This window comes from Scyliorhinus canicula, chromosome 25 (assembly GCF_902713615.1).
Source record: "Scyliorhinus canicula chromosome 25, sScyCan1.1, whole genome shotgun sequence".
In the NCBI taxonomy this organism is placed as follows: Eukaryota; Metazoa; Chordata; class Chondrichthyes; order Carcharhiniformes; family Scyliorhinidae; genus Scyliorhinus; species Scyliorhinus canicula.
The window spans coordinates 4208346-4349708 of record NC_052170.1 but is presented as its reverse complement, the minus strand read 5'-3'; the positions used below and the strand labels follow the sequence as shown (position 1 = coordinate 4349708).

Genomic DNA, 141363 nt, shown 5'->3' with positions numbered 1-141363 from the left:
CAAATCATTCACCACCCTGACTTGGAAATATATTCTTCACTGTCACTGGGTCAAAATCCTGGAACTCCCTCCCTAACAGCACGGTGGGTGTACCTGCACCTGATGGCCTGCAGCGATTCAAGAAGACAACTCGCCACCACCTTCTCGAGGGTAATGAGGAATGGGCAACAAATGCTGGGCCTCATCACTTTAATCAAAAACAAAATTGGGGAGGGCATTTGGAACTTGGGGCCCTGGCACCACCAGAAGTGGTATTGTGTGTTACTGACTGCTGCCATCTCTCATCCAGGTGGTGAAGTTACAGAGTATCATAGCAAGTCGGGCAGCTCAGTATCTCCATGAGCTGAAGAGGAAGGAACAGGAACTGAATAAACTGAAGGAGAAGATTCATCACCACCTGACTGACAAAAAGGACAAAAGAATTGGTAACTATTTGACTATTTATTGGGGTTGGGGGGGTGGGGGGTGGGGGGGGGGGGGGGGGGGGGAGAATTCCAATCGAGGGTGCGTGCTCACACAGGCCCTGCTTATCCTGAGCCTGCATGATGTGCATCACATGCCATTGCTGTGAGCATCAATTGAAGGCAAGTCATGGGACACCAACCAACTAATTTTGGATTTGGTTTTGAATTTCTTTTGAGCATGCTGGAAATCGGAAGTAAAATCAGTAAATGCTGGGAACAATCAGCAGGCCAGGAAGAGAGCGAGGGAAGGAATCTGGGTCGATTTCAGTTTTTTGTAGAAGTTTTAGCCCTGTACGTCAGCCATTCTAAAGGGCTTTGTGCCATCACCTCAATATGGAGACGCTGTTTATTATGCATGTTGGATACTGTTTTGATTTTGCCATCCACCAATTATTATGGGGATACCATATTGGGCCAAGAAACCTGCTATAGGCAGTGGAACTGTACTCCTGAGGAGGAACCAAACCTGGACAGCAACACCAGAACAAGGACAGAGTGGGAAGCTTGTCTAAAACCGTGTCTGAGGACTGAGAAGGAGATACATGTGTAACAAATAATCAGGAAAGAGCAACAGGGGATGAAAGAGGCAGGGTTTCTATAGGGCGTCGGTGAGAGACCTGCCAATTGACAACACTTTTATATTAAATAAATAAATAAATGTGATCTATTAAATCTTCCTTACTCCGTTTTTACAGCTTTAGATATCCTGAACCCCATCGGACGATCTGATGGAAAACGCTCCTTCTGGAGAACCAGCAAGTCTGAATTGAGGTAGGATTATCTGACTCGTGCTCTTGTCAAATCGAAAGCACTATTAAATCCTGCATTCTGAACTGCACACCTTGAGTAATTGGCAGTGATTTCCATGCCATGTTGTGAGGCAGTCTCTGCATGAGTAGATTGTTAGCATTTCGGAGTGGAGCCATGGGATAGAAAAGAGAGTTTGAATTGTTAAGGACTCTATTTATTCAGATTCAGGAGACTAAATACTTTATGTTTATGAATTTACAATGGGGATTGGTGGATTTGAAGCTGGGGCAGGTTAATTTCTTGTCATGTTGATGAACGTGTAGAGCGGACTGCTCGGGAGGTAACGTAGGTGGTTCGAGTCATTCTGTTTCTGGGGGAGCCAGATACATCATTTCAAAGCAGCCAGAATATGAGTTACTGGTCACATTTCAACTCTGTCCTGCCACATGTGAAGTGATGATCCTTGTGTGCCAGGAATCTTGACAGCATTTAAATAAAATGGCATACTTTGCATATTCTTTCCTAACATGTTTTGCAATGTTCTAAGAGAGTGGACAGCTGGCCAATATTTCTGCCAATGCCTTCTTCCTTGCTCTGAGGCCTGAGCGTCAGGTTCAGCTTTCAATCTTTCAATTCAGCTTTCAATCCCCCATCTTCGCCCAGAAGGCTTGGCGTTTGGTGTAACTCCCACCTGGACCTGAACTGAACAGTGTTTAAACCATTTTCCTCTTGCTCTAAGCTACACACCCCCTCCAGATACCATACTCCATGAGGGCATTGGTAACCATGGACTTTCATTATATTGGTCCATGATTATGCTTGTCTTCTGCAGTACAGCTGACCAGGAAACTCTCCCACTCTGATCACCTGCCATCAGGCTTGTTGGGAGGATTTACAGGCTGGTAACCCACTTGTCTGAACAAGTTATGAAAACCTTCCGTGGCCATCAAGTCCTGAAGTAATGACTTGAACCTGGAGCCCAGAGTTAGGGAGGCTACCCACAGACCACAAGACCTCCCTGAGCTACAGTACTCCCCTCCTATATAAACTGCATTGTGTGGTAGAGTCATATTGGCTGTTCTTCCTTTGAATCTAGAAGCTGTGTCGAATATGTTGCCTGCTTACACTTGGAGTCATCTTTTGCTTTAATGATTGGTATTTATGTTCTGTGAGAGTTGAATGTATTTCTTGCTGCAGAGTTTCTAACCTGAACTAGAAGGCTAAAACATAAGGGTGTGATTCTAACTTTGACCTGGTTAATGATGGCATGACTGATGACGATGGCAGGATAGGCTAATAAAGTCTCTTCTCTGGATGGCTTGAGGCCCAATGTTTGCTTTTTTTCAATGCACCGTGTCTACTCTGTGCTGCAGGAGGGAAGAGGAAATGTACAAAGTGCTTGTCGTGAAGTATGAGGCTCAAATTCAGGAGCTGGTGTCGGATAATGCGGAGCTGACGAGGGTTTTGAACCAAATGAAGAGTGAGATGAGTGAATTTCTCAGTCCACACCCCAAACTGGGCAGAGCCAAATCTTGTCAGACACTTGCAGTAAGTATGAGCAATTAATCATCATTTGATTATATAGTCTTGTGCTGTTATCCTGAGTCCAAAGTGGGTCTCCAGCATTCTCACACTGCAACCTCCCCCTGCACCATACAGCTGGCCAGATGTTCACTGTCCTAATTGGTTGGATTGTTAATGGTTGGACTGAAAGTAGCCTCTTGTGCTGCTGTGGAAATGGGAATCTCAGATTCACACTTTAATGCAGGACTAAGAGAGTGCTGCACTGTCATAGGAGTTGCCTTCTTGAGATATTCCCGTACCGACCTCCCCAAACAGGCGCCGGAATGTGACGACTAGGGGCTTTCTGTAACTTCATTGAAGCCTACTCGTGATAAGCAATTTTCATTTCATATTAAACGGAGGGCATGGTGGTCAGCTCGGGTGAATGTAGGGAATTGTAGGGCACTATATTTTGAAGAGCTGGTTTTTCCCGGCCAATGTTCTTTAACCAGCAACACCTAAATGTGAATTTACCATTGATCACCTTGTGGGGAAATTGGCGGCTACGTAGCTATAGCGATTCAACCCTCAAATAGTTAATTGTCTGACGTGCATTGGGTGTGCTGCAGGTGGACACTGAATTCAAACAAAATAGTGAAGAGATGCTGAAGAAAAAACAAAATACTGGCACTAAGCAGTCAGGAAGGAAAATGGAGTTAATATCTCAGGTTGTCACCTTTCATCTGAACAGTTCTAATGCAAGATTGATCAGTGTTCATTCTCTTTTTCTCCTCTCTCGAGTACCTCAGTTCTAAAAAGCCTACAAGTATTGGTAGTCTTTGAAACGGATGAAGGTTGTTTGCACCGTTGCTGGGATGTAGATTCTGTTTTGTCTACTCGCAAGAGCTCTACTCACTCAGCGCGTCAACTCCCTTGCACACAGCCCCCGTCAACTCCCTTGCACACAGCCCCCGTTGCGTCAACTCCCTTGCATACAGCCCCCGTTGCGTCAACTCCCTTGCCTACAGCCCCGTGTTCTCACACTAGCAGTCAGTTTTTTTTGTTTGCAATGATTTGCTCCAGTTGGAGGCAGCTGGAGAGAGGCTGAATGAAAGAGACGGGCCTGACCAGGTAGACTAGTGACCTTGCCATACCCCACACAACCACATGGTAAAGAAATTTGTACACCTGGCTTTTGCATCAGGTGGTGAGTGGTTCGAAGTCAATGTCGTTATAACTGGCTTAACAAACATTCTAAAAGTGCTAAAATCCTGTGCTGACATTTTGAAATAGGAGGAAGTAACCATCATCGATGATTCCCTAGATACATCCAGAGGGAATCTGACGGAGTGTGTTGAAAAGCAGTGGAACTCCTTAAAGGATTACATGGCAAAACTAGCAGTTACAGGTGAAGTAAATGACACCTATCTCATTGTGGCAGCTGCACTAGAAACTCTGATGTGCCAATTTGAAAAATAAAGTCCTTTTTAAGAATTAGTATTGTGTAACGGGTGCTAACGGCATTTTAAGCTCATGAACCAAGGTAATCTCAAAACGACTTTCCAAGTGTAGTGTGCGGCTCCATCCTCATTTATAAACCAGTGGACTGTGTTTGTAACTACTTCAGATTGTGCCCACTGGTTGGTGAGCAGTGCTGTCAGTGTCACTCTAACAAGAAGCTATGGGGGAAGGATGATGAATCCATCCTGGCCCACTCGTCCAAGAAAATTCCTATTGCCTCTGAACCATTCCCATATCACAGCAACCACTGGCTCCTTAAATGGTTCCAGGATTCTGCCCGACTACTGTACTCCACTTCAACACCTATCAGCCATTATGGCACAGAAAACCATTCGGCCCATTCTCCCTCTGTAGAGAAATCCATTCCATTCTATTCTCCAGCTCCTGACAGCAGTATTTCGAGTGTCTATCCGATTGGTCTGAGACGAAGCTCTTTGGCATCAGTAAGCTGGATAGCTAAGCTGAACCAGAGCATCCTTTGGCTGCTAAATTGGTGGGGGTGACTGCTTTATTACATCACCCACATCGCCTCAGGCCACAACAACATGGCTGACTCTTCCACTAGAGTGGCCACTTAATCGAATCAAACTTCTGCAGCTAGGCCCACTACCACCTTCTCCAGGGCAGCTTGGGATGGACAGTGAATGTTGGCTACCTGCTCTGCCAATCAGTATGATCATGGCTGATCATATTGTGGCCTCAATCCTGCCTGTCCTCCATCACCCTTAACTCCCTTGTAGATCAAAGATCTATTAACTCCGTCCTGAATATATTCAATGACCCACAGCCTCCGCTGCTCTCTGGGGAAGAGAGTTCCACCGACTAACGACCCTCAAAATTGCTCCTTTATCTCCGCCTTAAACAGGAGATGCTTATTTTCAAACCGTGCCCTCTTTTATGGCCCAATAATGAATAAACACAAATGATCAACGATGGTCTGTCTTTTGTGACCGAGTGTAACACTCAGGCCAAATAAATCCACTGTATTTCCCTCTAGCTATGAGGAAGTCTCCGGTGGTTCAGAAGGATGAGCACGTTGTCAGTATAACTGACCACGATAAGGAAATAGCCAAGTTGAAGCTGGAACTTGAAGAGAGTAAGAAAATTATGAGTGCGCAGCAGGAGCTTCTCGAGGTACGTGCTCCTGGGCAAAGCCATGGTTGACTACTTCAACGGAAACTTCTCCTTTTGTGTTTCTTTGCTTCACATCATGAGTGATTGTGTCACTGTAAACTGGTGGGTGTCTTTCTGTGCCATCCTTCTCCCTCCTTCCCTATTCATTCTCCCTCCTTCCCTATTCATTCTATGTTCTAGCAGGCAGCAATGTGTTTATTGTAAGTCGCCCTCTTCTGCCCCAGTTTTCATCCTCCATTGGCCATGGCTGATTCGAGTCTGAGATCCCGTAGGGCATTTAGCTCCCATGTCTAAAGTTCAAAGGGCAGCATTGGTTGTCATTTAGACTTCTCTAAGTACTGGGTGCAGGGACACTCCTGTTCGCCTCTAGCACTAAGAACAAGATTGGTCTGCAGCCACATTTACCCTGTACAAAATGAAGGGAGACACTGGAGTGAGGGGCAAGAAGTGGCAAGTCTCTTGTGCACTTGCAGGGATTGGGCAAGATCTGATCTTGACCAGAGCATTAAATCCTGCAACATCTATTCTGAGATGAAATACCTCAGCAGAGTGCTTAGGCAGTCCTGATGTTTTGCAGTTTAATAGGTATCTCTAGAAGCCGTGGGTGCATAATGAAATAACGCAGTTTCTATCTTAGCTGCTGCCTTCTGCTTTTTCTATTCCAGGACCAGCTGGCTATTCAGAAAGAAGATCTTGGCTGCGGTTTTGATTTTCTGGAAGAGGGAGAATTGTTTTGTAAAGAGCGGCAACTGTTTGAGGAGCAGAAAAAGAACTTTGAGGCAGAGAGGCAAAATTTCACCGAGGCAGCAATTCGACTGGGTCAGGAGGTGAGTAGGAGGGGAGGGGGGGGGGGGGGGGGGGGGGGGCTGGACATTTAAAGGAACCTCGTGTTAATTAGGATTGTGGAGCCAGGAATCCCCTGAATGCCACCTGCTGCAAATTGCTTCTCTCTTGTCTTGTTGGTTTAGAGAAAATTGTTTGAGGAGGAGCGTGCACTACACCTGAAGGAACAGTTCTTGAACCTGACTCCATTTCGGGATCAGAAGGCAAAACCCAAGTGGAAACCGCGGACACCCTTTGCTCCCAGTAATTTTCTTCTATATTTCGCCGAATTGAGATTGCTGAGAAACCACTGGTTCACTATTATTTGGGAGTTTTTACTGTGTTTTCTAACTACCTTCTTAAAGGGTGATGTCTCTTAAAGGGGCCATTCCTTTCTATTATATCTCTTGTCAGTCTCCAACCCTCAGTGGCCCTGTTGCACCCTTTATATTGGTTCTGGGTTTGATATGACTAGTTGCTGGCCAACCTGTCACAGTTGCTGAGCAGGATTGGGTGTGGTTCCCTCCGAACAGTAACATTGGAGGGAATGCTGTCTCGGGCTGCCACGGTTACACACAGATGAGCACTGCTGCCTCACAGTGCCAGGAACCTGGGTTTGATACCAGCCTTGGGTGACTGTCTGGGTGTGGCGTTTGCTCATTCTCCTCTGTGTGGGTTTCCCACCACAGTCCAAAGATGTGCAGGTTAGGTGGGTTTACAGGGATAGGGTGGGGAGTGGACTCGGTAGAGTGGAGACTTGATGGGCTGAATGGCCTCCTCCTGTAGGGATTCTATGGGATTGGCAATCAACTGGGCCTGCTGCTTTTGCCATCAATTCTTGGCCATTGAACAGTGCACGTTGGAGATAAAGTCTCTTTCACTAATCTAGGACTCTAACGGTTTAGGCACTTCTCCAACATCTCGAAGCATTTAACCCACTTTTATTTGAAGAAAGTTCCATATACGTCAGATGGGAAAGTGAGCAGGCCACTCTGAAACCAAACGTGGGTTAATCATCTCCTCTGGGAGATTTCTTATTTTATTGTTCCCCTGTAAGACTTTACTCTCTCAATTTGCTTTATTTCTCTAGACCAGGAAAACAGATCTCCGCGTCTAACCAATCGAAAGATGGGCGTGTTGTCCATGCATTCTCACTGTGCTCTGATGCACACTCCAAACCCACCGACTAAATGCACCAACCTCCGGAGACACTCTTTGCCTACAACCTGTGAATTGTATGAGGTGTTGGGGATTATTCCAGAACAGAGGTGAATTGCAGTGTTGTAAATTCTCTAACCTTGTCCAGAAGGGTCCTTTTTAAAATTGGACCTTGTGCTGAAGACTTTATCAAGTGCCAGTGGTGTGAGTTGGGAGGGGATGTGGTGGGGCTTGGTATGAAAATGAAGTACATACTCTGGTCTCTCTCAGTTCTGCCCCCCAACAATGAATTTGACATCTTTCATAAAGATGTTTGTTTTCTTTCTCTGCAGAAGTCATTTTTAATGTTTTAAAAATCCTCTCTCCTAAGAGAGTCACATTAATCTCTCCTCGCACCGTTAGATTGGTATGTTTGGGCACAGCTCCATTGTGTTAATCAGTTGGGAAGTGAACTTTGATGACTAATGTAATACTGCTGACTACACACCTGGGTTCTCCAGTACAGCACCTGCATTTATCATTCAAGCCAACCCCAAACTCTTTCTTAGTCTGGCAGGTGGCTGGGATAGGGGAAGAAACTTTTTAATAACTTTCGGTGTATATCTGGAGATGGGGGTGAGTGGGACGGGGGGGGGGGGATGATATGTTAGCAAGGGTGACTGGTACATTGGGTGTTTGCTGGGTCTGTTATAGAATTCTGAGCCTGGTGTTTGTTCCAGCTTCAGGTCTGCCACCACTGTGCGACACAAAAGATGTTGCAGCGTAAGAGAGAGCCCTCCCCACCAGCAAGATTCAGCAACCCAAACCAGGAATGGCCCTAAGTGGATCCGTACACCTCTGTTTGTGAATGACTCCAGTGATTCTTTGTGCTATGGACACTTGTGCACGCCAATCTAATGGCCATGTTACACCCGTTGCACTTTGTGGAATGACCTGGACCTTTTTGATAATGAGTAATTTATTAGTTTATTCTGCACTCGCTCAGGAAATCATGTTTTTACAGCTGTAGATTAAGTAAATTGAAGGGAAAATTTAAACCTGGTTTGTTTCCTGTACACTGCTCTTGCCTCAATACTGAAATTGGGTGAGATTTTTGTTTGCTGTTGAAGCATATCATTTTCTTCAAATGTTATTGCTTTGCCACCCAGTTACATATTGCTGTTATGTTTTATAGAGAAGATACCCAGAGACTTGAATGTTACCTATTTAGGACCCAGAATAGAGCAATTGGAAAGGCTTGTAGCCACTTGTTCCAGCCCATTTGACAAATTGTCCTGTGTAATGGCACAAATGGGCTTTTTAAGTAAATTCCTGGGTGAATAGACATTGTGTAATGTATACTGAAGGAGATTTGCAGATGGTTGTATGTCTCTTGATGCTTGAGATTCCGTAGATGTTGACATGTATGAAATAAATAAACACTTTTCTGGAGTTCACTCTCGGAACTGTCTTTTTATTTGCTTATCTGTCTTTTTATTTGCTTATCAAGTGTGGGCAGAATCGGGGAGGAAATGCCACTCATACTAATGTGAGCAGGTAGTGGGTGATTTTTTTTATTCTTGAAGTTGAAATTTGGGATCATTGCTTTCGTTTAGGGAACTAAATAACCTGGAGTCGACCCAACTGAGTTTGATTGGTAGGGAGGGTTTGATTGGTAGGGAGGGTTTGATTGGTAGGGAGGGTTGAGTTTGCTGAATGGACCTGCTGCCTTTTCAGCACAAACACATATGGACATGTATACAGTTAACAATATAAAGCTTACACCACCAGCAGTTATTTCTTGGTCACCTTCTCTTCAATGTGACACTGGAGTAAAGCTTTAAAACCCTATCTATAATGTAGGGAGTGAATGCTAGGGAAATCTCTCTATTTGGAAATGCTGGGTGTGACTACACCAGATTTTGCCAACAAAATGCACCCCACCAAACTTTTTAAAAATATAAAGTACCCAATTTTTTTTTCAAGTAAGAAGCAATTTAGCATGGTCAATCCACCGACTGTACGCATCTTTTGGGTTGTGGGGGTGAGACCCAAGCAGACACAGAATCTGGGCCCAGGTCGAATCTGGGTCCTCAGTGCTGTGAGGCAGCAGTGCTAACCACTGTGCCACGGTGCTCTCGGTCCAAGGCTAGAATGCGGAACTTGCTGCCTCGGGAAGGAGTTGGAGGCAGATAGCACGGATGCATTGGGAGAGAAGCTGGAGCAAGGAATAGAGGGGCGGATGGAGTGAGACACCAAGTAGGGGGTGGGAGATGGCTGGTGTGAAAGTGAGCCAGATGGGCTGAATGGCCTATTTCTGTGTAACCTGTGGGATGAGCAGGAACATTTTAATGTTGACTTTTTAATGGAACGGCTTTGTGACCTTTTTCGGCTCATTGTGATGTAAGTCGGAGTTGTTTTGAATAAGTTAGCAGTGTTTGGCTTTGAGTTCCTCCTCTTCTGCTTGTGCCAGTCACCTGACCTGCGGTGTAGCAGTCTGGGATCACGTGGCATTTGATCACATGATCGGAGCTGGTGGCTGTGCGGGTCGGGATGTTGTGTGTGCGGCTGCTGCTGCTCCCTCTCTGCCTCCTCTCCACTCTCCCTCCCGGGGTAAATGGGGAGGCAGCTGGGGGCTGCGGGTACCAGGTGAGTTTGGGGACCTGTCTGTGTTAACCGGTAAAACTGGGGGGGGGGGGGGGGGGAAGAGAATGTATCTAAAGAGGAAGGATGAGTCGTTTCTCAGCGAATCTCGCTCAGTGGGTTTTTTGCACACTTAACCGGTTTGGAGTAAAGAGCTTGTGAGTTTGCCCACAGCATTTCAGTCCTTTATTCAGCTCCTCGACTCTGCTCTCCTGTATATCTGTATAAAAACCATTAAAATGCCTCCTAGCATAAGATCCTTCCTCCTCCATTTAAAACCTATGCTGCTTCTCGTTGTCCATAAATACCCGGTGAGAAGCCACGTTAAAGTCCAACATGTTGGTTTCAAACACTAGCTTTCGGAGCACTGCTCCTTCATCAGGTGAAGGAGCTGCGCTCCGAAAGCTAGTGTTTGAAACGAACACGTTGGACTTTAACCTGGTGTTGTAAGACTTCTTACTGTGCTCACCCCAGTCCAACGTCGGCATCTCCACATAATAAACACCCAAACATGGCTTTAATTGCACCCTCAGATCTTCTAAAGAAGTATACATCCCCCCCCTTTACAAGATAAAAGATGATGTGGAGATGCTGGTGTTGGACAGGGGTGGGTGTAGTAAGAAGTCTTACTGGTATTGTAAAACTATCTTTGACCTGGTGTAAGACTTCTTATGAAAGAGTCATGGATTGCGATTTTCTACTTTTGACAGTTCCCAAGTGCCTTTGGGCAAAGATCAAAATGTTGCTGGTGTTTGGAGTGTGATTAACTGCAAATCCTCTTAAAATAAAGCCTCGGAACAACTGGTGCACCAATGTAGATCCTATTACAAACAGAATCATTGAACCACAAGCTCATTATATTTGAATCACTGGCATTGTATCTGAGTGTAAGGACATAACTTAATTTTTTTGGGGAGAGGATTTTAAAAAATGTGTTCAGTTTGGGCATCTGGACGCAACATTCATTCCGATGCTACAAGTGTTGCTTGGCGTATATCGATCTTTTCTCGAATGATAGTGCAATAGGTTTTTACTGGAAAATCCCTTTTTGAGAGGGTGGCCTTCGCTGGGCGATCTGGGACTTTTGCTTCATTTTAAACATGGTGCGGTTCATTTTAAACGGTGATGACCTGGGCTCAGCTAAATGATCTTCCCAATTTCAAACTGGAGCTGCATTGTGAAGCACTGCTTTTTCCCCCCCTTAAAAGCACTTGGGGTGCAGCTCTGCATAACTAATTCACACCTCATCCCCTCCAACAAGCTCCCACTTCTTGCAATGTGATAATGACCAGATGTGTTTTTAGTCAAATTGTCACCTCTAAACTAACTAAGCTTTATTGTCACAAGTGGGTTTACATTAACACTGCAATGAAATTACTGTGAAAGCCCCCACTTCCTATCCCTAATATTATTTCGCCGAGTGATTACCGGGTTATTATTTGCTTGTGCTCACGATGGATAGTTTTATTTTCCTGATATTTCACTTGGGAAGTTTCTAACTAGCCACGGGTGAGTTTGTTCCTGTCTGTCAGTCACATTTGAATCTTGTAGCCTACTCTGACCCCCCCCCCCCCCCCCCCCCCCCCCCCCCCAAGCTCTGGCAGAATGCTTGAAACTGATGAGCACAGCTGAGGTGTAGTTCAGATCAAGTATAAGTAGGAGATGCTTTTTGGCAGAATAATTTAGGATTAACGGGTGTTAGATGCAGTAGGTTAGTAAATAGTCTCTTCTCCTGCAGTATCTGTAAAACCATGGACGGTTAGAACCAGGGCAAAGTGTAGAATCGAATCTGCAAAAGCACCTATTTGGCTCCACAGGAGCTTTCCGGGGGCCCAGTGATCGTGCTCTCTTCTGAGTTAGAAGATTGTAGGTCTAAGCTCTTGGTGCAGTATTGAGGACATTCTGCAATGTTGAATATGCTCCCTTTCAGGTGATGCCTGTAAACAAAAACTCTATCTGCCCCCTCAGTGTTACATGATACGCTAGCTAATATTTATTTCTCAATCCACGTAACAAAAACAGATCACCTGGACATGCTTGTTCTGGGAGCTTGCTGTGCATAAATTGGCTGCCACATTGATGGCACTCGGGGAGGGGGTGGGGGCTGTGCAATTCAACGGCTCTCGCGCTTCGGACTGTTCTGAAGTTGTGAACGACGCTGAAGAAACATAAATCGTTTTCCTGAAGGGAAGCGAGCTTGATTTTTAAAACCAATTGTCTGCTTTCACTGTTAAGTAGATCTTATTTTTCCTCTTCAAATTGTTCCTGTTAGAGACTTGGCAACTCCAGGGTTGCTGATTGGATAGGCCGTCTGCAGTAATAGGAGCCATGCTAGCATGTGGCCTTCGGGGCGTTGCGAGGGATTGGTAACCTTGACACAGAGACATTCTGTTCCAGACATTGCCTCCACATGTCTGATGAGGGTCCTAGTTACAAAGTGTTGCCCTGACGACTAAGGAAGTGGATATTATGACTGGCACTGTACAGAGCAGAGCTCCTGTGTGTTTGCTGAGAGCGGTGCTGGGTCGGGCATTGTTTGGTGTTCGTGGCTAGCTAATGTGTTCATTTACTATCTATTGAACCTAAAGTGCAGATATTGCAAATAACTGACTGGTTCCACAATGCTTGACAAGTGTGGCGATTCTTGTGATGAAATGTTGCTACATTCCTGTATTACAACAGTGACTCTCATTCAGAAACACTTCCATGGGCTGACCTGAAATCTTCCCTTTGTTTCACAAACTTTACACGGGTTTATAAGTTCAGACCGACAAAAGGAAAATTAAATTAAAATAAAACCAAACTGCTGGAAGTGCAGCCGGTAAACACCAGAGACATTAACGTTTGTCTGATCTACAATCAGAAACGGCCCTTCGGCAGGACCACCGATTCTAACCAATCCACTTCCTTTCAGCTGTTGGCCGCTCTTTGCACCTCTTTATTTGTCCTTGTGTGTTCAGCCCAGACTGTTTGGCGCCTGTTTTTCCCCCATTTGTGAGCTCCAGTTTAACATTCGAGGATCTTCAAACTTGCTGCTGACAAAACACAAGATTTTAAATCAATAAATAGAAAATCTTGTTTTCAGTTTGATGTGATGCATTAAAAGATATGACTGGGAAATAAAAATTGGGGGTGGGGGGGGGGAGGGGTTTAGCAATGATGGTTGAAAGGATGTAGTGGGTTTAACAAAATGCACATGTGCATTTTTCAACAGGAGATTGAAAGGTGGGATGATCAGGAACGTGATTGCTGCCTGAATACGATTGTTCCCTCCACTCCCGGTTCCCAGAAAGAACAAGGCTGGCGTTTCTAAAACGCCTTTTGCGAAGTAAACCTCACAGAGAACTTTACAGAGACATGTAACACCGAGCCACATAGTGATATGTTGGGCACGGTGGCGCAGTGGGTTAGCGCTGCTGTCTCACGGCGGCGAGATCCCAGGTTCGATCCCGACCTGGGTCACTGTCCGTGTGGAGTTTACACATTCTCCCCGTGTCTGCGTGGGTTTCACCCCCACAACCCAAACATGTGGCGGTTAGCGGATTGGCCATGCTAAATTGCCCCTTATTTGGAATTTTTTTTTTAATTTAAAAAGAGAGATATTAGAACACTTGAGCAAAGCTTCAAGGAGAGAGAGGGGCGGGGCGGGGGGGGGGGGGGGGGGGGGGTTGGAACCCGGCAGCTGAAGGTGAAGCCAGTAATAGTGGAGCGAAGGGAAAGAGGGTGGGCAAGAGGCCAGGATTGGAGGAACAGCGAGATTGAGGAGGATTCGAGAGGGGGGGGGGAGGCCACGGAGGAAATTAAAGATCAGAATTTTAAAGTTGAGGTGTTGCTGGAGTGTGATCTAGTGTGCACCACCAAGCAAAGGGGTGCATGGGACTTGATGGGAGTTAAGATTCAGTCTTGGATAAACTCAGTGCTTTTCACAGTGAAACCAGACTCGATAAGAGTGGTGAGGTTGTGTGAAAGGTGCCACACAGTTTCACTCATGTCTTCTCATTGAAGCAAGGAGAGATTTCCCAGTGAGCATCCGTGTCCTTGGGATCCAGCACTCCTCAGATGAGTAAACTAAGCCGGGATTCTCGATCAATAACATTTTATTCTGCTGTTAAACATTAACATGACTTTACCTGCTTCCTCAAGGCATGTCCTGCTGTCAAACCCGGGATGCTGAATGTTCATTTGGTGCCGCACACTCACGATGACGTGGGCTGGCTTAAGACAGTGGATCAGTATTATTATGGAGGTGAATATACATCTGTTTTCTGACTAATTGGTAACAGCTATAACTCTGTACGAAGACTCTCAGAGGTAGCACCATAACTCTGTACTAGACCCTCAGGGGTAACGTGTATAACTCTGTACTCAGTCCCTCAGGACAGTACTGAGGGAGTTCTGCATTCTGAGAGGTGGTGACTATCAGATCCGGTATGAAGTTTCATGGTAATATTTGAAGAAAATCAGCGAATCCTCTCCGGCCAACGTCCCCCCCTGTGTGAGACTTAACGTTTGAACGAGGCCCTCATGAGGCGAAATGAGCAAAGGGAAAATCTGGAACTTACCCCCCCCCCACCCTCTAGGATATTGGGACAATGGGGGGGTTTTGAGACGGAGATTATTGTTGAGTGAGGATACGAAGGAATGTGGGTAACTCAGAGTTGAGGTGCAGGTGAGCTAAACTGAATGAGGGGAACAAACTCGAGGGACTGAATGACATAATCTGCCTACGTATGTGTCCCTTTCTTCAGACAGCTGTGATGTTTTCAGAGATGTTTTAAAGCACATAAATTGGTTTTCCCTCTCCCAGGCCATACTGACATCCAGCGTGCCGGGGTACAGTACATCCTAGACTCTGTGATCCCACAACTGCAGGCAGACCCGGCCAAGAGATTTATCTACGTGGAGGTGGCCTTCTTCCACCTCTGGTGGCAGCATCAGAGCGATAGTATGAAAACGCTGGTGAAACAGCTGGTCAGTGAAGGTACGTACAGACTCGCTGAGATCTTCCTAAGCAGTGTGGTTCAGTCTTAAATACCTGCCATCGATTGGATGTTGAAGATTCCCTTTGGCATTCCTTACTAACCTAGAATCCGATCTCGAGTACTCACTGGTTCCCGTGATATGGACAGTACAAAGCTATTTATGTAACTCATGATTTCACTGCAACACCAACAATTATTCTCAAATTGCCAATTTCACAACAGAGGAAAATCCCCGAATAAACTTCCTGTTTTCTGTGACATTAAATGTAGGCAGCGTAAGCACACTCGTCAGTTAGCACAGTACCTCAGGACAGGGGTCAGTTAGCACAGTACCTCAGGACACTGGTCAGTTAGCACAGTACCTCAGGACACTGGTCAGTTAGCACAGTGTCTCAGCACACGGGTCAGTTAGTGCAGTGCCTCAGGACAGGGGTCAGTTAGCACAGTACCTCAGGACACTGGTCAGTTAGCACAGTACCTCAGGACACTGGTCAGTTAGCACAGTACCTCAGGACAGGGGTCAGTTAGTGCAATACCTCAGGACAGGGGTCAGTTAGTGCAGTACCTCAGGACACGGGTCAGTTAGCACAGTACTTCAGGACAGGGGTCAGTTAGCACAGTACCTCAGGACAGGGGTCAGTTAGCACAGTGCCTCAGGACACGGGTCAGTTAGTGCAGTGCCTCAGGACAGGGGTCAGTTAGTGCAATACCTCAGGACAGGGGTCAGTTAGCACAGTACCTCAGGACAGGGGTCAGTTAGCACAGTACCTCAGGACAGGGGTCAGTTAGCACAGTACCTCAGGACACGGGTCAGTTAATGCAATACCTCAGGACACTGGTCAGTTAGCACAGTACCTCAGGACAGGGGTCAGTTAGTGCAGTGCCTCAGGACACGGGTCAGTTAGTGCAATACCTCAGCACACTGGTCAGTTAGCACAGTACCTCAGGACACAGGTCAGTTAGTGCAGTGCCTCAGGACAGGGGTCAGTTAGTGCAGTACCTCAGCACACGGGTCAGTTAGTGCAGTGCCTCAGGACAGGGGTCAGTTAGCACAGTACCTCAGCACACGGGTCAGTTAGTGCAGTGCCTCAGGACAGGGGTCAGTTAGCACAGTACCTCAGGACAGGGGTCAGTTAGTGCAGTACCTCAGCACACGGGTCAGTTAGTGCAATACCTCAGGACAGGGGTCAGTTAGCACAGTACCTCAGGACAGGGGTCAGTTAGTGCAGTACCTCAGCACACGGGTCAGTTAGCACAGTACCTCAGGACAGGGGTCAGTTAGCACAGTACCTCAGGACAGGGGTCAGTTAGCACAGAACCTCAGGACAGGGGTCAGTTAGTTCAGTACCTCAGGACAGGGGTCAGTTAGTGCAGTACCTCAGGACACGGGTCAGTTAGTGCAATGCCTCAGGACACGGGTCAGTTAGCACAGTGCCTCAGGACACGGGTCAGTTAGCACAGTACCTCAGGACACGGGTCAGTTAATGCAGTGCCTCAGGACACGGGTCAGTTAGCAGTGCCTCAGGACACGGGTCAGTTAGTGCAGTGTCTCAGCACACGGGTCAGTTAGCGCAATACCTCAGGACAGGGGTCAGTTAGCACAGTACCTCAGGACACGGGTCAGTTAGCGCAATACCTCAGGACAGGGGTCAGTTAGCACAATACCTCAGGACAGGGATCAGTTAGTGCAGTGCCTCAGGACACGGGTCAGTTAGTGCAGTGCCTCAGGACAGGGGTCAGTTAGTGCAGTGCCTCAGGACAGGGGTCAGTTAGTGAAATACCTCAGGACACAGGTCAGTTAGTGCAATACCTCAGGACACTGGTCAGTTAGTGCAATGCCTCAGGACACGGGTCAGTTAGTGCAGTGCCTCAGGACAGGGGTCAGTTAGTGCAGTGCCTCAGGACAGGGGTCAGTTAGTGCAGTACCTCAGGACACGGGTCAGTTAGTGCAATGCCTCAGGACACGGGTCAGTTAGCACAGTGCCTCAGGACACGGGTCAGTTAGCACAGTGCCTCAGGACACGGGTCAGTTAGCAGTGCCTCAGGACACGGGTCAGTTAGTGCAGTGTCTCAGCACACGGGTCAGTTAGCGCAATACCTCAGGACAGGGGTCAGTTAGCACAGTACCTCAGGACACGGGTCAGTTAGCACAGTACCTCAGGACACGGGTCAGTTAGTGCAATACCTCAGGACAGGGGTCAGTTAGTGCAATACCTCAGGACAGGGGTCAGTTAGCACAGTACCTCAGGACACGGGTCAGTTAGTGCAGTACCTCAGGACAGGGGTCAGTTAGCACAGTACCTCAGGACACGGGTCAGTTAGCACAGTGTCTCAGCACACGGGTCAGTTAGTGAAATACCTCAGGACACAGGTCAGTTAGTGCAATACCTCAGGACACTGGTCAGTTAGTGCAATGCCTCAGGACACGGGTCAGTTAGTGCAGTGCCTCAGGACAGGGGTCAGTTAGTGCAGTGCCTCAGGACAGGGGTCAGTTAGTGAAATACCTCAGGACACAGGTCAGTTAGTGCAATACCTCAGGACACTGGTCAGTTAGTGCAATACCTCAGGACACGGGTCAGTTAGTGCAGTGCCTCAGGACACGGGTCAGTTAGCACAGTGTCTCAGCACACGGGTCAGTTAGTGCAATACCTCAGGACAGGGGTCAGTTAGCACAGTGCCTCAGGACAGGGGTCTGTTAGCACAGTGCCTCAGGACACGGGTCAGTTAGCACAGTGTCTCAGCACACGGGTCAGTTAGTGAAATACCTCAGGACACAGGTCAGTTAGTGCAATACCTCAGGACACTGGTCAGTTAGTGCAATGCCTCAGGACACGGGTCAGTTAGTGCAGTGCCTCAGGACAGGGGTCAGTTAGTGCAGTGCCTCAGGACAGGGGTCAGTTAGTGAAATACCTCAGGACACAGGTCAGTTAGTGCAATACCTCAGGACACTGGTCAGTTAGTGCAATGCCTCAGGACACGGGTCAGTTAGTGCAGTGCCTCAGGACAGGGGTCAGTTAGTGCAGTGCCTCAGGACAGGGGTCAGTTAGTGCAGTACCTCAGGACACGGGTCAGTTAGTGCAATGCCTCAGGACACGGGTCAGTTAGCACAGTGCCTCAGGACACGGGTCAGTTAGCACAGTGCCTCAGGACACGGGTCAGTTAGCAGTGCCTCAGGACACGGGTCAGTTAGTGCAGTGTCTCAGCACACGGGTCAGTTAGCGCAATACCTCAGGACAGGGGTCAGTTAGCACAGTACCTCAGGACACGGGTCAGTTAGCACAGTACCTCAGGACACGGGTCAGTTAGTGCAATACCTCAGGACAGGGGTCAGTTAGTGCAATACCTCAGGACAGGGGTCAGTTAGCACAGTACCTCAGGACACGGGTCAGTTAGTGCAGTACCTCAGGACAGGGGTCAGTTAGCACAGTACCTCAGGACACGGGTCAGTTAGCACAGTGTCTCAGCACACGGGTCAGTTAGTGAAATACCTCAGGACACAGGTCAGTTAGTGCAATACCTCAGGACACTGGTCAGTTAGTGCAATGCCTCAGGACACGGGTCAGTTAGTGCAGTGCCTCAGGACAGGGGTCAGTTAGTGCAGTGCCTCAGGACAGGGGTCAGTTAGTGAAATACCTCAGGACACAGGTCAGTTAGTGCAATACCTCAGGACACTGGTCAGTTAGTGCAATACCTCAGGACACGGGTCAGTTAGTGCAGTGCCTCAGGACACGGGTCAGTTAGCACAGTGTCTCAGCACACGGGTCAGTTAGTGCAATACCTCAGGACAGGGGTCAGTTAGCACAGTGCCTCAGGACAGGGGTCTGTTAGCACAGTGCCTCAGGACACGGGTCAGTTAGCACAGTACCTCAGGACACGGGTCAGTTAGCACAGTACCTCAGGACACGGGTCAGTTAGCACAGTACCTCAGGACACGGGTCAGTTAGCACAGTGCCTCAGGACACGGGTCAGTTAATGCAATACCTCAGGACGGGGTCAGTTCATGTTTGTACAGTTGAACAGTCCGGATTGTCTGGCCACTCATGTGGGGCTTGACCACCTCTGGTGTCGACATGAGCTGCGGCTGTGCTCCGTTGAACCTAAGGACAGGCCCGTCTTTGAACCTGGCAGCCACTGTTTTGAATGATTCCCTCTGTTGGCCCCTCCAGCAGCTGTACCAGAGGAGGGGGGTAAGGGGGAGCTGCTAGACCAGCACTGGATCTCGATGGATGGTTTGCTGAACCCACTGTGTTTTGCTCCTACAGGTAGGCTGGAGTTTGTGAATGGCGGCTGGTGTATGAACGATGAGGCAACGACCCACTACAATTCCATCATTGACCAAATGACCCTGGGCTTCCAATTTCTGAATGACACATTTGGAGAGTGCGGGCGTCCCCGTGTTGCCTGGCACATCGACCCATTTGGACACTCCCGGGAGCAAGCTTCCCTCTTCGCTCAGGTAGTGACTTAATCATCTATATAAGTAAAGACACACTTCTGTGTCCACAAACCTCACTGTCACTGGTTTTAGTTTTGTTTTTTCCCATTTTAAATTGCTATGTCAACATTTCCCACTCACTGTTGTATTTAGCCTGTCACGATGCAGTTGCAGCCCCTGGGAGCTGGGTGGTTTTCCCAAGTGTGCCAGGTGGACATACTGCCCGGCTAGAGGGAGGGAGTGGACTGGCTGCGGATTGTTGCCGGCTCGGGTAGACAGCTCCTAACTGGAACAATGCTGCTGGGATTGGGAAATGACACCACGGGGAACTGAGAAGCAAAAAATGGAGAGCTGGATAATGAGAGCCCCTTGGAGTAACTGCTGGACAATGAGCAACGCTCACAGTTGGTGTACCTGCTAGTGAATGGCTGGTTAATACTAATAATCTTTATTAGTGTCACAAGTAGGCTGACATTAACACCGCAATGAAGTTACTGTGAAAAGCCCCCTAGTTGCCACATTCCGGCGCCTGTTCGGGTACACAGAGGGAGAATTCAGAATGTCCAATTCACCCGACAGCACGTCTTTCGGGACTTCTGGGAGGAAACCGGAGCACCCGGAGGAAACCCACGCAGACACGGGGAGAACGTGAAGGCTCCGCACAGACAGTGACCCAAGCCGGGAATCGGACCCCGGGTCCCCAGTGCTGTGAAGCAACAGTGCTAACCACTGTGCTACCGTTCCGCCCCTCGAGACAACTGTGTTGGCCGGGATCAGTTACTAACCTGTGGTAATCCTACGCAGTGTAAGATGTACTCTCTCTATCGTCCTCTCCACAGATGGGGTTTGATGGCTTTTTCTTTGGCCGACTCGATTATCAGGACAAACAAAACCGAGAAAATCTGAAGGAAATGGAGCAAGTGTGGAGGGCCAGTGCAAATCTGCCCAAACCCAATGGTGACCTGTTCACAGGTTGTTCAGACCATTACGATATATTCTTCGCCACCATTTTGTGCAGATTTCTCAATTGAAAATGTTTTCTTTTGCAGTGATTTCTTTGGTAGTGAGTAAAGTTAGGAAACAATCAATAGCAAGTGCTGTAAATACAGTTTATTTGATTCCTCAATGGGATGTGGGTGTTGTATTTATTACCAACTCTTATTGCTGCTGAGAAACTACGTGAGAGGTCCGAGCAAAAAATTGGCAAGATGGAAGGCTATCTGGAGTGGAGATAAAAGGCTCTAGGTATTGGTGGATTTGGAGTTAGAAAGGATGGGAATGAGATCATTGGATACAGTAGTATAGTGAGCATGTTACTGGGCTAGTATTCCAGAGGCCTCAACTAATGATCCAGGGGCATGAGTTCAAATCCCACGAAGGCAGCGGGAGAATTAAAATTCAGTTGATCAAATAAATCTGGAATGAAAACTTTGATCAGTAACGGCAGCCCCGAAATTATCAAATTACCATAAAATTCCCATCTGGTTCACCCAGAGAAAGGGTGAGTCCTTACCCGATCTAGTCGACACGTAACCCCCAGGCCCACGACAAGCAGCTGCCCTCTGAACTGACCAGACCGTACGGAGGTGTTCGAGCAGAGTGCTGGCCCCCCCGGGGTAATTAGGGATGGTTAATGAATGCTGAGTTTCTTGGCAAGTGGCATCCGTATCCTTGAATTATTTGTTTAATAATAAAAAGACAGTTGGGTTTGAAGAAGGAAGCAGAGTTTAATCAAAGATGACGATGGATGAGGGGAGCAAAGGAATGGTGGGAAATTACTCCATAAAGCCTTTCTATTTTTTTTCTGTTTTTATTAATTTAGAGTACCCAATTCATTTTTTTCCAATTAAGGGGCAATTTAGCATGGCCAATCCACCTAACCTGCACATCTGTGGGTTGTGGGGGTGAGACCCACGCAAACAGGGGGAGAATGTGCAAACTCCACACGGACAGTGACCCAGAGCTGGGATTGAACCTGGGATCTCGGTGCCGTGAGGCAGCAGGGCTAACCCACTGTGCCACCGTGCTGCCCCAAGCCTTTCTATTTAGGGTTATCATAGAACTTACAGTGCAGAAGGAGGCCATTCGGCCTATCGGGTCCGCACCGGCCCTTGGAAAGGTCACCCTACCAAAGCCCACACCTCCATCCTATCCCCGAAACCCAGTCACCCCACCTAACCTTTGGACACCAAGGGGCAATTTAGCACGGCCAATCCACCTAACCTGCACAGCTTTGGACTGTGGGAGGAAACCGGAGCACCCGGAGGAATCCCACGCACACACAGGGAGAACGTGCAGACTCCGCACAGACAGTGACCCAAGCCGGGAATCAAACCTGGGACACTGTTGCTGTGAAGCAACTGTGCAAACCACTGTGCAGCCGTGCCAAATGAACTCCTATTTGGCTGACCTGAAAACTGCTCTTAACATCATCGGGGCCCGACGCCATAGTTACCTTTTAGCTTATTTGGTCAGACGAATCATTCCGTATTTTACGTTAAAGATTCGTGCATCTTTTTCCAGGTGTTCTTCCCAACGGATATAACCCTCCCAGCAAGCTCTGTTGGGATGTGCTTTGCTCCGATGAGCCCATCAAAGATGACAAAGATATGGACGAGTACAATGTGGACGAAATCGTCTCCTATTTTATACAGACGGCACACCAGCAGGTGGGTTCTGGGTCTTTGCACACTGATTCAGGTTGGACGTGAGATTTCCCTGACCGCTCACTGGATGTTTCGAACCACCGACGAATCCGTCCAGACACAAACTGTTGGTCAGTGATGGAGGAGAGAGACGTCAGCCAGAGTTCCTGCTCCCGAGATCACCCTCCCCTGCGGAAAAGTCATACCGAGAGTTTGGGAGAGGGTGACCTCAGACTGGGATGCCCACCAGAGTCTGTGTGTAATGGTGAAAGGAGCTGTGTTGTGTGTAATGGTGAAAGGAGCTGTGTTGTGTGTAATGGTGAAAGGAGCTGTGTGTAATGGTGAAAGGAGCTGTGTTGTGTGTAATGGTGAAAGGAGCTGCATTGTGTGTAATGGTGAAAGGAGCTGTGTGTGTAATGGTGAAAGGAGCTGTGTTGTGTGTAATGGTGAAAGGAGCTGTTGTGTGTAATGGTGAAAGGAGCTGTGTTGTGTGTAATGGTGAAAGGAGCTGCATTGTGTGTAATGGTGAAAGGAGCTGTGTTGTGTGTAATGGTGAAAGGAGCTGTGTTGTGTGTAATGGTGAAAGGACCTGTGTTGTGTGTAATGGTGAAAGGACCTGTGTTGTGTGTAATGGTGAAAGGAGCTGTGTTGTGTAATGGTGAAAGGAGCTGTGTTGTGTGTAATGGTGAAAGGACCTGTGTTGTGTGTTATGGTGAAAGGAGCTGTGTTGTGTGTTATGGTGAAAGGAGCTGCGTTGTGTGTAATGGTGAAAGGAGCTGTGTGTGTAATGGTGAAAGGAGCTGTGTTGTGTGTAATGGTGAAAGGAGCTCTGGTGTGTAATGGTGAAAGGAGCTGTGTTGTGTAATGGTGAAAGGACCTGTGTTGTGTGTAATGGTGAAAGGAGCTGTGTTGTGTGTAATGGTGAACGGAGCTGCGTTGTGTAATGGTGAAAGGACCTGTGTTGTGTGTAATGGTGAACGGAGCTGTGTTGTGTAATGGTTCTGTGTCTTAGCCCCAGCCCCTGTTCCTTCTTCAATGCCCTGCAGATTTCCTCCTTGCAGTGGTTAGCACTGTTGCTTCACAGCACCAGAGTCTCGGGTTTGATTCCCGGCTTGTGTCACTGTCTGTGTGGAGTCTGCACGTTCTCCCCATGTCTGCGTGGGTTTCCTCCGGATGATCCGGTTTCCTCCCACAAGTCCCGAAAGACGTGCTGTTAGTTGAATTGGACAGTCTGAATTCTCCCTCCGTGTACCTGAACAGGCGCCGGAATGTGGCGACTAGGGGATTTTCACAGTAACTTCATTGCAGTGTTAATGTAAACCTACTTGTGACACTAAAGATTCTTATTCTATTGAATTTTTTTCTTCTCCCGCTTTCTGGCAGTGTAATCCAGAGCAAATAGTGTCCTAGTCCTTTCGTCAATCATCTTCAACCAACTGCTCTGCCAGTGGAAACAATTCTCCTCCCTTAGTCTATCCAACAACTCATTGTTGGGAACGATGATTGGATCTCTCATTGACCCTCTCTGCTGTAACGAGAGCATTCCCAGCTTCTCCAGAGTCTCCGTGTAACTGACGTCCCTCATCCTGATTAATCGGGGTTTATGGGGAGAAGGCAGGAGAATGGGGATGAGAAACATATCAGCCATGATCGAATAGTGGAGCAGACTCGATGGGCCGAGTGGTCTAATTCTGCTCCTCTGACTTATGGTCTTATCTCAGTAAATCTCCTCTGTACTTCCCTAAAGCCGTCATATTTATCCTTCGGTTTGGTGCCCAGAATTGGATGGATGACCTCAGCTGAGGCGGAACCAGTGTTTTGTGAAGATTGGGATTTGTGAAGATTGGGATTTGTGAAGATTGGGATTACTGGTTGTTGTTAAAGGCAAATGGAAAATCCTTGTGTGTTTTGGGGTGTTGTAACTTACAAAAACACTATGTAAATATGGAGGAGGTTCAGCCGGTCCGGCAGCATCCCTGGAGAAACGGAGCGAAGCCTCTACTTTGAAACTCTGTCATATCGGACTGGAAGCGTTAACTCAGTGTCTCTCCCCACAGATGCTGCCAGACTCGCTGAGGATGTTCCAGAACTTTCTGCCTGCATTTCAGGCTTCCAGCATCCGCAGTATTTTGCTTTGATCAATATGTCTGTCATTGTTGAGTGTTGAACAGAGTGTGTGTTTCCTACCTTAAGGCGAAGCACTACAGAGCCAATCACATCATCATGACCATGGGATCAGATTTCCATTTTCAAAATGCGGACATGTGGTACACGAATCTGGACAAGCTCATCAAATACGTGAACGCTGCGGTAATGTCTCTACAGAGCTCTATTCTGTTAATCATAATCTTTATTTCAATTATAGCAACTATGTTTACTTCACCTTCTCTCACAGTCTCCCCGGGCCCTACCCCCTCCCCGGTACACAGCCTCCCCGGGCCCTACACACTCCCCTGGTTCACAGTCTCCCCAGGCCCTACCCCCTCCCCAGGCCCTACCCCCTCCCCTGGTTCACAGCCTCTCCGGGCCCTACCCCCTCCCCAGGCCCTACCCCCTCCCCTGGTTCACAGCCTCTCCGGGCCCTACCCCCTCCCCAGGCCCTACCCCCTCCCCTGGTTCACAGCCTCTCCGGGCCCTACCCCCTCCCCTAATTCACAGCCTTCCCCAGGCCCTACACACTCCCCTGGTTCACAGCCTCTCCGGGCCCTACCCCCTCCCCAGGCCCTACACACTCCCCTGGTTCACAGCCTCCCCGGGCCCTACCCCCTCCCCTGGTTCACAGCCTCTCCGGGCCCTACCCCCTCCCCTAATTCACAGCCTTCCCCAGGCCCTACCCCCTCCCCTGGTTCACAGTCTCCCCGGGTCCTACCCCCTCCCCGGTACAGAGTCTCCCCAGGCCCTACACACTCCCCTGGTTCACAGCCTCCCCGGGCCCTACCCCCTCCCCTGGTTCACAGTCTCTCCAGGCCCTACCCCCTCCCCTGGTTCACAGCCTCCCCAGGCCCTACCCCCTCCCCTGGTTCACAGTCTCTCCAGGCCCTACACACTCCCCTGGTTCACAGCCTCCCCAGGCCCTATCCCCTCCCCTGGTTCACAGCCTCCCCGGGCCCTACCCCCTTCCCTGGTTCACAGCCTCCCCAGGCCCTACCCCCTCCCCTGGTTCACAGCCTCCCCAGGCACTACCCGCTCCCCTGGTTCACAGCCTCCCCAGGCACTACCCGCTCCCCTGGTTCACAGCCTCCCCGGGTCCTACCCCCTCCCCAGGCCCTACCCCCTCCCCGGGCCCTACCGCCTTCCCAGGGCCCTACCCGCTCCCCTGGTTCACAGCCTCCCCGGGCCCTACCCGCTCACCTGGTTCACAGCCTCCCCGGGCCCTACCTGCTCCCCTGGTTCACAGCCTCCCCGGGCCCTACCCGCTCCCCTGGTTCACAGCCTCCCCGGGCCCTACCTGCTCCCCTGGTTCACAGCCTCCCCGGGCCCTACCCGCTCCCCTGCTTCACAGCCTCTCCAGGCCCTACCTGCTCCCCTGGTTCACAGTCTCCCCGGGCCCTAACCCCTCCCTGGTACACAGTCTCCCCAGGCCCTACACACTCCCCTGGTTCACAGCCTCCCCGGGCCCTATCCCCTCCCCTGGTTCACAGCCTCCCCGGGCCCTACCCCCTCCCCTGGTTCACAGCCTCCCCGGGCCCTACCCCCTCCCCTGGTTCACAGCCTCCCCAGGCCCTACCCGCTCTCCGTGTGCAGATTCGATGGGCAGAATGGCCTCCCCCCGCACTGTCGGGGTTGTTTTATGGATATGGATCCTCCCTGACATAAATTCCTCAACCAACACCTGGAACCATATCTTCCAATCATGATCACATTACTGGTTCTGGGATCTTGGTGTGCGCAGGTTGGCTGTTGTGTTTCCGATATTACAGTAGTATTTGACTAGCTACAAAAGCACTTTGGGCTATTCAGAGCATTCTAAAGACACTGTACCCACTGGACACCTGTGTCCTGGGCAAGTTTCCAAGTGGGTGTTACCAGACTGAGATTGGGACCCAGCTAATGTCTGTGAACCCTCCTGAAATCACTGAAGCTCCTTTGCAGTTTGTGAACACACTTGTCAGACCCGTCAACACCCACCTAGTCCTCTTCCCCCTCGGCTAGGAAAGCAAGGGCATGTCATGGGGTCAGCGGGTGCAAAGTCTCATCGCATCTGGGCACGCAAAATATTCATTCAAACCTCTCATTTTGTTTCTAATCAGCAAAACAATGGGAGCGACGTCAATGTGCTCTACTCCACCCCATCCTGCTATCTGTACGAGTTGAACAAGGCAAACCTGACATGGTAAGTCTGTTTGGATTTGGATTTGTTTATTGTCACGTGTACCGAGGTGCAGTGAAAAGTATTTTTCTGCGAGCAGCTGAACAGATCATTCAGTACATGAAAAGAAAATACATAATAGGGCAACACATGATACACAATGTAACTATATAACACCGGCATCAGGTGAAGCATACAGGGGTGTAGTGTTAATGAGGTCAGTCCATTAGAGGGTTGTTTAGGAGTCTGGTAACAGCGGGGAAGAAGCTGTTTTTGAATTTGTTTGTGCGTGTTCTCAGACTTTTCTTGGAAGTTGGAAGAGTGAGTAAGCCGGGTGGGAGGGGTCTTTGATTATGCTGCCCGCTTTCCCCAGGCAGCGGGAGATGTAGATGGAGTCAATGGATGGGAGGCAGGTTCGTGTGATGGACTGGGCGGTATTCACGACTCTCTGAAGTTTGTTGCAGTCTCAGGCCGAGCAGTTGCCATACCAGGCTGTGATGCAGCCCGATAGGATGCTTTCTATGGTGCATCTGTAAAAGTTGGTAAGGGTTAATGTGGACATGCCGAATTTCCTTAGTTTCCTGAGGAAGTATAGGCGCTGTTGTGCTTTCTTGGTGGTAGTGAAGACGTGAGTGGACCAGGACAGATTTTTGGTGACGTGCACCCCTGGGAATTTAAGTCTCCAGCTGCATTTCTGCTCACATCCTGGAACTGTTGACTGGGACTGATGCGAGGTTCCCCAGGCAGTAGCAGGCTTGGTCTGGGTTGGGTGGAATACAGGATTAGGGGCAATCTCGTACGCCCTCTACCGTCTCCACCACACATGGTATAATGAAGGAATTATTGTCTAACCACAGTGATCAATCCCAGCAAGGAGTCTGCACCAGACCCACCCCCACGGGTGGAGAACATTGGGAACATCTGGGGTGTTACGGAGAGTGTTTGTCAGCGATGTGAAAAGTGTAGCCATGTAAAATGGCCACCTGCAAAGGACCATGGGAATTGTGGTCAATTTGGGTCACAGACAGATACACAGCCTCTGTGCATTGCGCAAAGAAACCAGACTTGGCTGAAACTTGTGTCCATTAAGAGTCGGTCATCATGACCCATGACCCCAGGGCAATAGAGTTTGAATCAAGGAGTTACAACAGTAGCAGACTAACCGGTGCCACCCCCCCCCCCCCCCCCCCCCCCCCCTCCTTATTTGGAAAGGCCTACGTGCCTGGGAATATGATAGCTAGGACCCGCTCAGCTATCCGCCCCCTAATTGGCTGAGATCGATGACGGTGTTTGAAAACCCAATCGATCCATGGGACCTGGAGTAAGGACTGCCCAAAAGGGACAAAGGATTAAAAAGCCCTGCGCACCAGAGATCTGCCTCTTTTGGGACCGGCCTGTGCGCGACCAACTGCAGCGGAACAACCAAGTTCAAGGACCCGCGACCATTCCTGAAGGACGAGCCCAGCTGAGACGAACCCAACAACTTCCAAACCGACCACGTGGACCTGGATAAAGGCCTTATCTCGCACAGTGCCGGTCACTCCAAGGTATGTAACGGTCATCTTAGTCGTTAGGTGTAGTTTAGTACGGAGCCGTGTGTATTATTGCATAGAGATGCAAGTCTTGTGTTATTAATAAATTGTGTTTTTGATTGGTTGTGTGGTCATTTGGTCGATATAAGAAACAGCTTGTGTGTTCACCCCAAAGTACAGAAGGCAACAAAAGCTAACCGTACAACTGCAGCCTTTAATCCCTCTGCTGTTTAAAAACAAATATTTGTAGGTCCGTGAAGGCGGATGATTTTTTCCCCTACGCGGATGGGGCCCACCAGTTCTGGACCGGTTACTTCACCAGTCGCCCGGCTTTGAAACGATACGAGAGGCTGAGTAACAATTTGCTCCAGGTGAGCAGGGCTGCCATACACAGATTCTAAACATTGTCCCCGGTTTGCAAAACCCTTCATTCTGTTTTACTCACTGCCCAGGTCCGTGGTTTGATTTCGATCTGCAGGCGTTCAGTAAAAGATCACCAAAAAAAAACTTACAGCTGAGGCTGGGGTGTTGGGGATGGGTTGGGTGTGGGGGAGGGGCTGGGGGTGTTGGGGTGGAGGGTGGGTGTGGTGCTGGGGTGAGGGTTAGGGTTGTTATAGCAATGGAACAAGTTAGAGAACATGGACAAAAGTATAGATTGCACTGAGCGCATGTGTGGGAGGTCCTGCGGCACTGATACACATGGGAGAAGGGGGGGGGGGGGGGGGGGGGGGGGGGGGGAGTTCCTGGGCCACATGGGGCAGGGGTCCTATGGGGCACAGTGCAGAGTCACTAACATGTGGCAATTATCCCAGTTTCTGCAATAAATGAGATTGAGGAACGAAATCTTGCTGGAGCATTAGAGGTGAGAGGTTCTTATGTTCGTCACTGAGTTACTGCCTCCAACCTGTGTTTCCTTTCCAGATCTGCAATCAGCTAGAGGTTCTGGCAGCTTCACGTTCTCACAATGGTCCGTACGGCATCGGAGACAGCTCTGTACTGAGTGAGTCTTAGTCCCAGATCTATAAATCCCCAGCTGCTCTCCGGAAAGCCACATTACTGCGGGGACAGCGCTGTACAAGGCTCGAACCATTCTGGTTTGAGACAGTGTGTGTGGAGAGAGAGACAATTCCTGATCTGAGACACTGTGTGTGGAGAGAGAGAGACAGTTCCTGATCTGAGACACTGTGTGTGGAGAGAGAGAGACAGTTCCTGATCTGAGTCACTGTGTGTGGAGAGAGAGACAGTTCCTGATCTGAGACACTGTGTGTGGAGAGAGAGAGACAGTTCCTGGTTTGAGACAGTGTGTGGAGAGAGAGACAGTTCCTGATCTGAGACACTGTGTGTGGAGAGAGAGACAGTTCCTGGTCTGATAAACTCTGAACGTCTATTCCTCTTTCTCTTTGCGACAATAACAAAGATATAATGGTTAGCTTTACTGAGTTACTGACTAGTGTACACCAATGTGACTGGTAAATACTCCGTATGGTTTTCAAAAAATCATTTTCACAGCTGCTGAATTCGACATTGATTATCAATGCCGTTAAAAAGCAGCTTAATTTTAAGAGCCTCCTTGAAGGGGAGTAAAAAGGATTCAATTAGTGGAAACCCGTTATGATGATTCATTCGTGATAGCTTCCATGCCACTGATATTGAATTAGCTCCATAGATCGCAGAACCTCGATGTTTGCACTGGATGTACCTTGCAGTAGAAATTCAATAATGGTTTGTATTTTTTTTAGGTGATTTTGAGAAGTTGCAGTAAAAAGAAAATCAATGTAATCAAGTGAAAACTCCTGATGTTAGTCACTTCCTGGTTTTCTCTTCGGGAAGGAGAGGGAACGGTGCGGAATCTCTGAAAGGGAGGGAATCGATACTGTCCAGTTCCACAGAGCCCAGACCAGATTCCAATCTCTTTGTTCAATGGTTTAATTCAATGGAGTTTAGACGAATGAGAGGCGACCTTATTGAGACATATCAGATTCTCAGGGGGGTTTGACAGGGTCGATGCTGAGAGGTTGTTTCCCCTTGTGGGAGAGTCTGGGACCAGAGGGCAGAATCTCAGGGTCAGGGGGTCGCCCATTTCAGACAGAGATGAGGAGGAATTTCTTCCTTCAGAGGGCAGGGAATCTGTGGAATTCTTTACCGCAGAGAGCTGTAGAGGCCGGGCCGTTAAGTATGTTCAAGGCTGAGATGGATTTTTAATCAGTGAGGGAATCGAGGGTTATGGGGATAAGGCGGGAAAGTGGAGTTGAGGATTATCACATCAGATCAGTCACAATCTCATTGAGTGGCGGAGCAGACTCGATGGGCTGAATGGCCTACTAATGACCTAGGACTTAGGGTCTTCTAATACATCATTCTTACATTGTTATACAGGTAATAGTTCATTTGCATTTATCAATCACAAATTAAAATGATTTGATATTTTTAAACAATTACCCAATCAATGTTCATACACGTATACAATGATTATACCATCATGTTTACACCATAGCTACGACCTGCAACACTGTGTAACTGTGACAGTCACACTACACCGTAACTGTCCAGAGTTACAATGGACAAATCCCACCCTGCTCAGTTCCCACCTGGTCTTGCAGCTGCATCTGGTGCCCCTACGATAACATTTTACTTACGTGTTGTCATTAACCCTTACTTTCCCCTTTCAATCTCCCTGCCAGAACCTTGGGTTGATGATATGATGGGCTGGGAGCTTGACTCGTGTCCAGTTGTTCTGCTATTAGCTGCACTGGCTTCTACTCAAACCAGTGTGACTGTAGACGGTTGAATGAGTTGATCCTGGATTTAACAATGTGTTTTTTTGAATTTAGGGAAGGCGATGGGGGTAGCCCAGCACCACGATGCTGTCTCCGGGACTGAGAAGCAGCACGTTGCAGATGATTACGCCAAGAAGCTGGCCAAAGGCTGGGATCGGTGTGAGGTACAAACATCCGTCTGCCTCTAAACCAGAGGAGCTATTTAAGAATGGAGGAAGCGGGAGAATTACAGACCTGTTAGTTTGACATCAGTAGTAGGGAAAATGTTAGAATCTATTATAAAGGATCTGACTGCTGATTTATTAGATTTTTTGTCACATGTCCGAAGTACAGTAAAAAGTATTTTTCTGTGGCTAAGGCAACGTACAAATAGTAATTGGTTACAGTGGGGTACAAGGGGTCAAACAAAGCAAATACATGAGCAGGAGCAGCATAGGGCGTCGTGAATAGTGTTCTTACAGGGAACAGATCAGTCTGAGGGAGAGTCGTTGAGGAGTCTTGTAGCTGTGGGGAAGAAGCTGTTCCCATGTCTGGATGTGCGAGTCTTCAGACTTCAGACTGGGCAGCACGGTAGCATGGTGGTTAGCATAAATGCTTCACAGCTCCAGGGTCCCAGGTTCGATTCCCGGCTGGGTCACTGTCTGTGCGGAGTCTGCACGTCCTCCCCGTGTGTGCGTGGGTTTCCTCCGGGTGCTCCGGTTTCCTCCCACAGTCCAAAGATGTGCGGGTTAGGTGGATTGGCCATGCTAAATTGCCCGTAGTGTCCTAAAAAAGTAAGATTAAGGGGGGAGGAGGCGGGGGGGGGGGGGGGGGGGGGGGTGTTGGGTTACGGGTATAGGGTGGATACGTGGGTTTGAGTGGGGTGATCATGGCTCGGCACAACATCGAGGGCCGAAGGGCCTGTTCTGTGCTGTACTGTTCTATGTTCTATGTTCTCTATCTTCTGCCTGATGGAAGGGTCTGGAAGAGGGGAAAGCCTGGGTGGGTGGGAGGGGTCTCTGATAATGCTGCCTGCCTTCCTGAGGCAGCGGGAGATGTAGACAGAATCAATGGGAGGGTGGCAAGCTTGTGTGATGTGTTGGTCTCTGTTCACCACACTCTGCAGTTAGCTGGACATTAAGAATAGTAAAATTGGGCAGCGTCAACGTGGATGAAGGGGAAATCACGTGTGACAAACTTGGCGTTTATCTGAGGATATTATTTTTTAAAATAAATTTAGAGTACCCAATTCATTTTTCCAATTGAAGGAGCAATATTAGCGTGGCCAATCCACCTGCCCTGCACTCCTTTTGGGTTGTGGGGGCGAAACCCACGCAAACGTGGGGAGAATGTGCAAACTCCACACAATCAGTGACCCAGAGCATCTGAGGATATAATTGATAAATGAGAAGCAGTGGATGTGATGCACTTGGATTTTCAGAAGGATTCTGATAGGGTCACACTCGGGAGGTTAATAAACAAAATTAGGGCACATAGGATTGGGGAAATAGATTGGTTTGGATTGAGAATTAGTTAACAGACAGAAAATTGAGGCTAGGCATAATCAGGGGTCATTCTCAGGAGGACAGACTGTGACCCATGGAGTATCGCACGGCTCAGTACTGGGGTCAAGGCCGCTCACGATCTATATTGATGATTTGGATGTGGGCAGAAAACATATTTCCAAATTTGCTGATGACACCAAACTGGGTGGAAGGTAAGTGAGAGGGTTTCAAACGGCCTTGTGACAGGCTAAGGCCTTGGCAAGGCTAAGGCCTTGGGCAGGCTAAGGCCTTGGGCAAGGCTAAGGCCTTGGGCAAGGCTAAGGCCTTGGGCAAGGCTAAGGCCTTGGGCAAGGCTAAGGCCTTGGGCAGACTAAGGCCTTGGGCAAGGCTAAGGCCCTGGGCAAGGCTAAGGCCCTGGGCAAGGCTAAGGCCTTGGGCAGGCTAAGGCCTTGGGCAGGCTAAGGCCTTGGGCAAGGCTAAGGCCCTGGACAAGGCTAAGGCCTTGGGCAGGCTAAGGCCTTGGGCAGACTAAGGCCTTGGGCAAGGCTAAGGCCCTGGGCAAGGCTAAGGCCTTGGGCAGGCTAAGGCCTTGGGCAGGCTAAGGCCTTGGGCAAGGCTAAGGCCTTGGGCAGGCTTGTGACAGGCTAAGTGAATGGGCAGGAACATGACCGATGAAATATAACTTGAATAAGTGTGAAGTTATCCTCTTTGGTAGAAAAAAAACAGAAACGGAGGATGTTCCTTAAATGGTGAGGGGTGGGGGAAGTGTTGTCTAAAGGGACCAGGGTGTCCTTGTTCACAAAGGCACTGGAAGCTAGCAATTAGGAAGGCAAATGGTAAGTCAGCCTTCATTGAAAGGGGATTTGAGTTCAGTGGTAAAAGATGTCTTGCTGCAATTGTACAGAGCCTTGGTAAGACCTCCCCTGGAGTATTATGCACTGTTGGGCTCCTTATCTAAGGAAGAATATTCTGGCCACAGAGGGAGTGCAACAAATTCACCAGATTAATCCGTGGGATGGTGGGATTGTCTTCTGGGGAAAGATTGAGGACACTGGACCTCTATTCGAAGAATGAGGGGTGACCTCATTGAAAAAAACTCTGCCGTTCCACCAATGTCCAAGAACGAATAGTGGTTAATTACCAGGGAGTAGGCAGTAGCTCATCGCTCACGGCTCTAGACATCAGTGCAGGAGTTACGTCTTCACCAATGTGCGGAGTTTGCACGTTCTCCCCGTGTCTGCGTGGGTTTCCTCCCAGATGCTCCGGTTTCCTCCCACAGTCCAAAGATGTGCAGGTTAGGTGGGATTGGCCACGTTAAAATGCCCCTTAGTGTCCCAAAGTTGGGTGGGGGTTACAGGGATAGGGTTGAGGATTGGGCCGAGGTAGGGGGCTGCTTCAGAGGGTCGGCGCAGACCTGATGGGCCGAATGGCCTCCTTCTGCACTATAGGGATTCTATTCTATTCTATAAGGTCAGGAGCAGATGATTCTACAATGTTACCTCCCTCTGACAATGAAAGAGCCTATTTCAGGATCTAGTCAATGCCCACCCTGGAGCTGATAGGTAACATTAACATCATCCATATGGCAGGGAATGCTGCCCTCTCAGTACGGACATTCTACACACCAAACGGTGCTGAGATAGTGGGAGCAGCTGTGATGAAGAAGATAAAACTCTCTTGCATTGAAAGTGCTTCCCTTACAGTAGTAAGGAGTTGGGGATTTACTGTTGACGTTTGTGCTGTCTTGTTCGCTTTACGTTGTAGGTACTTGTCAGCAACGCTCTGGCAGGCCTGAGTGGCCTCAAACAGAATTTCATCTTCTGCAACAAACTCAACATCAGTGTTTGTCCTCGCATCGAAGAACTTGGCCAAGTAAGTTTGCAGCAGCCCTCTGGACCCCTCCCTCGCCTTCCGTCTACTCCCTCTTCCCCCCCCCCCCCCCCCCCCCCCCCCCCCCCCCCCCCGCCCACCACAGCGCGTACCATTGGCCCGTGTTTGCTTTCCATCCCCTGGGTGCTGTCGCTACTTTGGCAAGGAGTGAAAGTTTACTGTTAACCCAGTGTCTGTATCTCTAGTTTACAGTTACTCTCTACAATCCCTTGGCCAGAGCAGTGAATGTGTTTGTGAGAATCCCTGTCAATGGCACACGTTACACTCTGACTGATCCCAAAGGCAGCTCAGTACTGAACCAGGTAACGGAAATGTTTAAACTACTGTTTAAGAACTACTTGGATATAACAAGAGTTTTTACTGTAACCTATCAGATCTGCTGTTTTAGTATTATTGTCGTTTACAGTGATTTACTGTGAAGCAAGTGGTTCAGAGTTGCAATATATATATATTGTAGAGTGTAATCTTTTTGTCACCTCTCTCCCAGATCGTTCCTGTGTCAGATTTTACGAAGGCTGTGCGGAAAGACCGTGGCTATGCAGTGAACGAGCTGGTGTTCCAGGCCAGGGTTCCAGCGTTGGGTTTTAGCATTTACAGTGTGTCCAGGAAGTCGGACAGCGCTGTGTTTCGCAGACCGCCGCCCCGGAGGAAGGGAGCCCTTAAGATTGAAAATGAGGTGAGTAGTGGTTTGCAGCCCCTACACAGTGCATCAGGGCTGAGAATCGACAACTGGAATCATAGACCTACCCAGCGCAGGAGAAGGCCTGATTGTGGCTGTACTGTCAGAGCTGTCCAATTCGTATCAAAGTCCTGCTCTTTCGCCTTGTAAGGTGTTATTGGAGATGGAGAAACGGCTTAGCAAGGGCAGTTACAGATGGGCAACAGACGCTAATCTTGCCAGAGTTGCCCACATCCCAGGAAAGAATAAAAGTCAAACAGCCTGGGGTTCTGAACTGCCCAAGAACATGCAAGCAAGTCACTTCCCGATGACTTTTACCTTCTCAGTTCCTCCTGCCAGCTCGGTTGTCTCCTGTTTCAGCGACGCTGCCTTGCCATTTGGGTTTTAGTGCTGCCGAACTGTTCAATCCGTCTCCAGCACTGGAGAGGTTTCCCAGTGTGGCTCATCTGTCAATGTTGCTTTTCTAATTGCCTCTTGTGTTTTGTGTGTAGTATATCCGAGTATTATTTGACACCAACACCGGCCTCATCAGTAAGATTGACAACCTGCACAAGAATCTTTCTCTACCTGTAACTCAGAGCTTCTATTGGTAAGTAACCATCCTGTACAGAGGACTCGTGCTCATTCTCTGTGTGTCCCCTCTGTGTGTCTCCCCTGCATGTCCCCCCTCTCTGTGTGTCCCCCTCTCTATGTGTCCCCCTCTCTGTGTGCCCCCCCTCTCTCTGTGTCTGTCCCCCCCTCTCTGTGTCTGTCCCCCCTCTCTGTGTCTGTCCCCCCTCTCGGTGTCTGTCCCCCCTCTCTGTGTCTGTCCCCCCTCTCTGTGTCTGTCCCCCCTCTCTGTGTCTGTCCCCCCTCTCTGTGTCTGTCCCCCCTCTCTGTGTCTGTCCCCCGTCTCTGTGTCTGTCCCCCCTCTCTGTATCCTTCATTCTATTTCCTGCTCTCTCATGCCCTCTCTCTCACGTGCCCTGACCCGTGCACACGCCTGCCCCATGCGGCGCTCTCTCTCGCTTGTGAGCTATCTCGAACACACTCGCTCTCTCTCTCTCTCTCGCTTGTGAGCTATCTCGAACACACTCGCTCGCGCACTCTCTCTCTCGCTTGTGAGCTATCTCGAACACACTCGCTCGCGCTCTCTCTCGCTTGTGAGCTATCTCGTACACACTCGCTCGCGCTCACTCTCGCTTGTGAGCTATCTCGAACACACTCGCTCGCGCGCTCTCTCTCTCGCTTGTGAGCTATCTCGAACACACTCGCTCGCGCTCTCTCTCTCTCGCTTGTGAGCTATCTCGTACACACTCGCTCGCGCTCTCTCTCTCTCTCTCTTGTGAGCTATCTCGAACACACTCGCTCTCTCTCTCTCTCTCGCTTGTGAGCTATCTCGAACACACTCGCTCTCTCTCTCTCTCGCTTGTGAGCTATCTCGTACACACTCGCTCGCGCTCTCTCTCTCTCTTGTGAGCTATCTCGAACACACTCGCTCTCTCTCTCTCTCTCTCTCTTGTGAGCTATCTCGAACACACTCGCTCTCTCTCCGCTTGTGAGCTATCTCGAACACACTCGCTCTCTCTCTCGCTTGTGAGCTATCTCGAACACACTCGCTCTCTCTCTCTCTCTCTCGCTTGTGAGCTATCTCGTACACACTCGCTCGTGCTCTCTCTCTCTCTGTACCAGTAAACAGGAGCTTGTTTTGCTCCAGAACCCCAACCAGCTTTACAAACAAAGTTGCTCGCGCCATGACACCCAGCTGTTACAAATACTGTTGACTTGTGGCAGACAAAGACCGTTCAGACCATTCAATTCAAGCCCTCCGTTGTGGAGTTTGCATTGTCGAGGTGGACCACTGGCGTTTAATTAAACAGCATTTTATTGGTGCAGTGATTCAGTGCAGTCAGACTGAGCCACTTGGGGCAGCTTCATATTCCTGCCACGGGCCGGTGTGATGGAAAGGCTCCTCGCAGCTTTGTGACCGAGAGTATCATTCATACCGGGTTCCTCGCTCTAATACTCTGCTGAAAGTGCTGGTGTGAGCTGAGGACAGAATCGACCAGACTGTGAGGTGTTCCTCGGTCACTACTCACTGTCTAAACACTGACGGGACCCAGTCAATCGCAGCAAAGGTCATTAGTCGGAAGAGAACCATTCAGTTATTGTTTAAGACGAATTCTGGTTATTTGGCTTTAACTGTTTTTGAATAGGTACAGTGCGAGTACAGGAAACAGCGAGAGTGGCCAACCATCTGGAGCATATATCTTTCGGCCAAAAGGCGAGGCCCCTTTCCCAATGTCCAAAAAGGTGCAGACATATACAGTCCAGGTAAGAAGTGGGAGATAATTCATTTGCTTTTTAAAAATAGTTGAGTCCGGTCCAAAAGACACATCTCTGACAGTGCGGCACTCCCTCAGTACTGACCCTCTGACAGTGCGGCCCTCCCTCAGTACTGACCCTCTGACAGTGCAGCACTCCCTCAGTACTGACCCTCTGACAGTGCAGCACTCCCTCAGTACTGACCCTCTGACAGTGCAGCACTCCCTCAGTACTGACCCTCTGACAGTGCAGCACTCCCTCAGTACTGACCCTCTGACAGTGCAGCACTCCCTCAGTACTGACCCTCTGACAGTGCAGCCCTCCCTCAGTACTGACCCTCTGACAGTGCAGCACTCCCTCAGTACTGACCCTCTGACAGTGCAGCACTCCCTCAGTACTGACCGTCTGACAGTGCAGCACTCCCTCAGTACTGACCCTCTGACAGTGCAGCACTCCCTCAGTACTGACCCTCTGACAGTGCAGCACTCCCTCAGTACTGACCCTCTGACAGTGCGGCACTCCCTCAGTACTGACCCTCTGACAGTGCAGCACTCCCTCAGTACTAACCCTCTGACAGTGCAGCACTCCCTCAGTACTGACCCTCTAACAGTGCGGCACTCCCTCAGTACTGACCCTCTGACAGCGTGGCACTCCCTCAGTACTGACCCTCTGACAGTGCGGCGCTCCCTCAGTACTGACCCTCTGACAGTGCAGCACTCCCTCAGTACTGACCCTCTGACAGTGCGGCACTCCCTCAGTACTGACCCTCTGACAGTGCGGCACTCCCTCAGTACTGACCCTCTGACTGCAGCACTCCCTCAGTACTGACCCTCTGGCAGTGCGGCACTCCCTCAGTACTGACCCTCTCACAGTGCAGCACTCCCTCAGTACTGACCCTCTGACTGCAGCACTCCCTCAGTACTGACCCTCTGGCAGTGCGGCACTCCCTCAGTACTGACCCTCTGACAGTGCAGCACTCCCTCAGTACTGACCCTCTGATAGTGCGGCACTCCCTCAGTACTGACCCTCTGACAGTGCGGCACTCCCTCAGTACTGACCCTCTGACAGTGCGGCACTCCCTCAGTACTGACCCTCTGACAGTGCGGCACTCCCTCAGTACTGACCCTCTGACAGTGCAGCACTCCCTCAGTACTGACCCTTTGACAGTGCAGCACTCCCTCAGTACTGACCCTCTCACAGTGCGGTGCTCCCTCAGTACTGACCCTCTGGCAGTGCGGCGCTCCCTCAGTACTGACCCTCTGACAGTGCAGCACTCCCTCAGTACTGACCCTCTGGCAGTGCGGCACTCCCTCAGTACTGACCCTCCGACAGTGCGGCACTCCCTCAGTACTGACCCTCTGACAGTGCGGCACTCCCTCAGTACTGACCCTCTGACAGTGCAGCACTCCCTCAGTACTGACCCTCCCACAGTGCGGCACTCCCTCAGTACTGACCCTGTGACAGTGTGGCACTCCCTCAGTACTGACCCTCTGACAGTGCGGCGCTCCCTCAGTACTGACCCTCTGACAGTGCGGCACTCCCTCAGTACTGACCCTCTGACAGTGCGGCACTCCCTCAGTACTGACCCCCTGACAGTGCAGCACTCCCTCAGTACTGACACTCTGACAGTGCGGCACTCCCTCAGTACTGACCCTCTGACAGTGCGGCACTCCCTCAGTACTGACCCTCTGACTGCAGCACTCCCTCAGTACTGACCCTCTGACAGTGCAGTGCTCCCTCAGTACTGACCCTCTGACAGTGCAGCACTCCCTCAGTACTGACCCTCTGACAGTGCGGCACTCCCTCAGTACTGACCCTCTGGCAGTGCGGCACTCCCTCAGTACTGACCCTCTGACAGTGCAGCACTCCCTCAGTACTGACCCTCCGATTGCACCTTCTGAAGGTTGGACTAATTTCCACTCTCCACATTCGCCTTCTTAACTAATTTCTGGTGACAAACTGTGGTTTGTGCAGCCAGTGACACGATGACGTTGTGTTAAAGTCTTCCCTGCCTGTCTGATATGGGAAATTCGGAGATCAATCTGAGGGGAAAATACCTGACAGACGATAACGTGTTCCTTTCTTTCCATTCTGCAGACTGATTTATTTCAGGAAGTTTATCAAAACTTTTCATCGTGGTGCTCACAGACCGTCCGACTCTACAAAAACCAAAAGTTTGTTGAACTAGAGTGGACTGTCGGGCCAATTCCAGTCGGGTAAGGATCCAGGATTTGGAATGGAGGGATGCGGATGCCAGTGAGAGGGAGTAACCTGGGAGTACAGGTTCTTCTCATAGTCCACAAAAGATCAGCCATGATCTCATTGAATGGCGGAGCAGGCTCGAGGGGCCAGAAGGCCGACTCTTGCTCCTAGTTCTTATGTACAGGGTCAGGGAGTTGCACTAAGAGCATTCCCGCCTGCGTCCAAATCCGGGTTTAGAACACCTGGGCAGCAGGGTGGCACAGTGGTTAGCACTGCTGTCTCACTGCGCCAGGGACCCGGGTTTGATTCCGGCGTGGGCTGACTGTGGAGTCTGTACGTGTGTGCGTGGGTTTCCTCCGGGTGCTCCGGTTTCCTCTCACAGTCCAAAGATGTGCAGGTTAGGTGGATTGGCCGCCCTAAATTGCCCCTTAGTGTCCAAAAGGTTAGGTGGTGTTACTGGGTTAGGGGGATAGGGTGGAGGTGTGGGCCTAAGTAAGGTGTTCTTTCCAAGGGCTGGCGCAGATTTAAGGGGCCGAATAGCCTCCTTCTGCACTGTGAATTCTATGAACCATGAAACACAAGAGGCCGGGTGTAAAGTTCAGCAGGGTTACATCAGACAGTTGTCGTTCCCCTTTCCCCGGTGGTCTCCAGGCGGATTCAATGCCGGTTTAACTCCATCTTTCTCACCAACTTCAGTGACAACATTGGCAAGGAGGTTATCAGCCGCTTTGACACGCCATTAAAAACAGATGGAATTTTCTACACTGATTCCAATGGGAGAGAGATCCTTGCACGGAGGTAAGAACAGACTGGAAATCCTGGATGTAAACATTCGCCTGTAACGCTGTCATCCCAAACTGTGTCCACCAGATGACGCTGTGTACGAAACCATTTACCCTCCGGCATTATCGTGTTCTATCGACAATCAGCAGCTTCCGGGCAAAACCATTACCCATTCACTAAAAAAAGGTCACATTTATATCACGTGATTCGTAACCTCAGGATGTCCCAAAGCGCTTTACAGCAAATCAAGTACTTTTTATGAAGTTTTGCGGTATCTAATTGTAGGTTCTCTTTGGGGAAGTTTATTTTCTAATCGTCATGCACTGTACTGCATTCCATTCAAGGAGGGATTATCGACCGACGTGGAACCTCAGTCAAACGGAGCCGGTGGCTGGGAACTACTACCCTGTCAACAGCCGTATTTATATGAAGGTAAAACCTTGTTTTATTTCGACGTTAAATCTGTATCCTCCCACAGGATAGGCTGCTGCCATATCTCCCTCCACCTCAGTCACATGGCGTTGGCCAACAGTACGTCGTGTGTGAGGTTATTCATGAAGGCCCCACCTTCTCAATCTGAGATGTGGTGACCCTCCGGTAAAACCCACCACCAGTTAGCTCCCCCCCCCCCCACCCCCCCACCCACCCACCCACCCACCCTCAATGGGGAAAGCAGCCGATGGTCAGCTGGGACAATGGCGACTTTACCTTACCCGAACTCGAGATGTCACCATCGATTGACTGTTCCACCACTGGATGCATCATATCCAATTCTAATTCTGCCGTCATTCAGACCGCACACACAACTGCAGCTGCAAGATTCACCGGACAAGTGACCAAAAGGGGAGGCATTGCAAAGGGGCCAGCACTCTGTCCAGCTAGCTCAGCGGCTGGCCTGTGCTGGATTTGGGAGCTAAAACGTGGCTGGTGTGGATGGCAGAGTGTAACTCTGCATCGGGGGCCTGGTTTGCCAGCAAAGCTGCTTGGACGCCTGGATTAATGGTACCGTTCTCTATTTCAGGACGGCAAGATTCAGCTGACTGTACTGACCGACCGTTCACAGGGCGGAAGCAGTATCAAGGATGGTTCACTCGAGCTCATGGTAAATCTCTTCTCTGTTTGGGGAAATGGAGGGGGGGGGGGGAGATTGGCAATAATAAAAAAAACCTGACAGTTAAAGGTGGAATTGAGAGCAATGGTGCTGGTTATAAATGCCTCAATCCCTGCGAAATTGGGTGACATTATTGATCTGTAGGCAGGGTGTGGTGACGCAGTGGGCAATGTCCCTCTCTCTGAGAATGAAACTCTGCGTTCGAGACCTTCTCCAGGAGTCGATGGCCAAGGGAGTGAGTGTTCAAACCTGAAAAATCCTTCCAACACCAACAGCAGGCGCTAAGAGCGGGAGAGATTCCTGCTCCGCCATGTGCTGGGAAAGAAAGTTAGAGCCTCCATTATCCATAGCTTCCAGGTTACAAAATGCACGGAAACGTGTCTGTGGAAACTCCCACTCCTGGGGATGCGGGGAGAAGTGTTGGTTGGTTGGCTCAGTCGGTTGGGCAGCCAGCGTGCATCAGATTGGTGCGAGCAACACAGGGATCCATCCCTGTTCCAGCAGGGGTGGATTCGGGTCCTGGCTCCCTGCTCCACCCCGTGGTGGAGATTTCAGACCCGCCTTCAGGCAGAGAACCGGGGCAGATTGACCCCCCTGTTAGTCTGTCCCCATGAAAGACGAGTAGGGTTCGAGTGAGCAGCCTCTGATTGACCGGCACTGTCACGTTTACTGAAGTCCTGCATTAATCACAACAGGTTCACCGAAGACTTCTGTACGATGACAACAGAGGTGTCGGGGAGCCCTTGTCGGAGCCCGGTTACGATGGCAACGGGTTGATCGTGCGAGGGAAGCACTTCATCTTCCTTGAAACAGTCGATGACTCTGCTGAGCTCCACAGACTGCAGGCACAAGCAGAGTACATGGCTCCCTGGACCATTATGGCTGAGGGCGCAGGAACACCCTACAGTTCACATGTGAACCACGTTTCGGAGGTAATTCAGTTGGAGGGCAATGTCCTTCCCACACCGCACATTGACAACACCATGGGAGAGATACTGATCCATCACTAGTTTCTCAGCCACACATATTTTGATTAATCCTCTGGCGTGTCACATTTATCGTTCTACATTTGGTATTAATATCGATCGGGAAAAGCCAGGAATCTCTTAAAAAGAGAACGCTGAAGGGCTGAACTGATGGAGAGGATTTAAGGTTATTGAACGGACTTTGGCGGGTTAATGGTGAGATGTTTCCACTCACGAGGAGCCAGAAATATAAGGTAGTTACTGATAAATCCAACAAGGAATTCCGGGGAAACCTCTTCGCCCAGAGAGTGTTGGAGAAAATGTGGAATTCGGTGTCACAAATTGTTTAAAAAATATTTAAGGGGGAGCGAGGTAATTGCGAAGGAGGAAGGGATATGGGGCGTGGATCGGGGGGAGATGAAATCGTGTGGGTTGGGCTTGTGTGTTATACATTTCTACATGATCCAGTTGAATTATTTTCTCCATTATTCACTTGGCCTTTGCTTGTTTCCCGAATGTTTCCAGTTCTCGGCCTTGAAGAAGGAGCTACCTCACAACCTCCACCTCCTAACACTGGCTCAGTGGGATCCCAATTCCTTCCTGATACGGCTGGAACACCAGTTTGAATTGGGGGAGAGCAGCGTCTACTCGAAGCCCGTCACCGTGGATCTGACTGTAGGTTCATTTCTCTGGTTTTAGTGGCGGCTTCGAGGCAAAATGGAGGACGGAGAGCCATTTCTATGACCAAGAGCCTGGGGGCTCTTATTCCACTGAAACCAGGCAGGCCCTAAGCTTCTGTTGGCTGGGAATGAAAATGAGAGCCTATCGGGGTAATACAGCGAGCTTTCCACTACACCTGTCCTGTACCTGACCTCAATCTGGCTCTGTGGGCGAGGAGGGGCGTGAGGACATGAGTCACGTGTGTATTGGGGGAAACTGGACAGCAAGCTGTGTTGGGGACGGAAGGGAGGGTACGCACTGTGTGCGCCATCTATGTGGAGTGTGGGCTATTTCTGACAGGCCTGATCTTTAATGTAACCTCCACCCAGTATGATACTGTGCCCGCCACACAGCTGCAAGGGCTCAGATTTGATCCCTACTCTGGAGTTGACTCTCAGCTAACTAGTGTAATGGGCAGTTAGCAGCAAGGGTCCCTGTAGCAACAGACAACAAGTTTGGGCAAAGGCCCAGATACCAGATGAGGGTAGTGAGGTTGATGTAGTCTACATGGACTTCAGTAAGGCTCTTGACAAGATTCGACACGGGAGACTGATAAAGAAGGATCCTAAAAAGAAAAGGCTGGAAAATCTTAGCAGCATCTGTAGGGAGAGAAAAGAGCAAATGTTTCGAGACCGATGACCCTTTGTTAAAGCTAAAGACAGAGAAAGATGGAAATATTTATACTGTGGAGTGAGAATGAAAGATGAGTCAGAGCCACAGAAACCCAGGGAAACGGGGAGCTGATGGCCACAGATACCAAGGGGAAAGAGTGCTAATGGCAGTCCCCAGAGAGAAGGAAAGGTTTGAAAGGCCAAACTGCAGAGAAACTAACATCAGAGGGTAAACTGTGACAGATATAGAAGTGGGGGGTGGGGAAGGGGGAAGCAAAGGGGAGAAAGGGTAAGGAAAGGTGGAGATGGGGGGGGGGGGGGGGGGGGGAGAACGAATATAGATAAAGACAAGAGAGAAAGAAATGGTAAAAAACAGTTAAAATGAAATGAAAACAAATAGGTCGAGGTGGGGTAGAGCTGATCATCTGACGTTGTTGAGACCGGAAGGCTGTTGCGTCCAGATAAAGAAGGATTATGGGATCCAGGACAATTTGGTAAATTGCCTTAGTGGCAGGAACCCAAGGGTGATGGTTGAAGGTTGGTTTAGCGACTGGAAGCTTGTGTCCTGTGGTGTTCCGCAGGGATACATTAATGATCTAGATGAGAATGTGGGGGGGGGGGGGGTCAGTAAATTGGTGGTATGGTAGATAGCGAGGAGGATAACCTTAGATTCCAGGACGCTGAAGAGGGTGACCAGGGCCTACAGGGAAAGACAAAGGCCTTATTCTGTGCAAGAATAGCTTTTCACATGGATAGGATGGGTATAGATGGATACGGCACAAAGAAGTGCCGAGGGCTTTGCCCAAGAGCGGCATCATGACCAGTACAGGCTTGGAGGGCCGAAGGGCCTGTGTTGTCTTGTTCTTTTACCTCTGATTTATCCATTTCTCCCTCCCAGAATCTATTTTCTGCCTTTGAGATCACGGCTGTCGAGGAAATGTCTCTGGGTTTCAACCAGCGGAAGGAAGATGTGTCTAGGCTGACCTGGAAAACCGTGCAAGGTTGGTCCTGCAGCCTCTCCTTAAATCCTGCCCCTCCCGCTGCTTCACCCAGCCCAGAGGCAATGGCAGCTTCACTGTTAGGTGCTGCCCTGAAAACAGTCCCTGCTACACATGCAGAACACGTCACAGTGCTGGGGTACCAGTCCCTTTCCTCCCCACCCACCCCAAGCTGTGCCCTTTCATTCCACTGCCAGTGACACGAAGCAAACCTCCCTCACCTGGTCCGAGGTATCAGCGGGGAATCAGCACAAGCCCTCTCCCCATTGGTGCCCTTCAACCTATTTAAACCCAGACAAATGAATGATCAACGATAGGAGTCCGAAAGGAAACCCGCTCTTTTTGGAGTCACAGACCCTCCAATAATTGTCCTGGAATTAAAGATGAATTTCCTGGGCATTGCTGCAAGGAATGCCCAGGACATAAATCATACAGGAATGTTTAAGAAAGTGTTTATAACTAAAACAAACGATTTTGCCGGTTGAATGGTGCGAGAGGTTATTTGACCGTGTGGAGGAAGTGTGGCCAACGTGGAGCTAGTTAGTTAGCCTTTGCTGACGGAGCATGCCCCTTGTGTTTGGTCAGGATGGATGCCATGGGGAAACGTCACCGTGGTGTTTGGAGTGTTTGTGAAGTTGGGCTGAGGAGAGGGAGCTTTATTCACACACGAGCTACTCCTGTGTCTGGCTGTGGACGACAGGTTTTCAGCCTGAGCATCCCCAAGTCACTGGACGCAAGACCTGGACACTGCATGTGACATTTTTCTTTACTTAAAAAGGTGCCAGATTATGAAGGGGTTGGATTTTGGGGATACATCTTACCAGGGATCATAGTTACTAATAAATCTTTTTTTTTTTTTAAATTTAGATTACCCAATTATTTTTTCTAATTAAGGGGCAATTTAGCGTGGCCAATCCACCTACTCTGCACATTTTTGGGTTGTGGGGGTGAAACCCACGCAGACACGGGGAGAATGTGCAAACTCCACACGGACAGTGACCCAGAGCCGGGATCGAACCTGGGACCTCAGCGCCGTGAGGCGGTTGTGCTAACCACTAGGCCACCGTGCTGCCCAGTTACTAATAAATCTAATAGCAAAAGGAGGTGGTTCAGGGAAATAGCGTAGATACTTTCAAAAGGAAACTAGACGTATGCATGAGAGGAAAGTGGATAGAAAGGTTTCCTGAAAGGGGAAGATGAGACAGATGGAATGCAAGGAGATATTTCCTGTAAAACCTGATGGAAATTAGGTAGGAACATTGCAGATATCACTCCAATATAGAAACATAATAATCTTTAATGTCACAAGTAGACTTACATTAACACTGCAATGAAGTTACTGTGAAAAGCCCCTAGTCGCCACATTCCGCCACCTGTTCGGGTACGCAGAGGGAGAATTCAGAATGTCCAATTCACCTAACAGCACGTCTTTCGGGACTTGTGGGAGGAAACCGGAGCACCCGGAGGAAACCCGCACAGACAGTATCCCAAGCCGGGAATCAAACCCGGGTCCCCGGCAATGTGAAGCAACTGTGCTATCCACTGTGCTACCGTGCTGCACGAAACATATAGAAAATAGAAGCAGGAGGAGGCCATACAGCCCCTCCAGCCTGCTCCGCCATTCATTATGATCATGGCTGATCATAGAGTTCAATACCCTGTCGTCCCCCCCCCCCCCCCCCCCATAACCCTCGATCAATTTAGCCCCAAGAGCTATAGCTAATTCTTTCTCGAAATCGCACAATATGTATGAAAAGCAGGTACAGCAACCAGTGAATTATAGCCCAGTTTTCCAAACATCCGCCACCTGGAAATTAGGATCCATAATTGAGGATAAGGTGGCTGAACAGCGTGAAATGCTCAGCTGATGTCAAAAACCAGCAGGAATTTGCTCACGTCTGATGAACCTGAATCCAGTTTTTTGAAGAGGCGGCTAAAGTAGCGGTTTGAGGAATGTCTATGAAAAGTTACTTTCACCCATTTCCAATAAAGTTGATGCTATCTACTACCCTTTCAGAACTTCACAGTGTTAAGACAGCCTCCAGGCGTAACGATACCTCCAAGCACATGGTGGTCCTCAATCCAATGGAGATCCGCACGTTCCGTGTTCACATTCGGCACCAGTAACCATCCACGCTGGGAATAACCAGGAACACGGGAATGAGCCAGACAATTAACACAAGGACTTTCCACAACAGCCCAATCTGTTGTTAGACGGGGATGGTGTCATTGACAGGTTTGATTCAGCCGACATTTACCAGATGTTGCCTTTTAATGTGACAATTCCCGCTCTTCATTCCGTCTTCACAAGTGCCTGGCCCTTTTGGGGGTTCCTTTGCCATTGAATCTTCATCTGTGGATTAGGCTGCTATCGGCAGCAGATCTGCAATCAGTCAGTCACTATTCCAGTAACAAAACGGGTAAGGCAATTGCCTGGATTTCAGAATAGAATAGAGTTCTCTCCCCACCCCCCCATCCTCAATCGCCCAGTTGATCATCTTTTGATTGCAATGGCCAAATAAAGGGCAGGGCCAATCAGATGAAGTATTGGTTCTGTTCTAAGCCAATCACACCACACTAAGCTGGGAGGTTAAACCTCTGGAAGGATATTAGTTTTGTATTAGGGGCAGGTCAACAGATTGAATATTTCTCTACCCCAGCCATAGTGTGGCCAGGAAACAATGCTGTAACTGGGAAAATGTCCACTTAAAGAGAAACAACTGTCCTCAGGTACACAGACATCCTGCTCTCCGGGATGAACCCTTGCTAAAAACACCCCATCTAGCTGAGCAAGGTCCAGCGGCTGAACTGCCCATCAGATTCTGAGCCAAAGATTCAGATACGTAACGAGGAACTGGGACAGATGTGCAATGAGTTTCCATGATAATGTGACTACTTTATTAATATTCATGTATTAATGTCAAAGATTGTGAAAAATGAATGACCAATGCAATCAGTATTTGTGAAACTTTGCAGGCTGTCTACACTTGTGTGTGATGTAAAACTCCTCAATCTCTGCTACTTTTGATAAGAAAGTGAGTCAAAATGTAATTGGAGCAAAATAAAACTCATCTACTTTAATGCAACATCATCGGTGCCTGAATGAGACAAACACAGGGGGATTGCATCCACTGAGAGTTAGTAACGGGAGTATGAATTTATTTTGTTTTCTCTTCTTTAAAAAAAAATTAAAAAATTTAGAGAACCCAATTCACTTTTTCCAATTAAGGGGCAATTTAGCATGGCCAATCCACCTCCCCTGCACAGTTGTGGGAGGTGAGACCCACGCAGACACGGGGAGAATGTGCAAACTCCACACAGACAGTTACCCAGAGCCGGGATCGAACCTGGGACCTCGATGCCGTGAGGCAGCAGTGCTAACCACTGCATCATCGTGCCGCCCAGTAACGGAGTGCAAACTGGTTCAATCCAAAAGGAGATCTCGGCCTGAAGAAAGGGGGGAGAAAAATTTAACCAACAGCCTCCTTGCATGTGAGACAGTACCTAGTCTTCATTTTCCAACTGCACAGAATTGTAAGAGAGGGGAAATAGAGGCAATCAGGAACTGCTTTCTTTTTTTTCTTTTTTAATAAATTTAGAGTACCCAATTTCTTTACCAATTAAAGGGACAATTTAGTGTGTCCAATCCACCAACCCAGCCCATCTTTGGGTTGTGGTGGTGAGACCCACGCAGACACGGGGAGAATGTGCAAACTCCACATGGACAGTGATCCGGGGTTGGGATCGAACCTGGGACCTCGGCGCTGTGGGGCAGAGGAACTGCTCTTTTAACATGTGTTAGGATGATTTTTATACAGTTCAACCAGAGCCCAATCTCTATTTCAAATGTTTTTATTGAAGTTTTTCCATTCATTAAATCCATTAAACATATAATTCAATTATACACACAGCTGTCAATCATAGCGCAAGTCATCAATAAATTATACCATTTCTCTGTACATACCCAAAATATGATTAAAATTTATATTGTGTTAGAACATAGCAAAGAACAGAAAGAAGAATGGTCTGTACACCATTGTAACCAGTGTGGTAAAGAGCTGGCCCGTTATAACCTGCGGCGATGGATATCGACCGAGTACCACACCCCAGGAGATGAGAGCTGGCACAGCGGTCACACCTTCTGTATAACGGTATTGCTGTGTTGCCCTTTGAGGGCACCGGTGCATTATGAAGACTTCACCTCGTTTCTGTGATGTGGGTGTTCACCCCCATCCCCTCCCCTCCTTAGTTGCTGGGCACAAACAGGTCTCCGGTGGCTGGTGAATTGTTTCTATCTGTGGTGGAACCCTTCCTCTGCCCCCCCGGGCCCCCCGATGGCGAATTTTGTTTTTCCTAGTTTTAGGAACTCCACTAGGTTGGACAGCCAGTTTGAGGCCCCGGGTGGCGCTGCCAACCTCCATCCCAGCAGGAGTCTCGGCCAGGCAATCAGGGAGGCAAAGGCCAGGACGTCAGCCCCTGTCCCCATACAGAACTCTGGATACTCCGGTATCCCGGAGATTGCCACTAAAGGGCACGACTCCATTTTCACCCTCACCACTTTGGACATGGCCTCAAAAAAGGTGGTCCAGAACCCGATAAGCTTGGGTCAGGAGCAGAACATGTGGGAGTGGTTGGAGGCGGGATCTCATAGAAAGCCTGCCAAGGCTTTCATTTATCCTCCACCTCTGGGAAGGACCCGCTCGGGCTTATCCTGGTCAGGACGGCCCTGTGCACCACCTTTAGCTGTGTTAGGCTCAGGCCTGCGAACGAGGAGATGGTGGCTTTCACCATCTCCATCACCATTTTGATCAAAAGTCCTCCTCCTATCTCCATGCCCAGATCTTCCCTCCCATTTTTCTCCTGTTTCGTCCAGTGGGACCCTTACCTCTTTGAACAGTCATCCATATATGTCGGCACATTTACCGTCCCCTCGTTCACCCTTTGCTAATAGTCTGTCCAGTAGGATGTATCCGGGTATGTGGGGGAACGCTTTGGTCTCCTTGGGTAGGAAGTCCCGTAGCTGCAGGTATCAGACCTTGTTCCCTTTTGGGAGTTGAAGCTTTTGTGCTCGTTCCCCCAGGGTTGCCTCATTGTCAGCACCCCCCCCCCCCCCCCCCCCCCCCCCCCCACTTTGCCATTTCTCCACGCTCGAAGTTGCGTCCATTTCCGCCAGGACAAATCTATGGTTTCTGCAGATGGGGGCGGCAACAGAGTTGGAATTGGTGTCTGAGCTGGTTCCAGGTCCTTAATGTGGCTACTATCACCTGGCTAGAGTACTTGGCTGGAGGGAATGGGAGTGGGGGCGGTGGCTAGTACCTGAAGGGACGTCCCAATACGGAAGGCCTCTCCCCCCCCCCCCCCCCACCACCTGCGCTCTTCCCGCCAGGGAGAGTGGGAGCGATTCCCATCTCCGTAGGTCTTTCTTCACATCCTCCATCAGGCTGGGCAAGTTCCACTGACGGAGCTGTGCCCAATCCTGGGCTTTCTGGATCCCCCAGGTACCTGAGATTAAACGGCAGCATCCCCAGCTCTCCCCCCCCCCCCCCCCCCCCCAAGGGAATATGTATTTGTATCGCAAGACGACCCCGAACTCCCCGAGGTGTTCTCTTGCCTATGCTCTCTAGGGGGTTTGAGATGTAGAGGAGATTATTCGGATTGAGACTCCGTGCTCCCTGTCTCCTCTCGGACTGCCTCTCCACCCCTTCGCTGATCTAAGAGCGATGGCCAGTCGTTCAATTGCCAGGGCGAACAGTAACGGGGACAGCAGGCATCCCTGCCTCGTGCCTCTGTGCAGCTGGCAATATTCAGAGCTGGTGGTGTTTGTCCGTAAGCTCGCCAGGGAAGCACTGTGCAGTGGTTTCACCCAGGTGAACCCTGGCTCAAACCTAAACCGTTCCAGTACCTCCGTGAGATACCTCCATTCGACTCTGCCGAAGGCCTTCTCAGCGTCCAGGGAGACGATCACTTCTGATGTCTCCTCCCCGGGTGGGGTCATAATCACGTTCAGCAGGCGTCTGATGTTCGCTGTTAGCTGTCTGCCCTTGACAAACCCGTTCTGATTTTCCGCGGTCACTTCTGACAAGTGGCTCTCCAGTCGCTTCGCCAGAGCTTTCGCCAGGACTTTGGCGTCAGTGTTCAGGAGCGAGATAGGCCTGTCTGACCCACACTGTCGGGTCTTTGTCTTATTTGGGGATCAGTGAGATCGAGGCCTGTGCCAGCAGGACCCGCCCCCTGCTCAACAACGAGTCATCGAACACCTCCCGCAGGTGTGGGGCCAGTGCTGACGCAAACCTCTTGTAGAAGTCCAGCAGGAACCCACCCAGTCCTGGTGTCTTCCCTGACTGTGTGGAATTAATGCATTCCCTGATCTCTCCCAGTCCTAGCGGTGCTTCCAGTCCCTGTCTCTTCTCCTTCCCCACACCAGGTATGCCCAGCGCATCGAGGAACTGTTTCACCTTCAGAGTTTCCCTTTCGGGAAGAATGCCCTACACCCACCCCACCCCCACCCTGTCCTTTCTTCATGCACTAACCTGCTCGCTAGTTTGGAAAAACGTTTCTTTTTGCTTTCCACCCGGTGTATACTTAACCCCTTCCCCTCTTGGTTCACGCGAGTCCACGTTCTCCTTGGTCCCCCTCACTGCTTCTTCCCGAGGCTGTTCTTCTGAATTAAGTAAATTTGCTGTCTGCAGCCTGTTGAGATAATATTCTTTGTCCTTGAATGTGACCCATAGCCTTGCTGGGTACAACATGCCGAATCGCACTTTACTCTGAAACACTGCGGTTCTGGCCCCATTAAACTCTGCCTGGCGCTTGGCCTGGACGACCCCAATGTCCTGGTTTATGCGGATTGTGTGTCCTTCCCACTTGCACGACTGCGTGCTCCTCGCCAAGTCCAGAACCCCTTCCTGGTCTTGAAACTTGTGAAGTTGACTTGGGTTTCCGCCGGAGCGACCTGTGGGTCTGGTCCACCTCCTGGGGCTTGGTGAAGCCCTGCTCTCTGACTAGTTTCCCGAGCATTCGAGTCCAATTCCGTCGGGTTCTTACCCCCTGCGCCCTCCGGTAGCCCAACCATCCGCAGGCCTTTACCAGCAGGGCCCCGTTTCCCTGATTGTCCACCTTTCCCTTTACCGCCTTCTGGGTCATCCTCAACTCCAGCACCTCAGCTTCAATCCGTTTGTGCTGCTCGGTGGCTGCGTTCCCCAGGTCCCGCACCATCGCCTCTGGGCCTCCAGTGTCCACTCCGTCCACTGCTCCCTTTACAGGGGGCCAGCGCGGTCTCTATTGCCGACATGAGGTCCTCTTTCGTCGCTTATCTGTGCTTTAGTGGCTTAGCGGAGATGAACTCTGTCAGCTTCTGTCGACGATCGGGCCGGAGTTGGCGATCCTGTTGGGTCTGGCATGCTCCGTCCTGGGTCACCATGCGGGTCCCTCTGCTCTGGATTGGGGGGGGGGCGGGGGATTCCATTCTCTGCTTCCGCGCTGGCCTTGCTGCTTGGCTGCTGACTCGCCGGAATCTCAGTCGGTTGAGCGGAGGTTGAATTGGGGGAGGGGGGGGGGGGGGGGGGGGGACATTTTGGTGCCCGTTCAATGGGTTAGTACGGTCTAATTGAATGTTTCTGGGAGAGATCCACCTTTCGCGCGACCGGTCAGCTCACGGCCCCCATCGCAAGACCCCAATCTCCATTTCTCCTCGGGGCTGCAAAGTTTGGAAATGTTACCTTAGTGCACCCAAATAAGGGAGGTGAAATATGCAAAGTGTTTGTATCCCAATCATTGTTCAGCGACCTCAAAGTGGACTTCAGTTGAATCAGGACAGTGTGTATCAATGGTAGCTTCCACTGTCAGTAATTGCTGCTCGAAGCAAACTGCCTGGGCCACGAGACAGAGAGCTCAGGGATGGCAAAATAGTGTCACTTTAAAACTAGAACTTCTTCAAAATTGCAGTTTAATTATAAATAAAACACTGCATGTTGGATCTTACACTTTACATTTCATATTGGAATTCTGCAGCTACTCACACAGCAAGGAGTTTCCCCCCCCCCAAGAGTTCGGCATTTGCATTGTGTCTGGCGATACAACCTTTAGCACGGGCTTTAGCGAGATGCAGATACGGTTTTCTATTGGTCAGTGCCCTTGCTGGTCTCGTTGGCTTTGTGATGAGAGTACCGACACTCCTCTCCGTGTGCACAGTTTCCCTGCGATGGGGGAAAAACACGTCAGCCAGGAGTAAACAAGTCGAAAGTAATCTACGTGCAGTGTTGAAAACCTTTCTCACCCTTTAACTGAGCGCTTGAACAAAAAGACGAATTACGCTTGAATCGGCAGTGATGGTTAAAATAATTTACCACGCCCACTGTCTGCAGGATAGTTCAGTAAGAAGTCTGACAACACCAGGTTAAAGTCCAACACGTTTGTTTCAAACACTAGCTTTCGGAGCACCGCTCCTTCCTCGGGTGAATGAAGAGGTATGTTCCAGAAACATATATCTATATATCTATATATATATATATATATATATAGACATACATATTCTCCACATGCAGGATAGTTAACAGTATGGGACAGCGATACCAGAGATACCAAAACCATCGTGTCCTGTGGGTGCCCACACGCTGCCTCCAATACCATCATGGAGCAGCAGGATTTCAGTGGATGGCACGGAATGCCCATTTAAGCAGCACGCTGATCCTGGTGTGTCCTTGACAGAACACCGACAAATCAAACATGCAGCATTTACAAGGTTAGTAATACAAATGCTGCGGGGTGAGCCACGGCTACACTCCATAAACTCCACAAGGGAAAAGGCCCGTGTCCAACTTCCCCTAGCAGGACTACATGCCTCCCGTCAGACATCCCGCTCTCTGTGCATTAGCGCCAATCACCGAGACACGAACACAGTTCAATCAAATTTCATACCCAAACAAGTCCAACTTGGCTAAAGCCTTCACTCACCTCTCTGAACTTTTTACAGGGGATAGTTTTCCCATAATCCGGACCGTTGAGTTTCTGTTTCCGTTTATTCTGCAGCCGTTTGCTTTTATCTTCCAACGGTTGGTGAATTCTTCCACTGGGAGATACAAAGCAGAAACGTTCTAACCCATTCGGTTAACTCCTTCAATCGAGAACCGCGGGCTACACCCACACACCTGGAATCCCAATCCCACGGATTGTAAGAGCCCGGAGAGTCCTTCCTGTCTATTTCCTTTATTCCCATTTATTTTATTTTATTATTTTTGATCCGTGGGCCCATAATCGGGATGTGCCTTTAAGCAGAAGGTTCAAAGTCGAAGCAGCCTGCTTGCCAGGACACTGTGTTCCCAGGTTTTGTATTTGGGAGAGGAGAAACCAGACGTCTCGGCACCGAGCGGACCTTCGGAGGGAAGGAGCTTTGGAGGGACTCGGTTAGATTGGTTAACTGGCAATTGGCCAGTGACAATGTTCTGACTGACAACAGTTACTGATTGGTTCCTGCATGATCGATCCTTTCGGAGATAACTTAGCAGAAGTGTTCGGAGCTTGGAAGTGAAAGGAACTCTCTCTCTCTCCCGCTTGCTGTAATGATAGAACTGCTCTGAAAGCAGCGAGTGCCTGGCATATCCTTTGCTGTAAAATGATGCCGAGTCTGCAGAGAAGGTAGACAACCTTGCCAGAGAAAACCATCTCAAGCTTAGAAGGAAGAAGTACCAAAACGGAAACCTGAACGTCAGAAAGATATTGACTGGACGTCATCCCAGCGTATCAGAGATCCTTTTACTTATATTTTCTTTTTCTTTCCACCACCCTTTCCTGTGTGTGTGTTAGACGCGGGGGATTGGAAAAGGGTAATAGATAAGTTGAACTATAATACTGTACATAACAAAAGTTTATTTGTGTTAAGTTACAAACCTGGTGACTGTAGTTTATTTGGGCTCAACCAAGAACCTCGTGTATTTTAAATAAAATCTAATTTCACCCGTGTTGCGACTCTGGATCATGTGGTGCTGGAATCACTGCACCCCAGCCCGGGGGGGTGGGGGACGACCTGGGCTGGATTCTCCGCCCCGTCTCATTTCTGCCCCGACCCGCCGGTGGGATTCTCCGTTACGCTGGCCGGTCAATGGGGTTTCCCATTGTGGGGCAACCCCACGCCGTCGGGGAAATCCCCGGGGCGCCGACAAAATGGAGCATCCAGCCGGCTGAGAATCCAGCCCCCTGTACAGGGCAAACCCCCCACCCCGAGGCAGCTCCCACCCCGAGGCAGCCCCCACCAACCACAAGGCAGCCCCCACCAACCCCGAGGCAGCCCCCACCCCGAGGCAGCCCCCACCCCGAGGCAGCTCCCACCAACCCCGAGGCAGCCCCCACCCCGAGGCAGCCCCCACCCCGAGGCAGACCCCACCCCGAGGCAGCTCCCACCCCGAGGCAGCCCCCACCCCGAGGCAGCTCCCACCAACCCCGCCGCAGCCCCCACCCCGACGCAGCTCCCACCAACCCCGACGCAGCCCCCACCCCGACGCAGCCCCCACCCCGACGCAGCCCCCACCCCGACGCAGCTCCCACCAACCCCGACGCAGCCCCCACCCCGACCCAGCCCCCACCCCGAGGCAGCTCCCACCAACCCCAAGGCAGCTCCCACCAACCCCGAGGCAGCCCCCACCCCGAGGCAGCTCCCACCAACCCCGACGCAGCCCCCACCCCGACGCAGCCCCCACCAACCCCGAGGCAGCTCCCACCCCGAGGCAGCCCCCACCCCGACGCAGCCCCCACCCCGACGCAGCCCCCACCCCGACGCAGTTCCCACCAACCCCGAGGCAGCTCCCACCAACCCCGACGCAGCCCCCACCCCGACGCAGCCCCCACCAACCCCAAGGCAGAGCTTATTCCCAGCTGGAATCTTACCCGGCTCTGGCCCTTGCCTTAGGTCCCCAGTTGGCTTCTGGGTTTTCCTGGAAGCGTTTTAGCCCTTGCTTCCTGGATTTGGGATTGGCATCTTCCCGGATATCGAAGCAGGCCTGTAGACTGAGAAACACAAGGTATTTTAGAAGCTAGTTGGAAGAGGAGAGGTTTACACTGCGGGGAACTGAACAGACTTATTCTGAAGACATTGGAGTCATGGACAAGGGAAGCATAATTGGCAAGCCCAGAAATCCAAAAGCAAATTCCCATCAGGAAACAGGCGCACACAATTCTACCTCAGTCAGGGTGGGATTAGAATTATCACAGCAACCCTGGATGTTAGAATAGTGCTTCCCAAACTCTTTCCCAGTGCGATTCCACTGATTATTCAGTGATCAGTCTCGATCGGTGAGTGTAACAGACCCAGGCAGGAGGCAGGGAAATGCCCCCTCTGCTGAAAAACTTTGGGAATTGTATCCCAAAGTTGCTTGTTCCTCATCTCTCAGCCTACTGTACCGCTTATAGAACATACAGTGCAGGAGGCCATTCGGCCCATCGAGTCTGCACCGACCCACTTAAGCCTCATCCCCGTAACCCAATAACCCCTCCTAACCTATTTTGGAAACCAAGGGCAATTTATCATGGCCAATCCACCTAACCTGCACGTCTTTGGACTGTGGGAGGAAACCGGAGCACCCGGAGGAAACCCACGCACACACAGGGAGAATGTGCAGACTCCGCACAGACAGTGACCCAGCCGGGAATCGAACCTGGGACCCTGGAGCTGTGAAGCAACCGTGCTAACCACTGTGCTACCGTGCTGCCCATAAATACCAACCAGTTCATGTTGCTATTTATGCTCCACACAAACCTCTTCCCATCTTTCCTTATCCAAATCTCTGAAATTTAAAGTACTCACTTCTTTTATTTTCCAATTCGGGGGCAATTTAGCGTGGCCATTCCTGCACATCTTTGGGTTGTGGGGGCGAAACCCACGCAGACACGGGGAGAATGTGCAAACTCCACACGGACAGTGACCCAGAGCCGGGATCGAACCTGGGACCTCAGCGCCGTGAGGCGGTTGTGCTAACCACTAGGCCACCGTGCTGCCCTATTTAAATAAATCAAACTCTTCTTTCAATAATCAGAAACTCTCCAAGAAGGGATTGAGATTCAATTAAAGGTCGGCGTACAATCAGGACGTGGGTAGTGTTGGCAAGTTCAAGAGGAGATGCGATAGATGTTTGATCATGGATAAGGAGCCTAAGATCATAGAATTTGCAATGCAGAAGGAAGCCATTCGGCCCATCGAGTCTGCACCGGCTCTTGGAAAGAGCACCCTACCCAAGGTCAACACCTCCACCCGATCCCCATAACCCAGTAACCCCACCCAACACTAAGGGCAATTTTGGGCATTAAGGGCAATTTAGCAGGGACCCAGTGATCAGGCTGCAGTGATTTTCAAACTGCCCTCAAAGTCTACGATGGTATCTCAGGGCCCTGTTAGGAGCACACGTGCTTCCCCGTTCATTGAGCTATCCAACTTTCCGCACACCCTCACATTTCTCCACAGCTCTGCAAATGTTTCCTTTTTGAGAGTTTATCCAATTATGAACAAATTCATTCATTATTCTTTTTAAAAAATAAATTTAGAGTACCCAATTATTTTTTTCTCCAATTAAGGGGCAATTTAGAGTGGCCAATCCACCTACCCTGCACATCTTTGGGTTGTGGGGGCGAGACCCACGCAGACACGGGGAGAATGTGCTAACTCCACACGGACAGTGACCCAGGGCCGGGATTCGAACCTGTATCCTACAAATTCATTCATTGATGAATCTGCTTCCACCTCTCTTTCAGGCAGTGCATTCCAGACCACACCTCGGTGAATGAAAGGTTTCCAACAAGACCACAAGATATCATAGAATTTACAGTGCAGAAGGAGGCCATTCGGCCCATCGAGTCTGCACTGGCTCTTGGAAAGAGCACCCTACCCAAAGTCAACACCTCCCCCTATCCCAATAACCCAGTAACCCCACCCAACACTAAGGGCAATTTAGCATGGCCAATCCACCTAACCCGCACATCTTTGGACTGTGGGAGGAAACCGGCGCACCCGGAGGAAACCCACGCACACACGGGGAGGACGTGCAGACTCCGCACAGACAGTGACCCAAGGCGGAATCGAACCTGGGACCCTGGAGCTGTGAAGCTATTGTGCTATCCACAATGCTACCGTGCTGCCCTTTTTTTTTGTTGCAAATTTCCCCAGAACAGCTGATCAGTAGCTCTGCTCTGCTGCCCTCTGCTGGATGCCTGCCTCCACTCAAACTCCTCGGGTCTCCTTCGCAGGTACACCTTCAAATTAGGCTGACCGCACTGAACGTATGCAAATTTCCCCAGAACAGCTGATTAGTAGCTCTGCGCTGCTGCCCTCTGCTGGATAAAACACCTCAGAACCCCAATCTCCATTCATTATCATCTTGTGGACTTCTAGGTGAGCAGGGGCCAGGAATCGACCTTGTGATCCCACACAGACCGGTTCAGATTCAGACAGGTCTCCAATGTTCAAAGAAGATGACCAGCCACTGTGGGGAGAATTGTGTCTCTCAGGTATGGCATCCTTGGAGTATGCCAATGGGCACTGGATACACTCAGGCCCTCCTCCAGGTAATGATCCTTCACATCAGAGCTAAACATTGGGCAGCATCTATAATCATGGCCAATCTGCAACCAACCATTAATGTTCCAACGGGATCTACAGGACAAAGAGCAAGAACACTGACCAATTGGTTTCTTTGTTATAAGAACATAAGAACTAGGAGCAGGAGTAGGCCATATGGCCCCTCGAGCCTGCTCCGCCATTCAATGAGATCATGGCTGATCTTTTGTGGACTCAGCTCCACTTTCCGGCCCGAACACTATAATCCTTTATTCTTCAAAACACTATCTATCTTTACCTTAAAAACATTTAATGAAGGAGCCTCAACTGCTTCACTGGGCAAGGAATTCCATAGATTCACAACCCTTTGGGTGAAGAAGTTCCTCCTAAACTCAGGCCTAAATCTACTTCCCCTTATTTTGAGGCTATGCCCCCTAGTTCTGCTTTCACCCGCCAGTGGAAACAAGCTGCCCACATCTATCCTATCCCCTTCATAATTTTATTATGTTTCTATAAGATTCCCCGGACCCTTCTAAATTCCAACGAGTACAGTCCCAGTCTACTCAACCTCTCCTCGTAATCCAATCCCCTCAGCTCTGGGATTAACCTAGTGAATCTCCTCTGCACACCCTCCAGCGCCAGTACGTCCTTTCTCAGGTAAGGGGACCAAAACTGAACACAATACTCCAGGTGTGGCCGCACTAACACCGTATACAGTTGCAGCATAACCTTCATATGCCCTATCCCAGGCTGGGGGGGGGGGGGGAGGGGGGCATTGAGGTAATTTGTAACAGCCCTGCCCTCACCCGAACAGTGACCACACTCAGCGTGGAGCAGGGGCCAGGAATAGACCTTGTGATTCCCACACAGACCGGTGCATTTACCAACAAACAACAGCCAACAACTTACACGGGCTCTTTGCTGAGGATTCGAAAGGCAGGACTGTGCGGAGACAGCTTCTCTCGCTTCACTGGGTGTAACCTCTCCTGCAGCAGAAAGAGGATTCAGATCAACTCTCTTAACACTCAGAAAATACACAGCCGCCTGCAAATCGGATGTACAAAACTCACACGTTTCATTCTTATTTCACTGCATCTCACATCTGACCATGAACAAAACGTCACTCAGCAAATCTACAGATTCGCCACCTACCCAGCACCGCATGATGTCCCAGATCACTGAAGACGGTGCATCAGTTTTAACAGCTTTTTTGGAAGCATGCGAGAGGGATACTCGATAGCCAGCGTGAAGTAAGGCAGACCTGATAATAGGTGGGGGGGAGGGGGGGAGGGGGGGGGAGGGGGGGAGGGGGGGGGGAGGGGGGGGGGGGGGAGAAAGAGAACAGAGAGATTGAAATCATTCCTCAATCCAGTCAACACATGTTCATAGAAGATAAAAGCGGGCGCTGGAATCTGAATGCTGGACAATCACAGCAGGTGGGGTCGGACAGCATCGGTGGAGAGAGAAGGGAGCTAACATTTCAAAAAGGTTTGACAAAGAGTCATCCAGACTGGTACCAGCCTCCCCGAACAGGCGCCGGAATGTGGCGACTAGGGGCTTTTCACAGTAACTTCATTTGAAGCCTACTCGTGACAAACAGCGATTCTCAGTTCATTTCAGACTCGAAACGTGAGCTCCCTTCTCTCTCCACAGATACTGTCAGACCTGCTGAGATCCAATATTTTCTGCTTTAGCTCATATTCATCTTTACTGAGTTTTAATTGTTCAAGGGATTGGGGGGGGGGGGGGATTGGCATTTACAAAGATCATCATTTTTCACTCAAACAGTTGGAAACGAAAAACCCTTCCACTCTCTCTCAACAAGTGAAATTAAAGCACTCCCAGGGCAGGGAGAGCATAGACTGAGATCAGCGATGATCTTATTGAAGGTGCAGGATTGAAGGGCCAAAACGCTTACACCTGCTCCGCAAGTTCCTTGTTCCTAAACACTGTCGCCACCAACCTTGTCCACGGCAGGTACAGCGTGGGTTAAATTCAGAGTAAATCGCCCTCTACGCATTGTCCCATTAAACCCGAATCGTCCGACAAACCAGCCTTTCTGTTGTCCTTTCCGAAACACTAACTTGGTGCTTATTTGGGCTGAATTATGACGAGGCTAATGTACAATTTAGAAGCCACTCTGTTCCGGGAAAAGGAAAAACACCGTTTATCACACTTGCCAATTGTGCTGGATTTGAAACCAGTGCCGAGAGTTGGAAGCACAAAATACTAACCCTGTAAATCCCCTCCCCCCAACCAATGACAGCGTCTACGTTAAATGTTCATCACCTACAACAACTGCTGAGGCGATTAATTTTACTCCATTTCCCATTGTCCAAATCCATGGCTGCTCCTTTCTGCCCTGCCCAGAGGGTATCTCAATCCCACACAATCCCTTTTCCATGTTCACAACCCAACAATACCCCGTATCTCAAGAGTTGCAGCCATCTCGCCCAGTGCCTCGGCAATGCCCACGTACAATAGACCGCCAGTCACTCAACAAATACAAAACAAAAGGCAATAAGTACCTTAATGAGCTTCACAGACAGTCCACCAATCTGGGATGAAAAATACCAAGGCGCCCCCAACGCCCCCCCACCCCACCCCACCTGCATACACAGCTTCCAGGTTACAATCGCTAAAACTTTAGCACAGAAACTGCCAGGGATCACCAAAGCCAACTTTCTTCATTTATTCTGCCCCCTTATTAAAAGCCCTACCTCATCTGCAGGAGGGACGGAGTGTTACTCCGGATAACACTGCTCAGGTGGTCCATGGTGTGATACAGAGGACAGTCGGGCAACTCCTGCCAAAGAGAAACCAATTTCAAGTGAAACTTAAAAAGGCTGGGTGGCTTGGCAGCAGAACGAGGTGATCAGCCAGATTACCCACCAACCTACAGTAAATAGGGCGCCACTCAAACCCACAACAACAACAATAACTTACCCACCACCCGACAGTAAATAGGGCGCCACTCAAACCCACGACAACAACCACAGCAGCTCGGAACTACGGGAAAAGTCCAATCAGAGGAAAAGGATGCTGAATCGGCAAAGGAGCCGGGTGATCAAAGACTTTGTCAAAAGAATGGGTCTGAAAAGGAGGAGATGGAGATAGGGAGTTCCTGAGCACAGGGTAGGTGACTGAGGGAGCAGCTGTCTGTGACGCGGCGGGGTGGGGGTGGGATGACAAAGGGAGCAGGATGAGGGTCCTTAAGGGGCCCAAAAATCAAACAGAGAGTTTGGGGGGGTGCGGGGTGGGGGGGGGGGGGGGGGGGGGGTTCTGCAGAGTTATGGAGGGGCGAGGCCATGGAGAACAAGAATTACAGCTAGAGGTCTTGTGGGACCAGGATCCAACATAATCAACAAGCGCGAGGGTGAAGGACAAGCGCAGAGGACACGGTTTGGATGAGCTCAATGTTACAGGGGGAAGGGAATGAAGATGGGAAAGGATATATTTAGGAGGCTAGGGATGGTGACAGATAACATTCCCGAGAAGGAGGTAGATGAACTTTATGGCAGAGAGGATATAGAGTTTTGATCAGGAATCAGTGAGATGCTGAGGGAGGGGAATTTAAACAGTAGAAAAGGTATCAAATTTGTTGAAATTGTGCCGTCAGTATTTCCAATGTTCTATGCTATAACATTGAGGGCCCGATTGGTATACTCAGCACTTTTCTCTCTCTAAGACGTGTCTATGTTCCTCTCACCCTTTGCTTCCAATCTGCAGGGCCCCAAAATTGCCACTTCTTATTTTCCCAATTAAGGGGCAATTTAGCGTGGCCAATTCTGTATATCTTGGTGTTGGGGGGGTGAGACCCACGCAGACAGTCACCCCAGGGTCGGAATCGAACCCAGGTCATCGGCGTCGTGAGGCAGCAGTGCTAACCACTGTGCCGCCCACTGAATTGCCAGAATTGAGTGGAGGGTTTGCCCCAGAGTTGGAAAGATTAAGGGAACGAGAAATGTTCACACTCAGGAAAGGACAGTTCGGGGGTGAACTGCTTCATAAAATTGCTGCACCATTGTCGATACCACAGCAAGAGACACAGTGGGCCGAATGGCCACCTGCTTTGCTGCGCGATGGCTGGGCCTTGAATCGTAACCCGTGACACCCGATGTTCGTGGATAAGCCGAGCAGCTATACAAATGCAACATGTTTATTCCTCAAGCATCTGGTCATCTACCCAAGGATCTGCTCAGATCTTCCCTCTGTTGTTCTCCCCCAACACAACTTGGTCCATTTACCCGGAAAGGGAATACTCCACAAACTCACCTCTTTGACCATACTGAGCATACCCAGTATCCTGTCTGAAGTCTTGAACCGCTTTGGGTTGTGTTCCACTGATTGGAGAACTCTTTTGACAAATCCCTGGTCATGGATTGGCTCCGCCCAGATGGGGCCACCAAGCTGCAACCAAAAGAGAAACATAATCGTCCACACACCAGATATTGACACATGCTTCTCTATCTTCCCTCTTCCAGTCTCACCTCCAACCTCGCCTGAGGTGTGGTGACCCTCAGGTTAAATCACCACCAGCCAGCTCTCCCCCTCAAAGAGGAATGCAGCCTCTGGTCATCTGGGACTCTGACGACTTTACTTCATGCGCCCAAGTTGAAGGTCAGCGGACTATTTGACCACAAGGTGCACTCCATTACTAACAAATATCACTAGATTGTGGAATTTAGAGCATTGAACCAGGCCTTTTGATCCCACTGCTTTATACTGGACCCAAGCCACCTCCCACCATACATATCATCAGTAAAAGGACTGACCCACTGGGCCTATCTATTCAAAAAAGGGTGGCCGCGTGGTGACCTAGAGGTCTTTAAAACATAGAATTCCTACAGAGCTGAAGGAGGCCATCAAGTCTGTACCGACCCCATGAAAGAGAGCCCTACCCAGGCCCACTCCCCTGCCCTATCCCTGTAACCCCACCTAACCTTTGGATACGAAAGGGCAATTTAGCCCAGCCAATCCACCTAACCTGCACATCTTTGGACTGTGGGGAGGAAACCGGAGGAAACCCACATAGACATGGGGAGAACGTGCAGACTCCACACAGAGAAGGTCAGAATCAAACCCGAGTCCCTGGCGCTGTGAGGCAGCAGTGCTAACCACCGGAGCCGTCCACAAAACCGATGAAAGGTTTTCATAGCGGGGGACATAGAGAGAACGTTTCCTCGCGGGGAAAGAGCACAACTAGAAAATAAGATAAGTCACCTAGAAATCCAATCGGGAATTCAATTGAAAATGTGGAAATGGCAGATGGATTGAAGAGGTATTTTGCACCTACCTTCACTGTGGAGAATACACAGAGCATCCCAGAAATAATTGTGAATCAGGAGGTGAACGGGAGGGAGGAATTTAAAACAATTACAATCACCAGGGAAAGGGTACTGAGAAAATTATTAAAAGCTGGTAATTTCCCATGTCCCTGTGGATTTTAAAATAAGTAGCGGCTGAAATAGTGGATGCATTGGGGTTAATATTCCAAAATTCCCTGGATTCTGGAAAGTCTTAGAAAACAGCAACTAGGATTTCTCTATTCCAGGCATAAGGGAGACAGAAAGCAGGAAGCTAAAGACCAGTTAGTGTAACATCTGTCATTGGAAAATTATTGTGGTGATATTATCGGGACGCTTGGAAAACCTCAATGCAATCAAACAGAATCAACATGGTTTTGTGTCAGGGAAATCGTGGGCGCGATTCTCCGCCCCCCACGCCAGGTGGGAGAATAGCGGGAGGGCCTTCCCGACATTTTTCCCGACCTCCCGCCGTTCTTCCCAGGGCTGCGATGCTAGCCCCGACCGGGGGGGGGGGGGGGGGGGGGGGGGGAATCGGGTCCCGGGAGGGGGCGCGGAGGCTGCCGTGAAACACGGCCGGTTTCACGGCAGCCTTTACGACTCTCCGCATTTGCGGAGAATCGCGCCCCATGTTTGGCCAATTTAGAGGAGCTCATTAAGTAACAGGCAATGCGGGTAAAGGGGAATCTGTGGATGTGTTGAACTAGGATTTCCAGAAGGCGTTTTATAAAATGCCACATCAAAGGTGATTGTGTAAAATAAGAGCTTGTGGTGTAGGGAGCAACATATTTGCATGGGTTGATTAGCTGACAGGAAACAGAGTAGTAATAAATGGGTAATTTTCAGGTTGGGAAGATGTGACGAGTGGAGTGGCAGAGGGCTGAACATTGGGGCTTCAATTATTTACACTTTCTAACAATGACTTACATGTTACGGTTGATACATTTGGTAATGACACCAAGATAGGTAGGAAAGTATGTTGTGAAGAGCGTGCATGCCAAGTGATACAGACAGGTTACGTGAGCAGGTAAAATGTTGGCCGAGGGAGTAAAATGCTGGATGATGTGAACTTGTCCACTTTGGCAGAAAGACTAGAAAAGCAGCGGATCAATGAAATGGGAAGAGATTGCAGAGGGATCTGGGTGCCCTGGTACATGAATCACACTAAGTTAGCACACAGGTACAACAAGTGGTTGGGAAAGCCACTGGAATGCTGGTGTTTATTGCAAGGGGAATGGAATAGAAAACCAGGGATGTTTTCTCTAACGTCATATATGTTGCTGGCGGGAATACATGTGGAGTGGCGGCAAAAGCAGAAAATCAGAAAATGCTGGAAAAACTCAGTGGGCGCGATTCTCTAATGCCGCGCGGCATCGGGAAAACCGTTGTGAACTCGGCCGAGTTTCACGACGGCGTCGGTGGCCGCTCCTCGCCCCCTATTCCCCCCCCTCCCCCTCGCCCCCTATTCCCCCCCCCCCCCCCCCCCCCCCTATTCCCCCCCCCCACGCCCCCCTCACCGGGGGGGGGGCTAGGAGCAGCGTTGTGAGAAACTCGGCCACCGGGCCTTGACGCTTGCGTCAAAGTGGCACGCCGAGAATGACACGACGGCGGTGCCTAAGTGACGTCGGCCGCGCATGCGCGGTTGCCGTCTTCCCCTCCGCTGACCAGCAAGACGTGGCGGCTTGATCTTGCGGGGCGGCGGAGGGGAAAGAGAGCGTCTCTTGGAGACGCCGGCACGACGATCGGTGGGCACCGATCGCCGGCCAGTCCCCTCCTGAGCACGGCCGTGGTGCTCGATCCCCTCTCCGCCCCCCACAGGCCCCAAATTTACCTTTCGCGCTCTGTTCACGCCGGCAGCGACCAGGTGTGGTTGCCGTCGGCGTGAACAGGTCGGGAACGTCAGGCCGCTCGGTCCATCCGGGCCGGAGAATCGCCGGTCGCCGTGAAAAACGGCGAGCGGCGATTCCACGACACGCCATTTTGGGGGTGGGGGAATCACGGGGGGTGCCAGGGCGGCGTGACGTGATTCACCCAGCCCTCCTGCGATTCTCCCACCCGGCGTGGGGAGCGGAGAATAGCGCCCAGGGGGTCTGGCAGCATCTGTGGAGAGGGAGACAGATTTATCATTTCGAGTCCATCTGACTTTTCTTCAGACTGTTTTATTCCAGAGTGCAGTATTTAGTTTGATCGCCTTATCTGAGAAAGGATATAAATGCGTTGGGAGAAATTCAGAGAAGGTTAATTCGACTGACACCAGGCATGGGGTGGGGCGGATGGGGTTATCTAATGAGTAAAGGTTAGACAGGCTGGATTTGTATCTACTGGAGTTTAGGAGAATGAGAGGTGATCATATTGAGGGGACTAGTCAGAGTCGATGCTGACAGGATGACCCACTCCCCTTGTGGCCGATCAGAACGAGGGGACACGGTTTAAAACTAAGGGGTCTCACATTTAAGAGCGGGATGAGGAGAATTTCTTCTCTCAAGAGTGTCGTGAGACTTTGGAACTTTATTCTCCAGAGAGCGGCAAGGCTGCGGGTCAATGAACATTTAGAAGGTAGATGGGTTCTTCACTAACAAAGGAGTCAAAGGTCATCGCGGGTAGGGAGGAATGTGGAGGTGGGGGGGTCACAATCAGATCAGCCCCTCGCACTGGCAGGATCCTTTGGTCCCAGGGCAAGTCAATGGGGTTTCGAAAGGCTCGGCGTATTTTCCGTCCCCACCATGACAGAGCTGTAACATTCCGCCCACTGAATGGCGGAGCAGGCTGAAGGGGCTGAATGGCCTACTCCTCCTCGCAATTTGCCTGTTTGGATATTGTCCAGAGAATGGTCGAAAAAAATGAAGAGTGTTGATGCGTTTTGAGAGGAAACTCAACAAGTAGATGGGGGAGAAGGTCACGATGATAGATCCAGATAAGGAACTGGGCAGCACAGTTACGCAGTGGTTAGCCCTGCTGCCTCACAGCGCCAAGGTCCCAGGTTCGATTCCGGCTCTGGGTCACTGTCCGTGTGGAGTTTGCACATTCTCCCCGTGTGCGCGTGGGTCTCACCCCCGCAACCCAAAGATGTGCAGGAATGGCCACGCTAAATTGCCCCCGAATTGGAAAATAAAAGAAGTGAGCACTTTAAATTTCAGAGATTTGGATAAGGAAAGATGGGAAGAGGTTTGAGTGGAGCATAAATAGCAACATGATCTGGTTGGTATTATGGGCAGCACGGTAGCACAGTGGTTAGCACAGTTGCTTCACAGCTCCAGGGTCCCAGGTTCGATTCCGGCTTGGGTCACTGTCTGTGCGGAGTCTGCACGCTCTCCCCGTGTCTGCGTGGGTTTCCTCCGGGTGCTCCGGTTTCCTCCCACAAGTCCAGAAAGACACGTTTGTTAGGCGAATTGGACATTCTGAATTCTCCCTCTGTGAACCCGAACAGGCGCCGGAGTGTGGCGACTAGGGGATTTTCACAGTAACTTCATTGCTGTGCTAATGTAAGCCTACTTGTGACAATAATGAATATTATTATTAAACAAGTTATTCAAATCGAACAGAGTCAGATATTTTGATACAATACATAAAGCACGATCACTACACACGAGAAGGTTACATAAAACGACCTATCTCGGAGCTGTGTATCCTATGTGATATTATGCAACCCTTATTTAATATCAACGTAACTTTCTACCTCTTTCTCAGAGTTAATTGGCTTCATCTTAACTTTACCCATGTTACTCACCTCAACCAATCCACGTAATAGCAGACACCACATTCTAACCACTCTGGTGATTAGGAAATTTCTCTTGAATTCCTGGATTTTTTTGTCTGTGTGACTTACAGTTTTAATCCCCCTCTGTTCCACCCACCCCACCACGAACACATACACAAATGGAAACGTCTTTTCTCACTCCACCTCACAGAATGATTGAAAGGTGCGGTTTGTACCCCCCCCAATACCGGCGTTGACAGAAATATAAACAATATTAGTGATGGGCGTGGAATGTGCAAATCTAGTACAGACGGGATGGCATCATTTTGCATAACAAGCTGGAAAATTTGCATTGATGCAAACTTAGGAAATCTACGTCAAGTGGTTAGTGTCGTGGCTGAATGTCAGAAACTCCTGGCGAGGTGGTTCGCAGACCGAGTTAGTCTCAGCTAGTCAGAAATGTGAACACCCGAGTCTTTAGTTTTCACTGCTTTTGAGGTCAATTATAGTCTTCGAACATTGATAAGTTTGTTATTGCCGTCTTCACATTATGACAGAATACACACACACCACAGAAACAGCCTATTTGGCCCATCTAGTCAGCACTGACACACGCGCGCGCCTCTTCATTTCCCTACTGGATTTAACTAATCCCTTTTCTTTTCTGGAGTCTGGAGAGGAATAACAGCAACAGGTATTGGAATTAAAGAGAAATGTCGCTTCTCTGCTGGAGGAACTAACAAACAGTTCAACTCGCTCTAGGGTCTGTGCCATACACACTGGGAGGCCATTCGGATCCGACCTGGTAGGGATGGAAATCGAGCTTTCAAACTTACTCCTCGTGACTTTATGATGCTTGCAAGATGTCATTAGGTTAAAGGCGTTATCTAAATGTAGGCTGTTATCCAAGTTGGCCATTTTCTGCAGATCGAAGATGATCAGAAAACTACTGGGATTATTAGCTTTATCCTATTTTACAATAACATTTTAAAAATGAAATAAAGGGCCTCTCAGGATTGCACGGTGGCTATATGTACGGTTCGCCCAGCAGACAAACAGAAAGCAAAATGCAGAATTGAAGGGCTCACTTACCAAGTGCTTCTGGCAACAATGTTCACATTCTGCTCCCACTGGTGGCCCAGTGCTCGCTGTGTATTTGGAGCTGGATAAGAACAATATTATCCCGGGTTACTATTAGAAAAGAAAGATTTTTAATTACACGGCAGCTTTCACAAGCCCAGGATGGCCCAACGTACTTCACTGGCGTGAAGTGTAGTCACTGTTGTTGGGACGGGGCAAACAAGGCAAGGGGATCCTCGGGATTGAGGAGGCGAGAGACCGTGGAGCGCATATCCACAGGTCCCTAAAGGCGGCAGATTACCTGGATAAGGTGGGAATCCCTTTCTTTATTGGGCGGGGTATGGGATACAACGCAGGGATGTAACGCTGGAACTGTATAAAACACTGGTTAGGCCACAGCTGGAATATTGTGTAGAGTTCTGGTTACATTATAGGAAGGACGTTATTGCTCTGGAGAGAATGCAGAGAAGATTTAGAAGATCTTGGAAATTGCAGCTAGCTCAGTCGGTAGAGCTCGAGAATCTTCGCCTCAGGGTCCTGGGCTTTCTGTAGTGCCTTTCACAACCTCATGTTGTCCGGAACCACATTACAGATTATGAAAAGTAGTCATTGCTGCAATGTAGGAAACGCAACGGCCAATCTGGGCGCAGCAAGCTGGTGGCACAGTGGTTAGCACCACCGCCTCACTGCGCCAGGGACCCGGGTTCAATTCCGGCCTCGGGTGACTGTCTGCATGGAATTTACACTTTTGACTGTCTGCGTGGGTTTCCTCCGGGTGCTCCGGTTTCCAAACATGTGCAGGTTAGATGGATTGGCTATGTTAAAATTGACCCAGTGTCCAGGTTAGGTGAGGTTGTGGGGGTAGGGAGGGGGGGGGGGGAAGTGGGCCTAGGTAGGGTGCTCTTTCAGAGGGTCGGTGCAGACTCGATGGGCCGATTGGCCTCCTCGTGCACTGTTGGAATTTTATGATTCCGTGATTCTAAGCTTCCACAAGAAGCTGTGCAGCCAGATCACATTTTCTCTCTGATATTGTTGGCCGAGGGATAAAAATTGGTCAGGACTCCAGGGGGAACTCTCCAGGATAGTGCCTTGGGATCTTTCCGATGCACCAAAGGGGACAGCCAGAGGCTTCGAGAGGGCCGCCTCGGTTGAGCACCATCAGTAGGAGGTCAGCGTTCTACTGTCACTGAGACACAGACATCACCAAGAGGAGATCAGCAGCAGAGAAACAAACGGGGCAAACGTTGCATAATTACTTTACAAAGAGAAAGTGTCACCTACTTGTTACCGTGGCTGACCATTTTGCCCATCCGCTGAATGTGGAACGTGCCACAGCCCACGCAGTTATATATCAGAGCTTGTTTACTGTAACAGAGAACCACAACCTTCAGACACACATTCCCTACATAACATACCAAAAACCCAGCGACATAAATGCATCTCCCTTTCAACAGGTCAGAGGAGGTCTATGGGGAGACGGTGGTGTAGTGGTCATCTCACTGGACTAGTAACCGAGAGGCCAAGACAAACCATCTGGGGACATGGGTTTAAATCCCACCAGTGCAGATGATGGAATTCAAAGTCAATTAATTAATAAAAATCTGGAGCTGATAGCTAGCCTGAATAATAACCTCAATCCTCGAAGGAAATCTGCTGTCCTTACCCTGTCTGGCCTACATGTGACCTGTGGCTGACCTCTGAAATGGCCCAGCAAGCCGATCAGTTCAAGGGCAAATAGGGATGGGAAACACATGCGCCAGCGAAGGCCACCATGTCCCGAGTCAGACACTGATTTATCGATATGAAAAAGAAACAACTGCAATTATACAGCTTGCTGTTAAATAAAATTAGTTTACTGTCCCGGGATAGTTAGGAAATCAGGAAGACAATTTCCCAACTCTGGATTTAGAACAGACTGACTCTACAGCACCATTGCTGCCTTCAGCTCTCAATCCGGCCAGTTTTGTGGCGGTTGTTTTCGAGTGAGATTAACTAACGCTGAGTGGAGCCACTCCCACTCGGGCATTGGCTTAAACTCTCCCAGCACGCGACCCAAGAAAGGTCGGGAGTGAGGCAGAAACGACCCCCTCCCATTGCCCCCAGGAGGAAGTTAACTCACTGACAGCGGCTGTACATTAAGGGGAGCCAAAAGCAGCAAGACAGAACCCGGGGGAGTAGGCACTTTCTTGTGGAGGAGAGGAGGAGGGAGGGATTTTAATTCAAACAATCAAAGTGGGTCAGATGAACCGTAAAGGTCGGAAACTAGAGCAGCAGGACGGCGCAATGGTTAGCACTGCTGCCTCACAGCGCCGAGGTCCCAGGTTCAATCCCGGCCCCGGGTCACTGTCCGTGTGGAGTTTGCACATTCTCCCCGTGTCTGCGTGGGTCTCACCCCCACAACCCAAAGATGTGCAGGGTAGGTGGATTGGCCACACTAAATCACCCCTTAATTGGAAAAATAATAATTGGGTACTCCAAATTTACTTTTAAAAATGTTGGAAACAGAACGGTAGTTGACGAGGCTTTTTTTCCAAAGTAGATTTAAGCTTCGTACATCAAGCAGATTGATTGGGCCTCACCCAGTTATTGTACCTGGCTGAAGCTTTAACCTTAGCCTGTCCCGAGAATACTTGGACAAATACTCGGATGTAGAAATCGACACTGACGGAGAGGACAGGAACAATATATCGCTGGTAGCAGTTCGCACGAAGATCCAGGTTGTGCAGGATGATACGAAGAGCCTGCGGGAAGGAAGAGGATAGGGGGTGAGAGAGGCAGAGGATAGGGGGTGAGAGAGGCAGAGGATAGGGGGTGAGAGAGGCAGAGGATAGGGGGTGAGAGAGGCAGAGGATAGGGGGTGAGAGAGGCAGAGGATAGGGGGTGAGAGAGGCAGAGGATAGGGGGTGAGAGAGGCAGAGGATAGGGGGTGAGAGAGGCAGAGGATAGGGGGTGAGAGAGGCAGAGGATAGGGGGTGAGAGAGGCAGAGGATAGGGGGTGAGAGAGGCAGAGGATAGGGGGTGAGAGAGGCAGAGGATAGGGGGTGAGAGAGGCAGAGGATAGGGGGTGAGAGAGGCAGAGGATAGGGGGTGAGAGAGGCAGAGGATAGGGGGTGAGAGAGGCAGAGGATAGGGGGTGAGAGAGGCAGAGGATAGGGGGTGAGAGAGGCAGAGGATAGGGGGTGAGAGAGGCAGAGGATAGGGGGTGAGAGAGGCAGAGAGGCAACGTGCCGCTTTGCGGGGATCCGGACGCAGAAACTCACCATTTCGTGACAAAACTTTGACTTCAGCGACATGGATCCATACTTGCTGTAACAGGTCTCCCCACTATTGCCAGCCATCACTGCCATGTCTGTACACGTGACACAAAGAAGCCCTTAAAGACACGAGAGAATTATAGTTCATTTAAATCGACTCAAATCCTCCAAAGCAGTTAACCGAAGCTGACCCTCTTTCAGATCTCAACGGAGAAGTGTAAACATCTACATTTCTGTCTTTACACCGTGGGGATAGTGGAACATGGAATATCCCCACTGATAGAACCGGAGAGAGATCAGTTCGAAAGCAAAGCAATGCTCAAAAAAACCCTCTGACATTTAGATTCTCCATCCAAAAACAGTGATGAGAATTCCATCTGGAATTTAGCACGATCCAGACTGTGATCAGCATCCTCTCCTGCCCCTAGCAAGAGGCTAACTCACTTATTAACTTTGCAAAGCCTGTCCGCTATCTACAAGGCAGAAGTCAGGAATGTGATGGAATACTCTTCACTTGCCTGGACGAGTGCAGCTCCGACAACAATAGAGAAGCTCGACACCGTCCAGGACAAAGCAGCCCCGCTTGATTGCTGCTCCTCCTACAAACATTCACATTCAGCAGCAGTGTGTAACATCTACAAGATGCACTGCATCACCGATACTCCATAGACAGCATCTTCCAAACCCACAACCGCGACTATCTACAGGGGCAGCAGACACATGGGAACCCCACAACCAGTAAGTTCTCCTCCCAGCCACTCACTATCCTGACGTGGAAATATATCGGCCGTTATTTCACTGTCGCTGGGTCAAAATCCTGAACTGCTTCCCTAACAGCACTGTGGGTGTACCTACACCATGTGGACTGCAGCGGTTCAAGACGACAGCTCACCCACCACCTTCTCAAGGACAGTAAATGCTGGCAGAGCCAACGACCCCTACACCACGTAAATGATTAAGGAATCACCCAGGGCAAAACTCCTTCTCAAGGCTGTCCTTGACAAGCTGCAGAAGCTCAGGACGGTTTGTAGTCACGTATCACCCCCCCCCCCCCCAATTGCCCCAACATCCACATGGCTCTGCAATGCAAGGGGTCCAACATTCCAATCACCAGCTTTCAATAGGTCACTCATATCCTTGCGATTACTCTCACCTCCTTCGCTAACTGCTTGAACGGCCGCGTCTATGAACTGGGATGGACTTCCATAGGGATCCAGATCAATCACATCAAACCGGTCCCATCTCCTTTTGGATTCGTACAGGAGCATGCTGCAGAGACAGAGACAGACCCACCCCTCCCCAGTTAATATTTACAGCCTGACACATCCTAGAATCAGACGAGTATTATTTGTAAGCTTAACTTTAACAAAATGGCGAATGGACAAAATGCAATTTAGCAATCAGGCTAGAAGAATCGACTGCCCCAGGATCCAAAAAGAAGTTGTCCATAGATCTCTGAAGGCAGAAGGACAGGTTAATAGGGTGGTGAAAGGGGCATTTGGAGCAATTGTCTTATCAATCGAGACATAGATTACAAAAGCAGGGAGATCATGTTGGAGTTGTACAGAACATTGGTGAGGGAGGGCCGCACTGTCAGAGGGTCAGTACTGAGGGAGTGCCGCACTGTCAGAGGGTCAGTACTGAGGGAGTGCCGCACTGTCAGAGGGTCAGTACTGAGGGAGTGCTGCACTGTCAGAGGGTCAGTACTGAGGGAGAGCTGCACTGTCAGAGGGTCAGTACGGAGGGAGTGCTGCACTGTCAGAGGATCAGTACTGAGGGAGCGCCGTACTGTCAGAGGGTCAGTACTGAGGGAGTGCCGCACTGTCAGAGGGTCAGTACTGAGGGAGTGCCGCACTGTCAGAGGGTCAGTACTGAGGGAGTGCCTCACTGTCAGAGGGTCAGTACTGAGGGAGCCGCACTGTCAGAGGGTCAGTACTGAGGGAGTGCCGCACTGTCAGAGGGTCAGTACTGAGGGAGCGCTGCACTGTCAGAGGGTCAGTACTGAGGGAGTGCCGCACTGTCAGAGGGTCAGTACTGAGGGAGTGCCGCACTGTCAGAGGGTCAGTAACTGAGGGAGCGCCGCACTGTCAGAGGGTCAGTACTGAGGGAGTGCTGCACTGTCAGAGGGTCAGTAACTGAGGGAGTGCCGCACTGTCAGAGGGTCAGTAACTGAGGGAGTGCTACACTGTCAGAGGGTCAGTACTGAGGGAGTGCCGCACTGCCAGAGGGTCAGTACTGAGGGAGTGCTGCACTGTCAGAGGGTCAGTACTGAGGGAGTGCTGCACTGTCAGAGGGTCAGTACTGAGGGAGTGCTGCACTGTCAGATGAATAGTCTTCGAATGAGATGCTAAAGCGAGGCCAAGGCCATTTGACCTCTCAGGCAGGGGTCAACGGTCAGATGGCAATACCGTGAAGAGTTAGTGAAGTACTCCCTGTGCCCTGGCCAAAATGTATGCCTAACCACATGAAAATTCTTCACTGTCATCTGTTGCTGGAAGTTTGCCGTATGTAAACAATGAGAGTATTTAATTAGGTGTAACTTGCTTTGGAATGGCCCGTAGCAGCTGTCGAAATGAGAGCCCTATCGTTCATTAACCGATCTAACCTGACTCAGGAACACTCGGTGAAAGAAGATCTTTAATTTCTCGCCACAATACAAAGTCACCGACACAGTACCTTGCATCTGCCAAGCTGGCCGTTACTAAGTGGCCCACTCCATTCAGCTCGATGTTTCTCTTCATTAGTTCCACGGCTCTTGATGAAAAGTCATTGGCCACAATACTGTGAATTCCAGGTACCTCCTTGGCAAACCGGATTGAGCGGAGCCCCGATGCTGCCAACCCCTCAAGTACACGAATCCCACCCTGCACACGGAACCAGACACTCAAGTAAACAACGTGCAAGTGTATCGGCAGGAGAGCATACAATGATATTCCACAGAAACCCCAGTGCAGAAGGAGGCCTTTATATTGACTTGCTCAGTCTCACAGCCCCCATCCCACTCACCCGTGTCCCCCGCCATCCCCTTTATATTGACTTGCTCAGTCTCACAGCTCTCCCCACTCACCCCAGTGTCCCAGCCATCCCCTTTATATTGACTTGCTCAGTCTCACAGCTCTCCCCACTCACCCCAGTGTCCCAGTCATCCCCTTTATATTGACTTGCTCAGTCTCTCAGCTCCCATCCCACTCACCCCAGTGTCCCAGCCATCCCCTTTATATTGACTTGCTCAGTCTCACAGCCCCCATCCCACTCACCCCAGTGTCCCAGCCATCCCCTTTATATTGACTTGCTCAGTCTCACAGCTCTCCCCACTCACCCCAGTGTCCCAGCCATCCCCTTTATATTGACTTGCTCAGTCTCACAGCTCTCCCCAGTGTCCCAGCCATCCCCTTTATATTGACTTGCTCAGTCTCACAGCTCTCCCCACTCACCCCAGTGTCCCAGCCATCCCCTTTATATTGACTTGCTCAGTCTCAAAGCTCTCCCCACTCACCCCAGTGTCCCAGTCATCCCCTTTATATTGACTTGCTCAGTCTCACAGCTCTCCCCACTCACCCCAGTGTCCCAGCCATCCCCTTTATATTGACTTGCTCAGTCTTACAGCTCTCCCCACTCACCCCAGTGTCCCAGCCATCCCCTTTATATTGACTTGCTCAGTCTCACAGCCCCCATCCCACTCACCCGTGTCCCCCGCCATCCCCTTTATATTGACTTGCTCAGTCTCACAGCTCTCCCCACTCACCCCAGTGTCCCAGCCATCCCCTTTATATTGACTTGCTCAGTCTCACAGCCCCCATCCCACTCACCCCAGTGTCCCAGCCATCCCCTATTTATACACACTTTTCAAAACCTATTAAAAAAATACAAGTTAGCAAACCAACATGAGTGACAGTAATCAAAGGCCATTAACATCAATCACCTGTTTCTCTCAACCGCAACAATGTAATTGACATTAACGAACCTTAATGTAATTTGACACAACATTAATAGCCTACCTGTGATTCCAGACCTACGGTGATGTGGTTGACTCTGAACTGCCCGGTGAACGACCCAGCCAGCCACTCAGCTGGATTGCAGTGTGGTGAATGTAGGGATTTCAGATATACTGTATATGTATTTGGTGTAGTCAGGGTTAAAATCCTGGGTTAGTGTGTGTAACTGCTGCGGTCATGTTTTTAAAGACCCTGGCTCGCAAGACAGCTCGGCTTTTTGGAGGCAGAGGTGCAATTGAAACGTTGTAAAAGTTTGGGCGATTTGATATTTTTCACATTAAGAGGGTCCCCTGGGGAGTAGATAATTAGAGACATTGTGTTCAGCTCAATAAGATGATGCCGTTACTGGGAGAAGCCAGAGGCTGGGGACAGACCCGAAGCAGTCGAGCTCAAGACAATGAGTTAAAGATTTGCCTGTGAACAGGGGAGGAGCAATTTCCAAGGCTGGCAGTTTAAGCAGTAAGTTGAGACGGTCAGGAATCTGTATCTGGTATCTGAAGGATCTCTCTTACTCAAAGTTATATGTCCAAGACATCTCTTTACAGCAAGTATTCCAGAGTCTGTTAACAGTATTTAAAAGTGGATTTTGTCCTGAGATGGGTGTTGTTTGAGGGGAGATAAAGATAGCGGTTAGGAATGCTTCATTGTATTGTTAAGCATTGTTTAACTGGTAATTGAAATCCACCTGTGTTATAATGTTAAAGTTATCAATAGTACGTTAGTAATAAAGTTTTTTTAATAAACCATATCCCTATTTGTGTATGAAAGCATCCCTAGAGCAAAGCATCCTTTCCTCACAGTCTTACAGAATTAAACTAGAATATTGGGGATTCTGATCAGTATCCGAGCAACTGTTGGTGTCTGGTCCGGGATCCTAATCTAAGATGGCGGCTCACCAGCACCTTCTCAAAGGGGATTAGGGATGGGAAATAAATGCTGGCCTTGCCAGTGACGCCCCTTGCGCAGGACTGAAAATAACCAGGCGAAGCAGGGTATACCTCACCTCGCATTTCTCCCCCACACTGGCAGTTCTCTTTGCCGCTGAAGCATCTCCCGATCCCGCTGCAGTCCCGGCACTTTCACTCTCTGTCAAATTTACAACAATCTTCTGCCTGTCCTCTTCTCCGGGGACCAGCACTGTAGAAAACATTTCGAGACTGGTTAGCGCCATGTCTGCCTGTAGCTCCCACCCCCCCCCCCCACCCCAACTATTAAAACAAGGTACATTCCGCTTACCCAGAATCCCCTTTGATATCAGCTGCTGTCGAGCAAACTCTGTGATCACAGCACACCTGAGAGAGAGAGAGAGAGAGCTGAAAATAGCAATTACTGCGGCGTGGGATCAAATCCGTGACTCCCCCCCCCCCCCCCCCCTCTCTCGTGCCTCCCCAAACCGTCAACCACATCACTCAAGGCTACAATTTCTGATAGCTCCACTTGGAAATACTGTCAGGATATTTGAGAACGGTATAAGATTTGACAGCAAAACTCCAATCTTGTTCCGCACACACATTTCACAACCAGGGAAACAAGACAGTGTTCGGAGCAGGAACCCTGCTCACATCATCACCTCAGCCGAGCATCTCGAGGTTTATTGTTACTTTACACCCAGAGATTCGATAACAGCAGAGCTGAAACTGGAGACCCCCGAAACGTCAGGGAGCTTCTAATTGATTGTCTGTGGAGTAGACGGTGCTGAATAAAACACCCTCCCTCTGGCTGCTATTTTCTCCACTGCCCATAGTCTCCCTGGACGGCCCATCAGTAGTCACCACAAAGGCTCCTTCCCCACCTCACATATCTCCATATCACCGAATTTCTTCAGCATCTAAAAATCTATCCATCTCAGTCTCGACCATGTGCAATGATTGATCATCCACAAGTAGAAAATTCCAAAGACTCAACCCTGACTGAAAGTTGTCCTCATCTCGGTCCAAAATGGCCGACCTTCTCCTGAGACTATCCAGTGTTCTAGACTCTCCTGCCAATGGGAGAAACAGCCTTTCTTATTTAAAATGTCTGCAACCACAATTGGATAATCTTCGCCCACTTTCAAAATTTGATTAAGGTCACCAACTGTGTGCCTTCATTCCGATTTTGAAACCAGCACTTCTTCCAAATTTGTACGCACATAGACCATAAGACTTGGGAGCAGGAGTAGGCCATTTGGCCCATCGAGTCTGCTCCGCCATTCAATGAGATCATGGCTGATCTAATATAATCCTCAAATCCGTTTTCCCGCCTTTGCCCCATAACATTGGATTCCCTTTAAAAAAAATAACTTAAAAAGATAAATTAGAGCAAATGAATATACTGAAGTCCACTTTAACAGTTTAGTTCGGGCTCTGGTGGCGAGACAAGGTCCATAACATCAGGTACTTACGTTAAATCACGGTTGAACTCCTGTACAGGATTGTAAAATACTTCATTGGCACTAGGGAAGATAATTTTAGCCTTCCCTTCACTGATGACGGTCTCCTCAGTCTTAATCCCTGGTAAGGTTTCACTATTTGGCAAGGGTTCCACAGTAGCCTCCACAGGGCTGGCTTTTTGACACTGATCACTGCCGTTGCTTCTCCAGGTCTGGTCTGACTCTGCCTGTGACTCCTCTCCCATTTCCATCATGGAGTTTTCCCCTGTTGTATCGCGAAGGAGACACTCTGCCCAGACTGCTCTTCTCACCACGATCGAGGCTGCACACACAGTGCGGCGAACAAGGTACCTGACCAGCCGCACACGGTTTACCAGCATAGGTCGTGGTTGTTTAACTCTGGGCAAAAAAAAAAATTAGCAAATTAAACACTGGAGGGGAAAGATTTTAAGTGGAACGTCAGCAGTACACATTTCTATTTGCTTAGTCAAAAGGAATGGAAAGAATTGCATTTATATAGTGCCTTTTAAAGTACAGAATGTCCCAAAGCACTTTTTGAAGTTGTCACTTTTGTAATGTTGGCAATGGAGCAGCCATTTTGCACACAGCAAGATCCCACAAACAGCAGTGTGATAACTGACCAGATAATCTGCTTTAATTATGCTGATCGAAGGATAACTATTGACCTGGATGGAGAGATCTGCCTGGCACCTCTGCCTCACAGCTCCATGGTCCCAGGTTTGATTCCCGGCTTGGATTACTGGCTGCGCAGTGTCTCCACATTCTCCCCGTGTCTCCGTGGGTTTCCTCCGGGTGCTCCGGTTTCCTCCCACAGTCCGAAGATGTGCAGGTTAGGTCAATTGGCCATGTTAAATTGCTCCTTAGTGTCCAAAGATGTGTAGGTTAGATGGGGCTACAGGCATAGGATTGGGGAGTGGACCAGGGTAGGGTGCTCTTTCAGAGAGTCGGTGCTGACTCGATGGGCCGAATGGCCTAGTTCTGCATTGTAGGGCACCAATTCTAACTCTCCTGCTTCCAGTAATGGCCATCGGACCATTTACATCTCTCCAAGAGTAGATGAGGGCCTCATTTAGCACCTGATCCAAAAGTAGAAGTTTAATGTTTCGCCGGAAGCACGAGAGAAGAATAGACGCAACCCCAAATGGCACTATTCCTTCCTGCCTGCGGGTACATGTTGGAATGCCAAAGCGATTGTTTTCACTGACTGAACGCTGCAATCTTCCTAGATTATATTAAGATACAGGTACAGAGAGCAGGATTGGAGATTTAAGCACAAAACCTCAAAACATGGCAGCAGTTTTGCAAGCGATTTAAAGAAAATAACTTACCAGCAGAATGCAAGAAACACAAGAAATTTCTTAGCAAAATTCAAGTGACTCAATTACCATTAGGCACAACAGGTTTTCTTTGTGAGCAGCTCAAATCTTCTAAACAGGGTCCTGCCCAGAACTGCAATGGGGCGTCAGCAGAGGCCTCAGCGTAGCCCCCATCTCCACTGGACTGGGAGCCAGGTGGTTAAACACAAGAGTTTACACAGCGCAAGGGGGAGGGGCCCTCCAGCACATTATACCCAGTGGGACTATCTCATTCTGCCCCACTCTTTCCCCAGACCCCTTCAAACACTTAATAATAATCTTTATTCACGTCACAAGTAGGCTTACATTAACACAGCAATGAAGCTACTGTGAAAATCCCCTAGTAGCCACACTCTGGCGCCTGTTCGGGTGTACAGAGGGAGAATTCAGAATGTCCTGTTCCTCCAACAAGCACGTCTTTCGGGACTTGTGGGAGGAAACCGGAGCACCCGGAGGAAACCCACGCAGACACGGGGAGAACGTGCAGACTCCACACAGACAGTGACCCAAGCCGGGAATCGAACCTGGGACCCTGTCACTGTGAAGCAACAGTGCTAACCACTGTGCTTGTAAGGGGTTTTATTGCAAGAATCAGGTGTGAAGGAACAAAACGAATAACACAGCGCGGCGGGGAGGAAACAAGGAAAGTAAAATATACAGGGGACTCAGAACTTAAACACGCAATGAACATTGAAACATAAACAGTTGGAAGAATGTTTTTAATATAATATACATGCACATAAAGTTTTATACATCTTGAAAGTTTTATTTATGGTATATATATAGAGAGAGAGAGTTAGTGAGCAATTATCAGCCTCACACTTACACACACAGCGCAGGCAGCAGGATTGCAGGCTGATGGGGGCCGCCATTTTGATGAGGGCGGCCGGGGGGGGGGGGGGCTGCTGGGAAGTGTCCCCGCCGTCATGGCTGCGCGGAGCGATCGATGCGCTCGGCCGCTCGGCTGGCCGGGCTGGAGCGGTGGCTGGGAGGACCGGCATCGGCGCTCGGTTGCTAGGCGCTGGCTGTCCTGACAATGAATGGCGGCCGCGGTGGCGGCGGCTACTGCTGGGCTCCGGCTGCGAAGCGCTGAGGGAGAAACGCCGGGGGTGAGTGGCGGGCTTGGGTTCATCCCTCTAGGGGGAGGCCTCCCTTCTATCGGGGGGCACACCCCGGGCGGGGGGTCTTTTGATCAACCCCCCCCCCCCCTTTGTGTGGGGGTGGGGGTGCAGACTGGGGGTGGGGATGAGGAGGTGCAAACTGGGGGATGAGGGGGTGCAGACTGTGGGGGTGGGGATGCGGGGTTCAATTCAAACTGGGGGGGGGGGGGATGAGGGGTGCAAACTGGGGGGGGGTGTAAAGTGGCGTGGGGGGTGGGGATGAGGGGGTGTAAACTGGGGTGGGATGGGGACGAGGGGGTGCAAACTGGGGGGAGATGAGGGGGTGCAAACTGGGGGTGGGGATGAGGGGGTGCAGACTGGGGGTGGGGATGAGGGGGTGCAGACTGGGGATGAGGGGGTGCAAACAGGGGTGGGGATGAGGGGGTGCAAATGGGGGGGTGGAGATGAGGGGTGCAAATTGGGGTGGAGATGAGGGAGTGTAGACTGGGGATGAGGGTGCAGACTGGGGTGGGGATGAGGGGGTGCAAACTGGGGGTGGGTGGGGATGAGGGGGTGCAGACTGGGGATAAGGGGGTGCAGACTGGGGTGTGGGTGAGGGTGCAGACTGGGGAGGGTGCAGACTGATTATGGGGTGTGCAGACTGGGGGGGTGGATGGGGGTTACAGACTATGTGGGGGGGGGTGCAGACTATGAGGGGTGGGTGGAGTGGGGAAGCTGCAAAACTTTATACCACCTCATTAAAAAAAATATATATAAAAACCTGCAGCAAGTCTTCCAGAACTCTCATCCTCCTCCCCCCTCAGCAGATTGTTTTCCAGGACAGGAAGGTGATGGCCGGCAGTTATTTTTTTTTGATGGATCAGTTATTGAACCCCTCCCTCTCCTCCTCCCCAATAGGCGGCTTGTGGAGCAATTGGAAGAAATCAATCGGATTTATTGTCACGGGTACCGAGTGATAATTGTCCTGCGTGCAGTCTCCGCAGAACATACGATAAATACACAATGTGATTTCATAGGCACGGGGGTGGCGCAGTGGTCAGCTCTGCTGCCTCACGGTGCCGAGAACGTGGGTTCGATCCCAGCCCCGGGTCACTGTTCTGTTTGGAGTTTGCACATTCTCCCCGTGTCTGCGTGTGTCTCACCCCCACAACCCAAAAAGATGTGCAGGGTAGGCGGACTGGCCACACTAAATTGCCTCTTAATTGGAAAAACAAAAATTGAGTACTCTAAATATATATTTTTTAAAGTAAATACATAGACATCAAGTGAAGCATACAGAGTGTAGTGTTACTCAGTAGAGAAGTTGTGTAAAGAGATCAGGTCATTCAGGAGTCTGGTATCAGCAGGGAAGAAGCTGTTTTTGAATATATTGGTACATCTTGTATCCCCTGCCCGATGGAGGAGGTCGGAAGAGAGAATACCAAGGTGGGAGGCGTCGTTGATTATGCTGCCTGCTTTCCCAAGGCAGAAGGCGTAGACAGAGTCAATGGATGGGAGACGATTTTGCGTGATGGGCTGTATTCACGACTCTCTGTAGTTCCTTACTGCCTTGGGCCGAGCAGTTGACATACTAGGTAGATAGGATACTTTCAACGGTGCACAAATGGAAGGTGTTGCTGTGGGGGTTGGGAGGGAGGGCTGGCCTGGCTGAAATAAGACACTAACAAATTGTTTGCAATACGTTTGCACGTTCTATCTCAACTTGCATAGAGTTCATTTGTGTGCAGTGTTTCACAGCGTGATTCTGGGGATTTGAGGCCACCCCAGTGAAGTTTTAATTGCCAGGTCAGCCCAGATGGGATCGATCAATACCAAATTCAGTGGGTTAACACCGGCAGGAATTTGGAAATGAGATTTTGTTTGAAAATGAGAGCCCATCTTTTAACCTGAAGGTACCAACTGCTGGGTATGCTGCAACTGCTAATATCGGAAGGGAAAATAGCTTTGCATGCTTCAGTGGGTTAGACCTGGCTGTTTGTCTATGAGAATTCCTGTTCAAACCCAGCCCCGGTACAGCAGGATCAAAGTCCACGATGCAGTCTGTAATGAGTTTGGGAAGTTTGTTTTCAGTCATTTGAGGCAAGGGACGATTCCAGAAGCTGACTCCTAAATTGGCAGCGTGGTTTGAAGAGGTCACAGGCTGGATACCATGGAAGATTCCTCTTGCTGTTGGGGCAGAGCACAACCAGCTCTCCTTGTAGCTAAGGGACCTGAACCAACCTGCAAGGGCTTAGAGCTGACGCTCGAGACCACTTCTGCTTCCCCAGCACTAGACCGACCCACTCACCTCAATAAGCTTATAAAAATAGAAAACTTCAGTGTACAGCCTGTGATTGACATGACAGTTATTTCACCTTGTGAGTGTTGCATTTAGTAATTATACTCTTTGCAATGCTGCTTTCGCTTTCTTTTTCCATTCAGGATTGAGTGTGTAGTGGAACAGTCATACTGTTTTAATGTATCTATGTTCAATTTTCTTGTCATCTGAAAATTGTTTTTAAAGTATAGCATGGCTGTAATCTTGAGCTTATATTTACCCCTTCTCTCTCCCCCTTTCCACTTCCAGGGGCTGGTTTAGCTCACTCGGCTAAATCGCTGGCTTTTAAAGCAGGCCAGCAGCATGGTTCCCCGTACCAGCCTCCCCGGACAGGCACCGGAATGTGGCGACTAGGGGCTTTTCACAGTAACTTCATTGAAGCCTACTCGTGACAATAAGCGATTTTCATTTTTTTCATTTCACTTTCTGTGTGATGACGGTGAATGTCAGGTTACTCGGAGCGTCGAGAGCTTAGCCAAGTCTGTTTACGTTGTACCCAAGTTCCACCCGTGGGTATTCTGTTGGTCAGGAGTGGCTGGATAGTGAGGAAGAGCCAGAGACTGACACAAATCTCAGCTCCCCAGCGCCACCCTAACTAGGATTAGCTGACAGCACTTGACTGGCAATGGAAGCTGGCATCTGGGAACCTCCTGCTCTGTACAGCTCAGTTCCAAGGCGAGTTGGTGCTTTGTCCAGCTGAAGCATTGAGGAATCTTGCCCTGCGTAGCTTGTACAAAATATGCAACTTTTGCAATCGCAGTGCTCTGCATCTCAGTATTAACAGAGGTTAATACTTAGGATTAAATTCTGAGACAGATTTGCGATTGTTTTGCAACTACACATTTTTGGTGCAACGTTGATCCAGAAGTTAGTTTAACATTTCTCGTCTCATTCTTGGACATGACTCGCCTCTCTGCATTGTGACTTTTTGATGTTTATCGATGGTGCAAAAGTCATTAGTCTTTTGAACAAGGAAACTCCCTTCTCTTTATCCACTTTCATTCTTCCTTCACCCTTAGTGTGCTGGAAGCAGGGCACAGCGTCTTATTTCAAATTCCTCTTTTTCCGGACTCCAGCGCTGAGTAAGCCCCTGCTGCAGCAGCCCTCAATTCTTTCTTCAAAAGCCAAGCCTCCTTCAGCTGATTGGTCCCATCTCCTTTCTTCAAAAGCCAAGCCTCCTTCAGCTGATTGGTCCCATCTCCTGCTCTTTTGAACCAAATGAAAGACTTTCATTTCTGTGGCACCTTTCGCAACCGTGGGGCATCCCAAAGGCCTTTACCGTTTTATTTTCTATTCGTTCACAGGATCTGTTCAGCATCTGTTGCCCATCCCTAATTGCCTTTGAAAGGCGGTGGGTGAGCTGCTTTCTTGAACCGTTGCAGTCCACGTGGTGTAGGTGCACCCGCAGTGCTGTTAGAATGAGAGTTCTAGGATGATCATTAAGTCCTTTTTGTTTGAGTGGAGTCACTGTTGTAATGTAAGGAAGGCAGCAACTAATTTGCACGCAGCAAACCAACCACAAACAGCGATGTGGTGATGCCCAGGTTATCTGGTTTTGATCATGTTGATTGAGAGATGAATATTGGCCAGTGCACAGGGAAGAACAACTCCCTGCTGTTCTTCACATTGTGGCCATGTGATCTTTACCACCCTGAGGGGGAATGCAGGGTTTAACATCTCATCTGAAACAGCGCCTCTGACACTGTAGCACTCCCTCGGCACTGCAGTGGAGTGCCAGTCTGCATTATTGCTCGAGTCTCTGGAGTAGGATTCAAATGGGCCTTTGGCCTCCACTGAGCTTCTTAATGGGAACGAGTTCTGAATTCAGGAATTTGCCATCTCTGAGGTCAGTTCCTGTTGGGTCGAGGGTTTAAATGAAGCTGCTGATTGCACAGTGTTTGGGATCACCCTGCTATTCCTCTGGGTGCTCAATCTGTCAGACATTGTTTGATTAGGGAGGCACTGGGCCTTGTATTCCTCAACAGGGAAAGGATGGGTGAATCAAAGAAAGAGAGAGAGAAATAGCCCAGGCTTTGGTGTTTGTGTAGGTTCCCGAGAGGTGAAAAGGAGAATCCTCAACACCCTGCCCCTCCCCAGCTTGTGAAGAAAGAGTTGGATTGTCGATGAGTGAAGGGAGAGGCGAGACGAGAGGCATGGTCACAAAGAAACTTCAGAAAGGTTCATTAACCAAACCTTTAGTCACACCTCCCAACCTGCCCTTTCGCGCCACATCCATTCTCAACAAGGAGCCCTTTGGATTGATTTCACTACATCAAAGGTTCTGCATAAATGCAAGTTGTTGTTGAGGACCTTGTCATGTGTACCGAGGTACAGTGAAAAGTATTGTTCCCTGTACAGTCCAGATAGATCGTTCCATACATGAAAAAACATAGGGCAGATGATAAATACACAAAGTAAATACATTGACATAGGCATCAGGTGAAGCTTACGGATTGCAGTGTGGAGAAAATGTGTGAAGAAATCAGTTCAGTCCATAAGAAGGTCACTCAGGAGTCTGGTAACAGCGGGGAAGAAGCTGTTTCTGAACCTATTAATGCGTGTTCTCAGACTTTTGTCTCCTGCCCGATGGAAGAGTGAGTAAGCCGGGTGGGATGGGTCCTTGATTATGCTGCCCGCTTTCCCAAGGCATCGGGAGGTGTTGCTTTACTGATGTCCCTCAATCTACTGAGATCAAGAGGGCAAGGGATTATTCACAAGTTTTGATGCAAAACTCCAGCCGGATCAATTTTTATAATATTTCCACTTGAACAGTGAAAGTACCACAGTATAGTTATAGAGTTTGTGCAGAGAGCAGTTAATGTTGTGTAGCTGGGTAAGGAGGGGGACAGATCTGCTGTCGGTGCCAAGAACAATTTGAGATGATCAGTTATTGGGCCCATTGCTTCTCCATTCCCAGCTCTCTGCTGAGCTCTGATTTCTGTTCCTGTGTGCTGGTGACAGACTCTGCATTGAATGTGAATAATTAAAGAGCCTCGTTGTGATTAACGGTGTTTGCTTTTAACTGCCCCAGATCAATTCCTTCATGACTTTTTTTTTTCCAAAGATAAGCTCCAAACTTGGAACTCACCAATAACGTCAGGTTCCAAACGCTAGTTACAAACTTCCCATCTGCTCTGTGGAAACACGTCTGAGAGTCAGGATTTTGTACCTTCTGTGAGCTATGAAGCTAGCTGACTGCCTCGGAGAGACTGTTGCTCAGTTTTATGTTGCAATCACGAGGTCACACATTCAGGCTGAAACAGACAGAGCCCCGTCAATGTCAACATCTGAAAAGAGCAGTTTAAAACTTGTTTTCCACAAGGAAATATCTTCCTCCTCCTCCTCCTCCTCCTCCTCTTCCCCCCCCCCCCCCCCGGGGGGGGGGGAAGTTGTTGTCCATGGTTTTCACTGCTGGTCAGACCTGACCCCACCCTTGCTAGTCAAGAGGGTGGGTGAAAATATTAGATTCATAATAACCCCTGTATCCAGACGCAAGGATTTTTAAATATATTCCTGAACTGGTAAACTAATACCCCGAGGCCGTGAGGTCAAATCACAACACAGTAGTTTTGAATTCCATTTATGAAATCAAAAGAAGCTGGAATATGAAAGTGTCTGTGAGGGTGTCAGGTTGTTGTGAAAACCCAATTGGTTCACTATTGTCTTGCAGGGAATGTCTGACCTGTATGTGACTCCAGTCCCGCACCAATGTCCCTTGCACTCTGGTGCACTGCTGCCTCAGCGCCAGGGACCCGGGTTTGATTCCGGTCACTGTCTGTGTGGGTTTCCTCCGTGTGCTCCAGTCCTCTTCTCCCCTCAGTCACGAGCCACGTGTTGGTTTAGAACAGGGGTGGGCAAACTTTTCCGTGCAAGGGCCACATTCAGAAATTCACAATTTTAAAGGGCCGCATAGTATATTAAGTAAAATAATTAATATTTTAAATAGCCAAAATAAAAGGTCTTTAAAGAAAAAAAAGCACATTTATTTGAAAAACAAAGTAACTCAGTAAGTAACAGAACAATGTCAATGAGAATGATGCATCTGACTGCAGCCATTTACCAGTTTGTTGAAATCAGGTGTCAAGTTGCTTGTGCTGATCCTTAACACTGACAGAAGCACAGCCTGGCCCAGTCAGCGATAAAAACGCGCGTAGTGGGGTGGATGAGTGGGGCTGTCTCATTGGTCGGTTGAGTTGGGTGTGCGACCAATAGGAGTCCAGGTTACAAACAATAATAAGGCTTATTGTTTGTAACCTGGACTCCTATTGGTCGCACACCCAACTCAACCGACCAATGAGACAGCCCCACTCATCCACCCCACGACGCGCGTTTTTATGCGGCCCGCCAATGAGGTGCCCGGAATCATAATCGGCATTTTTGAAAAGCCGCCGGGGAAAAGCCGCTGAAGTAAATGCGCTTATTGAATAAGCGCATTGACTTCAGCGGCTTTTCCCCGGCGGCTTTTCAAAAATGCCGGTTATGATTCCGGGCACCTCATTGGCGGGCCGCATAAAAACCTTTGTCGGGCCGTAGTTTGCCCACCCCTGGGTTAGAAAGAGGCAACGTTTCTTGAATTGTGGTTATTGCTACATAGGAAAGTGAGGCGTCCAATTTGCACAGGACAAGATTCCCCAAATAGCAATCCGTTAACTCGCTAGTTAACCTGTTTCTGGTGTCGACTTGTGAGCGGAACCGTGGCGAAGACGCTGGGATAACGCTTGTTCGAAAAAGATCATGGACCTTATGTCCTGAATGAAGAATTTGGTCTGTTAGTTTTTCCTGGGAATTGTTGATAAGGCCTAATTTAAGAACCCATTGTGATTTTCTGTACGCAAAGGGCAATATTAGAATGACTGGCTAATCTGTTTTGAAGTGGGATTTATTGAGGGCCTCAGGATAACATTGCATTGGACATGACCCCTCTGACAGTACGGCACTCCCTCAGTACTGACCCTCTAACATGCGGCACTCCCTTAGTACTGACCCTCTGACAGTGCAGCACTCCCTCAGTACTGACCCTCTGACAGTGCAGCATTCCCTCAGTACTGACCCTCTGACAGTGCGGCATTCCCTCAGTACTGACCCTCTGACAGTGCGGCACTACCTCAGTACTGACCCTCTGACAGTGCAGCACTCCCTCAGTACTGACCCTCTGACAGTGCGGCACTCCCTCAGTACTGACCCTCTGACAGTGCAGCATTCCCTCAGTACTGACCCTCTAACAGTGCGGCACTCCCTCAGTACTGACCCTCTGACAGTGCAGCACTCCCTCAGTACTGACCCTCTGACAGTGCAGCATTCCCTCAGTACTGACCCTCTGACAGTGCAGCACTCCCTCAGTACTGACCCTCTGACAGTGCAGCATTCCCTCAGTACTGACCCACTGACAGTGCGGCACTCCCTCAGTACTGACCCTCTGGCAGTGCAGCACTCCCTCAATACTGACCCTCTAACAGTGCGGCACTCCCTCAGTACTGACCCTCTGACAGTGCAGCACTCCCTCAGTACTGACCCTCTGACAGTGCAGCACTCCCTCAGTACTGACCCTCTGACAGTGCGGCACTCCCTCAGTACTGACCCTCTGACAGTACAGCACTCCCTCAGTACTGACCCTCTGACAGTGCAGCATTCCCTCAGTACTGACCCTCTGACAGTGCAGCACTCCCTCAGTACTGACCCTCTGACAGTGCAGCACTCCCTCAGTACTGACCCTCTTGACAGTACAGCACTCCCTCAGTACTGACCCTCTGACAGTGCAGCATTCCCTCAGTACTGACCCTCTGACAGTGCAGCACTCCCTCAGTACTGACCCTCTGACAGTGCAGCACTCCCTCAGTACTGACCCTCTGACAGTGCGGCACTCGCTCAGTACTGACCCTCTGACAGTGCGGCATCCCTCAGTACTGACCCTCTGACAGTGCAGCACTCCCTCAGTACTGACCCTCTGACAGTACAGCACCCCCTCAGTACAGACCCTCTGACAGTGCAGCACTCCCTCAGTACTGACCCTCTGACAGTACAGCACCCCCTCAGTACTGACCCTCTGACAGTGCTGCACTCCCTCAGTACTGACCCTCTGACAGTGCTGCACTCCCTCAGTACTGACCCTCTGACAGTACAGCACCCCCTCAGTACTGACCCTCTGACAGTGCTGCACCCCCTCAGTACTGACCCTCTGACAGTGCGGCACTCCCTCAGTACTGACCCTCTGACAGTGCTGCACTCCCTCAGTACTGACCCTCTGACAGTGCTGCACTCCCTCAGTACTGCACTAGGAGTGTCAGCCTAGGTTTTGGAGTAGACCCTGAAGACCGAGCCGCCTGGCTCCCGGGTTCCAGTGGAACCCATCAACCAGCAGTGGAAAGGAAATGCCTTTTGCAGGTAAAATGCTGCATGTAACGTTTGTAAATCTAATGCTGCTGTCTTCTCTTCTATTCTGGCAGATACTGCAGTCTGCTGAGCGGACACCATGGCCCAGACCCTGCAAATGGAGATTCCGAACTTTGGGAATAACATCCTGGAATCTCTGAATGACCAGCGGCTCCAAGGCCTGTACTGTGATGTTTCCATCGTTGTGAAGGGACAGGCTTTCAAGGCACACCGCGCCGTTCTGGCAGCCAGCAGTTCCTATTTCCGTGACCTGTTCAGCTCCAACAATTGCACGAGCTTCGAGCTTCCGACAGCGGTCCAGCCTCAGTCCTTCCAGCAGATCTTGGCGTTCTGTTACACTGGCAGGCTTAGTATGAACATGGGTGATCAGTTCCTCTTGATGTACACGGCCGGCTTCCTCCAGATCCAGCAGATAATGGACAAGGAGACCGAGTTCTGCCTGAAGGTCAGCTCACCGCGGTGCGACTCCCAGGGCCTACATGTGGAGGAGACGCCCTCTGAGCCCCCGAGCCCGGCTCAGGCCTCGCGATCGCTGGCAGCCACCCCCCTCTCACTGGTGTCACGTGTCAAGACAGAGCAAGCCGAATCGGACACTGTGCAGTTCACCCCCATCAGTAAACGTCTGTGGGACAACGGGCAGCGGGAGGGGAATGGGAGCGCGGCCTCCAAGCTGGCTCGGGTTTCTCACGGAGCCCCCACTATCCGGCAGCAGGGATGCGGAGCGGGAGGGCAGGGCAGCACGGATCGCACCAGCCCTGGAACCTCCAGCGCCTACACCAGCGACAGTCCCAACTCCTACCAGAACGAAGAGGATGAAGAGGAGGAAGGTGGTGAGGATATGACAGAGGAGCATTACAGACAGATCTGCAACATGTACACTATGTACAGCATGATGAATGTGGGCCCACCAGGTAAGCCTGCTACTCTTCATGCAGGAGGAACATTTGCCCATGTTGCCCAGTTTGACACCAGGCCGAGCACACAGGAGCTGTTTCGTGCACACGTGACAGGAAGTGTTTGATGCACATGTGTTGGGAAATGTTTGTACAAGTGACAGGGAGTTTCTGATCCACACATGACGGGCAGTGTATGGTCCACGCGTGACAGGGAATGTTTGACCCACATGTGATGATAATCTTTATTATTGGCACAAGTAGGCTTACATTAACACTGCAATGAAGTTACTGTGAAAATCCCCCAGTCGCCACATTCCGGCGCCTGTTCGGGTACACTGAGGGAGAATTCAGAATGTCCAATTCGCATAACAGCACGTCTTTCGGGACTTGTGGGAAGAAACCGGAGCACCCGGAGGAAACCCACGCAGACACGGGGAGAACTTGGAGAGATTCATTGAATTTACAACGCAGAAGGAGGCCATTTGCCATCGAGTCGGCACTGACTCTACCTAAACCCACACCTCCAGTCTATCCCCGTAACCGATGGGGCTGGTTTGGCTCACTCAGCTAAATCGCTGGCTTTTAAAGCAGACCAAGCAGGCCAGCAGCACGGTTCGATTCCCGTACCAGCCTCCCGGACAGGCGCCGGAATGTGGCGACTAGGGGCTTTTCACAGTAACTTCATGGAAGCCTACTCGTGACAATAAGCGATTTTCATTTCATTTTCAGTAACCCCACCTAACTTTTTTTTGGACACAAAGGGCAATTTAGCACGGCCAATTCACCTAATCTGCACATCTTTGGACTGTGGGAGGAAACCGGAGCACCCGGAGGAAACCCACGCAGACACGGGGAGGATGTGCAGACTCCGCACAGACAGTGACCCAAGCCGGGAATCGAACCCGGGACCCTGGAGCTGTGGAGGAGCAGTGCTAACCACTCTGCTGCTGTTCCGCCCACATAGCACGAAGTAGCCCATACTTTCCAACCAATGACGCACTTTTTGAGGTGAAGGAATGCAAGAAATGCAGCAGCCATTTTGCTGACAGTAAAACCCCCACGAACAGCAGTGAGATAATGACCAGCTTGTTTGTTTTTGGCCAGGCCAGTGGGCAGAATTCCCCAGCTTTTCTTCAAACTCCTGCCACCTGACATACCCTGAGAGGGCAGAACATATCAGCACAGGGCTGTGTTCTGTGAAAAGAGAAGACTGGGGAGGGGGGAATACCTGCCAGAGCCTTTAAAATTGTGAAAAGATTTAATAAGCTGAATTACAAAATATGTTTCCACCTGTGGGTGAGGCCAGAACTTTTTTTTTTTTTAAATTTAGATTACCCAATTATTTTTTCTAATTAAGGGGCAATTTAGCGTGGCCAATCCACCTACTCTGCACATTTTTGGGTTGTGGGGGCGAAACCCACACAGACACGGGGAGAATGTGCAAACTCCACACGGACAGTGACCCAGAGCCGGGATCGAACCTGGGCCCTCAGCGCTGTGAGGCGGTTGTGCTAACCACTAGGCCACCGTGCTGCCCGGGTGAGGCCAGAACTAAGGGGCCATCAATAAGACAGAAACATCTTCACCCAGCGAGTGGTGAGAATGCAGATCTCAGTCTGACAGGGAGTGGCTGGAGTAAAAAGTGTGGTTGGATTTGAGGCGAAAACTAGATGAACACACGAAGGAGAGAGGAATAGGAGGATAGGATGATGGGGTGAGATAAGGTAGGCGGTTGGTGAAGCTGTGCGTAGGGGGGAACACCGACATGGAGTGGTCAGGTTGAATAAGCAGTGTGTTGTATAACCGACCTCATCCCCAGATTTGTTCTTGTTTTGACAGCGACTGAGCGGGTTGAAGCTCTGCCCGATCACTTAACCACAGACGCCCGCTCGAGGGTCCGGATGAGGAGGGACCTCGCCGCTTTGCCAGCTGAACTGATCACCCAGATCGGTAACCGATGCCACCCAAAGCTTTATGCAGAGGGGGATCCCACCGAAAAGCTGGAACTTGTGACAGGTACGGCCCAGGGTTCAGATGCCTCTGTCCGTCAGCGAGGCCCCCCCCCCCCCAAACACTCTCCAGCTGCTCTGCCAGGCTGGCCTTCACACGGAAGGCCTCCCTGCTTGTGGAGAATGACCTCCTGACCTCCTTTCTATTTTTCTGACAGGAACCAGTGTCTTCATCACCCGAGCCCAGCTGATGAACTGCCACGTCTGCGCAGGAACGCGCCACAAAGTCCTCCTCCGAAGGCTGCTCGCATCCTTCTTCGACCGGTAAGGAACCAGGCAAAATAAAAACCAGACAAGCTTGGGGCAAAGGTCAGCGGTAAGCGGAAAGCGGAGCAGGGACCACAGCCCAATCAGCTGTGTTCTTACTGAATGGTAAAGCCGGTTCGCAGAGCCAAATGGCCAACTCCTGCACAAAATGTGCCTAATCCTATGTTCATGGGTATTTTGTTGAGTGTATCTTCACACACACCATTTTTTCCCTTTGGGGAATAGTTGGGGGGGGGAGGGGGGAAGAGTATGCCCCAGCTGATCATCAGCCCGTTGTGAACACTCTTTCCGTGGCCAACAAGTCCTGGAGTTGGACTCAAACTCGGAGCTTCTGCTCCTGCGATAGGGATGCTGCCCGCTGTTCTACAAGGCCTCCTATGTTCAGGCTGACAACCCTTTGTCAGAACTGGGAAGGTGTCAAAGATGAATGTTTAGGGCGACCCGGTGGCACAATGTCTCACTGCCCGGTGGCACGGTGTCTCACCGCCCGGTGGCACAGTGTCTCACCGCCCGGTGGCACGGTGTCTCACCGCCCGGTGGCACGGTGTCTCACCGCCCGGTGGCACGGTGTCTCACCGCCCGGTGGCACAATGTCTCACCGCCCGGTGGCACAGTGTCTCACCGCCCGGCGGCACGGTGTCTCACCGCCCAGTGGCACGGTGTCTCACCGCCCGGTGGCACAGTGTCTCACCGCCCAGTGGCACGGTGTCTCACCGCCCGGTGGCACAGTGTCTCACCGCCCAGTGGCACGGTGTCTCACCGCCCGGTGGCACAGTGTCTCACCGCCTGGTGGCACAGTGTCTCACCGCCCGGCGGCACGGTATCTCACCGCCCGGTGGCACAATGTCTCACCGCCCGGTGGCACGGTGTCTCACCGCCCGGTGGCACGGTGTCTCACCGCCCGGTGGCACGGTGTCTCACCGCCCGGTGGCACGGTGTCTCACACCGCCCGGTGGCACGGTGTCTCACCGCCCGGTGGCACGGTGCCTCACCGCCCAGTGGCACAGTGTCTCACCGCCCGGTGGCACGGTGTCTCACCGCCCGGTGGCACGGTGCCTCACACCGCCCGGTGGCACAGTGTCTCACCGCCCAGTGGCACGGTGCCTCACCGCCCGGTGGCACAGTGTCTCACCGCCCGGTGGCACAATGTCTCACCGCCCGGTGGTACGGTGCCTCTCAGCGCCCGGCACAGTGGTTAGCGCTGTTGCCTCACAGCACAAGGGACCCGGGTTCCATTCCGCCCTTGGGTCACTGCCTGTGCGGAGTCTGCAGTTTCTACCCATGTCTGCGTGGGTTTCCTCCGGGTGCTCCGGTTTCCTCCCACAGTCCAAAGATGCGCAGGTTAGGTGGATTGGCCGTGATAAATTGCCCTCAGTGTCCAATGATGAGCAGGTTAGGTTATGGAGTTGCCGGGGGGGGGGGGGGGGGGGGGGAGTGCTCTTTCGAAGGGTCGGTGCATACTCGATGGGCCAAACGACCTCTTATTCTATTCTAAAGTCTATTCTAAACAGCCGACAGAGTTTGGAAGGATTTGAGTTAGGTGACCGGTTGCTCACACTATGATAATCTGCAGATTTGCTTATCAGACTTCAATGTGTGTTGATTTGCTCTCCTGCTGCAGGAACACGCTGGCAAATAGTTGTGGCACTGGAATCCGCTCCTCCACAAACGACCCAAGCCGGAAACCTCTGGATAGTCGGGTCCTTAATGCCGTGAAAAGTGAGTACGGTAACAGTTCTGCCTGTCACTCTGCTTGGCAGCGTATATAAACAGCACCATGTCTCCCTGGCCCTTGTCTGAAGTGAAATCAGACCATTTGTAATTTGTGAATCGCATTTGAAGCCCCGAAGATGAGATTCCAACCACGTATCCACTTCATCGCCAATCCTACTTATACCGCCATAACATGGCCCATCTCCGCGTCTTCATCAGCTTGTTTACCGCTGAATCCATGTCTTGTTACCCCTCAGTTCAACTATTCCTCATCCAACAGCAGCTAAGTTTTAAAATCACCCCGACATTGAAATCTCTTCATGGTCTCACCCTTCTCTGTCTCTGAAACCTCCTCCGACCCCAAAATCCATCATCAATCCTGCATTCTCCCAATTCTGTCCTCTTGGTCATACTATACTTCCTTCACCACCCTGCCCCTGCCCTCTTGTCAGCCGGGCCTTTGCTGCCTAGATAATTTATACAATTCCACGTTAAACCTCTCACTCAAAATACTCCTTGCGACTAACTCTTTAATCAAGGTTTTGGTCGCCAGACTAAAGTCTCCTTCTGTGCCTTGCTGTCAGCTTTTATCTGCTTACATAAACAGTGTTGAGATGTTTTATTACATAAAAGATGCTACACAAATGCAAGTTACAGTTCTTATAATTGTTTACACCCTCCCAGTAGCTGAGTATCCCGATGGCGCAGTGGTTAGCACTACTGCCTCACAGCTCCAGGGTCCCGGGTTCGATTCCCCGCTGGGTCACTGTCTGTGCGGAGTCTGCACGTTCTCCCCGTGTCTGCGTGGGTTTCCTCCGGGTGCTCCTGTTTCCTCCCATAGTCCAAAGATGTGCAGGTTAGGGGTATTGGCCGTGCTAAATTGTCCCTTGGTGTGCAGGGATGTACAGGTTAGGTTACGGGTCGTCAGGCAGCGGGGTGGTCCTAGGTAGGGCGATCTTTCAGAGGGTCGGTGCAGATGCGATGGGCCGAACGATCTCCTGCACTGTAGAAATTCTGTGGAATTCTACGGTTCTATCCCATAACCGGTTGCTAACAGATTGTTTAACTCTGGACTGTCTCCCTCTGCACTAGGGATGCAAGTGCCTGATCTCAGAACGCTGCTTCCCATGAGGAACTGGCGCAGTGGTGGGAGAAAATTGCAATACAGGCCACATCACGTGGTATTCCTTCTAAGGCTATTTGTAAAGGGATGCAAGCCCACCACATCTGGGGCTGGTTTAGCTCACAAGGCTAAATCGCTGGCTTATAAAGCAGACCAACCAGGCCAGCAGCACGGTTCGATTCCCGTACCAGCCTCCCCGGACAGGCGCCGGAATGTGGCGACTAGGGGCTTTTCACAGTAACTTCATTGAAGCCTACTCGTGACAATAAGCGATTTTCATTTCATTTCATTTCACATCTGTCCATGGCTTATGAACTGCAATTCTCTGCTGAGGGAGCCTATCAGAGCTGGACTGAGGGGTGCTGGTAGAAATGAACTTTGCAGTGGTGTTGCTGTTGTTAAATCCCATAGAACCCCTACAGTGCAGAAGGAAGCCATTTGCCCCATCGAGTCTGCAACGACACTCTGAAAGAGCAGCCTACCCAGGCCCACATCCCTACCCTAACCCTGTAATCCCACCTAACCTGCACATCTTTCGACCGGAGCACCCGGAGGAAACCCACGCGGACACGGGGAGAACGTGCAAACTCTACACAGACACAGTCACCCAAGGCCGGAATTGTACCCGGGTCCCTGACACTGTGAGGCAGCAGTGCTAACCATTCTGCCACCGTGCCACTTTCCAACACACTGTGTAGCTTTGCACAGATGAAATTACCACCGGCATAAAGGGAGGCAGTCCAGAGAAGTTTCACTAGGTTGATCCCGGGTGTGGAGGGATTTTCTTACAAGGAGAGGTTGAATAGGTTGGGCCTGTACTCATTGGAGTTTAGACGAATGAGAGGCGACCTTATTGAGACATATCGGATTCTCAGGGGGTTTGACAGGGTCGATGCTGAGAGGTTGTTTCCCCTTGTGGGAGAGTCTGGGACCAGAGGGCAGAATCTCAGGGTCAGGGGGGTCACCCATTTCAGATAGAGATGAGGAGGAATTTCTTCCCTCAGAGGGGAGTGAATCTGTGGAATTCTTTACCGCAGAGAGCTGTAGAGGCCGGGCCGTTACCGCAGAGAGCTGTAGAGGCCGGGCCGTTACCGCAGAGAGCTGTAGAGGCCGGGCCGTTACCGCAGAGAGCTGTAGAGGCCGGGCCGTTACCGCAGAGAGCTGTAGAGGCCGGGCCGTTACCGCAGAGAGCTGTAGAGGCCGGGCCGTTACCGCAGAGAGCTGTAGAGGCCGGGCCGTTACCGCAGAGAGCTGTAGGGGCCGGGCCGTTACCGCAGAGAGCTGTAGAGGCCGGGCCGTTACCGCAGAGAGCTGTAGAGGCCGGGCTGTTACCGCAGAGAGCTGTAGAGGCCGGGCCGTTACCGCAGAGAGCTGTAGAGGCCGGGTCGTTAAGTATGTTCAAGGCTGAGATAGATTTTTAATCAGTGAGGGAATCGAGGGTTATGGGGATAAGGCGGGAAAGTGGAATTGAGAATTATCACATCAGATCAGTCACAATCTCATTGAATGGCGGAGCTGACTTGATGGGCCAAATGGCCACTTCTGCTCCTCCATCTTATGGGCCAGAGGTCAACGTGTGGCCACAGAACCTTTCCTCCAGCAATCTTTCAGCACCTCCAGGAGAGGAACGAGAGAGAAAATATGTTTTCAATTTTTTCAAATAAAACTCATTAATTCTAAATGGCCAGTCAAATTTGCATCAATGAAGGATAATAATTAGCATCATTCTGCCTTGAGAATGAGTCGCCATTCATTTGCATAGCCATGGTCAGGGCTAATTAGTTTAGTGTGTGTTTTTTTAAGAAATTGTTTCATAATGTCATGTAGCTCCCATTCTCATCTGGCACTGCGATAGGTTAAATGGAGCTACCTCGCTGAATGTCAAAATCACTTCCCTCTTTCATTTTACTCTGGAAAAACTGCTGTATCAACCGTGAAATTAAATGAGCAACAAGGCACTTATTCAAATTGATGTTTCCTCAAGGGTTTTGCACTGTCTTCTTCTATTAGCAGTCCTCTGCGTTCCAATATAACACAATATAAATGTGCACAATTCTAATTAAACATGTTTTCTTTTGCTCAAATGAACAAAAATCGATTTGGGGGGATTTTCACTCAAACTTCACCACGCAGTGAAAACCTGCCCAAAAAAAGACAACTTGCATTTATAAAGTGCCCTTAACACAAAGCAACCCTATGACTAATAAACTTCACAAGACAAAGAAGGATTTTAAAGACGCGTTAATAAAAGTTAAGTTTTAAAGGAGGAATGAGCGAGAGAAGCAGAATAATGGAATTAAAAGTCGGTGCACTGCTGTGATCAGTATGTTGCTTGGTTTAGTAAATATTAACCGGCCTTATTTACAAAACACACTCTGGATTTCATGGAGAGAGGTCAAGTCATTGATTGTGGCATAACAACCAATTGCCAGATCAAAATGAGCTCCAATTTAACATTGAGTGCCTTGAGAGAGAGAAAATGGTCTCAGAGCAATAATCAGTCCCTTGTGCTTATTGAGAACCAGTAACTGGGTAATCAGCCGAGCGTCCTGTTTCTGATCATCATGGAGTGATGACTGGGATGGTGGCTGAGGATCAGATTCAGTAACTGGGTAATCAGCCGAGTGTCCTGTTTCTGATCATCATGGAGTGATGACTGGGATGGTGGCTGAGGATCAGAGTCAATCTGTTTGTGACGCCCCTTCTCAATCCTGTACACGCTCAGCCACACACAGGAAAGATGCTGCCCTGAATGCCAGCGCGGAGTTGGACCTCTGGACTGCACCCCAGTGAGCCCCTGCACCATTCAAAGATTGTTTTTTAAAATATATTTAGAGTACCCAATTCATTTTTTCCAGTTAAGGGGCAATTTAGCGTGTTCACTTCACCCACCCTGCACATCTTTGGGTTGTGGGGGTGAGACCCACGTAAACACGGGGAGAATATGCAAACTCCACACAGACAGTGACCCAGAGCCAGGATTGAACCTGGGACCTCGGCGTCATGAGGCTGCAGTGCTAACCACTGCGCCACCGTGCTGCCCTTGCACCGTTCAAAGATGAGGGGCGGGATTCTCCGTTGCCTGACTCCGAAATCGTGTTCGGCGATTGGGCGGAGAATGGGCTGACACTGGTCAGCCATGCGGTGCTCCCCTCCGAAATGGCGTCATCGTGACCCGCGCGCAGTCGCAATGCCATTGGCGCCCCCCCCCCCCCCCCCCCGATGGGCCGAGTTCCCGCCGGCGCGGGACACGTGTGGTCACACAAATCGTGAACCCGGGTGGACTGTGTCCAACGCCGCCACACTCGGCTGGGATCTGTACCGCAGGCTGGTGGAGCTTCTGCGAGGGCTGTGGGAGACTGGTGGGTGGTGGCCAGGGGGTGGGCTGTAAGTTCGCGGATGGGGGGTCAGGTCCGCGCACGGCCGGCGCCATGTGGGGTGTGACCGTTGCAGATCGTCAGCCGTGCGCAATCGCGACCCGGGACCCGCCCATTCTCGGGGCCGTTTTCAGCATTGGGGGCGGGAGTTTCAGCCGGTGCTAGCTCCTCACCGGTACCGGAATCGGCGAGGGGTTTGCGCCTATTTTTTTTTCCCACGTAAACCTCCCGCCTAGTCTCGGTTCACGCCGACACATTAGCCGCAGGAACGGAGAATCCAGCCCGAGAAAACTGGGGATGGATTAAACAAAACAGAAACTGCAGTGTTGAATATTTGAGGTTGGTTCTAATGCTGGTGCTGTTTTTCGCCCCTCACCTCACCCTCTGCAGTCTACTGCCAAAACTTTGCACCCAACTTCAAGGAGAGTGAGATGAATGCCATCGCGGCCGACATGTGCACCAACGCCCGCCGAGTAGTCCGGAAGAGCTGGATTCCCAAACTCAAGCTGCTGATGGTGGAAGGAGACGCCTACACCTCCTTTATCTCGGACACAACAGGAGTCAACCTCGACTCGGATGTACTGAATGCAGAGCAGGCCTTCGAGGCCGCCAATCACGAGGGCGAAGCGGGGTCTTCCCTGGAGTCCACTCAGTGACTGAAGCCACCTCGGACGGAGGTGTCAAAATCCAGGGTTCAATCTAGAATGACCCATGAGTTGCAGAACACACAAAAATCTGGCATCTTGTGCACACAAACACTGTTAGAGGTACAGAAACAAACAACTATTTATTCTGCAGTGATGGGCATGAAGGAATGAAAGAATGTGGGTACGGCGGTGGGGGGGGGAGGGGGTGCTGAATGTAATTGATTAGGCCGTTTCTCCCTCGCTGTGTGATATCCCGAAGGTGACACCCACCATTCTGTATTGTGTCGGAGGGGGCGGTGGCGCGAGGTTTGTGTCTTTCGCGAAAATCCGGCCGTTTGTTTCCCTAAATCAACACTACAATAATATTTAATGATAGTCTCATAAGCTACAATCTTGAAGGGTTTTTTTTGAACTGCTCTTTTTACTGCAGCAGCGCTTAACCTTTCCCGGGCAATGGTAGCCGTGCTGCTTACTGTAAACATTTTGCGCCGATGAGGAGGGCAGATTTCACTCCTCAAGATCATTCCCAGTTTGCTGGAGCAGGACGTTTACACTGCAATAATTATTTCACAGACTTTCTCTGCTAAAGTGTGTGAGCTAATTTTACAAATGCATCTTTAACCCAGGGTTCCGAGTGACTCAATTTTCCCACAAACCAGTTTTTAAAAAAAATAACTACCCACTTAACTCCCCTTTTCACAACACATCCACTAAATCCTTTCCAAATCCTTTCACTGGCCATGTTTCTTCCTCACTCAGCCCTTTAAAGGTAAAATGAATGTAATCAACAAAACCGTAAGATTTTGTGGGCAGCACAGTAGCACAAGTGGATAGCACTGTGGCTTCACAGCGGCAGGGTCCCAGATTCGATTCCCCACTGGGTCACTGTCTGTGCGGAGTCTACACGTTCTCCCCGTGTCTGCGTGGGCTTCCTCCGGATGCTCCGGTTTCCTCCCACAGTCCAAAGACGTGCAGGTTATGTGGATTGGCCAGGATAAATTGCCCTTAGTGACCAAAAAGGTTAGATGGGGTTATTGGGTTAGAGGGATAGGTTGATGTGATGGCTTAAGTGGGATGGTGCAGACTCGATGGGCTGAATGGCCTCCTTCTGCACTGTATTTTCTATGTAAGAGACAAAACCCCAGGGACGACAAGGGGATCCCGTCAGGCAGTGGGAATCAGTACAGAACCAATGGTACTTTATTTGTTAACCTACTTACCTTCAATGTGATACAATATCTGATGCATTCACTCGCAGACACATATGCACATACATACACACACACACATATGCACATACACACACATGCACAAATACACATGCACACACACGTGCACACACATACATCCATATATACACAGGTGCACACACACCCTCTTACACGCACATGCAGTGGAATTTTCATATTCACCATAATGGAGGAGTCGCCACTCCCACCAGAGAATGACAGGTGACTCAGACCCACAGCTCCAGAATAAAGTCTTAACGCAAGACAAATACCAAAAAAAAATTAGAAAGCTGTCCAGAGAAGCAATTTCTTGTTTAAAGCTTTGTCCAACAATGAAGTCCAGGGCAGCACGGTGGCGCAGTGGTTAGCACTGCTGCCTCACGGCGCCGAGGTCCCAGGTTCGATCCCGGCTCTGGGTCACTGTCCGTGTGGAGTTTGCACATTCTCCCCGTGTCTGCGTGGGTTTCGCCCCCACAATCCAAAGATGTGCAGGTTAGGTGGATTGGCCACGCTAAATTGCCCCTTAATTCAAATAAAGAATTGGGTACTTTAAATTTATTTTAAAAAAAACAATGGATTGGATTGGATTGGATTTATTTATTGTCACGTGTACCGAGGTACAGTGAAAAGTATTTTTCTGCAAGCAGCTCAACAGATCATTCGGTACATGGGAAGAAAAGGGAATTAAACAGAATTCAAGAAAGTACATGAGAATACATAATAGGGCAATGAAGCCCATGGATAATGAGAGTCGAATAATTGAATCATAGAACGAGACAGTACAGGAGGTCTATTCGAGCTCTCTGAAACAGTATCTGATTAGTCCGACACCCCTGTCCTTTCCCCCACAGCCCAACAATATTTACCCTTTCAAGTATATAATTTCCTAGTGAAAGTCACTATTGAATCTATTTCCACAGTTCCCTCAGACAGTGCATTCCTGATCATAGTAACTCACTGAGTAAAAATATTCTTCTCGCCTTCCCACTGTTTTTTCCACTAATTACCATCAACCTTTACCCTCTGGCTATTCAGCCTTGTGTCACTGCCACTTTCTCTCTACCTAATCTATCAGAGTCCCATGTAATTGTGTTCCTCCTATTAAATCTCCCCTTCTGCTCTTTAACTACCGAATAGGGGTGTAGATCATGGACTGGGAAGGGGTGCAACTGGAGACCAGGAAGTTTGGTGAGTTAAACTCTGGTCTTTAACCTCTGGAACCTATGTTGAATAGCAGCACAGACCTGTGGGACCATTCTGGGCAATCTCCGTCTTGTCTCCATGACCCACAGGTCATAAACTGTCCCGGCTTTAGCTCCAGAAGGTGGATGGAGTGGGAAGTGGCTAGGAATTCCTTTTGTGTAGCCAAGGCGATGTATCCTTGCTAAGGCAGTGTAGGAGAGGGCTTCACTTCATCAAGTGGTTCTGTACCTGACCTGAGGTTCTTGTTACTGATGTTGGATATTCCATCCCTCACCTCAATCAGCACAAAACTGACACACAAGCGGCTGAGTGACATCTACTCAACATGGGTCACCAAAGGCAGCAGTCGAAAAGATATCGAAACGGTAATCGCTTTGTTTGATTAATAGGATGTATTGTGATGTCGACTATAATCACATCCAATTTAGGGAGAGGGTGTGAGTTAGTGGGAAATGCACACTTTAAAGATTATCCTATTGTTCTAGAAAATATTTTGTGTATTTTTGAATAGGGGTAAGGAATTGATTTGTTAGGGAGTCTAGAATAGGGCCTTCACTGAAAGGAACATCAGCATTCTGTTTTTACCATTAGGTTTGTGTAAACAGTAAGCATTTCACCTTAGTTATGCTGGCTACCTATGCCCCGGGCAAGATCTTTCTCTTAATTAATGGAAATCAATGCCAGTGAGTTCTGTAACAAGATTTACAGTGGAGACAAAGGTCTGCTATGTGTAATCGGAATGTGAATTGTAGAGATGCCAGTTACTGTTCAATGGCACTAATCCCCTTGCACCAGATAGTTGCCCATAGAACGGTATCGATAAAAGGAAATTGCTGTTTAAAGCGATCACAGAAGATAAACTCGGAGTTGTGCAGCCGTAGGTGATGTGCAGCTGCAGGGTACGGGAAGGTAAAGAGGTTAGCGTTGAAACTATTAGTCTGTGAAATCTCTCCAACCCAATGTACAATAGTACGATCGACCCAAGTCGCCCATTCAGGAGTTGGGGTGGAGTCAGGTGAAGGTATCCGAAACTGTGTTCAAATAATGAGACTATAGTGGCGATAAAGCTCAATATCCTGCCGTGTGGAATACCATCATTGGTATGAGGAATACCTTGGGTTTTCCATTGCCAATCACAATTTACCAACGCCACATCCCAGGAGGCGCTCCTGTTTGAAGTCACCTGGGTTTTCATAGGAAGGAGCCCCTTAAAGAAATCCTCCTATCACAATACCCGGCGTCTTCCCCGCCACTTCCAATTTCCTGCCCAAAAACTATCATTTTCTGTCATTTTGAGAATCCGAGTGAAAGGCAGAGGAATTTGGGAATTATTGTTCTACTCGGCAATCAGATCTTTTCAGTATTGCAATTTTAAAGATTCAAATTTGGGATATTTTTACATTTAGAGAAGGAGTGAAATAACTAACTCCCTTGTTTTAACACCTTTCTCAATCAATTCAAGATTTCAAAAAGACCTTAGACTCTCCTCGGTACCTCAGCCAAGTAGCCACGTGTGAACCCGGGGGCCTTGCACCCTCTGACTGTTTGACTATGAGGAGCATCGCTGCCAAGTTTGATGGTGTCATCAGCCAACACCTGATAGTGATCAGGATGTGCCTCACTCACCTCCCCGTTAGACCTTCAGAATGTAAGAAATGGGAGTGTGCCATTCGGCCCCTCGAACCAACTCCACTGTTCATGGTCCAGCCAGTACCTCATTTCCACTTTCCCGCCTGATCCCCGTATCCCTTGATTTCCAAAGAGTCTAAGCATCTATTGAGTCAGTCTCTGAAACCAGCTACACAGTCAGTCAGAGTCAGTGTCTGAAACCAGCTACAATCAGAGTGCTACACAGCCAGTGGATTACTTTCTAGTATCGCTGGCTCGACCAGCATCTTTATTGCCCATCCCTAGTTGCCCTTGAGATGTGGTGCGGGATCAGATTCCAGGCCTCGCCCCTCTTACTTTGCCTCCACGATACGCAGCAGGGAGGCACTCGTGTTCCAAGGTTCCAATCCCACTTAATCTGGTGGAGTGCAAACTTCTTCTGTCTGCCAATTTGTGCATTCAGGCCAAAAGTGCCCTTAGTCGGATGCTGTGAGTCTACATTCTGATTTAGGAAATGTCATTGTGGCTGGGTAATGGGAGAATTACTAACCGAGGAGTGACTGACACTCAAACCAAGAAATCACTCTCCAGACAATAAACTTTTAAAAACATTTTTTTAAAATGACTTAAGAGTAACAGTTAGCAATTGGAAGGACTGCGGCACAATCTGAATTGATGAGCTGAATTACTGCTTTTCAATTTGCTCCCAGTGATCTGGTCCTGCCAAACGAGGCAGAATGACAACGCAAAAGATTAAAGTTAGGCACAATCGCAATGAATGATGTCTTAATATTAAACGGAACCACTGAATTATGGGGAAGACCGGAGACGATCAACTCGATATTAATGCTTTAGTGTGTTTACAATGATGTGTACTGTCACTGGAACCAAATTCAGAGACCTTTATACAAATAATCTATGAGTGTGCAAATGATTACTGAATTGCTTCACTGACTTAAATGTGAGAACTCACATTTCGGGAAAAGTTTGTGCTTGGGCAAGGAATTGGAAACAGTGAGCGGGAAATGATCGAATCAATCAACGTGCTTTTCCTGGGACTGAATAGGTCTGGAATTCTGTACAATGCAAGCTGAGGGTTGAGTGATTTCGCTGTAAAACTGAGGGTCGTGTTAAATGTGTTCATTTGGAGGAATGGTAGCCTTCCAAATACGCCACAGCCTCATAACACATCTGTTCTTTAGGACCCAGCACAATTTAGCCTTCTCCCTCCCACCTCAAAAGACCGTGTTTTAGATTAGAATACCTTTCGAATGACACTGGAGTCAGTGACGTAGAGAGTTACTTACGAGAGGTGGGGGGGAAAGAGAACCTCATGAAAGAGATATCTAGGCTCCAAATAATTGCATAGTAGACTACTTCTCAAAATAGAAATCATAGCTTTAATACTACTTTTCCAAATGACTAATTTCAGCAGTTCCTCCATTTACAAGTAATAGTTTGAATCCCAGGGTTTGTGGGTTAAGAGAATGGTGACTTAGCATCCAACCTGGCTGAGCATGGGCTTCAAGAACTGAAGGAGGAACGTGTTAAACGGGTTTGCCACTTTCTTTTGGTCAGCCAGTAATATCTCGCCTCCCTTTTGTCATCTACAGCTTTTCTCTCACCTGCCAAGGATTTCCTTGATGACTGCACTTTTACCTGTAATCTGTGAGGAAAGGATTTTTTTTTTAGCTTCTAAAAAAAGTAATTTAAAAAAAGCATTTTTAGGGTAATGTGTATATATAGTTCTTATTTTGGCTTAACTATTGTCGATTTAAATTTAGTTTGAAGAGGGGGGCCGGGTGGGGGAAGATCATCATTATACAAGTCCGGAGTCATTGCTGATGGCTTGTTGTTGCTATTGCCTTACATTGTATATCAGTGTCATTTGTATGTAGTTCGTGCGATCGGCATTTTTAATATCATAGCAGTTTTGTACAAAATACTTGTGCATAAATGTTTTTCCAGCTACTGCTTCTATTGACCAATACTTGTAAAGTTTATGTATCACATAGCCTGTGACTATTAAAAAGATGAGTTTTTTTTCCTTCCTGCCTAGTCACTTGCTGCTTCGACTAGAAGCGACGGTTGGTGACAGAGGTGAATGAATGTGCAATTGAACAAAACAGATGCTGCTTGTTCTACATCCCACCTGAGTGAAATCTGTGCCAATTCACCACTGCCTATTTGGGGGACTCTACTCTATTCTAATGCTCTCACTGCCGGCTATTTCACAGCAGTTAACACCCCCACCCTCCCCTACTGAAGTAGCAGATAGAAAAATATCAGAAGGTCCAGATAAACATTTGTCCAGTTATATTTTCCACAAATCCAGTTTTTTTTGTGTTTTGGTACTAAAAGCTGCTAATGGAGCAGGTTAGATCATTCTCTTGGGTGGCACGGTAGCACAATGGTTAGCACTGTTGCTTCACAGCGCCAGGGTCCCAGGTTCAACTCCCGGTTTGGGTCAATGTCTGTGCAGAGTCTGCACATTCTCCCCGTGTCTGCGTGGGTTCTCTCCGGGTGCTCCGGTTTCCTCCCACAAGTCCCACAAGACGTGCAGGTTAGGTGAATTGGACATTCTGAATTCTCCCTCTGTGTACCCGAACAGGCGCCGGAATGTGGCGACTTTCACAGTAACTTCATTGCAGTGTTAATGTAAGCCTACTTGTGACAATAATAAAAGATTATCATCCAGTTAGATGGTCTTGGCTACACTCTAGGACCCCCTCTCACCTCTGTCACCCCTCTCCTCTCACCTCCACCACCTCTCCCCTTCCCAGCCATCCTCTGCTTGAAACAATGCACCAGGTGTGGGGCCAGGATTTTCCAGCCTTCCCCCAGAATCAAATAACCTGTCCGATTTGGAGAATCGATCTTTCCGGGACTCATCCAATCCTAAAACCTCAAGGGTCCTGGCATTAGGTAAGGGAGTCAAAAGGGATTGGAGGAATGAAAAGGGATTGGAGGAATGAAAAGGGATTGGAGGAATGAAATATGTCTGACATTTATTTCAACTGTTTTTATTCTCTCAAATCTCAAAATAGTTTTGACACCTTTTTATAATAATTTAAACCTACAAACCATCAAAATACAGAAAATGTTATTGTGAAGGCAAAAAGGAAATGCAAGCTTGGCTGAAACAAGATACACAGTACAAAAAATAAACAGACCAAATTATTTGGCATTTCTAAATGGTGGCAAAGTTGGCCCGATGTGGGCGGTTCATCTTGATTGTGTGGTTTACTAACAGGGCGTTAATTAAACTCACTCCCAAACTGACGGCTGAAGTTTGCATAGTACCAGACAGAGGATTCACTCTCTGTAGTAAACAGCAGAGAAATGGAGGGAGGGAAGATGGAAACTAAACATTACACTTTCTGATTGATGAAACCTATCAAAGGTCAGTCTGATAAAGTGAAGTGAGAGATGGACTAATACCGAGTGAAGCAATGATTGGGGTCAGGCCACAGACGAATAGAGCATGGACTTGACATCGAATCCATCCTCCCCAGCTGAGTTCCTGATCTTGGGCACACTAACATGTAGGTAAACAAAAGGGCAGCCGGTCAGTATCAGACTGCAACTGATAGAGCTGTCACACAGGAAAGAGCCGCACTATATTTCCAGTACAGAAAACTCTGATGTGGAGACAATAACACATATTACGGGTAGTTAAGGGGAAGCTAATGCAGTGACTGAGGGAGGAAAAACCTATGTTGATGGGATGAGCGTTGACTAGTGTGGAACACAACTTACTGCAAATCTCTGTCCTTTAACGGAGGGCAATGAGCTAATTTAAATACGTATTTTATTACATCTCATCCAAATGATGCATCTCAGTACAGCCCTCCTTCAGTACAGTGCTCCCTCAGCACTGACCCTCTGACAGTGCGGCACTCCCTCATTACTGACCCTCTGACTGCCCAGCACTCCCTCAGTACTGACCCTCTGACAGTGCAGCACTCCCTCAGTACTGACCCTCTGACAGTGCAGCATTCCCTCAGTACTGACCCTCTGACAGTGCAGCGCTCCCTCAGTGCTGACCCTCCGATAGTGCAGCACTCCCTCAGTACTGACCCTCTGACAGTGCAGTGCTCCCTCAGTGCTGACCCTCCGATAGTGCAACACTCCCTCAGTACTGACCCTCTGACTGCCCGGCACTGCCTCAGTACTGACACTCTGACAGTGCAGCACTCCCTCAGTACTGACCCTCTGACAGTGCAGCACTCCCTCAGTACTGACCCTCTGACAGTGCGGCACTCCCTCAGTACTGACCCTCTGACAGTGCGGCACTCCCTCAGTACTGACCTTCTGACAGTGCTGCGCTCCCTCAGTACTGACCCTCTGACGGTGCGGCGCTCCCTCAGTACTGACCCTCTGACAGTGCTGCGCTCCCTCAGTACTGACCCTCTGACAGTGCGGCGCTCCCTCAGTACTGACCCTCTGACAGTGCGGCACTCCCTCAGTACTGCCCTGAGAGTGTCAGCTTGATTTGTGCGTTCCAGTCACTCGAATGCGCAGCTTTCTGATTCAGAAGAGAATTGCAGTGCCTTCCTTGCAAGGTCAAACAGTTCAAGTAAAACCCCTTCAAAGAGGAGTCAGATTGTGGGATGCTTTTAGCAGGAGTTGCTCAAGAAGAGGGAGCGAGAGAATTATTGAGAATCTAATCTCCCTAAGACCTGCCCATTGCCCAGGCAATTCCACATCACCCCCAACGCTGAGCAGAGAGGGATCCAATGGCTGTCAGTAAGAGGAGACTCTTGCAGATTAATTTGCATTATTTATTAAAAAGGTTGGACACTAAATTTTGTCCGATTCTAAAGGTACTACTGTGTCCACTACTGACATCGTGAAATGTACAAGTTAACATATTTCAAAAAGAATGATGTGGTATTTTACAATCCCCCCCCCCCCCCGTTTTGTGCAGCAAGGTTGTCACATTGGATACAGCACCCAGTCAAAAAGTAACCAAAAAAGACAAGTCGCCATTGATGGGACTCTGCCCTGATCCAAGTGTAACTCTGAGTAACTTGCTCCTGCCCTCTCCCACGACAGATGTTCCAGTTGCTGATCTCCCTTGGCAACCCGTGTCGTACACAGTTAAGAGTCCCGGCTTAGCGATCACAGAGTGAAGAGCAATATAAGCACCACGACCAGGATGACGAGAAGAACAACGATGACGCACCACTGGCGGCGAGCTGGCAAAGACAGAAAGTTCCCATCAGTCTCGGGACCAACAGGCATTGGACAATCCACCATCACCAGGAGAGTAAATATCTCCCATTTACATAGCTCCTTCAATGTAATCGAACGTACTTCACACGAACATCAAACAAAACCAGAGTCCGAACTTCAATGGGAGGTGACCCAAAGCTTGATTGATCAGGGAGGTCTTGAAGAAAGAGTGGGAGGTGTTTAGGGAGACGGTTCTGGAGTTTAGGCACCAGGCAGCTGGTGATGGGGGGGGGGGGGGGGGGGGGGATGAAAATCTAGGGTGGAATTAAATACCCGACGAAAACAAACAACGGGTGTGAAAAAACTACGGAAAGAGAGCAAAATAATAATAATGTTTATTAGTGTCACAAGTAGGCTTACGTTAGCATGACAATGATGTTACTGTGAGAAGCCCCTAGTCGCCACATTCCGACGCCTGTTTGGATACACAGAGGGAGAATTCAGAATGGCCAATTCACCTAACAAGCAAGTCTTTCGGGACCTGTGGGAGGAAACCGGAGCACCCGGGAGGAAACCTACGCAGACACGGGGAGAACGTGCAGACTCCGCACAGTGACCAAGCCGGGAATAGGACGCGGGTCCCTGGAGCTGTGAAGCAACAGTGCTAACCACTGTGCTAACGAGCCGCCCAAATCTGACACTGAGCTAGTACCAGGGCAGGAGCAAAGGGCCAAATGGCCTTGTGCAGAGAGAACAGCGGGATTCGGGGGCGAGGAGAGAGAGAGCGGGATTCGGGGGCGAGGAGAGAGAGAGAGAGAGAGAGAGACTTGGAAACTTACCGCTGGTCATGTGAGAAACTTTGGCCAACTTTTTCATCGTGCTGTCCAGGCGGGAATGAGTGTTGTCCATTTCATGGGAAAATTCATCCAACATCCTGGAAAAGGGAAATCAGATTGGGTCAGAAAGGGGCAGGTATCTCCATCCCCGGAGAACAGTGAACCCTGGGGAACAGGCGTTGATTCTCTGACGTTGATTCAGTGAGTTCCTTTGAGCGTGAGCCGGACCTAATCCTTGATGGGTTTGAGTCATTGCGCGAGGTGAATCGGGATCAGTGCGGTCCAGATTTGATCACCTCAGGAGGTGGAAAAAGTATCCAGTATTTATTTTAATCTGTATTTGCAGCTCTCCCGGGAGAATCCATGGTTTGGGGTGAGATGGGGGTATGTATTTATTGTGCTGCATCATAGTGTGTGGTACAGGCTGGATAAACAGAAAGGTCTTTTCTAATAATGCGCGGAGTTAATGTTCACACATTGACCTCAGGATAGCAGATCAATGGAGGCAGTCACATGACAATAAACACTTCAATGAAGAGCAGCTGCTTCATTAGCAAGTTGACGACAATGTAAATATTTTTGAGCTCATGGTGCGAGTCCCACTCCAGCTCAAACCCCTCACACGCGCAGTGCTGCTGCCACTGCATGTGGTTGTTCAGGCCGCACAGAAAGGTCACGTTGCTCTTCTCGAGGGCAATTAGGGATGGGCAATAAATGCTGGCCCAGCCAGCGACCTCCACATCCCATAAATTAATTTTAAAAATTAACTATCTACATACTTTCTTCGAAACTGCAGGTTTACAGCAACTAGCCAGGGTTGGGTCTGATGTTTCGTGTTACTCCTCCCGCTGCCCAATCTTTCCCACAGATCAGAAGAGATCCTCTGCTTCTGCCATCACATCCCACATCGGGGCAGCACGGTAGCATTGTGGATAGCACAATCGCTTCACAGCTCCAGGGTCCCAGGTTCAATTCCCAGCCTGGGGGTCACTGTCTGTGCGGAGTCTGCACATCCTCCCCGTGTCTGCGTGGGTTTCCTCCGGGTGCTCCGGTTTCCTCCCAGTCCAAAGGTGGATTGGCCGTGATAAATTGCCCTTAGTGTCCAAAATTGCCCTTAGTGTTGGGTGGAGTTACTGGGTTATGGGGATAGGGTGGAGGTGTTAACCTTGGGTAGGGTGCTCTTTCCAGGAGCCGGTGCAGACTCGATGGGCCAAATGGCCTCCTTCTGCACTGTAAATTCTATGATTCATCCCAACAACCTTCATCATATCAGCTTGAACCGGCAGCCACAGAATATCTTTACGTTTATCCCAGTCTGAGCCAAATAGTGAATTACTTACTCCCCGTTACATCTTATACCAGAGAAATGGAAATCACACATTTCAACACCTTTCACAGCCTCAACATCCCAAATTGTTACCGCTCTCCCTCAGGACCGACCCTCTGACAGCGTCACCCTCCCCCGGGACTGACCCCTGACCCTCCGACAGCGCCGCGCTCCCTTAGGACTGACCCTCCGACAGCGTCACACTCCCCCGGGACTACCCCCTGACCCTCCGACAGCGCCGCGCTCTCTCAGGACCGACCCTCCGACAGCACCGCGCTCTCTCAGGACTGACCCTCCGACAGCGTCACCCTCCCCCGGGACTGACCCTCCGACAGCGTCACCCTCCCTCAGGACTGACCCTCCGACAGCGTCACCCTCCCCCGGGACTGACCCTCCGACAGCGTCACCCTCCCTCAGGACTGACCCTCCGACAGCGTCACACTCCCCCGGGACTACCCCCTGACCCTCCGACAGCACCGCGCTCCCTCAGGACTGACCCTCCGACAGCGTCACCCTCCCCCGGGACTGACCCTCCGACAGCGTCACCCTCCCTCAGGACTGACCCTCCGACAGCGTCACACTCCCCCGGGACTACCCCCTGACCCTCTGACAGCGCCGCGCCCCCTCAGGACCGACCCTCCGACAGCGCCGCGCTCCCTCAGGACCGACCCTCCGACAGCACCGCGCTCCCTCAGGACTGACCCTCCGACAGCGTCACCCTCCCCCGGGACTGACCCTCCGACAGCGTCACCCTCCCTCAGGACTGACCCTCCGACAGCGTCACACTCCCCCGGGACTGACCCTCCGACAGCGTCACCCTCCCTCAGGACTGACCCTCCGACAGCGTCACACTCCCCCGGGACTGACCCTCCGACAGCGTCACCCTCCCTCAGGACTGACCCTCCGACAGCGTCACCCTCCCCCGGGACTGACCCTCCGACAGCGTCACCCTCCCTCAGGACTGACCCTCCGACAGCGTCACACTCCCCCGGGACTGACCCTCCGACAGCGTCACACTCCCCCGGGACTACCCCCTGACCCTCTGACAGCACCGCGCCCCCTCAGGACCGACCCTCCGACAGCGCCGCGCTCCCTCAGGACCGACCCTCCGACAGCGCCGCGCTCCCTCAGGACCGACCCTCCGACAGCGCCGCGCTCCCTCAGCACCGACCCTCCGACAGCACCGCGCTCCCTCAGGACCGACCCTCCGACAGCACCGCGCTCCCTCAGGACCGACCCTCCGACGGCACCGCGCTCCCTCAGGACCGACCCTCCGACAGCACCGCGCTCCCTCAGGACCGACCCTCCGACAGCACCGCGCTCCCTCAGGACCGACCCTCCGACAGCACCGCGCTCCCCTGGGACCGACAGCACCGCGCTCCCTCAGGACCGACCCTCCGACAGCACCGCTCTCCCTCAGGACCGACCCTCCGACAGCACCGCGCTCCCCTGGGACCGACAGCACCGCGCTCCCTCAGCACCGACCCTCCGACAGCGCCGCGCTCCCTCAGCACCGACCCTCCGACAGCGCCGCGCTCCCTCAGCACCGACCCTCCGACAGCGCCGCGCTCCCTCAGCACCGACCCTCCGACAGCGCTGACCTCCCTCAGAAGCTACACATTGAACCAGAGCCAATTCTAAAGACCCAAACCCTTCATGTTGGGTTTGGAATGAAAATAACTTTTGCGAGTTTGTGTTTGACTCAGTTGGTCGGACTGTAATCCATACTCACACTGCCTGCTCTTCCAACTCATCTCCTATCTGCTCCGACATGTTCTTTAGCATTGTGCTACTGCCCAATACCAGTTCCAGCTGGTCATCCTGCTGTTCCACTATCAGCTGGACAGGACCGAAGGGAAAAGTTACATCATTGTTCACATTGACTTCCACAACAATAAAGATCACGTCTCGGCCTGTTTCACAACAAGGTCTGTTTCTCTTTGGCTACCGTTTAAAATATCTATATTTTTAAAAATTCAGCTTTGTTCATCCCTGGGCTCGTCCAGTATTTATTGCCCATCCCTAATTGCCCTCGAGGAGCTGCCTTCTTGAACCACTGGAGTAGGTACACCCACAGTGCTGTTAGGGATGGAGCTCCAGGATATTGACCCAGCGACAGTGAAGGATCGGCCGATATATTTCCAAGCCAGGGTGTTGCGCAGCTCGGAGGGGGACCTCCAGGTGGTGGGGTTCCTGCTGCCCTTGTCCTGTCAGGTGATCGGAGTCACGGGTTTGGAAGGTGCTGCCTAAGGAGCCTTGGTGAGTTGCTGCAGTGCATCTTGTGGACGGTACACGCGGCTGTCACTGCCGGATGGGGAGCTGATCAAGCGAGTCAGGCTGTTGTGGTTTGAGGGGGATCGAGTTTCTCACCGCCGCCACCAGCATAAATCCTGCTTCACAATTGATCCCCAGAGTGGGCACTTGTACAAATTAAACCTGCCCCTTAAATTCAGCTCATAAAACACAAGGTTAGCTGAACAGCCAGTCACAGTCCCGATCCTGGATTGAGTATATTTAAACCACACTCTACACCAGGTTTATAGAGTGAACTAACAGCGCAGAATTGATGGAGGGAAAGACTAAGCTTCCAACTTTTAGTCCTAATATCTTCATTTGTCTGAATCAGTGTCAGATTCTGCCTGAGGGTTTTCCTGTAAATCGTGTTGGGATATTTTCCAGTAGGAACTGCAAGAGAATTGAGGGTTATTGGGATAAGGCGGGAACGTGTTGAGGATTAACGTAGCAGATCAGTCACAATCTCATTGAATGGCGGAGCAGATTCGATGGGCCAAATGCTCCTACGTCTTATGGTCTTAAGTTGTGAGCAACTTCCACCTTTGATTATAAACATTGTAAATCCTCATCTCCCTCGTCTCTCGAACACGCCGGTTTTTAAAGGAACCGCTGTCCAGATGTTGATGTTACCCAGCACCATGGCCTCGGCCCTTCACATTCAGCTTCCTGAGTGAGCGTCACCCGTTTGAGGACTTACTCTTTGCTGAGCTCGCTGCTCCTCGATGTACTGGGAGTTTTCGTTCTCCAGTTCCTGGTCTAGGCGCCTGTATCTGTCCATGGGCTGATGCTGCTGCTGTTCAGTACCTGCAAGCAGATTCTATAACAGGAAGAATATATCACTGCTTGCTCCCCTGGCAATCCACACCCCCCCCCCCCAGCCTCATTGCAATCCACCCTCCCCCTAGCCCCCCATCCCCGTTGCAATCCACCCTCCCTCCCCCCCACCCAGTTGCAGTCCACCCTCCTCCCCCGTTGAAATCCATCCTCCCCCCCTCCCCGTTACAATCCATCCTCCCCCCTCCCCGTTACAATCCATCCTCCCCCCCCCTCCCCCGTTACAATCCATCCTCCCCTCCCCCGTTACAATCCATCCTCCCCCCTCCCCGTTACAATCCATCCTCCCCCCTCCCCCGTTACAATCCATCCTCCCCCCCTCCCCGTTACAAACAATCCATCCTCCCCCCCCTCCCCCGTTCCAATCCATCCCCCCTCCCTCCCCGTTCCAATCCATCCCCCTCCCTCCCCGTTACAATCCATCCCCCCTCCCTCCCCGTTACAATCCATCCCCCCTCCCTCCCCGTTACAATCCATCCCCCCTCCCTCCCCGTTACAATCCATCCCCCCTCCCTCCCCGTTACAATCCACCCTACCTCCCTCCCCGTTACAATCCACCCTACCTCCCTCCCCGTTACAATCCACCCTACCTCCCTCCCCGTTACAATCCACCCTACCTCCCTCCCCGTTACAATCCACCCTACCTCCCTCCCCGTTACAATCCACCCTACCTCCCTCCCCGTTACAATCCACCCTACCTCCCTCCCCGTTACAATCCACCCTCCCTCCCTCCCCGTTACAATCCATCCTCCCTCCCTCCCCGTTACAATCCACCCTACCTCCCTCCCCGTTACAATCCACCCTACCTCCCTCCCCGTTACAATCCACCCTACCTCCCTCCCCGTTACAATCCACCCTACCTCCCTCCCCGTTACAATCCACCCTACCTCCCTCCCCGTTACAATCCACCCTACCTCCCTCCCCGTTACAATCCACCCTACCTCCCTCCCCGTTACAATCCACCCTACCTCCCTCCCCGTTACAATCCATCCTACCTCCCTCCCCCGTTACAATCCATCCTCCCTCCCTCCCCGTTACAATCCATCCTACCTCCCTCCCCGTTACAATCCATCTTCCCTCCCCATTACAATACATCCTCCCTCCCTCCCCCGTTACAATCCATCCTCCCTCCCTCCCAGTTACAATCCATCCTCCCTCCCCATTACAATCCATCCTCCCTCCCTCCCCCGTTACAATCCATCTTCCCTCCCTCCCCGTTACAATCCATCCTCCCTCCCTCCCCCATTACAATCCATTCTCCCTCCCTCCCTCCCCCGTTACAATCCATCTTCCCTCCCTCCCTCGTTACAATCCATCCTCCCTCCCTCCCCGTTACAATCCATCTTCCCTCCCTCCCTCCCTCCCCCGTTACAATCCTCTCCGTCCCCCCACCCATTCCCATTAGTTGGTCACATGCACAGTGATGTTCAACAGCTGAAAATGCCAGAGTGTGGCTCATTGCCCGAGGGGGGGGGGGGGGGTCCACATAATTTAAAACCCACTCACAAACTAAACTTAATTCAAAACCACTTCATTCAAACGATCTGGTCGGCCTCATAAGCACAGAGTAGGCCATTCTGCCCATCGCGTCTGTGCAGACCCTTTGGAAGAGCTGTCCAGTCAGACCCACTCCCCTCCTCTTCCCCACAGCTCTGCAAAGTGTTCACCTTTCCGTTCCTGTGTTCAATCTGTGTCCCTCTGGTTTCTGACTCTCTCTCCAGTGGACACAGTTCCCCCTAGTTTACTCGACCAAAACCTTCATGATTTCAAACACACTGATTAAATCTAACTATGGAAGACAATCCCAGTTTCTCTCATCTCTCTACCTTACAAAATGGGAGTGCCCTAATTCAATATATGTTGAGCAATAAATCCCCTATCTGCCCTTTCATTTACACAGTTTCACATTATTTGCTAGTTCAACACTTCATTCAAAAACATGGTCGAACTGCAGTTAACCGGAGTGATTAGTAAGTGGAATATTTCTGCTTCCTGACTCCATACCAAACCAGAGACTTGCCAGTCCGTCAAGTTAAAATTCAGGGAAAATCAGGCTTATTCCTCATTCCGGTGACCCCCCAGCTGTTTGACGATGATGGCAGCAGTCTCGCTGTGATGCTCACTGCTTGTCAGCTCACACTTGGGAAGAGTGGGAGCGGAGGGGGGGGGGGGGGCATCTGCTGCCGAGTGCGGACGCAAACTCGCCCAATTCAAAGCCGGAAGCTGCTCACCTGCCGAGTTTTCCTCTCTCCGAATGCAACAGCTGATGGGCTTGAAATGTGATCTTTCATTTCCTGGTGAATTAAAGTAAAAGTTAGTTAGAAACACAGAGTCTTCCTCGCAATACAGAGGAGATTCTCTCTCTCTCGTTAACTTTACCGTTTGAAGTTAATTAGTACGGAAGGCCGAACAGAAACAGGGGCTGGATTCTCTGTTTCTGAGACCAAGTACTGGCACCAGTGGAACGCGCGAGGCCTTTTACCACCAAACAGTGTGTGTGAAACCCTCACTGATTCTGGGACCGGCGAGGGGCTGGCAGCGGCGCTGGGTGAAAGTCCCGGCCCCGTGCCAAAAAACAGCCGGCGAATGGCCGGGTCCCTGACCGCACATACACACGGCTGCCGACCTGCGGCAGTCGCTGCCGTACAACATGGCTCTGGCCGTGCGCAGACCTGATCCGCCATCCGCAACCCAACCCCCCACCAATCCCCCCCCAGGCCTCACATATACCCCCACCCCCGACAAACGGCACAGATCCCGGACGAGTGTGGCGCCGCTGGACACCGTCAGCAGCCACCACTCCGGATTCCCGACCGTTCAGACCGCCCGGGTCCCGCTCCGTCGGGAACTCGGGGCCATTGGGGGAGGGTCTGCTGATGACGTTGCAATGGCGTGCGGCGCGATTACGCTATTTCCGATGGGGCGGAGCATGGCTGACCGCCATCAAACCAGCACCGGCCCTGATCTGGGCGTCAGAGTCGATTCTCCGCCTGATCGCCGATATCGCCGTCGGGCAATGGAGACTCCCACACAGAGGGTTCATTCCCAAAGGTTCTTCCATTGCAGGTTGAGACAGGGAAGTGGCCAAGGTTCCTGCACCTGTCCATTATCCTGCTATCACAGCTTTAATTGGGGATTGGGACTCGACTGGAATGTTCAGTCTCCTGTGGCCGAATAGCCCGGCAATACCCACTGTCTAGGTCTCACGTCGGAAAAGGGTGAGGGACATAAGGAAGCAAAACCCACCCGGAGATGAGGGATAGGAAGAGCAATAGCACACAAACAGCACCCCTAAATACAGCCCCTCAAATCAAACAACTCCCTCAGGAGCAAATCTGTAAACTGTAAATTTGAATCTACTCCGAAAAGGCATACGGAGCAGATTCGATACGAATTCTCCGAAGACAAAATGGACAAATAATTAAAATTTGCAGGATTAGGGGAAACTGGTAGTGGGGAGTATTGCCGGGTACGTTCAACCCCATCCACATGGCTACCTTCACAGTGTGTCTCGTTTTGACAACAAAGGCTTTCCTCCCTTGCAGTTCATTTGGCTCGATCTTGAACTTCCGAGGGTTCGATTCCACGATGCGTTTGCAATAGTTAAGGGCAAAGAGACAGAGAGAGAGCGAGAGACAGACAGACAGACAGGAACAGCCAGGAGGCTGCATTATAGACACGGTGTGGATTTTGAGAACACTACGTTATTTAAAGGAAAATTAAAATCCAGTGACATTTGCAGTTAAACAAAATTTGAGAATCCCAAAGTTTTTAATATTTCAGTGTAACTCCACAGCAGTTACCGAGGTCCCAAAGTATGATGCTGCAGAGTTTGTTATCACAAGTTTTAAAATCAATGGCGAGAGAAGAGAATTTCATTTCCATTATAGAATTTACAGTGGAGAAGGAGTCTATTCGGCCCATCAAATCTGCACCGGCCCTTGGAAAGAGCACCCTAGCCAAGCCCACACCCTATCCCTGTAACCCAGTAACCCCACCTAACCTTTTTGAATATTAAGGGCAATTTATCCTGGCCAATCCACCTAACTCGCATGTCTTTGGACTGTGAGAGGAAACCGGAGCACCCGGAGGAAACCCACACAGACACGGGGAGAACGTGCAGACTCCGCACAGACAGTGACCCAAGCCGGGAATCGAACCCGTGACCCTGGAGCTGCGAAGCAACTGCGCTAACCTCCATGCTACCATGTCCCCCAAGAAAGCTGTCATGATCTATTTGGAACACAGAAATAAATGGTGGAAAGGGATTCCATCAATAATTGTAAAACTGATTTATTTAGGAGAAAGGAGGTACTGGAGGATGTGGGGCTTATTTACAAAATATCAGGGAAGTTGCATCAGGGAGCAAACACGAGGCTCAGCCGCGATGCCTACACTTGGTGATCAGCCGGTTGAGGTTCACACAGGCCTGGCCGAGGCAGCTGGGGCCTGGGGGAAACCGCACTCCAGTTGGTGGGGGGAGGGGGTGGGGGGGCCATCAAAACATAAACATAGAACCCTGAGAGAGGGAGAGAGTGCCAGGAAAGGGAGCGAAGCTACTGCTGAAGGATATCGATCGTCTCATCTAAATCCTCCAGGTCCCACTCGATGCTTCTCAGGCTGTTGCGAAGTTCATTCGTTGTCCAGTCGTACTCCTCCTTGCTGACAGTCTGCGTGTCCTGCAGTAACTCGCACCATCGCTGGTACAGTCCCCGGGCTGTGTTTACTGCCTTCTGCACCTCCCTGCGACCAGAGGAAGACATCTCAGGACATGTTAATGAGGGAGATGGGCCACTCATCACAGTGAGAAAAGAGTTAACACTCAACCACCCCCCCCCCCCCTCCAATCCGCCACCCCTCTGCCCCACAGACAGTCCACCAACGACACCCACTAGGCTGGTATGCGGGGGGGGGGGGGGGGGGGGTTCTATGGAATTTTACCCCAGCCAAAGAGAAACCCTTCTTAAAATAGAATCTAATCCATCATATTCCAAGGATGGATAAAGGGAGTTACATTCCAACTGCAACACAAAGAGGAGATTTGATCGAGCGGTTTAAAAAAATCAGGGAAGGGTACACAAAGAGAGATTGATTCCAATGAATGATCAGAGGTGCTATGAGGAAACTATTTAGACTATCATAGAATTTACAGTGCAGGAGGCCATTCAGCCCATCGCACTGCACCGGCCCTTGGAAAGAGCACCCTATTTAAACACACACCTCCACCCTATCCTAGTAATCCAGTAACCCCATCGAATCTTTTAGACATTAAGGGGCAATTTAGCGTGGCCAATCCCCCCAAACTGCACACCTTTGGACTGTGGGAGGAAAGCGGAGCACCCGGAGCAAACCCACGCAGACACGGGGAGAAAGTGTAAACTCCACACAGTCACCCGAGGCCGGAATTGAACCTGGGACCCTGAAGCAGTGAGGCAGCAGTGCTAACCACTGTGTCACCTCACATTTTTGTATTAATTCAAGGGCTTCTCTGGCTAGGCCAGCATTTATTGTCCACCCCCAATTGCCCAGAGGAACTTAGAATGTGGAATGTAGGAGCAGCAGGATGGTGCAGCACAGCGCCGAGGACCCGGGTTCAATCCCGGCCCCGGATCACTGTCCGTGTGGAGTTTGCACATTCTCCCCGTGTCTGTGTGGGTCTTACCCCCACAACCCAAAAAGGTGTGCAGGGCGGGTGGATTGGCCACGCTAAATTGCCCCTTCATTTGGAAAAAAGATAATTGGGCACTCTAAATATTTTTTTTAAAAATAACTTGGAATGCACCACGTGTTTGAAAAGGGAACGCGATAAATAAATGTACTAATTGTAGGGAGTGGGGATTGTCCTATGGAAGAGCTGGTGCAGACTCAATCAATGGCCTGCTTCTGGCTCTGTTACTGCACAGTAAATTGTGTTTATTCTGGTGACTGGCAAGTGTTTGGGGCCGTCCAGAGGTTGTGGAAGGCAACGAATAGAGAAATGCAAGTTTCTTATTTTGGAAATGACATCACCCAGCAGCAAAGCCCAACTTCTCCCAAACTCCTGCTGCCCTCAAGTTGTGACTTGTCCCGGACCTGTGCTTTGTGGAGTTTGCTCCACCAGCACCCCACCCCAGCCAGCTCAACCCCTGGTGCACAGGGACCAGTGGGGAATGGGGGGGGGGGGGGGGGAAGTTTCTGCTCATGATATAAACTTAGCTGCAAAGATAGTTGAGTGCAGCCTCCCACAGAACAAGGCAAAGCCAGCAGCCCCCTGTCCAGCCCACCACATCCACACAGTAAAATCATCACTGCTGCAGCACTCATTGTAACTCACCCTTTGACCACAAAAAATGGATCCTCCACTGACATCTTTCTCTCTCCACAACACCCAGTCCCAGCTCTGAGTGTCAGGCAACCTCAATATCATCCGGGGCCAACACTCCCTCGTCACATGATGAACGATTACGCTTCAGCATCAATCACAAAAGATCAGCCAGTGATAAAACTCACTGAGCCAAAATAAACAGCACCAGCTGCTGGTGCTGGAGGACCTGAACTTTTCTGATTCACTTCCTCATCCACACATCCTGGTTTTTAAAAAGTTCTCCACCCCCCTCTCTCTCTCTGAGTCCAGACCAATATTTAATCCCTCAACCAACATCACTAAACCAGGTGACCTGGGTCATTGTCACCTTGCTGTGTGTGGGATCTGCCTGTGCGCAAATCAGCTACTGTGTTCCCTACATTACAACAGTGAATACACTTTGGAAAGTACCCCGTCGTCCGTAAATCGCTTCGGGGGCGTCCCGAGGTTGCGAAAGGCGCTATGGAAATGCAAGTCTTTTTCTTTCATCCAATAAGAATTGAATATGTATTTCAAAAGAAGCATATGTAGAGCAATAAGGACCGACCCGGGTTCAATTCCCAGCTTGGGTCACTGTCTGTGCGGAGCCTGCACGTTCTCCCCGTGTCTGCGTGGGTTTGCTCCGGGTGCTCCGGTTTCCTCCCACAAGTCCTGAAAGACGTGCTTGTTAGGTGAATTGGACATTCTGAATTCTCCCTCTGTGTACCCGAACAGGCTCCGGAGTGTGGCGACTGGGGGATTTTCACAGTAACTTCATTGCTGTGTTAATGTAAGCCTACTTGTGACACGAATAAAGATTATTATTAATTGGGTAGTTCAACCCAACAGACAGTTCTGGCCAAATGGCCTCCTCTGATCTGTAGCTTGTTTCCTAAACACACGGTAGCACAGCGGTTAGCACCGTTGCTTCACAGAGCCAGGGTCCCAAGTTCGATTCCCGCTTGGGTGATTGCGCGGAGTCTGCACGTTCTCCCTGTGTCTGCGTGGGTTTCCTCCGGGTGCTCTAGTTTCCTCCCACAAGTCCCGAAAGACGTGCTTGTTAGGTAATTTGGACATTCTGAATTCTCCGTCTGTGTACCCGAACAGAAGTCTGAATGTGGCAACTCGGGGTTTTTTCACAGTAATTTCATTGCAGTGTCAATGTGACACCACTTGTGACACTAATAAAGATTATCATTATTAAACGACAACAGGGATTTTTACTCACACTGCTCGACCTTAAAATCCACATTTCAGCAATTCTGTGATATCAATCCCAAAAGCTCCATTTATTATCCCTATTTTCTCCGCTTATTTTAAAGTTCCAGGATTATTTCCATCTAGGATTTTAATCATTCACCATTGGCTGTCTTCAGCTGCCTTGACACAAAATTGTCTAATTCTGTCTTGACTTATGAACATTCTGATAGTGCGTGTCTCCTTTAAGAAGCTCTTTGAAACCTTCCTCTCTGACCTGACACAGGGGAGATGGTGACACAGTGGAAATATCATCCGACTAGTAATCCAGGGTGACAGGAGTTCAAATCCGACCAAAGTAACTAGTGGAATTAAAATTCAATTAATAAAACTATTTTCAGTAATCTGATTCAGTAATATATTTTAGGGAAGAGAATCTGCTACGGAAGAGAACCGCGCATGCGCGGTGGCCATCTTTCTCCTCAGCCGCCCAGCAAGACGTGGCGGCTTGATCTTGCCGGGCGGCGGAGGGGAAAGAGTGCGTCTGTTTTGGACGCTGGCCCGACGATCGGTGGGCACCGATCGCGGGCCTGTCCCCTCCCGAGCACAGTCGTGGTTCCCCCGTGCCAATCGGGCCTCTAGATGCCCCAAATGGCATCTGGCGCCCGTTTCACGACGGCAGCGAACAGGTGTGTTTGCTGCCGTGTTGAAACGGGCGTGAAGGCCCAGCCACTCGGCTCATCGACCTTGGAGAATCGCCGCTCGCCGTAAAAAACGGCGAGCGGCGATTCGTGGCGTGGTTCAGGCGTGGAGGGGGGAGAATAGCGGGAGGGCATGAAAAATGTCAGGAGGCCCTCCCGCTATTCTCTCACCCAGCGTGGGAGATGGAGAAATGCGCCCTATGTATTCAATGGAATTTGAGAATTATTACTGGTTATCAGAATTCCATACATTTACCACTGAATCTATTGGCTCAGGTCAAATTGCCTTTCATCACTTGGGTCTGTGGGATCTTTTTCAGAACTTTCCCAACCTGCATCTCCATCGAATTTTCCATAAGAACTGTGAGTAAGTATCCTTCCTCGTGAATTTTAAAAATAACTATCTGATTCACTAGTCACTTCGTGTCATCATTCCTGAAACAATGAGGTGTCCATTACTAATTCCGCACATGTAAACATCTAGTTTCATTGTTGATATGGTGCATTACTAATCCTAGTTAAAATGGTAACAGGCACAGACAGGTACTGACTCAACTATTATGGAGGATATTGTTCGTATTTTAGTGGAATCATACAATTGAAATGTCAAAAGGTTTGTGTGTGTTTCAGACACACTTTGATGACGTGGTGCTGTCCTTCATCGAAAACCTGTGAGGTTTTTAACTGCTGAAGGAGGTGGAGATCAGATTCACCTGTCCATATCTGCTCATCACTCCAGGTAAGCTAGTGGATGGCAGTCCAAGTAGACAAAGTCCTGAGATTCATTAGAGATCAGATAGAGTCAAGGATTACTGACCCCCCACGAACAGTTAACACAGTTTTAAATGACTTAGAACATAGAACATAGAACAGTACAGCACAGAACAGGCCCTTCGGCCCTCGATGTTGTGCCGAGCAATTATCACCCTACTCAAACCCACATATCCACCCTATACCCGTAACCCAACAACCCCCTCCTCCCCTCCTCTCCCCTACTTTTTAGGACACTACGGGCAAATTAGCATGGCCAATCCACCTAACCCGCAAATCTTTGGACTGTGGGAGGAAACCGGAGCACCCAGAGGAAACCCACGCACACACAGGGAGGACGTGCAGACTCCACACAGACAGAGACCCAGCCAGGAATCGAACCTGGGACCCTGGAGCTGTGAAGCATTTATGCTAACCACTATGCTACCGTGACTTAATTTAATTCCTCAAGGTCCTCTCTCACTAGCCAAGTTCCTCTCTCATATGTTAGTCTATGCAGGATAGCCAATGTCAGTGTATGATATGCCACTGATCCCGTCGCCTCTCTGGCATATCACTCAAATCTCCAGTTTGACCCTCTCCACAGTCAGCTGAAACATGCTCCTCCACTGAGATTTCAAGATTCTATAGATTGGTGGATGTTTGTAAAGTCCAGCTCCTGTTTGTGGGCATACTGGACCTGTAGGATGTTGGGCCACAAGTCAGCACTCTAATTGGGTCCACTCCCCATCCGATCCCCTGGACACTACGGGGAAATTTAGCGTGGCTAATCCACCTAACCCACACATCTTTGGACTATGGGGGGGAACCGGAGCACCTGGAGAAATGCCATGCAGACACGTGGAGTACAGACAAACTCCACATGTTTATCTTTATTATATATAAATTTAAGAATACCCAATTCTTTTTTCCAATTAAGAGGCAATTTAGTGTGGCCAATCCACCTACCCTGCACACCTTTTTGGGTTATGGAGGGTGAGACCCACGCAGACATGGGGAGAATGTGCAAACTCCACCCGCCAGTGACCCGGGCCCGGGATCGAACCCGTGAGGCAGCAGTGCTAACCACTGCACCGCCATGCCGCCCTATCCGATATTTTTCATATATGGAATGATCTTTCTGGACTGTTCGCAGAACAATACTTTTCACTGTACCTTGGTACACATGACAATAAATCAAAATCACGGTACGGTAGCATGGTGGTTAGCATAAATGCTTCACAGCTCCAGGGTCCCAGGTTCGATTCCCGGCTGGGTCACTGTCTGTGCGGAGTCTGCACGTCCTCGCCGTGTGTGCGTGGGTTTCCTCCGGGTGCTCCGGTTTCCTCCCACAGTCCAAAGATGTGCGGGTTAGGTGGATTGGCCATGCTAAATTGCCCGTAGTGTAAGGTTAATGGGGGGGTTGTTGGGTTACGGGTATAGGGTGGATACGTGGGTTTGAGTAGGGTGATCATGGCTCGGCACAACATCGAGGGCCGAAGGGCCTGTTCTGTGCTGTACTGTTCTATGTTCTATGTATGAATGATTTAGAAAATAGCAGGTCATTCTGCCCTTTGAGCCTGCTCCCCCTAATCCCAGGGGTTTCCCCAATCCCAAATCCTTAAAACGTAGAGGCTGAGAATACTCCATTTTTAAACAAATATAGACTGGGTGTGACTTTTCTCTGTGCGTATTGCCCACGCTTCTGGGGGCAGAGTCTGAGGGAGTTTCCAACAAGTTCCAAATATGGGCTCGGAAACTGACAGCTCCCCCACCCCCGCCCTCTGAAACTGACATGGCGCCATCCGGCCAGACCATATATGGAGCAAGAGAGTTAAAAAGAGGGGAGGGGGGAATCCCAGGGGCTGGATTAAAGTTCGGAAGGGGGGGGGGGGTGAATTCAGGGGAGAGGTAGAGAGGTTCAGGAGGGGGGTGATTTATTTGGGGAAGGTTGGGAAGTGGCTTTCCTGGGGCCGAGTGGGGGAGAGACTGGGCGGAGCAACCAGACTTTGAGTCATTGATATAAAAGGAGGGAGGAGGCTGGGAGCGGAGGTTGAAGGCGCGGCAGAGGAGGGGAGAGCAGAGCAGACAGAGGAGAGGGTTGAGAAAGCAGACAGATGGAAGGAAGGAGTGAAGCTGCCCCTGCCATGGATGTGAAGCTGGAAGCTCAGAGGGTGATGGCTGTGGCCCTGGGGAAGATGTACAATTCCCGGTTGCAGAGGGGAGGCATCCGGCTGCACAGGAGCCTCTTACTGTCGCTGGTGCTGCGCAGCGCCCGCGATGTTTATCTGAATGTTGGAGCCGAGCAGCAGGAGGCCGGCCGGGGGAGCCAGGCCGAGGCCCCGGCCATGGAGCTGGAGGCTGCGGAGGGAGGAGGACTGGAGGCGAGGCCGAAAGGCGAGGAGTGTGCGGCCCAGTCCCAATGTATCCAATCCCAGGAAAAAGGTATCAAATCTCAGGAATGTATCCAATCCCAAACGGAATGTATCCAATCCCAGGAAAAATGTATCCAGTTCCAGCAATGTATCCAATCCCAGAAGGACTGTATCGAGCCCCGGGAGTGTATCCAATCCCAAAAGGAATGTATCCAGCCGGGTTCCCACTCTGTCCAATCCCAGGAGGACTGTATCCAGCGCCGGGAATGTCTCCATTGCGGCCGGGACAAAGTGTCTGAGTTTGCCCAGCGCCCTGTGGCTGAGCCTCTGGCCGGGAATGGCTGTCTCTGCCCCGGCCAGGAGCCCCGGGAAGCGGCGGGAAGCAGGAGCAGGAAGCGGAGGAAGGGCTGGGATCAGAGGGAGCCTCTGGAATGTCTGCCCAGGAAGAGAGCCCGGCTGGAGGAGGATTGTTCCCGGGAAGCCGCCCCGGACCAGGAAAGCTCCAGCAATCCCAGCCTGGTCAATGTGTTCAGCTCCGGATTCAGCGGCCTCCTGAACAAAGGGCAGAGCGATTCCCCGGGAATCTGCCGGGACCGAGTCCTCAGCAAACTGGGAATCTGGGTGCGAGCCATTGTGGCTTACTGAGAGAGAGCAGCTGGCAGAGTGTCGGAGCTGTGAACAAGAAAGGGGCTGAATCCCACCCCAGGGAATTCTCTGCAGGATTGGGGTGGCCCCCAGCCCTAAGACGTTGGAAGTGGGTCAGGAGGGACCAGCTATCTGGGCTTTGTGCAACAGGAAAGGCTCCGAGAGGGAGGGAGCCCAGAGCACTGACTTGGTTTCCTGCACTCGGCCCAGTGCAGTGACGAGGCCATTTCACAAATGTGCACAACAGGATTAATACTGGATCAGGAACTGAGCCCAGACTGTGAGGGATATTCCCCCGCCCTTCCACACACACCATTCAGACTGTGGACTTTTTTTTTATAATTCAAAAAACTGTCATTTTTTTTGGTTTACATTTTATATAAACTCTGTATTTCTAAATTGGTAGCTTGCTTCTGAAGCCAATAAAGAAAAATAAGTCTAACTAACTAGGTTGTTTGTGATGTGTGTGTGTGTGTGCCAGTAGAGTTTATTAGCAAGTGCTATTCTGAAGATTTTAATCTCTTACTTCCCCCTCCCCTGGGTTGCAGGATCTTCCTGTTACACCATTCTCATTATTTTGGGTCTCTCGTTAACAGCCTGGGTCAGAGAGGTGATCTCTGCAGTAAAGGACTGCTGTTTTAATCTTCCTTTTTGAGAAGGGATCTGTGGTTTATAACTGCATTTTTGTGTAGTGCCTTTAGTGTTCACTTGAAGTCCCTAGTTGCTGTGGCCATATTTTTCCATTAGTGTGTTGATGTTTGAATAGTGATTGTAGAAGAATCCCTACAGTGCAGAAGGAGGCCATTTGGCCCATCAGGGCTGTACTGACCCTGCTGAAAGAGCACCCCCACCTAGCCTCACTCCCCTGCACATTGATCATGGCCAATCCATGCACACCGTTGCACTGTGTGATAGGAAACCCACGCAGAAAGGGGAGAATGTGCAAACTCCACACAGCCAGATAGTCGCCCAAGCCTGGAATTGAACTCTGGTCCCCAGGACTGAGGCAGTAGTGCTAACCACTGTGCCAACATTCCATTACATGGAATCTCTCCCACCCTCTTGCTGTCTGCTACTGGTTCATTGGAAAGATTCACAAGCTGGTAATCCACCTATTTGGACAAATTTTTAAATGTAGTCCTGAAGTGGGATTTGAGCTCCACTAGGGACATGGCTCACTGCTCTGGGCATTCCTACAAGCACCTTGAAACCTCTTTTATACATTCAAAACTATCCTGATTTGAAAGTTCATATTTACAGTGCAAAGGAGGCCATTCGGCCCATTGAGTCTGCACTGGCCCTTAGAACGAGCACCTTGCTTAAGCCCAGACCACCTCCACCCTATCCTAGTAACCCCACCCAACACTGGGTCAATTTAGCCCGGCCAATCCACCTAACCTTCATATCTTTGGACTGGGAGGAAACTGGAGCACCTGGAGGAAACCCACGCAGACACGGGGAGAACGTGCAAACTCCACACAGACAGTGACCCAAGCTGGGAATCGTACCTGGGACCCAGGAACGGTGAAGCAACAGTGCTAACCACTGCACCACCCACATTGCAGACAATAATCCCACAAACAGCAGTGGGAATGATCAGGTGATTTGAGGGATAAATGCACAACACACACCTTCAAATATTATTTTGAAATCTTTCATTCCCCTGAGGGTAGCTGTGTTTTAAGCCCACATGACTGAACAGTCATATGGTTTTGAAACATTAACCCTGTTGTGCTGCCACACCTGAGTGTCTCCAACATTTTCTGTTATTTTAGATTTCCAGCACAGCCAATGTATTTTGCTTTTATTTATCATTAATCTCATTTGAAAGACTGCTGTGCTGGCAGTGCAGCACACCCTCAGCACTACACTTGGATTGTCTGTGACCTGATCTCAGCTTTGATGTGCTGGATCCCAGTGAAAATGGTCTTTGGTTTGGACCCTATTTGCATTAAAACCCCTTTTCCGAATGGAAGAGACAGTTGTGGGGCGAATGTTGGCAAGTTCACCACTTCTGTTCTGAGTTTGGTGGGACATTTAGCACATCGGCTGCTATTTAATTTAATAATCTTTATTATTGTCTCAAGGAGGCTTACATTAATGCTGCAATTAAGTTACTGTGAAAAGCCCCTAGTCACCACATTCCGGCACCTGTTCGGGTACACAGAGGGAGAATTCAGAATGCCCAATTCCCCTAACAGCATGTCTTTCGGGACTTGTGGGAGGAAACCGGAGCACCCGGAGGAAACCCACGCAGACACCGGGCGGGGGTGGAATGTGCAGACTCTGCAGACAGTGACCCAAGCCGGGAATCGAACCTGGGATCCTGGCAATGTGAAGCAACAGTGCTAACCATTGTGCCACCATGGTCCTCACCAGTCCGATCAATTCAAATGACCGTGTGCCTTGTTACATTGGGAATACAAAGATCCTGGCACAGCCTGACAACCAGAAGGACCAAACTAACCTCATTATCTGGCTAATGGTTTGGATCCAGAAGTTTGTACTGTATTATGCAAATCTCAATATTGAGCCTCTTAAAACTATAGGACTAAACAAATAATTTTTGACAGTTTCCATTCTTAAGCAATGTATTTTCCCCAACTTGTTAGAAAATCTACATTTTAAGATTTTACACATTCTTAACACCAGTTTGCAAAACAAATTGCTGGCTAGTAATAATAGTCTGTCCCTGACTAACCTGTGACCCCCCCCCTTATCGATCTTTGCTGAAATAACACACAGCTGCTCAGTTCTGGTGTCTGTCAACCTTCATCGTAACTTCGGGGTTAACCTTCAAACTTGAGAAGTTGGCGAGGTCTGGAGTGTCACGGTAAGGGTTGCATGGAGGATGCAATATTGTTTCTCTATTGGGCTGGAGTTGGGTTTTCTGGACTGCTTTCACGATCAGCATAGGTACAAGGCCAAGCAGCTCTCGAGGACAATGAGAATCCACTCCAGCCCCCCCCCCCCCCCCAGCCCAGTGCCACAGCTGGATACACAGGCGTGGAACACAAAAGTCCAGTTCAGTTTCACGACTGTACTGAACTTTCCTGCAGCTACTGATGAGGCTGGTATCATCGGACTGGTGGGTATCCGCTTGCTAATCTGTTGCTGTTGATATTCATTGTTTATTTGTAATCACCATGCCCCCATTACACTTGGTAGCAGAGTCAACAAGAGTTAGGAGTGTTTAATGTTTGGAAAACAATGAGATACTCGTGTCACCGTGAAGAAGGAGGACCTGTTCTACAGGAAATGTAACATTTCTGACGCTCGCTGTCATCTTTCTCAAAACTTCCTGATCAGCGAGCATGGTGACATCACTTTGGAGCCAAATGCTTTTCCTTTCAACAATATGTTTGTGAATCGTCATTGTAAGTATATAATATAAAGTGGGAACTTGGCCATGTGAAGTTGCCATGTGAAGTTTTGTTTGAAGGTTGATTCCAGCTCCGTCCCATGCGGGCACCCAATGGAGAGACTTGCATTTGTAAAGCATCTTTCATGCCTCTGGACATTCTGGTGTGTGTCACAGGCATGAAATACTTTAGAAGTGCCGGCACTTTTGTAAGAAATATTGAAAAACTTTGTCATAATGCAGTATTTTTAAAAAATTTCTCATGGGACCTGGTCATCACTGGGTAGGCCAATGTTTAATGCCCATCCTTAATGGCCCCTTTTGAAGGTGGTGGTGAGCCACCTTCAACTTCTGCCGCCCCTGTGGAGTAGGTACACCCACAGTGCTATTAGGGAGGGAGTTCCAGGATTTTGAACCAGCGATAGTGAAGAACTACCGATTTATTTCCAAGTCAGGATGGTGAGTGACTTGGAGGGGAACTTCCAGGTGGTGGTGTCCCCATGTTCTTCTGTTCTTCCAGATGGGAGTGACGGTGGGTTTAGAAGGTGCTGTCTCAGCCAAGGAGTCTCGGTGAGTTGCTGCGGTTGTAAGGATATGAGGGTCCCTTAGTGCTCATCTAAATGCTTCTTAATTGTTGAGGGTTCAGACAGTGAGTTCCAGATTCCCGGCACCCTCTGGGTGAAAAGGGTTTCCTCACATCCCCTCAATCTCCTGCCCATTACCTTAAATCGGTGCCCCCTGGTTATTGACCCCTCTGCATAGAAAAACAACCTTCCACAACCACCCTCTGTCTCCTGCCACTAAGTCTATTTTGGATCCAATTTGCCACATTGCCCTGGATCCCATGGGCTCTTCTTGATCAGTCTCCCATGTCGGATCTTGTCAAAAGCCTTACTGAAGTCCAAGTAGACTACATCAACTGCACTTCCCCCATCTACACACCGAGCCACTTTGACACGGACGTTACAGAGTCTCTGTGTAATCTTACATACAGGGATGGACACTGCAGCCAGTCATTCCAATGGCCCTTCCGCCAATAGTGGTTGACTATTGCACTCTGGCTCCAACTCCAAATCCTGGCAGCAATGTCCCTTTAAACCAAGGTTCTGGCTCCATTTCAGGTCTATTTCAGACATACTCAAAATAATTCTGCTAAAAGAACTAGTCTTTATCAATTCTCCTGACGGGTGCTACAAGGTGTCACAATGCAAGTTGCTTACGTATCTTTAGTGTCTTCCTATCGGTTCATCAATCCGGTTGGATTCCCATGAATCCAACTCCGTTTCCTGATTCCACATCTAGTTCACCACCCCACCTGTAAGGCCACCCATTCACCTGGCTTGCAGCTCAAGGGTCAACAGGGTCAATCCAGTCAGAACAGCTCCTCTCTCTTGTGCCTTGAACATGCTTTGGGGAGTCATGAGGTGAGTTACTCGCCGCAAGATTAGACCATGAGACATAGGAGCAGAATTAAGCCATTTGGGCCATCAGATCTGCTCAACCATTCAATCATGGTTGATATATTTCTCAGCCCCATTCTCCTGCCTTCTCCCCATAACCTTTGATCCCCTTGTTAATCAAGAACCTATCTAACTCTGTCTTAATGATGCTCAGTGATTTGGCCTCCACAGCCTTCGGTGGCAAAGAATTCCACAGATTCCTAGCCTTTGACCTGCCCTGGTAGCCACAGTATTTATATGGCTGGGTCCAGTTCAGTTTCTGATCAATGGTAACCCCCAAGATGTTGATTGTGGGGGATTCAGCGATGGTAATGCCATTGGATGTCGAATGGTAATGATCAGATTCTCACTCGTTGCCGAGTTGGTCATTGCCTGGCACTTGTGTGGCACTAATGAAACTTGCCACTTGTCAGTCCGTGCCTGGATAGTATCTAGATGTTGCTGCATTTGGATATGTACTGCTTCAGTATTTCAGTGAACATCCCCCACTTCTGACCTTATGATGGAAGGGAGGTCATTGATGAAACAGCTGAAGGCTTGGGCCTAGGACACTACCTGAGGAACCCTGCAGTGATATCCTGGAGCTGAGATGATTGACCTCCAACCATCTTCCTTTGTGCCGGGTATGACTCCAACCAGAGAACCCCTTTGATTCCATTGACTCCAGTTTAGCTCGGGCTCCTTGATGTCAGGGGCAGTCACTCTCACCTCGCCTCTGGAGTTCAGCTCCTTTGCCAATGTTTGAACCAAGGCTGTAATAAGGTCAGGAGCTGAGCGACCCTGGGTGAAACTCAAACTGAGCATCAGTACACAGGTTATTGCTGTTAGCACTGTCACCAACACCTTCTATCACTTTGCTGATGATTGGGAGGAAGCTGATGGGGTGATAATTGCTGGGTTTGTCCAACTTTGCACTGTTTTGGATAGATGCCAGTGTTGTAGTTGCACTGGCACAGCTTGTCTGGAGCACAAGTCAAGTACTATTGCTGCAAATGTTTTTCTTTGTCATTGGATGGGATGTGGGTGTTGCTGGCAAGGTCATCCCTAATTGAACAGAGTGTCTTGCTGGAGAGCCAACCACATTGCTGTGGGTCTGGAGTCACGTGTAGGCAGACTGGGTAAAGACGGCAAATTTCCTTCCCTAAAGACATTAGTGAACCATGGGTTTTAACAACAATTGACAACGGTTTCATGGTCACTATCAAACTTTTAATTCTAGATTTTTATTGAATCCAAATTGTACTATCAGCCACGGCAGGATTCAATCATGGGTCAGGCAGCATTACCGCGGGTTGTTGGATTACGAGCCCAGTGACAATCCATGGCAACACCACCTCCCCATATCAGGGCCCGTAGCTTTGCAGTAACCAGTACCTTTGGCTATTTCCCATTATCGTGTGGCGTGAATCAAATTGACTGAATCTCTTATGCCAGGGACCTCAGGATGAGGTTGTGATGGATCATCTACCCGGCACATCTGGCTGAAGATTGTAGCCAGTTCTCCAGCTTAGACTCTTATACTGACGTGCTGGCCCCCCCCCCCCCCCCCCCAACCCCCCACTCCCCCGGGCCATTGAGGTGAGGGTAATTGACACCCTGACAAATTGACACCCTGACAAAGGCGATGATGCTTTGAAATTGTGAAAAGTTTCAAAATGACCAAAAATGAGTTGATTCCTGATCCGCAGTGACCTCCTCCTCACTGCTCCCTGTCCAGGGAAAGGTTGGGAATAATTGGATAGCTCTTTCAAGGGACCAGCACAGGTCAAATGGGCTGAATGGCCTTCTGTTCTCTATGAGGAGCCTAACCATAACCCTAACTGATCCGTCAATCACACTGACCAACAGCAGCACCGCCCGATCCTCAATCCCACTCCCATCAAGACTCCGAACTGGAGACTTTGACAGTGTGTACAGCTCAGCCTCCCATTTTTCTCAATCAGGGCTTGATGGAGCAACTCGAAATCGGTTTCTACAGTGCACCAGTGCTGCACAGTGCCCGATACGGAGAAGCGTGACTGCTCTCACTGAGTGGGTGGGGAGGTTTCCAGGGAACCTTTTTGCTGGACGTTGGGTGGGAGTTGCTGGGACAATTGCAGACTACACCCGGTGACTTCGACTGAGCCTCCAAAGAGTGAAGACAGAAAACCATTAGCAGGAACGGTGTAACAAACAACTGTCTCTACAGGGACTGGAAAATACAAATAGAAACACGCGAGGGAGGCACATTTCCCACAGGAAGCCACAGTCCTGTGACACAGGACCTTCTTCACTCAAGCTGGGCCTATTGGATTTGGTTAGATTGGTGGTGGCTGAATTCTCTCTCAAGTGTCACTCTCACGCCATCGACCTCAGCAACTCACAAAGGAATCTTGTATTTCCACTGTGCTTCCCACAGCCTCGGGATATCCCAACCATTTTAAGCCAATAAATTACATATAAGACACAGGAGCAGAATTAGGCCACTCAGCCCATCGAGTCTGCTCCGCCATTCAATCATGGCTGATATTTTCTCATCCCCATTCTCCCCATAACCCCTGATCCCCTTATTAATCAGGAAGCTATCTATCTCGTCTTAAGACACTCAGTGATTCAGCCTCTACAGCCTTCTGCGGCAAAGAGTTCCACAGATTCACCAACCCTCCGGCTGAAGAAATTCCTCCTCATCTCTGTTTTAAAGGATCGACCCTTTAGTTTGAGATTGTGTCCTCTGCTCCCTAATTTTTCCTACAAGTGGAAACATCCTCTCCACGTCCACTCTATCCAGGCCTCGCAGTATCCTGTAAGTTTCAATAAGATCCCCCCTCATCCTTCTAAACTCCGACGAGTACAGACCCAGAGTCCTCAACCGTTCCTCATACAACAAATTCTTCATTCCAGGGATCGTTCTTGCGAACCCCCTCTGGGCCCTTTCCAAGGCCCCAGCACATCCTTCCTTAGATACGGGGCCCAAAACTGCTCACAATACTCCAAATGGAGTCTGACCAGAGTCTTATACAGCCTCAGCAGTACATCCCTGGTCTTGTATTCCATCCCTCTTTGCCTTCCTAACTGCCGACTGAACCTGCGCGTCAACCTTAAGAGACGTGTGGTTAGTTGTGGCCCAGTAGTACAGCAGCAATGCCTCTCAGTCTCTAGGTTCAAGTCCCACACTGGCAGATAGAATCAAAGCTGACAGCCCAGCTGCCGGGCTGAGGGGGTGAGGGGGGGGGGCGCACTGTCAGAGAGATTAAACCAAGGCCCAAGATTTCGAAGAGTTGTCCCAGGGAGCCTGGGCCAATATTCATGCCCCCCCCCCCCCCCCCCCCCCCCCCCCCCGAAAAGCAGATCACCTGGGTCATTATTACATTACTGCCGGGATCTTGCTGTGTACGAAATTGGCTGTCGCGTTTGCTACTTCACCACAATCGTTGCATTTCAAAAGTATTTCATTGGCCGGGAAATGCTGTGAGATGGCCGCTGGTGGTGAAAAGGACTTTATGGCCACAATCCTTTGCTTGCCTTTTTTAAACAGACAACCCAGGAATCCGAGTTTTATTGGGTCGGCTGAGGGGAGGCAGGAGCTATTTGTTATCCAATAAGTTGGGCTGAATTGACATAGATGCAGGAAACGTGTCGGAACCTGCCCAGCTCGTTCAGTCTGCTCCCCACCTCCGCAGCAGCCAACATGCACCATTGTTTGCAGCTGGCTGCGTCGCTGTTGACTGTGTGTTTTCCCCAGGCTCCAGGGAAATACTGCTCCCGGACTGACGCAGAGCTCAGCTGCAGAGGGAATGCTGCCGTGTTGTCATGGAAATGACTCGTTTCTGTATTGTCCTCATCGTCCAGGCTCTGTGCTGATCAATTGATACCTGACAAGAGGCTCCCGAGTGTTCACAGCGACCCACTCCCCGATTGCAGCCACCGAATCCCTAGTGTGACAATCCCTGTTTTTATATCCTCATCTCAAAGTTCCGACTCGCCCTGCTGGCTCCCGCTGTGAATTGTGACAGTGAGATTAGTGTCAGCACCCAGTAAACCTTCCACTGCACACAAAGGCCTCTGAGTGTACCCCTCTGACATGGACTACTGGGCAGCACGGTAGCACAGTGGTTAGCACTGTTGCTTCACAGCTCCAGAGTCCTGGGTTTGATTCCCGGCTTGGGTCACTGTCTGTGCGGAGTCTGCGCATCCTCCCCGTGTCTGCGTGGGTTTCCTCCGGGTGCTCCGGTTTCCTCCCACAGTCCAAAGATGTGCAGGTTCAGTGGATTGGCCATGCTAAATTGCCCTTCGTGTTCAAAAAGGACAGGTGGGGCTCCTGGGTTATGGGGATAGGATTGAGGTGTGGGCTTAAGTAGGGTGCTCTTCCCAAGGGCTGGCGCAGACTCGATGAGCCGAACGGCCTCCTTCTGCACTGTAAATTCTATGATCTGGCTTTCCGGATACATATTAATGATCTAGACTGTGGTGTGCACAGCTCAGTTTCAAAGTTTGCAGATGATGCAAAGCTTGGAAGCATTATGAAGATTGACAGGGTCAGTGTGGTCCTCAAAAGGGACATAGACATGTTGGTGGACAAGTGGCAGATCAAGTTCAACACAGAGATGTGAGAGATGATTCATTTTGGTCCGAAGAACACAAAGAGACAATTTAAAATGAAGTGTTCAGCCCCAAGTGGATGCAGGATCAGCAGGGACCTGAGACTAAAGCATTGAATGTTGAGAGAGCAGCTAACAAACAGACACTGTACCCTGGCCTTTCGTAATAGATTACAAGAGTGGTGTTGAATTTGCGTAAATCGCTATTTATACCTCAGCTGGAGTATTGTATCCAGTTCTGGGCCCCACACTAGAGGAAAGACACGAACGCATTCGAGAGGATTCAGGAGAGATTCATGAGGATGGTTCCAGGAATGAAGGACTTCAGTCATGGAGATAGATTGGAGAAATTAGGACTGTTTTTTTTAGAGAAATGAAGGTGATGTTTGAAATGTTTTTTCACACAGCGAGACTGGGCTGCCTGAGGGTGTGGAGGAGGCAGCTTCAGCTCAGCATTAGACTGTTAGCTGGAAAGGAAGAACGTGCAGGGTGACTTGGCACTGGGTGAGTTGGTCATTCACTCGATGGGCCAAATGGCCTCCTTCTGCACCGTAACGATTCTGTGATTCTATGGAGACATGATCGCCGTCCCTTCATTGTCGCTGGGTCAAAATGCTGGAATTCTACTCCAAGCGGCATTTTGACCCCGTGAACCGCAGCCACTCCACAATATACCGGTCAAGGGCAAACTAGGAGTGGACAATAAACCTGTCCCTGTGAGGACCAGCGGATTAAATAATGATGCAGCCCGTTTCAAAGGTAAAATCCCCAACATCCTCACCTGCTCATCCAACGTAACGGTGTTGACAGACTGGAGGATGAGGCCGTGTTGCCGAGGGAATGCCAATTCTGTTGGGATGTATTCCTCCAGCTTCCAGTCCAGCACCATCTTCCTCCAACCCCTCGACCCAATCCAATAGCCTCTTCCCTTCCTCCACCCCCAATATTATACTCATTAAATCAGGATGTTTTGGAGAGAGTGCGGGGGGAGATTTACGACAATGGTACCACAATGAGGGGTCTTCAGTTGTACGGAGAGACGGGAGGAGCTGGGATCTGCCCACTCCGCACAGAGAAGGTCAAGGGGAGATTAAATAATGCTGGAGAAAATCATGGAGGGGTTTTGCTCAGTAGGGTAGAGAGTGGGAGATGGCAAGCAGGACTCAAATTGAAAAGAAGATGCAGCCAGTTATTTTGATCGGGAATGTTACTATACTGCCTGGAAGTATGTAATCTCCAAAATAAACTGGATAAATACTTGAAGAAAAGGTGTTCAGGTCTGAGGGGAAGGGGCAGGGGGAGTGGGACTAACGAGATGGCTCTTTCAGAGATTTGTACAGACGTGATCGCCGGAACGGTCTGCAGTTCTGTATCATTCTAAAAAGTGAATGGAAAACAGAATGATTTCCCTGGCCTCTGATTCTCTCTCTTCCAGGCTCAAAACAGTCACAAGGGGTTAATCCCTGGACACATGGGAATAATGCTCCGGGTCAACAATCCCATTGAGAGAATCGACTTCACCAGGGTCAGTGAAGATTGAAGATTAACACAGAAACTTCAAATATATTGGCCAGGACACAGGAGATTCCCCTGTTCTTCTTCAATATAATAACGACATGGCATCTTTTACTGGCAGCTGGGGCCGCGACTTAATTTCTCAGCCAAATGATGACACCTTCGGCAGCACATCCCAGTACTGACCCAGGCAGTACCCTCTGTCAGGGGGTCAGTACTGAGGGAGTGCCGCACTGTCAGAGGGTCAGTACTGAGGGAGTGCTGCACTGTCAGAGGGTCAGTACTGAGGGAGTGCCGCACTGTCAGAGGGTCAGTACTGAGGGAGTGCCGCACTGTCAGAGGGTCAGTACTGAGGGAGTGCCGCACTGTCAGAGGGTCAGTACTGAGGGAGTGCCACACTGTCAGAGGGTCATTACTGAGGGAGTGCCGCACTGTCAGAGGGTCAGTACTGAGGGAGTGCCGCACTGTCAGAGTCAGTACTGAGGGAGTGCCGCACTGTCAGAGGGTCAGTACTGAGGGAGTGCTGCACTGTCAGAGGGTCAGTACTGAGGGAGTGCGCACTGTCAGGGTCAGTACTGAGGGAGTGCGCACTGTCATAGGGTCAGTACTGAGGGAGTGCGCACTGTCAGAGGGTCAGTACTGAGGGAGTGCCGCACTGTCAGAGGGTCAGTACTGAGGGAGTGCTGCACTGTCAGAGGGTCAGTACTGAGGGAGTGCCGCACTGTCAGAGGGTCAGTACTGAGGGAGTGCTGCACTGTCAGAGGGTCAGTACTGAGGGAGTGCTGCACTGTCAGAGGGTCAGTACTGAGGGAGTGCTGCACTGTCAGAGGGTCAGTACTGAGGGAGAGCTGCACTGTCAGAGGGTCAGTACCGAGGGAGTGCGGCACTGGCAGAGGGTCAGTACTGAGGGTGCTGCACTGTCAGAGGGTCAGTACTGAGGGAGCTGCACTGTCAGAGGGTCAGTACCGAGAGGGCTGCCTGTCATAGGGTCAGTATTGAGAGAATGCTGCACTGTCAGAGGGTCAGTACTGAGGGAGTGCCGCACTGTTAGAGAGTCAGTACGGAGGGAGTGCCGCACTGTCAGAGGGTCAGTACTGAGGGAGTGCTGCACTGTCAGAGGGTCAGTACTGAGGGAGTGCGCACTGTCAGAGGGTCAGTACTGAGGGAGTCCTGCACTGTCAGAGGGTCAGTACTGAGGGAGTGCCGCACTGTCAGAGGGTCAGTACTGAGGGAGTGCCGCACTGTCAGAGGGTCAGTACTGAGGGAGCCCGCACTGTCAGAGGGTCAGTACTGAGGGAGTGCTGCACTGTCAGAGGGTCAGTACTGAGGGAGTGCTGCACTGTCAGGGTCAGCACTGAGGGAGTGCTGCACTGTCAGAGGGTTAGTACTGAGGGAGTGCCGCACTGTCAGAGGTCAGTACACTGTGTTTCTATAGGTTAAGCAGCTGTTAATAATTTAACAGCCACTGTCAGTGTTGGCGCCGTCTCTACAATTTATTCCAGTGATTTATTGCAGAGTTTCCGCTCGCTGCCTCAGCAGATGGGAGGGCTCGTGCAGTTTGTGAGTTTGCAGCTCGTGTAGCTTCACCCCCACCCTTCCGCACAACACTGGGTGTCACCTCCAGCTTCCTGTACAATTACTGCCTCCCTTATTGCAGCACGGGACAGGACAGGATCTGACCCCAGACGTGTGGGTAGCTGTGGTTTCACTCACTCACCTCTCAAACTCCGGAAAGTGGCAGACTAGGTGTGAAAGAACAAATCTTATATTTCTATCGTACCGTTCATCATTCAGCATTTCCAAATTTTTACCATAAATTAATCACATCTGTTTTAATCACTGCTTCAATTCAGCAGCCAACCCCCACACTAACTCCCAGAAAGGGCACCTGGATCCAGTTTAACCTTTCACCCAACGATGCCACCTCAGAAAATGCAGCACTCCCTCAGTACTGACCCTCTGACAGTACGGCACTCCCTCAGTACTGACCCTCTGACATGCAGCATTCCCTCAGTACTGACCCTCTGACAGTGCAGCGCTCCCTCAGTACTGACCCTCTGACAGTGCAGCACTCCCTCAGTACTGACCCTCTGACAGTGCGGCACTCCCTCAGTACTGACCCTCTGACAGTGCGGCATTCCCTCAGTACTGACCCTCTGACAGTGCAGCACTCCCTCAGTACTGACCCTCTGACAGTGCAGCACTCCCTCAGTACTGACCCTCTGACAGTGCAGCACTCCCTCAGTACTGACCCTCAGTGCGGCACTCCCTCAGTACTGACCCTCTGACAGTGCAGCATTCCCTCAGTACTGACCCTCTGACAGTGCAGCGCTCCCTCAGTACTGACCCTCTGACAGTGCAGCACTCCCTCAGTACTGACCCTCTGACAGTGCAGCACTCCCTCAGTACTGACCCTCTGACAGTGCAGCTCTCCTTCAGTACTGACCCTCTGACAGTGCAGCACTCCCTCAGTACTGACCCTCTGACAGTGTGGCACTCCCTCATACTGACCCTCCGACAGTGCAGCGCTCCCTCAGTACTGACCCTCTGACAGTGCAGCACTCCCTCAGTACTGACCCTCTGACAGTGCAGCACTCCCTCAGTACTGACCCTCTGTTAGTGCGGCACTCCCTCAGTACTGACCCTCTGACAGTGCAGCACTCCCATACTGACCCTCTGACAGTGCGGCACTCCCTCAGTACTGACCCTCTGACAGTGCAGCACTCCCTCAGTACTGACCCTCTGACAGTGCACTCCCTCAGTACTGACCCTCTGACAGTGCAGCGCTCCCTCAGTACTGACCCCCTGACAGTGCGGCACTCCCTCAGTACTGACCCTCTGACAGTGCGGCACTCCCTCAGTACTGACCCTCTGACAGTGCAGCAATCCCTCAGTATTGATTAATAAGGGACCAGGGTTATGGGGAGAAGACAGGAGAATGGTGAGAAAAAATACCAGCCAAGATTGAATGGCGGAGCAGACTCGATAGGCCGAATGGCCTAATTCTGCTCCTAAGTCTTATATCTCCCATTTGATAAACCTGCGCCCTCTTGCTCTCAATCCTCCCACCAATGGGAAGAGCTGCTCCCTCTCGACCCTGTCCTAACCCCAGTGGATTTTGAATACTGCAATGTAATTGCCCTCTGACATCGCCTCGCTTATCGTTCAGCCGTAATCACGACATTCCCGATTGAGGGCGAGCAATAAAGACAAGGCCCTGCCAGGCCACACCCACATCCCGTGGCTGAATAATGAAAAGGAAGGCACTGTGTGAATGACTAATACAGCTGGTGTCTGACCTGTCGCCACTTGTCTCCCGCCATATCTGTGCCGTCCTTTGTCGTTTCTAAACTCGTAAATTCCTTCCATTTACTGATTTACTGAGCGATTCTCGGGTCAGTTTTTCTGACGGTTGGCAACCCCTACCCTGCAGCCCCCCCCCCCCCCCCCTCCCCACACTCCCCCCCCCCCACCTCACCCACCAACACTCCCCCCTCCTCACCCACCACCACACTCCCCCCCCCACCCACCACCACACCCCCACCTCCTCACCACACTCCCCACCTCACCCACCACCACACTCCCCACCTCCTCACCACACTCCCCCCCCTCACCCACCACACACTCCCCACCTCCTCACCACACTCCCCACCTCACCCCCACCACTCTCCCCCCTCCTCCCCACCACACACACTCCCCCCTCCTCACCCACCACCACACTCTCCCCCCCTCCCCCACCACCACTCCCCCCTCACCCCCACCACTCCCCCTCCACCCCACCACCACTCCCCCCCACACCCACCACCACACTCCCCCCTCACCCACCACCACACTCCCCCCCCACCACCACTCTCCCCCCCACCCACCCACCCACCCCCCCCCCCACCACACCCACCACCACACTCCCCCCCCCCCCACCACCCACTCCCCCCCCCCCACCACCACTCCCCCCCCCACCACCACACTCCCCCCCCACCCACCACCACACTCCCCCCCCCACCTCACCCACCACCACACTCCCCCCCCCCCCACCACCACTCCCCCTCCACACCCACCCCACACTCCCCCCCCCCCACCCCCACACTCCCCCCTCCTCACCCACCACCACACTCTCCCCCCCCCTCACCCACCACCACTCCCCCCCTCCTCACCCACCACCACACTCCCCCCCTCCTCACCCACCACCACACTCCCCCCTCACCCACCACCACACTCTCCCCCCCCTCACCCACCACCACACTCCCCCCCCCCCTCACCACCACCACACTCTCCCCCCCTCACCCACCACGACACTCTCCCCTCCTCACCCACCACCACACTCCCCCCTCCTCACCCACCACCACACCCCCTCACCCACCACCACTCCCCCCTCCTCACCCACCACCACACTCCCCCCTCCTCACCCACCACCACACTCTCCCCCTCCTCACCCACCACCACACTCCCCCCTCCTCACCCACCACCACACCCCCCTCACCCACCACCACTCCCCCCTCCTCACCCACCACCACACTCCCCCCTCCTCACCCACCACCACACTCTCCCCTCCTCACCCACCGCCACACTCCCCCTCCTCACCCACCACCACACCCCCCTCACCCACCACCACTCCCCCTCCTCACCCACCACCACACTCCCCCCTCCTCACCCACCACCACACTCTCCCCCCTCCTCCCCCCACCACACTCACCCACCACCACACTCCCCCCTCACCCACCACCACACTCCCCCTCACCCACCACACTCACTCTCCCCCTCACCCCCACACTCTCCCCCCACCCTCTCTCCCCCCCCCCCCCCCCGCCCTCCCCCCCCCACACACTCTCTGAGTGAAAGGAGGAACGGATTAGCCCAGCCCCCCAATCCCTCCCCTCCAGTATTCCCCCCCTACCCCCAGCACTCCCCCTCCCCCCCAGCGCCCCACCCCCAGCCCTCCCCCCTCCCCCCAGCACCCCACCCCCCCCCCCCCCCAGCACCCACCCCTCCCCCCAGCACTCCCCCCAGCACTCCCCCCTCCCCACCCCCAGCACCCACCCCCAGCCTCCCCCCCTTCCCCCCAGCATTCCCCCTCCC

General features: G+C 50.4%; 6 protein-coding genes across 12 annotated transcripts in view; 4 read left to right on the top strand and 2 right to left on the bottom strand.

The window, feature by feature from the left end:
* Positions 1-8788, top strand: part of LOC119957167 (afadin- and alpha-actinin-binding protein-like) — a 14673-nt gene extending 5885 nt beyond the window's left edge. For all 3 annotated transcript variants that reach the window (XM_038784952.1, XM_038784951.1, XM_038784953.1), the window contains 9 exons: positions 290-425; positions 1160-1235; positions 2588-2762; positions 4011-4125; positions 5236-5372; positions 6038-6199; positions 6341-6458; positions 7285-7462; positions 8072-8788. In XM_038784952.1, coding sequence (XP_038640880.1) covers positions 290-425; positions 1160-1235; positions 2588-2762; positions 4011-4125; positions 5236-5372; positions 6038-6199; positions 6341-6458; positions 7285-7462; positions 8072-8249 — 1275 coding nt within the window. In that variant the 3' untranslated portion in view covers positions 8250-8788. The remainder of the gene's footprint in view (positions 1-289; positions 426-1159; positions 1236-2587; positions 2763-4010; positions 4126-5235; positions 5373-6037; positions 6200-6340; positions 6459-7284; positions 7463-8071) is intronic.
* Positions 8789-9840: 1052 nt separating this feature from the next.
* On the top strand, positions 9841-47487 carry man2b1 (mannosidase, alpha, class 2B, member 1). 2 transcript variants are annotated; one of them, XM_038785060.1, is made up of 24 exons: positions 9841-9980; positions 14118-14220; positions 14782-14955; positions 19219-19412; positions 20231-20363; positions 21915-22060; positions 24230-24346; positions 26287-26369; positions 28128-28248; positions 28799-28877; positions 30709-30818; positions 33903-34010; positions 34214-34330; positions 34516-34704; positions 35199-35296; positions 36903-37020; positions 39109-39227; positions 39910-40011; positions 40341-40428; positions 41018-41098; positions 41803-42039; positions 42598-42747; positions 44302-44404; positions 46419-47487. In XM_038785060.1, exons 1-24 carry the CDS (start codon positions 9885-9887, stop codon positions 46526-46528), a joined length of 2976 nt encoding a protein of 991 aa, XP_038640988.1. In that variant the 5' UTR covers positions 9841-9884; the 3' UTR covers positions 46529-47487. The 2 variants fall into 2 exon arrangements, with proteins under 2 accessions (XP_038640988.1, XP_038640989.1); XM_038785061.1 differs by lacking the exon at positions 14118-14220 and having other exon boundaries at positions 9850-9980.
* A 4842-nt stretch (positions 47488-52329) lies between these two features.
* On the bottom strand, positions 52330-85608 carry trmt1 (tRNA methyltransferase 1). 3 transcript variants are annotated; one of them, XM_038785056.1, is made up of 17 exons: positions 85544-85608; positions 77654-78040; positions 76507-76562; positions 76274-76407; positions 73952-74139; positions 72429-72544; positions 71282-71394; positions 70614-70762; positions 69303-69386; positions 68034-68103; positions 62214-62348; positions 60659-60744; positions 59091-59199; positions 58848-58924; positions 55280-55399; positions 53354-53468; positions 52330-52596 (listed from the first exon to the last, which is right to left on the bottom strand). In XM_038785056.1, the coding sequence occupies exons 2-17, from the start codon at positions 78019-78021 to the stop codon at positions 52519-52521; spliced, it is 1998 nt and encodes a 665-aa protein (XP_038640984.1). In that variant the 5' UTR covers positions 78022-78040; positions 85544-85608; the 3' UTR covers positions 52330-52518. The 3 variants fall into 3 exon arrangements, with proteins under 3 accessions (XP_038640984.1, XP_038640983.1, XP_038640985.1); XM_038785055.1 differs by lacking the exon at positions 85544-85608 and adding an exon at positions 79844-79899; XM_038785057.1 differs by lacking the exon at positions 85544-85608 and adding an exon at positions 79844-79899 and having other exon boundaries at positions 71282-71370.
* On the top strand, positions 79989-99803 carry LOC119957224 (nucleus accumbens-associated protein 1-like). Of its 2 annotated transcripts, none has more exons than XM_038785058.1 (6): positions 79989-80126; positions 88899-89756; positions 91581-91757; positions 91909-92014; positions 93639-93736; positions 98621-99803. In XM_038785058.1, the coding sequence occupies exons 2-6, from the start codon at positions 88925-88927 to the stop codon at positions 98884-98886; spliced, it is 1479 nt and encodes a 492-aa protein (XP_038640986.1). In that variant the 5' UTR covers positions 79989-80126; positions 88899-88924; the 3' UTR covers positions 98887-99803. The 2 variants fall into 2 exon arrangements, with proteins under 2 accessions (XP_038640986.1, XP_038640987.1); XM_038785059.1 differs by lacking the exon at positions 79989-80126 and adding an exon at positions 87120-87219.
* A 7877-nt stretch (positions 99804-107680) lies between these two features.
* LOC119957179 (syntaxin-6-like) lies at positions 107681-119875 on the bottom strand. The gene is made up of 8 exons (XM_038784977.1): positions 119701-119875; positions 117961-118130; positions 116885-116979; positions 115619-115681; positions 113251-113370; positions 111991-112097; positions 108935-109029; positions 107681-108118 (listed from the first exon to the last, which is right to left on the bottom strand). The coding sequence occupies exons 1-8, from the start codon at positions 119733-119735 to the stop codon at positions 108042-108044; spliced, it is 762 nt and encodes a 253-aa protein (XP_038640905.1). The 5' UTR covers positions 119736-119875; the 3' UTR covers positions 107681-108041.
* Positions 119876-124395: 4520 nt separating this feature from the next.
* ier2b (immediate early response 2b) lies at positions 124396-125823 on the top strand. Its single transcript, XM_038785012.1, has one exon. The coding sequence runs from the start codon at positions 124475-124477 to the stop codon at positions 125375-125377; it is 903 nt and encodes a 300-aa protein (XP_038640940.1). The 5' UTR covers positions 124396-124474; the 3' UTR covers positions 125378-125823.
* Positions 125824-141363: the final 15540 nt, after the last annotated feature.

Excerpts from the sequence above, each read along its gene's own strand:
- man2b1 (XM_038785060.1), top strand. The coding sequence starts at position 9,885 with ATGTTGTGTGTGCGGCTGCTGCTGCTCCCTCTCTGCCTCCTCTCCACT. Across the intron at positions 37,021-39,108 it reads TGCAGACATATACAGTCCAG|ACTGATTTATTTCAGGAAGT; the intron begins GTAAGAAGTGGG and ends TCCATTCTGCAG. Across the intron at positions 40,012-40,340 it reads AGAGAGATCCTTGCACGGAG|GAGGGATTATCGACCGACGT; the intron begins GTAAGAACAGAC and ends ATTCCATTCAAG.
- trmt1 (XM_038785056.1), bottom strand. The coding sequence starts at position 78,021 with ATGCTGGTAAACCGTGTGCGGCTGGTCAGGTACCTTGTTCGCCGCACT. Across the intron at positions 70,763-71,281 it reads CAAAGTTTTGTCACGAAATG|GCTCTTCGTATCATCCTGCA; the intron begins GTGAGTTTCTGC and ends TCCTTCCCGCAG. Across the intron at positions 60,745-62,213 it reads TGCTCAGTATGGTCAAAGAG|GAGTTGCCCGACTGTCCTCT; the intron begins GTGAGTTTGTGG and ends TCTCTTTGGCAG.
- LOC119957224 (XM_038785058.1), top strand. The coding sequence starts at position 88,925 with ATGGCCCAGACCCTGCAAATGGAGATTCCGAACTTTGGGAATAACATC. Across the intron at positions 89,757-91,580 it reads GATGAATGTGGGCCCACCAG|CGACTGAGCGGGTTGAAGCT; the intron begins GTAAGCCTGCTA and ends TTGTTTTGACAG. Across the intron at positions 91,758-91,908 it reads AAAGCTGGAACTTGTGACAG|GAACCAGTGTCTTCATCACC; the intron begins GTACGGCCCAGG and ends TTTTTCTGACAG.
- LOC119957179 (XM_038784977.1), bottom strand. The coding sequence starts at position 119,735 with ATGTCAGTGGAGGATCCATTTTTTGTGGTCAAAGG. Across the intron at positions 118,131-119,700 it reads CCATTTTTTGTGGTCAAAGG|GGAGGTGCAGAAGGCAGTAA; the intron begins GTGAGTTACAAT and ends CTCTGGTCGCAG. Across the intron at positions 116,980-117,960 it reads GGATTTAGATGAGACGATCG|GCATCGTGGAATCGAACCCT; the intron begins ATATCCTTCAGC and ends ACTATTGCAAAC.
- ier2b (XM_038785012.1), top strand. The coding sequence starts at position 124,475 with ATGGAAGGAAGGAGTGAAGCTGCCCCTGCCATGGATGTGAAGCTGGAA.